At 42.1% G+C, this 144,179-nt stretch overlaps 2 protein-coding genes across 5 annotated transcripts; both read left to right on the top strand.

The window, feature by feature from the left end:
• Positions 1 to 16,587: 16,587 nt before the first annotated feature.
• On the top strand, positions 16,588 to 33,332 carry Eif2s3 (eukaryotic translation initiation factor 2 subunit gamma). The gene is made up of 12 exons (XM_057759074.1): positions 16,588 to 16,694; positions 17,435 to 17,498; positions 19,831 to 19,958; positions 20,056 to 20,177; positions 21,463 to 21,557; positions 22,466 to 22,624; positions 23,888 to 24,022; positions 25,183 to 25,277; positions 26,339 to 26,483; positions 28,642 to 28,811; positions 29,343 to 29,515; positions 31,791 to 33,332. Exons 1-12 carry the CDS (start codon positions 16,626 to 16,628, stop codon positions 31,852 to 31,854), a joined length of 1,419 nt encoding a protein of 472 aa, XP_057615057.1. The 5' UTR covers positions 16,588 to 16,625; the 3' UTR covers positions 31,855 to 33,332.
• Positions 33,333 to 96,273: 62,941 nt separating this feature from the next.
• Positions 96,274 to 140,943, top strand: Zfx (zinc finger protein X-linked). 4 transcript variants are annotated; one of them, XM_057759374.1, is made up of 8 exons: positions 96,276 to 96,573; positions 118,230 to 118,318; positions 120,086 to 120,655; positions 132,772 to 132,921; positions 133,269 to 133,412; positions 133,803 to 133,952; positions 134,624 to 134,764; positions 135,504 to 140,943. In XM_057759374.1, the coding sequence occupies exons 2-8, from the start codon at positions 118,258 to 118,260 to the stop codon at positions 136,685 to 136,687; spliced, it is 2,400 nt and encodes a 799-aa protein (XP_057615357.1). In that variant the 5' UTR covers positions 96,276 to 96,573; positions 118,230 to 118,257; the 3' UTR covers positions 136,688 to 140,943. The 4 variants fall into 4 exon arrangements, with proteins under 4 accessions (XP_057615361.1, XP_057615357.1, XP_057615359.1 ...); XM_057759376.1 differs by lacking the exon at positions 96,276 to 96,573 and adding an exon at positions 105,522 to 105,572; XM_057759375.1 differs by lacking the exon at positions 96,276 to 96,573 and adding an exon at positions 109,432 to 109,476.
• The last annotated feature ends 3,236 nt before the right edge of the window (positions 140,944 to 144,179 follow it).

Genomic DNA, 144,179 nt, shown 5'->3' with positions numbered 1-144,179 from the left:
CAGAAGGCAGGCCTTATATAGGGTTTCTTGGGGGTTGGAGCTTTCCAGGGTGGCATGGGATTGGTGGGATTAGTGTGAGTGGGATTTTTTTTTCTGTAGGGCGGCGCCTGGCCACTCTCCTACCTTGGGGAGAGGGTTTGGAAAAGGAAATTATGCTGTTAGAGAAGTCTGGGGGTGGAGCCTAGTCAATGGAGCTTCTTGGGGGCCGGACCTGGCCTTGGAACTCCTCAGAGGCGGAGCCTAGCTGTTGAAGCCTCTCAGGGGCGGGGCCTAGCTGTTGGTGGTCCAAGGGGCGGAGCCTAGCTGTTGGAGCTACTCAGGGGCGGGGCCTAGCTGTTGAAGCTACTCAGGAGCTGGGGCCTAGGTGTTGGAGGTCCTAAAGGTGGGGCCTGGCTGTTGGAGCTACTCAGAGGCGGAGCCTAGCTGTTGAAGCCACTCAGGGGCGGGGCCTAGCTGTTGGAGGTCCTAGGGGTGGGGCCTGGCTGTTGGAGCTTCTCAGGGGCGGGATCAGGCCATTTGAGCTTCTCAGGGGCTGGGTCAGGCCATTGGAGCTTCTCAGGGGCGGGGTCAGGCCATTGGAGCTTCTTAGGGGCGGGGTCAGGCCATTGGCGCTTCTTAGGGGCGGGGTCAGGCCATTGGAGCTTCTTAGGGGCTGGGTCAGGCCATTGGAGCTTCTCAGGGGCGGGGTCAGGCCATTGGCGCTCCTCAGGGGCGGGGTCAGGCCATGGAGCTTCTTAGGGGCTGGGTCAGGCCATTGGAGCTTCTCAGTGTCGGGGTCAGGCCATTAGAGCTTCTCAGGGGCGGGGTCAGGCCATTGGAGCTTCTCAGGGGCGGGGTCAGGCCATTGGCGCTTCTTAGGGGCTGGGTCAGGCCATTGGAGCTTCTCAGGGGCTGGGTCAGGCCATTGGAGCTTCTCAGGGGCGGGGTCAGGCCATTGGAGCTCCTCAGGGGCGGGGTCAGGCCATTGGAGCTTCTTAGGGGCGGGGTCAGGCCATTGGCGCTTCTTAGGGGCTGGGTCAGGCCATTAGAGCTTCTCAGGGGCGGGGTCAGGCCATTGGAGCTCCTCAGGGGCGGGGTCAGGCCATGGAGCTTCTTAGGGGCTGGGTCAGGCCATTAGAGCTTCTCAGGGGCGGGGTCAGGCCATTAGAGCTTCTCAGGGGCGGGGTCAGGCCATTGGAGCTTCTTAGGGGCGGGGTCAGGCCATTGGAGCTTCTTAGGGGCGGGGTCAGGCCATTGGCGCTTCTTAGGGGCTGGGTCAGGCCATTGGAGCTTCTTAGGGGCGGGGTCAGGCCATTGGAGCTCCTCAGGGGCGGGGTCAGGCCATGGAGCTTCTTAGGGGCTGGGTCAGGCCATTAGAGCTTCTCAAGGACGGGATCAGGCCATTGGAGATTCTTAGGGGCGGGGTCAGGCCATTTGAGCTTCTCAAGGGTGGGGTCTGGCAGCTGGAGGTCCCGGGGGTGGAGTGAGCTAGCCAGTTTTATGCCTCAATGGGTCAGACTGAGCTGTCAGAGTCTGGGAGTGAAGCCTGGCAATTGGAGGTCTCCAGGGGCAGGGCCTACAAAGGGGGTCTGTGCAGCCAGGAAAGCTGCCCCCACTGCCTGAGTCAGCATGAATAACCCATACCCCCAACTCTTATCATACACCCCCACAAATCTCCACATCAAATCATTGTTTTGTTGTTGTTTTGTCATTTTTTAATGAGATTCATTTTCACCAGGACCATGCAGCAATGGGTTTGGAATTATCCATTGGAGCCTGGTGAGCTCGTCAATGGGTACACAACTAAAGACAATGACCGTCCCACCCCCAGAGTCCATTAGGAGCCAATAGTTCAGCAGGAAGGGGTAGGGGTTTGTGAACTCCTCCCCAATCTATAATAGACTGGTGATATATTCAGTTTTATTTAAGCCTATTGTACCTAGTCACAGCTGCCGTGAGGTACAGACGGGTTTGATTGTGCCATACCCAGAAGATGTATGACTCTTTCCTTATCTTCCAATTCTCCACTCTTCCTAGGCCCGAACCTCAGAGAGGGTGGCATAAATGTCACTTACGCTCAGCACCTTGGCATGTGTATCTCCACATTCCTCACCATCTACTGTCGTCATAGGTAGGGTTTCTATTGCTGTTGTAATATTGCTATGACCCGACCAACTTTTGGAGGAAAGAGTTTATTTTGTTTACACGTCCACATCACAGCTGATCATCGCAGGAATTCAGGGCAGGAACTCACCAGACAAGAAACCTGGAGGCGGGAGCTGAAGCAGAGGCTACAGAGGAATGCTGCTTGCTGGCTTGCTCCTCATGACTTGTCCAACCTTCATTCCTATAACACTCAGGAGCACCAGGGGTGGCACCACTCACAGTGTGTGGGGCCTACCACATCAATCACCAATTAAGAAAGCACCCAGCAGGGGCTGGAGAGATGGCTCAGTGGTTAAGAGCATTGCCTGCTCTTCCAAAGGTCCTGAGTTCAATTCCCAGCAACCACATGGTGACTCACAACCATATGCAATGAGGTCTGGTGCCCTCTTCTGGCCTTCAGGCATACACGCAGATAGAATATTGTATACATAATAAATAAATAATAAATAAATATTTAAAAAAAAGAAAGAAAACACCTAGCAGGGCGGTGGTGGCAAACACCTTCAACCCCAGCACACTCTGTGAGATCAAGGCCAGTCTAGGCTACAGAGTGAGTTCCCGAACAGCCAGGGAAACCCTATCACAAAAACAAAAACAAACAAACAAGCAAAAGCAAAAACCAGAAGATGCAATGAGTATTGCTGTGTTAACTGAATATTCTTACTTTGAAACATCATCATAGACAAGGTCTTCTAGTAGTAAAAATATTTAAAAGGAATGAGCTGGACATGTTAGTGAAAGCCTGTAATTCCAGCACTAGGGAGGTTGAAGCAAGAGGATCAGGGATCCCAGGTCCTCCTCAGCTAAACAGTCAATTCAAACCCACCTGAGATACAATGTCCCCGTCTCAGAAAGCCAAAACAGGGCCAAAGAGATGGCTCAGCAGATAAAAGTTCCTACCACTAAGCTCGACAACATGAATCTGTTCCCTGGGACCCACATGGTGGAAAGAGAGAAACTCCAGCATGCCGTCCTCTGACCTACACACTCACAGAGTGACAGGGTTAAGCTGAGCAGGACCAGTGAAGAGTTGCTATATGATCTTTGCACCGTGAACTGTAAAAAGGCTCCAGAAATTTCTTTGAAACTTAAGAGTTTGGGGATTGGTGTTAAGAATACAAATAAGAGCGCCTTTAATCCCAGCACTAGGGAGGCAGAGGCAGGTGGATCTCTGTGAGTTAAAGGCTAGCCTAGTCTACAAGAGCTAGTTCCAGGACATCTAAAGCTACCCAGAGAAACCCTGCCCCCGCAAAACAAAACAAAACAAAAAACCAAAAAATAAATAAGATCGAATACAGGCACTTGGCTTATTTCTTGGTCCTAAAACTTTTTTTTTTCATTTTTTAAAGATTTATTTTTGTTTTTTTTTTGTTTGTTTGTTTTGGTTTTGGTTTTTCGAGACAGGGTTTCTCTGTGGTTTTGGAGCCTGTCCTGGAACTAGCTCTTGTAGACCAGGCTGGTCTCGAACTCACAGAGATCCGCCTGCCTCTGCCTCCCGAGTGCTGGGATTAAAGGCGTGCGCCACCACCGCCCGGCTAAGATTTATTTTTGAAACAGGGTCTCACTATGTGGCCCTAGCTAGCTTGGATTCACTATGTAGATAAGCTAGCTTTGAACTCAGAGACCGGTTTCTGCCTTTTAAGTTAAAGGTTTATTTTCACTGGGGCTGGAGAGATTGACTTAGTGGTTAAGAGCACTTATTGCTCTTGCTGAAGTCCTGAATTTAGTTCTAAACGCCCACATTGGGTAGCTTACAACCTCCTGAAATTATAGTTCCAAACAGTCTGTCGCCCTCATCTGGTCTCTGCGAGCATTGTATGCATATGGTATACAAACAGACAAGCAGGTGCGCACAGAAATACATAAATAAAAAAAAGAAGCTTCTTCTGCTTTTTTTGTTTTTACGTAGCCTTGGCTGGCCTGGAGCTCAATTTATAGAGTAAAAGGCGGGGATATGACACCTAAGTGCTGGGATTAAAGGTATGTGCCACCGTACCTGGTTCCAATAAAATTATTTTTTAAAAGATTGCATTTTAATTTATGTGATTTATGATCACTCTGTACATGTCATGTGTTGTTTTTAAACAAAATCCTGCAACAGTCATGTCTGTGTGTGTGTCCACAGAGGCCAGATGAGGGCACTGGATTCTCAGAGTTGGAATTCCAGGTGGTTCTGAGAGGACCAAAGAGGGTTCTGGAAGATCAGCAAGTGTTCTTAACCACTAACCCGTCTTTCCAGCTACCATTACCCTCTTTTTAATATTTTATTACTTGCTTTAAGACAGTATCCTGTAGGTCAGGCTGCTCTTAACTTGCTCTATAGCCAAGAATGGCCTTGAACTGGTGGTCACCCTGCTTCCATCTCCTAAGGGCTGGAATTGCAGTCGGAGCACCAGTATGCTGTGCCTTTTCTTCCTTATTTTTGAGACAGCATCCCACTCTGTCCTGTGCCAACGACCCAAGTGCTGGAATTACAGGCATGTGCCATCATGCGCAGCAGAAACTAAATTCTGGGTTGTTTGTTTTGTTTTGTTTTTCTAAGACAAGATCTCATTATGTAATTTTGACTGACCTGGTACTCACAATGTAGACCAGGCTGGCTTTAATCTCACAGAAATCCTTCTGCTGGGAATAAAGGCATGCACCACCAAGCCTGGCTGTGACTAAATTCTTTTTTTAAAGTGACTGTAGGTCTTTTCATGCTCAGAGTGTAAAGGTGCCTGCCTCCAAGTCTGAAAACCCAAGGTAAAGTCCCAGACTTCAAGTGGTAGAAGGAATGAGCCAACTCTTTTTTTGTTGTTTTTGTCTTTTGTTTTTTCCGAAACAGTATTCTTTGTGTAGCTTTTGGAGTCTGTCCTGGAACTAGGTTTGTAGACCAGGCAGGCCTCAAACTCACAGTGTGAGCCAACTCTTACCAAGTCTTCTCTGAGCTACACACACTCTGTGGTATTCACATGTGCCCCCACCCTCATCCACACATACTTACACAAGCACAAATAAGTGCTTAACAAACTAAAAGCCAGTTGGCTGGTAGTGACACATGTCCTTAATCCCAGCACTCGGAGACAGAGGCAGGCGGATCTCTGAGAGTTCAAGGCCAGCCTGGTCTACAAGAGCTAGTTCCAGGACAGGATCCAAAGCTACAGAGAAACCCTGACTCGAAAAACCAAACAAGAAGAAGAAGAAGAAGAAGAAGAAGAAGAAGAAGAAGAAGAAGAAGAAGAAGAAGAAGAAGAAGAAGAAGAAGAAGAAGAAGAAGAAGAAGAAGAAGAAGAAAGCAAATTAAAAACCAGGGATTGCATAACTATCTCAACACCAAACTATTTCTGGCCCCCTCAGCTTTGAATTGGATTGCTGACTAGAAGAAAACAGGTACCTTTCCAATATGTGAAGATATGTCACTGTCATTGGTTTAATAAAAAGCTGAATGCCCAACAGCTAGGTAGGATTTCCAGGTACAAAGGCCACCGAGAAGAAGGGCAGAGTTCCAAGGAGATATAGAGGAGGCATGACATGTAGGAGATGAGGTAACAAGCCCTGAGCCACATGGCAGCACGTAAATGAAAAGAAACGGGTTAATTTGAGCCAGAAGAGCTAGTTAGAAACAAGCCTAAACTCTCTGCCGAGCTTTCATAATTAATAATAAGTCTCTGTGTTGTGATTTGGGAGCTGGTAGGCAGGACAGAGAAAGAGTCACAACATCACTCATATGAACACTGGGCTCAGAGTTGGCCTCCAGGAGCACTGACTTCATGTTGCCTAGAGATGTGGAGAGTATTGCCTTCGTGATAGATGACAGAATGCTAAGCATGGGTGAAGCAAATCCCAGAAGCAATTGGAAGTCTCCATACTGTCAGATTCCAATTCTTCCCAAGTTGATATACAGGTTCAAGCCAGTCTCAACCAGGCTGAGGCTGTGTAGCTTAGTGGTCCAGTGAGTGCTTGGCCACTCACGAGGCTCTAGGTTAAGTCACTAGCATAGAGAAAGAGGGAGAAGAGACAAAGGAAAGGAAGAGGAAAAAGCTAGGCAAGCTGTGTGAGAGAGAGAGCACGTACCTGTAATTCCAGCCCTAGGGAGGCTGAGGTAGAAGGTCATGAGTCCAAGGCCACGCTGGACTGCACAACAAATTCCAGGCCAGTCTGGACAGCATAGCAAAAGCCTGTCTCAGAAAACAAGAAAGCCCTGTAATCGTGGGTATAAAGTTCCTGTTTTGAAAGATGGAAAAGCAAAGGTTCCATCAATCAGTTGCACAACAATATGTATATAGTTAACACTACTATATTGCACACTTACTCAAATGTTCTTTCTCATAGGTTGATTCTAGCCAATGTGGATGCTTTAAAAAAATGTGTCAAAAAAATGTGGCACCAGAGATCAAACCTACAACCTTGGGGCATACTAACCATACATTCTACCACTGAACTACATCCTCAGTCCAAGACAAGGTCTCACCATGGGGCCTTGGCTAGCCTGGAACTCATAGATCAGGCTGGCCTGGAATTCATAGAGATCTGTTGTGGGATATTTATACACTGTGTGAAGATGTGTTTGTTGTGATTTCTGTGATAAAAAGCTAATTGGCCAATAGCTAAGCAGGAGGTATAGGTGGGACTTCTGGGAGAAGAAAGGAAGAGGAGGTGAATCAAGGCACTCGCGAGAGATTCCAGGAGACACAGAAGGCAGAATCACCAGTCAGATGTGGAGGAAGCAGTATGAGCAGTACGAAGAGATGAGGTAACAAGCCACATGACAGAAAGCAGATTAAAATAAATGGGTTAATTTAATTTACAAGAGCTAGTGGAGGCCGGGCCATGGTGGCGCACGCCTTTAATCCCAGCACTCAGGAGGCAGAGGCAGGTGGATCTCTGTGAGTTCGAGGCCAACCTGGTCTACAAGAGCTAGTTCCAGGACAGGCTCCAAAGCTACAGAGAAACCCTGTTCAAAAAACCATAAAAAAAGAACTAGTGGGACAAGCCTAAGCTAAGGCCCAACTTTCGTAATTAATAGTAAGTCCTCATGTCATTATTTGGGAGCTGGCTGGCAGGACAGCAAAAGACTCATTTGGTGCCCAATGTGTGGCAGCCCTAGCTTGTCCTGGAACTCACTCTGTAGACCAGGCTGGCTTCAAACTCACAGAGATCTGCTTGCCTCTGCCTCCCGAGTGCAGGGATTAATGGTGTGCGCCAGCACCGCCTGGCTCTCAATTTTTATTTATTTTTTTCAATTTACTTTTTACATAAAAGTACTAAGGGAATTCAATAAGAAAAGGGTAGTGGTGGTTGTTTTTTACTCTTTGCTCTTTGGAGTCCGCCACCTAGCTCCCAAATAAATACAAGGAGTCTCATTCTAGCCAGCTTTTCTTAAATTATTTCATCCATCTTTTACCCCTGGGCTTTTAACCTTTCTATATACTTTCTTTACTCCTAACTCCATGGCTTTCTGAGTGGCTGGGTGGCTGGTCACTGGAATCCTTCTCTCCTTCTGTTGCTCCCCAAACTTCTCTTTCCAGATTCTCCTATTCTCTCTGCCTGCCAGCTCTGCTTATCCTTTCTCCTGCCTAACTATTTATCATTCAGCTCTTTATTTTCTTCAATTAATATTCCACAACAGGATAGCTTTTATAATGATACTATTAGAACAACTGAATGTCCACACATAAAAAGGTAGATGTTGCCAGGCGATGGTGGTGCATATTTTTAGCCTATCATTTGGGAGGCAGAAGCAGGCAGATCTCTGTGCATTCAAGGCCAGCCTGGTCTACAGAGTAAGTTCAAGGACAGACATGGCTGTTACACAGAGAATACCTGTCTTGGAAAACAAAAAATAAATAAATAAGTAGGTGTCTTAGGGTTTCTATTGCTGTGAAGAAACACCATGACCACAGCAACTCTTATAAAGGAAAATGTTTGAGGTTAGCTTAAAGTTTCAGAGTTTTTGTCCATTATCATCATGGTGGGAAGCTAGGTGGTATGCAGGCAGACATGATGTTGGAGAAAGAGCTGAGAGTTTTACATCTGGATCTGCAGGCAACAGGAAGTGAACTGTCTAGCACATATGAGACCTCAAAGTCAGCCCCCACAGTGACACATTTCCTCCAACAAGGCCACACCTCCCAATAGTGCCATGCCCTATAGGCCAGGCATGAAAACACAATTAATATAGTTTCTGTGTGATTATTCGGGTCTGAGTGGTCGGGGAAACAAATGAGCAGTCTCCACCCACAGAAACCATTCCTATTCAAAACACCAGAGTAGGTTTTAACCTTCCTCTCTAGCCAGATATAAGAATGAACTCAAATCTTATGTTCTTTTGCATATACAGATCATAGATTAAAAACAAACTATTGGAACCGGGCGGTGGTGGCGCACACCTTTAATCCCAGCACTTGGGAGGCAGAGGCAGGCAGATCTCTGTGAGTTCGAGACCAGCCTGGTCTACAGAGCTAGTTCCAGGACAGGCTCCAAAACCACAGAGAAACCCTGTCTCGAAAAAAGCAAAAAAAAAAAAAAAAGTAAATAAATAAAAACAAACTATTGTGTGATTGTGTATTTATGTGCATGACTGTGGGCACACGTGCCCTAGCATGAGTGGGAAAGTGAGAGGACTGCTTCCAACGTCAGTACTTGCCTGCAACCTTGGAGACAGGGTTTTTGTGTGCTGCTGCATAGGCCAGGCTATCTGGCCCTTAAGCTTCCTGGAACTCTCCTGTCTCCAGTTCCCATCTTGCCATAGGATTATATACACGTCACCACATCTGACTTATCTGGGATCTGGGGATCCTAACTATAGTCATTATCACACTTATTTTTTATTTTTGGGTTTTCGAGACAAGGTTTCTCTGTAGCTTTGGAGCCTGTCCTGGAACTAGCTCTTGTAGACCAGGCTGGCCTCGAACTCACAAAGATCCGCCTGCCTCTGCCTCCCCAGTGCTGGGATTAAAGGTGTGTGCCACCACCGCCCAGCTTCATTTGCATTCTTTAATGACTGTTGATCCTGTGTGTGTGTGTGTGTGTGTGTCTATGTGTGTGTGTGCTAGGTGGTTGGGGTGTGGTGTGATGGTGCTGGTGATCTGATGCATCCCCGGGCCTCATGAATATTAAGTAAATTCTCTCCCACTGAACTATATATATATGCCCAGCTTCAGAATCTTCCCATGGACTGATTAGTCATTCATATCTCAGTATGGGCGGGGTAGGAGTTGAAGCAGGCTGGCTTCGAACCCTCTGTGTAACTAAGTCTGGCCTTGAGCTGATTCTCCTGACTCCACTTTCCAAATTTTGAGATTATAGTCACACTTTTTGCATTCATATATAAGAACACTTTGCCAGTTTTAAAGATTTTATTTTTATTGTATGTGTATGAGTGTTTTCCCATACACTCATATGTGTGTGTAATGCCCACAGAGACCCTTGAAGTGGAGTTACAGACAGCTGTAAACTGCCATGTGAGTACTGGGAATTGAACTTGGGTCCTTTGGAAGAGCAGCTGGGGCTCTTAACCACTAAGCTATCTCTCTTCTTTGGTAACAAGTTTATTTAGACTTTTTCCCCATTTTAAATATCTGGTTGGTTATTGATTGATTGGGTGGTGACTATTGAACATAGAGCCTCCTGTTAAGCATATACTCTACTATGGTGATTTTTAAAAATTATTTTTATTTCATGTACATTGGTGTTTTGCTGCATGTATGTCTGTATAAGAGTGTCAGATATTGAAGTTACATACAGTCATGAGCTGCCATAGTTGTGAGCTGCCATGTGGGTGCTAGGAATTGAACCCAGGTCCTCTGAAAGAGGAGCCAGTGCTCCTAACCACTGAGCCATCTCTCCAGCCCAGAAGTCAGGTTCTAGTCTCAACAGTTCCAGTGATCCAATGCCCTCTTCTGATCTCTGTGGGAACCACACACACAAATGTTACAAAAAACAAATACATTCAGGCAAATCACTCATATATATAAAATAAAGAAATCTAAAAACATTTTTAAAATTTTTTATTAGCTCATCTTTATTGTGGATAATCTTTGACATATTTACATTAAACAGTTTAAAATTCAATTTTTTATTTTACATATAACCTAGCATGCATATAAGCCTCAGTCTTTAAAAACTTTAGACAAAAATAATTATTATTTTATTTTCTTTTTTAAATTTTTTTATTATTTATTTATTTATTAAAGATTTCTGCCTCCTCCCCACCACCGCCTCCCATTTCCCTCCCCCTCCCCCAATCAAGTCCCCCTCCCTCATCAGCCCGAAGAGCAGTCAGGGTTCCCTGCCCTGTGGGAAGTCCAAGGATCTCCCACCTCCTTCCAGGTCTAGTAAGGTGAGCATCCAAACTGCCTAGGCTCCCACAAAGCCAGTCAACTATGTTCATAGCAGCATTGTTTGTAATAGCCAGAACCTGGAAACAACCTAGATGCCCTTCAATGGAAGAATGGATGAAGAAAGTATGGAATATATACATATTAGAGTACTACTCAGCAGTAAAAAACAACGACTTCTTGAATTTTGCATACAAATGGACAGAAATAGAAAACACTATCCTGAGTGAGGTAAGCCAGACCCAAAAAGAGGAACATGGGATGTACTCACTCATGCTTGGTTTCTAGCCATAAATAAAGGACATTGAGCCTATAATTTGTGATCCTAGAGAAGCTAAATAAGAAGGTGAACCCAAAGAAAAACATATAGGCATCCTCCTGAATATTAACCTTCATCAGGCGATGAAAGGAGACAGAGACCCACATTGGAGCACCAGACTGAAATTCCAAGGTCCAAACCAGGAGCAGAAGGAGAGAGAGCACGAGCAAGGAACTCAGGACCGCAAGGGGTGCACCCACACACTGAGATAATGGGGATGATCTATCGGGAACTCACCACGGCCAGCTGGACTGGGTCTGAATAAGCATGGGATAAAAACTTTTTAAAGTAATAAGCGCTCTTAACTGATAAGCCATCTCTCAACTTATGCTTTTAGCTCTTGCATTATCTATTTTGAATTCAATTTTTTTTGAGGGAAATTTTTTTAAAATATTTATTTATTTATTTATTATGTATACAATATTCTGTCTGTGTGTGTGCCTGCAGGCCAGAAGAGGGCACCAGACCTCATTACAGATGGTTGTGAGCCACCATGTGGTTGCTGGGAATTGAACTCAGGACCTTTGGAAGAGCAGTCAGTGCTCTTAACCGCTGAGCCATCTCTCCAGCCCTCAATTTTGTTTTTGAGAAAGGGTTTTCACTGTGTAGCCCCAACTGTCCTGGAACTCACTCTGTAGACCTCACTGACCCATCTACGTCTACCTCCCAAGTGCATGCACCACCTGGTAAATTCAATATTTATTTTTTTAAAAACATTTCTAATAATTTATTTGTATTTTATGTATGTTGGTGTTTTACCTGCATATATGTCTGTGTGAGGGTGTCACATCCCCTGGAACAGGATCTACAGACAGCTTTGAGCTGTCATGACTTGAACCCGTGTCCCTTGGAAGAGCAGCCAGTGCTCTCAACTGCTGAGCCATCTCGCCAGCCCCTCAATATTTCTTAATATTTTAAAATCTTTAATTGGTGTACAAGTTGTAGGTTTCAATTTGGTATTTTCTTTTGTTTGTGGAGACAAGAACTCATTGTGTAGGACTGGCTGACCTGGGACTTGCTGTGCAGACCAGGCTGGCCTCCGCTCATCCAGATCCACCTGCCTCTGCCTCCTGAGTACTGGGATTAAAGGTGTGCGCCTCAATGCTTGGCTAATTATGCCATTTTCTTTTTAAAAATATTTTATTACACTTTATTCATTGATTTTTAGAGATTTGTTTTCAGTTATGCGTACGGGTGTGTCTGTGTGAGGAGAGTCTGTTGCTGTGCCAGTGGAGGCCAGAAGAGGGTATTCAGTCTTCTGGAGGTAGAGTTCCTGGTGGTTATGAAGCACCCAACTTGAGTGCTGGGAACTGAACTCAGGTCCTCTTGAAGAACAGCAAGTACTCTTAACTACTAATTCATCTCTCCAGCTCTAGTTTATGTATGTATGTATGTATGTATGTATGTATTTAGTGTGTGTCTGCGTGCATGTGTCTGTGTGTACCTGCACCACAGTGCCTGTGAGGGGGTCAAAGGACAACTTGGGGCGAGTCAGTTCTTTCCTTCTACTGTGTGGGAGCTGAGGATTGAACTCAGGTGGTCAGGCTTGGCAGCAAGCTCCTTTACCAGCTGAGCCATCTTACAGGTGCATTATGGTATTTTCAAACATATTTTGCTCTTATTGATCCTCCTCCCTGCTCTTCTTCCCCATCCACTGGCCTTGTCCCTTGTACCCTTCCATCTCTGTGGCTTCTTTTTTCACTTGCATGCCACATGGGTCCTATTTTCCTCTTCCCTTCCTCAATAGCTCTTTTCTCTCTCTTGTGGTTTCTTTTCTAGTTTCATGACCTATACCCACACTCACAAGTATATATACAAACATTAAAAGCTAGGATCCAAGGTGGGGAGATGGCCCAGCGGTAAAAAGCACTTGCTATATAAGTGTGATGACGGCTGGGCGGTGGTGGCGCACACCTTTAATCCCAGCACTCGGTAGGCAGGGGCAGGCAGATCTCTGTGAGTTCAAGGCCAGCCTGGTCTACAAGAGCTAGTTCCAGGTCAGGCTCCAAAGCTACAGAGAAACCCTGTCTCAAAAAACCAGGAAAAATGCAAATTAAAACCGTGGTGCCAGAGTGATAGATAATTCAGTAGTTAAGAACACTTACTACTCTTGAAGAGGACCCAGGTTTCCCACCCATGTGGCTGGTGCGGCATATAACTGAAACTCCAGTTTCAAGGAATCTGACCCCCTCTTCTGTACGACACTGGTACTGGGTTTGCACGTAGTAAGAAGGTCATGCGGGAAAAATCATCCATACACATAAAACAAAAATAGTGTTTAGTTGGGGACATTTCATTTTGAGACTGTGATGCTCCTGTTTCAGCCTTCTTTTTTTTCTTTTTTTGTTTTGTTTTCGAGACAGTGTTCCCCTGGGTAACCTCGGCTATCCTGGAGCTCACTCAGAAGACCAGGCTGGCCTCGAACTCATAGAGATCTTGCCTGCCTCTCCCTGGGAGCTCTGAGATTAAAGGTGTGAACCGCCACCACCCAGCCTGCTTCATCCTTTTAATAAGGGTTTTAATATTTTATTAATAGATGTTATGCTCTGCTGTTTGGTTGTTGTTTGTTTTGTTGTTTTGAGACAGGATCTCTCTGTTTAGCCTTGGCTGGCCTAGAACTAACTCTGTAGACCAGGCTGGACTCAAACTCACAGAGATTTGTCTGCCCCTGCTTCCTGAGTGCTAGGATTGTGGTTGGGTTTTTTGTTTGTTTGTTTTGTTTTGTTTTTGAGACAGGATCTGGAACTCAATATATTGACCAGGCTGTCCTGGAACTCAGAGATCTCCCTGTTTCTGCCTCCTGAGTGCTGGGTTTAAGGGGAGTGTCACCACAGCTGTCATGGGGAAATGAATCCACGGCTTCATGCATGCCAGGAGAGCACTCTACCCTGAGCTTTCACACTTAATCATCATTCTTGGTCTTTTTGAGACAGGTTACATGTAGTTCAGGCTGCCCTCAAAGTCTACTTAACCAAGAAAGGCTTTGAACTGCATGGTCCAAGTGCTAGAATTAAAGGCATGCAGCACCATGCCTGGTTGCCGTGTGGTGCTTCCTTCCCTCCTCCTTTTCTCTCGATTTATTTATTATGTATACAGAGTTCTGCCTGCATGTGTGCCTGCAGGCCAGAAGAGGGCGCCATATCTCATTACAGATGGCTGTGAGCCACCATATGGTTGCTGGAAATTGAACTCAGGACCTTTGGAAGAGCAGCCACTGCTCTTAATTGCTAACCCATCTCTCCAGCCATATAGGCTATAATGAGATCTGGTGCCCTCTCCTGGCATTTAGGCAAATGTACAGGCAGATCTATAAACAAAATAAATAATCTTAAAAAAATTTATTTGGGCCGAGAGGTGGTGGCGCAGGTCTTTAATCACAGAACTCGGGAGGCAGGGCAGGATCTCTGTGAGTTCGAGGTCAGCCTAGTCTACAGAGCGAGTTCCAGGACAGCTCCAAAGCGACACAGAAACGTCTCGAAAAACCAAAACCAAAAAGAAAAAAAAAGTTATTTGGGGTTACAAATAGCCACTGATTTTTTAAAAAAAAATGGAAAAAGATAAGGGAGGATGAGTTTATTTTTTTTTATTTTTTATTTTTTTTTGGTTTTTCGAGACAGGGTTTCTCTGTAACTTTGGAGTCTGTCCTGGAACTAGCTCTTGTAGACCAGGCTGGTCTCGAACTCACAGAAATCCTCCTGCCTCTGCCTCCCAAGTGCTGGGATTAAAGGCGTGCGCCACCACCGCCCGGCGAGGATGAGTTTATAAACAGAAACTTGTTCAGAATGCAAGATGGCAAAATGGGAGCTGGGCGGTGGTAGTAAAGGCTGTTCTGTCTCTTTAAGAGACAAGCCACGCCCACTCCCTCCCCCATCCGCTGAGGCAGGCTGGTCTTCCTTCCTGCTTGCAGCCTGAGTTCTCTTTCCTGTCCCTCTCTCAAAGAGGCAGCTTCTGCCTCTCTCCCACGCCTCCACTCCCCCTTCTCTGTCCCTCTCTCTCCTCTTCTCCTCTCTCTTCCCCCTTTTTCCTTTCCCTCCATAACCCACCTAATAAATGTCCAACTTTACTCTACATGATGTGCCTATCTCTGTGTCTCCCACCCGCTGCCTATCCGTTGTTGCCACCAGGGGACCAGCCACCTTCCTAGCCATGTGGTCTCTGGGCCTGGCTGCTTTCGGGTCCCCAGCAGTCCTGGAGACTGGTAGCAACTGTGCCTCCCACCCACTGCCTGCCCACACTGCTCGCCGGGACCAGCCAGCCGCCACCTTGATTTGTGGACCTGCCCTGTAGTCTCGACCCCATAGCAAGCTGCGGGGACCTGCAGCAAATCCATAACAGTGGTGATGCATGCCTTTAATCCCAGTACTTGGGAGGCAGAGACAGGGGGAGCTCTGTGAGTTCGAGACCAGACTGGTCTATGAGTTCCAGGACAGGCTCCAAAGCTACACAGAGAAACCCTGTCTCGAAAAAAACAAAAAGAAAAGAAAGAAATGCAAGATGGGGCTGGGGGGTGTAGCTCAGCTGATAGAGTGCTTACCCAGCATGGATGAGGTTCTCAGTTCAATCCCCAGAACCCAATGAACAAGGCACATCATCAAAGCCTGTAATCACAGTATTGAAGAGGAAAAGGCAGGAGAGGCAGAAATTCGAGGTCATCCTGTGATTCAAAGCAAGTTCAGGACCAGCTGAGATATATAAGAGCCTGCCTGTCTCAAAAGAAAAACAATGAGAGAGAATTTTAAAAGATCGTTTTCTTTTTAGTGGTGAACCTAGAGCATCAGACATGCTAGGGAAACCACTTTCTGCCAAAACTATGTTCTTAACCCCACCCCCACCTCCCTTTTTTAAGACAGGGTCTCTGTACATGACACAGGTTGGCCTCGAGCTCATAAATTCCTGATTCTGCCTCCCCGAGTGTAGAGATTGCGTGGGCGCCAGCACTCACAGAAAATATTTCTTTTTAAACAGACGATGAAAGTAAGATCTCGAAGATATTTAAATTTTTAAATACAGATGCAAAAAAAGAGGGTTTCCTAGGTTCAGCTTTTTAAAAAAAAAAAAAAAAAAAGGTGCGGACGCTCTTTTGACAGCTGGCTTCCAGAAGCTAAATTTAGGCGGATGAGACTAACATCACCTCACCATCCCTAGAAACTTCTCCCAAGGAACAAGGGAGGGACTTTTTCCCTCCAACGGTACGCCCCTGGCCACAGGCCTCCGCGCGAGGGCGCTCTGTGCGAGCTCCCCAGGGACCGCGAGGCTTGAGCGTGGCGAGCTCAGCACGCGGTGTCATCCTCTGGACCCAGAGCCCCAGCAAGGCGGAAGAGGGTTCCGAGCTGATATTGCTTTATTAGGTTACAGAAATAGGAAAAAAACGAGTAAACAAATTAATGAAATAAAAGAGAAATTTCCACTTCCTGACTTTACAACACAGGCGAGAAGCCCAGATGCCGCGAAATTTTTCCGGCCGGCACCAAAAGGAAACGGAAATGGCTTCTCTGTCCAGAGCGCTGTGTCGCATTAATAACCCTCCCCTCAAGGGGGGGGGGCCAGGAGGTGCGCTAACCTGGAGCTGTCCTCAGTTTTGCCTGCACAAAAAAAAATCTAACAGGGCTGCAAGGAATACATTCCAAAACATTGTATCGTGTTTGTGAGTAAGGGTGCGGGTAGTTCCTGTGCAAATTCAAACAGAGAAGTCCAAGCAGTGAGATCAGTGCTGCATTTGCCATCTTTTTTACCAGGTCTGAGCCGTAGTCCGCCTTCCCGCCTCTCCTCCTTCGCTCCGCCCAAGGGGACCTGCGTTAAATCAGGCTGCTGCCGAACAGTTTCCTTCCTCTCTGAGCAAGATGGCTGGGGGTGAGGTTGGAGTGACTCTTGGGCAGCCACATCTTTCCCGACAGGATCTCGCCACATTGGTGAGTTCTCGATTTGCGGCAGGAATGCACCCTGAGCTCGGGGGAGGGCATGGACTCTCGGAGGGCGTGGCGATGAGACACCGCCCTGGTGTCTGGAGCGCGGGAGAGAGGAGCCATCCTAAGGCTGGACCCTCTAAGTCTAAGGCGTGCCATTTCCGCCGCCAGTACCTTGCCTAGTCCCCAAACTGGTGAACGATTGTGAGACTTGGAACTCCTAGAGTGTGTGGCTAAGCTTTGATGATAAATATAATTAAGGAGTATGGGGTTGCATCTCACTGTGTAGAGTATACTTAGCAGGCACCGGAGTTCCATCCCCAGAAGTGCATAAGCGCACGCCAGTAATTCCTAGTACTTAAGAGATTCCAATAGGAAGATCAGAAGTTAAAGATTATTCTTGGCTACCTATCGAGCTGGAGGCCAGCACGAGACACACGAGATTGTCATTAAATCTGTAAAGAGTTGGAAACCGGATTACACTGCCCACTGTGCTGGATCCTTGAGGACTTGCTGAGGCTCCAGGATTAGATGGCCTCTTATCTCCAGACCTCTCTTAGTGAACGGTGTTGTCTTGCGACAGTGAAGGGCTCCTAGGGTTCCCAGTCTTAGCCATTAAGGAACAAAGCACTTCAGCGGGAGAAAAGTGCTGCTTATACAGGACAGAGTTGGGTCTGGGGACTATAAAGTCAAGGAAGATTTTTCTGGTTTATATTGATTTTGTGTTTTGAACTATTCCATTACAGGATGTCACCAAGTTGACACCACTTTCACATGAAGTTATCAGCAGACAAGCTACAATTAATATTGGTAAGATAGCTCGGACACTTGACTTAAAAGTAATTTTAATGTCTTCTTTTGTGCAGTTACTTGAAGAATGCGAGCGTTTCCTTGGAGGTTGGCCTAAGTAGGACAGTAACTCAAAGAAAGCTGTGGACCCCTTGTGAACAAAGGGTTGCTTCATTTTTTTTGGAGTTATATGTATGAAAAGTTTACGACAGTAAACTAGTACTTGGCAGTGTGTAATCATACAGTAGTACAAGTTTGAACTAAAAATGCGTTGTCATACAAGGACAGTTTATAGAAGTTTTATTTGATATATAGGCTATAATTAAGTAGAATTACCCCCAACCCACCCCCCAATTGGCACCTAGAACTGTTGAGGTATATTGCTTGAGTATAAATGTGGTGTGGTCTGGTTTTTTTTCCTTTTTTTTAGTTTTGAGTCAGACTTGTGAGGAACCTGCCTGACTCTGTTTTAAAGGCAGGAGCCAATTATGTGTTTTTAAAAATAACTTTCTGTTCACTGAGAGTTTTGTAGCTCTGTTTCCTAGAACCTAACCTTCCCCAACCCGTGCCCTTGATTTATTTTGAGAATACCCTGACCCATCCAGACCCTCCTTGACCCCTCCTAATCTCATGGCGGGTGACCACATGGTTTTTTAAATTTTTTTATTTTTTATTTATTTATTTGTATTTCCTTACTGCCCCATTATCTCCCTTTTGTAAAACTACTCCGGGCTTTTTGCTCCTTAAAAGAGGATTCGTGGCTGCTCTTTTTTTGGTTTTTTTGAGACGGGTTTTCTCTGTGTAACAGTCCTAGCTGTCCTGGAACTAGCTCTTGTAGACTAGGCTGACTTCAAACTCACAGATCTACCTGCTTCTGTCTCCCAAGTGCTGGGATTAAAGACATGTGCCACCACCGCCTGGCAGGGCTGCTCTCTAACCAACTTTGGAGCAGTTGCTGGCCAGCTCTTGGATACACCCCAATAAGAGGCAAGCTTGCTTCGAATTTGGCTCAAGTGTGGTAGTGGTCTAATTCTCGCCATTGGGATTAACACTTGCTATGCAACCCTGGTTAGCTTGGTAGTCACTGTATAGCCCAAGCTGACCTCTAACTCAAGGCAATCCCCTTGCCTCAGACTTCTGAATTACTATGATTATGAGTGTGTTCTTTTTTGTTGTGCAGGAGTTTGTCATATTAACTGGGTATGCTTCGATGTTTCTTGATAAGATTTTTTTTTTTTTTTTTTTTTTTTTTTGGTTTTTCGAGGCAGTTTCTCTGTAGCTTTGGAGCCTGTCCTGGAACTCCCTTTGTAGACCAGGCTGGCCTCGAACTCACAGAGATCCGCCTGCCTCTGCCTCCCGAGTGCTGGGATTAAAGGCGTGCGCCACCACCACCCAGCTGTTTTGTTTTTTGAGACAGGGTTTCTCTTTATAGCCCTGGCTGTCTTGGAACTCTCTGTAGACCAGGCAGGCCTTGAACTCAGAGATCCACCATGCCCCTGGCTCGTGATAAGCAAGATTTTGAGTATTTTTCTTTCTTCAAGTTTTGTAGCAGGGTCTTCCTACATTGTCCAGGCTAGCCTCAAACTGTCCACCCTGTTTCCTCCTCTCAAGTACATATACTAAAATTAGTCTGAGAAGAAATTTATAATAGGAAAGAGCAGATAGGGAAAAATTGAATTCTCTTTTTTTTTTTTAAGATTTATTTATTTATTGTATACACAGTGTTCAGCCTCCATGTATGACCTCAGGTCAGAAGAGGGCACCAGATCTCATTACAGATGGTTGTGAGCCACCATGTGGTTGCTGGGAATTGAACTCAGGACCTCTGGAAGAGCAGTCAGTGCTCTTAACCTCTGAGCCATCTCTCCAGCCCTTGAATTCTCTTTAAACAGTTTTATTTCCATTGTGATTATTATTAGTGTATGTGTGTGTCCGTCCCCATGCACATGTGTGAAAGTCAAGAGAACTTTCAGGAGCTGCTTCTCTCCGTTCTCGTGACTCAGGCCTTGGGGCTTTTGTGACAAGTGCTTTTACCTACTGAGCCATGTCACTAGCTCTATCACTGTTGGTTTTACCTTGATATCTATGGTTACCGTTTTTAGTTTTCTGGTTTCCTTCCTCCCTCCCCCCAAGACAGGGTTTCTCATTGTTAGCTAGCTGTCCTGGAACTAGTTTTGTAGACCAGGCTGGCCTCAAACCCACAGAGATCCGCCTGCCTCTATCTCCTGAGTGCTGGGATTAAAGGTATGTGCCCCCACCGCCTAGCCGGGTTTTTTTGTTTTCTACTCAGTGCTATTTGAAGAAATGTTTGTACTTGTGTGCAGAAGGTAATTTTGTTGTGCTTTGTCAATAGGTACAATTGGCCATGTAGCTCATGGGAAGTCCACTGTAGTAAAGGCTATTTCTGGAGTGCACACCGTCAGATTCAAAAATGAACTAGAAAGAAACATTACCATCAAGCTTGGATATGCCAATGCTAAGGTGATCTATGGACCATGAAACTAGAAACCATTTAACTTTGATTGTTGCATAGGTAACAAATCCAGTTTTCTTTTCTCTTTTACATTGAAACATTTAGATTTATAAACTTGATGACCCAAGTTGTCCTAGACCAGAATGTTACAGGTCATGTGGCAGTAGTACACCGGATGAATTTCCCACAGACATTCCTGGGACCAAAGGGAACTTCAAATTAGTCAGGTAACTTTTATGTTAAAAGGTACTTTATGCTTTTTAAATCTCCGTTTTGTGCTTTTATAAACTTAATTGCTGAATGGTTTCATTGTTTTTCTATTATTTCATGTTACTTTATGTAATGATGATAATTGAAATATTTTTTTTCAATTAATTTTAAATACTTAGAAAAAAGTTCTACAAACTGAAAAGTTGCATGAGGGAGCTGGAGAGGGGTCAGCTGTTGAATGCACTGGCTGCTCTTGCAGAGGACCCAGGTTTCAATTCCCAGCATCTACTTGGTGGCTCACAGCCATCTGCAACACCTGTTCCAGGAAATCCCACACCCTCTCCTGGCCTCTGAGGGTACCAGAAATAACACGGAAAATAAAAATAAAATTTTTTTAATTCTTTTTTTTAAGGCAAGTATTGCATAAGCAAAAAAGGAAGGGAGAGAAAATACAGCTTACCGGATTTCAACAGTGTCATTTGTTTGCTAGATTAGAAAGAATGAAGCCAGTTTTGAAATTACTTCTTTAAAATAAATAGACTCGTTTCCAAACAATTTTTTTTCTTTCTTTTTTGGTTTTTCGAGACAGGGTTTCTCTGTAGCTTTTTGGAGCCTGTCCTGGAACTCTCTTTGTAGACCAGGCTGGCCTCAAACTCATGGAGATGTGCCTGCCTCTGCCTCCCGAGTGCTGGGATTAAAGGCGTGCGCCACCACCACTGAGCTTCCAAACAGTTTTCTGAATATGATTACACATGTTGGTCCTTTACTAGAGGGTGCTGGTATCTGGTTGCTAATGTCTTTGGGGATTGCAAGACCATAAGACCATTTTAGATTGGGGCAGAGTCATATCTTCATCCCAGGCCCAAAATTTAAGATGGAGGAGAAGTCAAGAAATCTCAGTAATCAGGATAAATACTTTTATGTGATCATTTTGTTGTTGCTGGTGGTGGTGGTGGTTTTTGTTGTTGTTTGCGAGACAGGGTTTCCCAGTAGTTATGGAACCAGCCCTGGAACTTGCTCTGTAGACCAAATTGGGCTTGAACTCACAAAGCTCCTCCTACCTCTGTCTCCCTAGTGCGGGGATTAAAGGCGTGTGCCACCAACACCCGGCATTTTTATTTATTTATTTAATTTGTGTGTGTGCGTTGGTGTTTTGCTGCATGTGTCTCTGTGGGAAGGTGCCGGATTCACTGTGTGTTCCAGACAGTTGTGAGCTGGGAGTAAAGGTGTGCGCCACCACCGCCTGGCCTTACTTTTAGTTTTGATTGGTTTTAAGGCTGATTGTTGTTTCTCAACTGTTAGGCATGTTTCCTTTGTTGACTGTCCTGGCCATGATATTTTGATGGCTACAATGTTGAACGGCGCAGCAGTGATGGATGCAGCTCTTCTGTTGATAGGTAAAATCATCAGAACTGATCTGGACAAACCAATAAAGAACTAATTTGGGTAGACTATGTGAGGAAGAACTAAATCCTTTGGAGGCTATGTCCATTACCTAAGTGAGGCATTACTAGGAATGTGTCATCCAGAATGACATTTCCTTCTACACAGCCAAAATACTCAGCAAAAGAGTCCTGGGGTTATGGCTTCTGAGAAGTTGGACAATATCCCAAAAGGCATATATGTATGTTGTGTGTTGTCCCTTCATGTAGAGGTGTGATTGCCGTGATGTAGTACAACATGGCTCTTTCCAAAGTTAGTTGTGCCTCCTTATGTGAACTAATAAGAGATTTGATAGGTATGGATATGGTGCTTTTAGGCATGCAAGAGGATATATAGTACAGGACACATGAACAGGCTGGGCAAGGTGATGGCTAGCATGGTGAGCAAATCTTGCCTATGGTATGCACTGTTGCTTGTCTTCACAGTGCTCTTCTTGGTTAAGGATAACCTTAATCTCAGGAGGTTGAACCTCCTAGGAGCTTGACTGTGCCAGAACATACCTAGACTAGACTGAGCTAGAAGGCCTAAACAAAAGAGCTCTTGAAGCCAGATTGGTTCATTGGAAACTTCTTGCTTAGAACCGGGAATGGGAGGCTGTAGTAAGCGCAGATAAAGGGTGAAAGCAAAGTTGGTAGAATTTGTGCATAATATAAAGCTTACCATTTATTACTTAAAGGGGACAACTCAGTGAATGGAAGTACATTCAGAATTTCATCACCACAAAAGTGATGCCTGTTAAGAAGTCATTGCCCGATTGCACTCCCTCCAGCTCCTCACAACCAACAATCTTCTATTTTGAAATTGCATGGTCTAGATATTTCTAGTTAATCTTATGTATCTTTTTTTATCCTCTGTCAACTAGCTGGTAATGAATCATGCCCTCAGCCTCAGACTTCTGAACACCTGGCTGCCATAGAAATCATGAAACTCAAGCATATTTTGATCTTACAGAATAAAATTGATCTGGTAAAAGAAAGTCAGGCTAAGGAACAATATGAGCAGATTCTTGCATTTGTACAAGGTAAGAAGCTATAATAACTTAAACCAGAGGATCACTTTGAAAGGTAATATAGTACATCATCTAAAACAAAGTCAATTTAGGTATCATAAATGTTTTCTTTTTTTCTACCTGCTACTAGTTAGTGATTTGATACAGTGTCCTGATTAGACTATAAATATCTATTTCTGAATTTAATGTACAAAATTAAAACTGGCCGGGCGGTGGTGGCGCACGCCTTTAATCCCAGCACTCAGAGGCAGGAGGATCTCTGTGAGTTCGAGGCCAGCCTGGTCTAGAAGAGCTAGTTCCAGGACAGAAACCAAAAGCTACGGAGAAACCCTATCTCGAAAAAATCAAAAAAAAAAAAAAAATTAAAACTGAAGTTGGGAAGTGCTATCAGATTAAGTTTTTTAAATCCCAAGGATTTAGAGTATCGCTCAATGGTAGAGGGCCTGTCTGGTATACACAGGATACTGAGTTCACATCATTGCCTCCCAATCCTTAGAGACAAATGAATAAAAGCATTTCAAAAACAATCTTTCTTCTGGGCCTCATGACACATGCCTTTAATCCCAGGACCCTAGAGGCACAGGTGTGCACAGACTTCTGAGTTTAAGGGCAGCTTGTTGGTGTGTATAGCTGGTTCCAGGCCAGCGAGGACTGCATAGAGAGACCCTGCCTCTTTTTGCAGGGTTCCTTTCTCTAATACCATGGCATGTTTCACTTTCAGAGAAGACATGATGCATATTACTGTTGACATTTAATTATTTTAGCCTTTTCATGTTGGGAACTTAATTTCAGCATAAAAAATTCATTTTGATTAAAATCTAATTATTTTGGTCTATTTCTTTGACCAGTTTGTCTGACATATGATTAATTTTTTAAAATGTGATATATGCCAGGCAGTCTTTGATCAGCAAGGAGTCTGTAATTTACTCTTGGCATTTATGGAAAGGTTAATTGCATGTTAGAATTCTTTGAGCTTGTAAAGAGCTCCTTCCCCGAAGTGTTCATATTTTATTCCTTTAAACATAGCATTTGCCTCTGTTAAATATACCCATTGATAGGATTTTAGCAGTTGTCCCCTTAGAGGACAATGAATTCATTTTGGGGAGTTAAAGATAAATACTGTCATATTTCTATAGACTACTTTCTACTTACTGACTGGCATTTGTGTGGGAATGCTTATTCCTCTGTTAGCTCTAATTACTTTGTCTAGCAGCTGTATAGACCAAGTTTTGTAAGACCCAAGGATTTTGTTCTTTCTGAAATTTGTTAATGTAGGAACAGTGGCAGAAGGAGCGCCAATTATTCCAATCTCTGCTCAGCTGAAATACAATATTGAAGTTGTCTGTGAGTACATAGTGAAGAAAATACCAGTGCCCCCAAGAGACTTTACTTCAGAGCCCCGTCTCATTGGTAAGTGACAGGAGTCACATTTATCTGAACTCTTCCACATTAGTGCTTCTCCTTCAAGGCTGTTTATTAATACTTTCTCTTTCTGCAGAGGGTGATAAATCCATAAAATCTATTTGAAATAATGTCTTTTTTTTTTTTTTTTTTGGTTTTTTGAGACAGGGTTTCTCTGTAACTTTGGTGCCTGTCCCGGAACTAGCTCTTATAGACCAGGCTGGCCTTGAACTCACAGAGATTCGCCTGCCTCTGCCTCCCGAGTGCTGGGATTAAAGGCGTGCGCCACCACTGCCCGGCTTGAAATAATGTCTTATATTGCTGGGTGACAGAGCCTTGAGTACAAAAGAAACTCTTTGTGCTTTTATATATGGTATTTTGAGTAGCCGACATGGAATAATACAGTAGTTTCTAGGGAAGTACATCATGTTGGGGCATTACAGTTCCATACAAATGATGTCATTGTACCATTACTGAAAAATCACTAAGTTCAATTTCACTGGGCTGTGGTTAATGCTCAAAGATGTAGGAACACTTTTAAAGCAGGTATTTGGGCCCTTCCAGGCCTTCATTTGGAGCTGTTTGTGTGATTATTGGGGAACGTTCTCTTGGGTGACCTAAGAATAGTAGTCTTAGAATTGCTTTTTATAATTTTTTAAAAGTTATTTTGTATTTTATATGTAGAAGTCATATAATATAGAAATCCTATATATAAAAATCCAAGCATGGTGGTGCACTCGTAATCCCAGCTCTTGGGAGGCAGAGGCAAATGAATCTCTGAGTTCAAGGCTAGCCTGGTCTTCAGAGTGAGTTCCAGGACAGCCAGGGCTACAAAGTCAGACCCCCTCTCAGAAGCACAAGATAAGTGGCATACTGCGAGTGTCCATGTACAGTCTCCTGTGCACTTGATTGACTTTTTTGATGCTGCTACAAGGCAAGGGCTTACCACTGATCTACACTCCCAGTCCCTGTATATGCCTTAAGTCATAATAGCTAATTTGTTGTAAACGCTGTGTAAATAGTTATGAGACACTCACAAGTAAGGCTTCAGTAAGCATTAAAGCAATAATACTAGATTTTTTAAGAAAAGTTGAGTTTTAAAAGAATGTGTCTTCTGAATCTAAAATAAAGAGAAATGAATTTAATTTGTGTTCAATTTTTTTTTCTAGTTATCAGGTCATTTGATGTCAACAAACCTGGCTGTGAAGTCGATGACCTTAAGGGAGGTGTAGCTGGTGGTAGTATTCTGAAAGGGGTCTTAAAGGTACACTGGCTTGGAATGGTTGCGCTGTGTGTTTGTTTGTTGTGTGTGTGGATATACGAGTGCTACAGTGCCCAGGTGGGAGCAAGTCAACTTTTCACGGGTTCACTCCTTCCGTCTAGTGGCTCCGTGGGATGGAACTCGGGCATGGTGGTAAGCACCTTTACCCTCTGGGCCAGCATGCTGGCCTCAAACTTAGAGATTCCCTTGCCTCTGCCTCCCGAGTGCTGGGACTGAAGGTCTGCACCACTACACCCAGTAAAAAAAATGTTTCTTCATATTGTCAGGTATTGGATACGGATTTGTTTTTGTCTTTGGAAGCTGTCTGACCTCTAAACTTAGAGTTCTCTAGTGAAGGTGGAGCATGTTTTATATGACAACAGGTTTACTTAGTAAATTGCAACAGTTAAGTTGATCTGATTTTTAAAACTTTTTGGATTTATTTATTTTATACTTATGGGTATTTTGTCTCAGTTTTTTCCATTGGGGAAAAGAAAAGCTGAGTGTAGTGATGCACACCAAACATTTGGGAGGCAGAGGCAGGTGGATCTCTTGAGTTTGAGGCCAGCCTGGTCTACAGTATGAGTTCCAGGACAGCCAGGGCTACAGTGAGACCAGGCTCAAATAAACCAAAAAAGTAATTTTTTTTTTTTTGAGACGGGGTTTTGCAGTAACTATCAAGCCTGTCCTAGAACTAGCTCTTGTAGACCACCAGGCTGGCCTCAAACTCACAGAGATCCACCTGCTGAGTGCTGGGATTAAAGGCGTGCGCCACCACTGCCTGGCAGTAAAATTTTTTTAAGTAATAATTTTAACCTGGCATAGTGGTGCACAGCTGGGAGCCAGAAGCAGGCTGGTATCTTGGTATCTGAGTTCAAGGCCAGCATGTTCTACCTAGTGAGTTGCAGGTCAATAAAAATAATAAGTAAATAAAAGGGGTAATCATGAAATTAGAGGAAAGAGTACCTTTTTAGTTCTTGTGGTCTTTTTTGTGAGAACATTAGTAGGTAAATAGTAAATATGTTGTTCTGTAGCAATTCTCACTGCTAATTATGTGTTTACAGGTAGGCCAGGAGATAGAAGTGAGACCGGGTATTGTTTCCAAAGATAGTGAAGGAAAGCTCATGTGTAAGCCAATCTTTTCCAAAATTGTATCACTGTTTGCGGAACATAATGATCTTCAGTATGCCGCCCCAGGTGGTCTCATTGGTAAGCATTTCCCTGTCATCTCTCTCTTAATTGTGGAAATTCGTGGCATGTTTCATAAGAAATATTAAGGATAGATTATAAGGTTTGTTTTGTTTATGTGTATGAGTTTGTTTGCATATATATCTGAGCACTGTGTGTGTACTGGTACCCAAGAATGCCAAAGAGGTTGTCAGACCCCTTGCAACTGGAGTTTCAGTTGTCGTGAGCTGCCTTGTGAGTTCTGGGAAACAAGTCCAGGTCTTCTGCAAGAGCAGCAAGTGCTCTTAACTGCTGAGTCATCTCTCTATCTGCCTCCTTCTGGTTGTTTGGGGTTTGTTGTTTCTTTGTTTGAGGTAGGGTCTCTCGACATAGGCCTGGCTGGCCTCAGACTCACAAAGATCCACCTGCCTCTGTCTCTTGAGTGCTGAGGTTAAAGGTATGCCACCATATCCTGTTTTAATTTTTGACATAGGGTCTTGCCATATATCTTTGGCTATATTAGGACTCACAGCAGCCTTCTTGGATCAGCTTTCCAAGTGCTAGACTTCAAGGTGTACCACCACACCTGACCTTATTGGTACATCTTGGAAAATTGAAACAAAGAATACATTTTGGAGCTGGCAGTATGACTCAGGTAAAGGTGTTTGCTCACCCACTCATACAAGCAAATAATAAAATATTTTTTAAGGTATGTTTTGGTGGCTAAATACTTACTAGCAATAATTATTTCTGACTACTTTGTTTTGAAGTCCTAGGGTTTGGACCTAATGTCTAGAACATGCTAGGTAGATTCTCTACCACTGAGGTATACCTTATATACCCTCTTTTTTCTTTTTTTAAAATTATTACTATTTATTTATTTTTATGTATAGGTGTTTTGCCTGTGTGTGTGTGCGCGCGCTTGCGTGCACCACATGGGTGTGTGGTACTCACAAAAGTCCAGAAGAAGGTATTGGGTCCCCTGGGACTAAAGTTATATACAATTGTGAGCTGCTGTGTGGGTGCTGGAAATTGAAAGCTGGGTCCTCTGAAAGAGTAGCCAGTGGGTGCTCTTAATCGCTGAGCCATGTCTCTAGCCCCACTCTTTTTCATTTTGAGAAAAGCTCTTAAAAGGTTACCCAGACTGAGCTAGAACTTGAGGTCTTCCTGCCTCACTAGCTCCAATAGCTGGAATTTCAGGTCTATGTGTCACCGGGCCTGGCAGAAAAGAAGCTTGACGGCCCTAGCATTCAAAGCAGCCAACTAGTTAGATATAATTTGAGGATTTAGGTTTGTTTTACTATCTTGCTATATTTCCCAAGCTGGCCTTGAATTTCCTTATTCAAATGGTCCTCAAGTAGCTGAGACTACTACAGGTTTGCACCAAAGTGAGTGCCTGCTTTACTGTTTGGTGAGACACTTGGTTATAGTGGTTGTTTTTATGTGTGTTTCACAAGTGTAAAGTTACTGAAAAATGTTAATTATACTTATACTGTGGTGGCGATAACAGAAAATAACTTCTAGTAAGCGTGGTAGTGAGCACCTGTGGTCCCACATACTTGGGAGTCAGAAGCAGGAGGATTGCCATTAGCACTGAAAGTTAAGACCAGTGTGGACAGCATAACCAGACTCGAGATATAAGACCTTCCTCAAGTAAGACCTTGTCTCAAAAAAAAAAAAAAAAAAAAAAAAAGGAAAAGATCTTGGACTAAAGACTGGAGATGTGGCTCAGTGGTGAGGGATGCCCGCTGCTCAGGCAGAGTTCCTGGAGTCGGGAGCTGCTCGGAACCACCTGGAACTCAGCTCCAGGAGAGTCAGTACCCTCTTCTGTCACCACATTTACGGGCACGGATCCACACACAGATAGTATACATATACACATAACTTAAAAATAGCTCTGCCGTGGTGGCATACACCTTTAATCCCAGTACTCAGGAGACAAAAGCAAGCGAGTCTCTGAACTTGAGCCTAGCCTGGTCTACAAAGCCAGTTCCAGGACAGCCAGAGCTGTTACATAGAAAACCAATGAATGAATGAAATAGAAATAAAGCAGGAATTTTGTGAAGCTTAATTTATGTGTGTGAATATGGAAGTATGTGTAAAGGGGTATCAATTTATGCTTGTTTAACTAGTCTTTAAAACAAATCACTCGAGGTGTTTCAGGTAAGAAATAAGGCCAAATACTCTTGCTTTATATTAGGAGTTGGAACAAAGATCGACCCCACTTTGTGCAGAGCTGACAGGATGGTGGGACAAGTGCTTGGTGCAGTTGGAGCTTTACCTGAAATATTCACAGAACTGGAAATTTCCTATTTCCTGCTGAGACGTCTCCTGGGTGTACGAACTGAAGGAGATAAGAAAGCAGCAAAGGTAAGTGTTTGGTGTGACTCGTTTCAGAAAGACACCAACAACAATGCTGAACTCAGTTTTGAGTTTTGGTCTTTTATAGCTAATGTGTAGTTAATTTATAAGTAAATTAACTTCCTGAAAAAAAATCAAAAACAGCTCTCATGCAATCAATTTTGTGTTGTTTTTTTTCTTTTTAAATCCTTACTGAAACAAAAACTGGTTTGGGTTTTATTTGTTTGTCTTGTTTCTCTGGAGTCCTAGCTGTACTGAAATGTGTTCTGTAGACCAGGCTGGTCTCAAACTCACAGAGAGCCACCTGCCTCTGCCTTCTGAGTGCTGGGATCAAAGGTGTGTGCCACCACTGCCCAGCTCCTATTTGTTTTGGTATGTTTTTGAGGCAGGGTCTCTCAACATAGCCCCTGCTGTCCTGGAACTTGCTTTATAAAGCAGGCTGGCCTTGGACTCCCAGAGCTCTGTCTGCTGGGATTAAAAGTCTTCACACTCTTCAGAGACCCTTTCCTTATTTGTTTTTCCCTTTCTTTACTTTCCTAGGTCCAGAAGCTGTCTAAGAATGAAGTGCTTATGGTCAATATAGGATCCCTGTCAACAGGAGGAAGAGTTAGTGCTGTCAAGGCTGATTTGGGCAAGATTGTTTTGACTAATCCTGTGTGCACAGAAGTAGGAGAAAAAATTGCTCTTAGCCGAAGAGTTGAGAAACATTGGCGGTAAGTTTGTTTACCTTTGTCTAAACAGCTTAAGTTTTTGGTGAGACACACATGCTTCTTGAATACAACAGTGTGGCTTCAGCTCTCACTTTTTTGTTTGAATGGTTTTAGAAGCTGTATTTGTATTCCTTTATATTAGTACAAATACTTCAATTGGCTTCCCTTTGTTTTAGGTGTAACCTATACAAAAAAAAAAATACTGAGTTATAATGTTCCCTCCATTTAGTGTGTGAGAGAAAGAATCAGTCAGAACAACTTGTGGATTTGGTTCTGCTGCCATGTATGTGGGTTCTGGGGATTGAACTCAGGTCGTCTGACTTTGCAGCAAGCACCCTTTTTAAATGATCTTTTTAATGTGTGTATGAATCGAAGTACACACGTGCCACAGTATACATATGGAGGTCAGAGAACAACTTCTTGTTCCACTATGGGTTCTGGGGATCAAACTCAGGTAGTCAGGCTTGGTAATGAGTACATTTATCCGTTGAGCCATCTTTTTATCAGCCCTGGACTTTACTTTTTTTAAATTAGTTTTTTTTTTTTTTTTTTTTTTTTAAGAGTTTCATACATGTCAGCCAGTGGTGGCGCATGCCTTTAGTACCAGCACTTAGGAGACAGAGGCAGGCGGATTTATGTGATCAGCCTGGTCTACAAAGTAAGTCCCAGGACAGCCAGGGCAACCAACCCTGTCTTGAAACAAATAATTTGACACAAAGTCCTGCTTTCCTTCATCTGTTGTTACTTAAGGGCTCAGGCAGAAGGGATCCTCTAAACACTGTCATAGTGCTGTGCTAAAGAATTTCTAATATCTCGTCAATGCTTGTGGATATTTGGGATCTTTCTAGAAGCCAGTTTTGGTTCATTTAACCTTTTCTGTTTTGTCTAAAATATACTGTCTAAATTAGACTATCCCGCAGCCTGGTTTTCCCCATAATTATTCCGCTGTGCCTTGGCTCTGTTCTTTCCTGCTTATTTCCTTTGTCAGTCCTTCTTTGGTACTCTCATTGCATGCTCTCTAAAATTGATCTGAATTGTAACTGCAATTTAGCAAAAGTTAATCTTTGTGTTATCTCTACCACCACCACTACCCCTTGTGTAGCCCTGGCTGCTCTGGAACTCACTATACAGACCAAGCTAGCCTGGAACTCAAAGTGATCCATCTGCCTTTGCCTCCTGAGTGCTGAGATTAAAGGCATGCATCACCAGAGCTATCAAAGGCCCTGCGGTGGAGAGCAGTCTGCTTATAGATTGTGTTCCTTTGGTTCTCTTTATTTTCCCAGCTGATGTCATTTAAAGCCCATTGATCTTCTGAGGCAGTCAGTAAAAAGAAAGCATTTTCCAAAGACAAGTATAGAGAAGTGGGTTTGATTTGTTTTCAAATTTGAGCTGGATGTAGTGGCACAGGCCTTTAATCCCCAGCATGGGAAACAGAGACAGGTGGACCTCTGAGTTCAAGAACAGCCTAATTTACAAAGCAACTTTGTACATCCAGAACTACATAGTGAAACTCCTTTCCAAAACAACCAAACATATAGAGACAGACAGACACACTCATGCACGTTTACATACAAACACATAATGTATTAGAGATGTAATTTGAGTGTACCATCTGAACAGGTAGGTGGATTCTTTTCTTCTTTTTATTAGAGCAGTAAAACAAATATATTCTTTCTGGGGAGTAGTTTTTGTTGTTTTAAATTTTACTTTATGTGTTTGCCTGAATGTATGTATGTGCACCACATGTGTGCCTGGTGCCCAAGGAAGTTGAGATCTGTGTGATTGTGAGCCACCATATGGGTACTAGGAGCTGAACCCAGGCCCTCTGCAAGAGCAGTGAGTGCTCTTAACCATTCATTGAGCCATCTCTCCAGCCCTTAGGTTTTGAAACAGGGTCTCACTTTTAGATCAGGCTGTCCTTGAACACAGATCTGTCTTCCTCTGCTGGCATTGTACCACCACAGCTGGCAGTTTTTGTTTAAGATGGGAGAGCCTCTCACCTGAGTTAACCTCGAATTTACTATATAGCTGTGAACTAATTAATTTTCCTGTCTCCCAAATGCTCGAATTTATTACCACACCCAACTTACTAGTATATTTATGACAGCAGGTTTTGTTTAGAACCTGAGAAAATAGTATGGGCTTTCTTTATAAAGAAGCAGCTTTGGGAACACATCTGAGTTTGGAAGGTGGACAAGTAAAGCAACCTGTCGGATGATTGTGGTGATACCAGTGTAGTAGTACACAACTCATAATCTCTTCTATTTTTATTTTGCAGTTTAATTGGTTGGGGTCAGATAAGAAGAGGAGTGACCATTAAGCCGACTGTAGATGATGACTGAGGAGTCCAATTTAAACGATGCCTTGGGATGGAGTTCGAATTTCTTTTACTAGCCTAGGGTATATTTTCAAAGCAATACTAGCAAATTACTTTCATAGCTCATTACCTTGGTAGTAGCTGTAAGACTATTCTCATATTTTGGTGATTGAAAATAGGGCCCACAAGTAAATGTGAAAAGTGGTATACTATATTGGATTAAATCTACATTTTAGCAGAAGTTAAGCATTCCAAAAACATGTCTAAAATCAATCAGTGCAATTTGAAGTGAAGCTTCACTACAACCAGCCTTTGCTATAGCACACCTATCATGAACCTATCAAAGTGAAAATGGTCTCTTTTTTCCTGATTCCTCTGTGAGGGACTCCATAGTAAGGGACAGTTGTCCTCCTATTTGGTGTTCTGTTATCTGAAATTTGAAGGGAAAAGAAGACCAATGAGCTCAAATGAGCAAGGCTCTTAGAAATTGAGTGCTCACTCCCTTGCCACGGGCAGACCTTTCCTCTTCTCTTTTTCCTGGATGGGACCATAGGACTCCAGCATCAGAAGTTCTTGCCCTCTTCCAGTGCCCTGAGACTGTGTCTTACTTATGCCTAAAATCTCAGTCTTCCCTCACTTGCAAATAGTATTATAACAATGGATGATTAATGGTAGTTAACAAAGTTCTGTCCAGGTTGTGTTTTCTGGGGTCTTTGTTTTAGTAAGCTAGGGATGGAGCGGTCTCCTGCATGATGAACAAGCATTCTACTGCCCCTCGCCGTGGTACTTTTCCTTAGTTGGTAGGATTATGGTGTAAATTTTGCTATTAGTAATCTTTGAGCCTTGGAAGAGAGAAAAAGTGTCAAAAGCAGAGTGTATTGGTTCTAAGTCTACCCCCTATGTGCCTGCAATTTTCCTGTGCTGTACTTTTAAATTAATCATATTTTTGCTTAATTAGATACTCTAAGAGCAGTGATTTCCAGCTCTAGCTGACATGAGAATTGCTGGGGAAGGTTTTTTGTGTTTTGTTTTTTGTTTTGTTTTGTTTTAATTTTTTAAAAAAAGGCCAGGCTATTGTGGTGCAAGCCTTTAATCCCAACACGATGAAGGCAGAGGCAGGAGGATCTCTGTGAGTTCCAGGGCATCACAGAGAAACCCTGTCTTGAAAAACTGGGGGTTAAAAAAAAAAACAAAAACAAAACTTCTCAACATTGAGAAAGAAGTTTAGGGAGTTAAGAAATATGCATACTACTAAATGATGTTACTGGCTTTTGATAGTTTGATCTTCTTTTGGTTTGCATAAAAATGGGATTTCATGCCACAATTACTGTGCTGTGATCTTTTGGATACTGAAGCTGCCTTATAGAGGTTTAGAACTGTGGCTGTGAGCCTTAAAGAGTTTTGAGGAAACGATTGACATTATGTATTTGATTGACTCTGAAGGGTTGTATTGTAGCATGAAGAACACATTTAAATAAAACAAGATTCTGAATCAAGCATTAATTTTATATCTATGTGCCCCGTGTTTTGTAGATACTTTCTACTAGAAATTCTGGTATGAGACTGAAAATACTGAATGGCTTATGTAATCTCAACAGAACTGAAATAAGAATCTCTTGTCATTAATTTCAAGCATTTGTGTGAATATCAATTTTGTAAAGCACTGTGCTTCGTATAGTGGTCATATAGGTTTTAAAACAATGTACCTTGTTGTCTTAAAAGTCCCTTCAGATCAATGCAATGGTTCTCAGCAAAACATGTACCTGACTTAAAGTTAGTCTAAGAAGAATAAGGGGCGGGAATATGCCCCTAGGAGCTCTCTTTCTATACTCTGTATGTAACCTGCAAGGATGAGATGTGTGTGCTAAGTTTTTTTTACAGAAGAATAGAACTAATTAATAAGTGTGCGAATAACTGAATTCATAAATCTGATTTCTTAAAAAAAGATTTCATTTGGTGATGCTTTCAATGAAATAGATACTTTGGGTTTTGTTCTGTTTTTTTCGGAAAACAAGTATACTTCACATTGATGCTCAACCAAGCATAGTGGCACAGGCCCCTAATGCCATAACACTCGGAAGAAAATTGAGGCTGGAGGGCTGAACTCTAGGCCATGCAGGCAAAATATCTATGTTTTTAAAAAAGACAAAAAGCTTCTGCAAAAAATCTTGACAAGCTAAGAATACATTTTGCTAGAAAACATGATGAAACCCATTACTTTGTTTATTATTACGAATTTCTGCTATGAAAACATGGACAAGGGGCTGGAGAGATGGCTCAGCGGTTAAGAACATTGCCTGCTCTTCCAAAGGTCCTGAGTTCAATTCCCAGCAACCACATGGTGGCTCACAACCATCTGTAATGGGGTCTGGTACCCTCTTCTGGCGTGCAGACATACACACAGACAGAATATTGTATACATAATAAATAAAGAAATATTTTTTTTTAAAAAAAAGAAAACATGGACAAATCCTGTGGGAAATAGTTAGGAGGTATAGAGTGCCGGCCTAGTGTATATGAGGCCCTGACTTGAGCTCCAGCATGACAAACACAAAATGAATTAAGTATTTTCATGTGGGTATAAGGTCCGCGTTAAAACAGTCTATTTTAGTGCATGAGTATATATATATGTGCACCACGTGTGTAGGAGCCCACCAACGTCAAAATAGGGTGTCATCCCCTGGAGCTGAGTTGTGAGCAGTCGTCTGGGACCTTTAGTTAGAGCAGTAAATACTTTTAACTGCTGAGCCAGCCATCTCTCCAGCCACTTTTGCTTTCTTTTATTCAGTCTATGAACCCAGCCATGGGATTGTACCACTCATATTCAGAGTGGGTCTTCCCTGCTTAAAGCTTTCTGGAAACATGCTCATATACAACCCCCAAAGAGATGTGTTTCCGTGGTGATTATAAATTAATCAGTCAGGTTCGTAAGATAAGTCTTCATAGCTCCACCCTTTGTCAACTACTTCACTTTAAATCATAACATTGTACCCTAAAGTCCCATTTTCAGGGCTGGAGAGATGGCTCAGTGGTTAAGAGCACTGACTGCTCTTCCAAAGGTCCTGAGTTCAATTCCTGGCAACCACACGGTGGCTCACAACCATCTGTAATGAGGTCTGGTGCCCTCTTCTGGCCTGCAGGCATACATGTAGATAAAATATTGTATACATAATAATTATTAAAAAGTCTCATTTTCATATCTACAAAACGCATCAGTCCATCTCTAAAAGTCTCCATAGTCTTTAAGTGGTCCTTTCTGGGACCTAAAGCAATGTCAAAATACAAATTATTTTGTGACACAAGGTAAATATTCCCATTAGCACAGGGAGGGATGGGTGCATAGGAACAAAAGATCTAGGCAGAGTAAGGCCAAAACCCAGAACAAACACCAGATCTTAAGGTCCTTGGCAGGCATCTGAGGATCATGATGAAATCATCCGGGCTTCAGAAATCTTGGCTAGTCGCAGCCCTCAAGCTCTACTGCCTGCCAGTACACAGCCTCTCAGGCCAGTGCTACATCACGCTTACACGGCCTGACTTCACTATTCTGTGGTCTCCACAGCAAAACTTCACCTCCAGAGCGCCGCCACACAAGAACCTCTGCCTCCTCAGAAGGAATCCTACCCTGTCACACATTTCTTGGTCTCATCGAATCTTGGCAGATTTTATGGTACCACCCTATATGCCTTAGTGCTTTTGGATCTTGCATGCCCGTAAAACCAGGGCCACGTGGGTAAAACTGCCAGTTCTAGATTTAGTCAGATCAAGTAATACCCTGGCCTCCTTAAACCAAAACTTGTAGTGGCCTCAGCACCCAGGTGGTGGTTTTAGAGCAGGGAACCCCTGTTTTCTATTTAGGTTAGGTTCCCTCCGCAATGAATTTGTATATTCACAAGCTGGAGCCTTTGCTGGCTAGGATGTTGGCCCAGTGCAGTACAGGAGGTTCCTCTTTAACGGTGCTAATTACTTTCACAATTAGAGCTGCAGTTTCAACACCAGACTTGTTTACAAATTTAAATCCCCCACCCCGGCCAAACAATGTTTTTCTGTATTTTACTCCCTTTGTTGTCCTACTGTGCACTTGAACAAAGGCAGTGACAAATGACAGCCTGAATACTATCTTGTCTTGAGATTTCCTCTGCCAAACAGATTTTTTTTTTTCTCGAACTCACAGAGACCCGCCTGTCCCTGCCTCCTGTGTGTTGGGATTAAAGGCGTGTGCTAGACCATTAATTTTTAATCCAGCCCGACTTAAGTTCTCAGGATGGAGGTAGAATGCAGTCAGCTTCTTTACCTGAATATATATTTTAAAAAATGGCTTCTAAAGTTCGTGTTCTCTTCTGAAACCTCTCAAGGTGGGCCTTCGCTTCCGCATTCCTCGCGGCATTGTGGTCTTCTAAATCCTCACCAGAACAGCCACTTCAGCTCTGCTTCCAGCATTCTAGCTTTTCTAGTCCATAGTTCCAGACTCTTATTCCCCCTGAAAATAATTTCCACAGGCCCAAGACCGTGTATGTAGGTTTACCACAACAACAGTCCTACTTAGCAGTACCAATTTTCTGGATTTGTTACTTTTCTCACTACTGGATACTTGGCAAAAAGCAGCTTAAGGAATGAGGGGTTTGTTTTGGCTTACAGTTTGGGGGATCAAGGTGGCTGTGAAGGCGGGGGGGGGGGGGAAGGCAGCTGGTGCTGATATTCAACTTGCTCTCTCCATTTTATTAAGTCCTGGAACACAGCCCCAGGAGATGCTGCTGTTTATATTTCAGGGTCAGCCCTTCCTACTTATCTAAACCTTCCTGGAAATAACGCTCATTGACACACACAGAGGTGAGTGTCCATGGTGATCCTAAGTCCAGTGAAGTTGGCAATGAAGATTAATAAACACATTTGGCTAAGTAGCATATTCCAAGCCAGCCTGGGCTACATGACACACGGTCTCAAAAATAAAAGGGGATAAAGAGGTGGCTAACGAGTTCATGCTGTACCTGCAGAGGACCCATGTTCAGTATGCAGCACCCACATTAGGTGACTCCCAACTGTGTAGAGCTCCAGCACCAGGGTGGTGAGGGGTCTGTGGACACCTGAACTCATGTTTGCGGACACAAATGCATACGTGTATGCATTTGCGGACACAAATGCATACATGTATGCATAATTAAAAATACATTTTTTTTAGCGGGCAGTGGTGGCGCACGCCTTTAATCCCAACACTCGGGAGGCAGAGGCAGGTGGATCTCTGTGAGTTCGAGACCAGCCTGGTCTACAAGAGCTAGTTCCAGGACAGGCTCAAAAGACACAGAGAAACCCTGTCTCGAAAAAAAACCAAAAAAAAAAAAAAAAGATTTTTTTTTTTAGATTTTTATTTATTATGTATATAGGTTTCTTCCTTCATGTATCCTGCAGTACAGAAGAGGACACCAGATCTTATTATAGATGGTTGTGAGCCACCATGTGGTTGCTGGGAATTGAACTCAGGACCTCTGGAAGAGCAGCCAGTGCTCTATTCCTCTGAGCCATTTCTCCAGCCACTGAAATTTTTTTTTTTAAGAGTGAAAAGAGCTGGAGAAATGGCTCAGCATTGAAGCTACTTGCTGCTCTTGCAGAGGACCAGACTTCAGTTCCCAGAAGCCAAATCAGACAGCTCACAAGCGCCTTGTGACTGAAGCTTCAGGGTATCCTGTGCCCCTTTCTGGTTTTTGAAAGTATCCTTGCACACACAGGTATACACACACACACACATTATACACATAAACACAATATTTTTGTTGTTTCTCTGTTCAACAGCCCCTGACTGTCCTACAACTCGAATTGTAGACCAGGCTAGCCTCAAATGCAGAAATCTGCCTGCCTTTGCCTCCAGAGTGCTGGGATTAAAGGCATGCACCACCATGCCTGGCTCATAAACATAAATATTTTTAAAATTTAAAAAGTAAAATCCAGCAATTATTTCATTCTTGTGTCCATATGAATGTCTTATAAATTGAGGGGGAAATGGCTTAGAGATGCGTTTGGTAGAATTTTACTATAAGAACCATCATATTTAATGAAACAGTGGGGCTAGGGTACAGCTCAGTGGTAGATCGCTTGTCTGGTATGTCCAGGGCTCCAGTTTCCACTCCTTACTCCTGTACTGAAAAGGCAACCTTACTGAAACATCAGAGTTTAGTATGATCTCATACTACCACAGATAGGGCAAGTTTTTATATTGCATAAAAACAAGAAAGCCACTGGGTGGTGGTGGGAGTGCATGCCTTTAATCTCAATACTCAGGACACAGAGGAGACACAGGCAGATCTCTATGAGTTCGAGGCCAACCTAGTCTACAAAGCAAGTTCTAGGATAGCCAGAGCTTCACGGTGAAACTGTCTCAAAAAACCAAAAAAACAAACAAAACAACAACAACCCAAAAAACAACAACAGCAAAAGAAAAAAAAAACAAAACAAAAAGCAGAGAAAGTCAAGTATAGTCTCTCACATCAGTAATTCAAGCACTCAGGAGAATTGTAAATTTGAAGCTACTCTGAGTTACAAAACAAGACTGTCTCAAAAGGGAATGAGTGAGAATTGTGGATTAATGAAGCAGCTAGGATGAAATTCAGAGGATGACATTTCACTGGATTTGAATCCATACTCCTGGTTAGCATGACCCCAGCCTGACCGCCACTTCCCATTTCAGTTCTGCAGTTTTCTCACCCAGCACTTAGCAAATGAGGATACATATCAGCAATAGAAAAGACAGAACATTATTTACAAGATCTAGGTTATTCACCCAGAAAACCTAACTTGGGACAGGTAAGAGAATAAGGCGACAAAATTCAAGAGAAACATGCAAAATTACTCCTTATCTACCAAGCATACACAATAAAAATGCAATCAATTAAACTATTCAGGCATGCATTTAACTGGAATAAGATATGTGCGATTAAATCTAGTATTTTTGATAAAAATCCAAAGTATGCTGGGCGTTTGTGGCGCACACCTTTAAGTCTCTGCACTTGGGAGGCAGAGGCGCAGGGCTCTCTGTGAGTTCAAGGCCAGCCTGGTCTACAGAGCAAGTTCCAGAACAGGCTCCAAACCTACAGAGAAACCCTGTCTTAAAAAACTAAATAAATAAATAAATAAATAAATAAACCCAGAATATATGAACAATTAGAAAATGGACAATATTCTTGGTTGAGACAACTGTATTATAGAGATGTCAATGCCTCCAAATTTTTCCTTCCATTATATGTGATCTCAATCAAAATTTCACTATGTAGCATTGGCTGTTTGGAGCTCAGTATATAGACCAAGCAGGCTTTGAACTTACTGAGATTCTCTTGCCTCAGTCTTCCACGCCCAAACCATATATGTATTTATATTACACAATTATATACTTTTAAAATATCTTCTTTTAAGAGGCTGGAAAGATGACTGAACAGTTAAGAAGAGCAATGGTTGCTCTTGCAGAGGACCCGGGTTAGATTTTCAATACCCACGTGGCGACTCAACCGTTTGTAACTCCAGTTCCAGGAGATCCAACGTCCTTTCTGGTGCACTGTACATACAGGCATGCAAAGAAAATATACAATAAAACAATAGTACAGTTTTAAGATTTATTTTTATTACTTTTAATTATGTGTGTGTTGTCTGGGTATGCACGTGTATGCGAGTGCCTGCGGAAGTCAGAGGCGTCCGATCCCTCTGGAACTGTTCAAAGCAAGTGTGAGCCTACGGATGGGGGTCGCCTGCAAGTGCAGTAAGTACTTTGAACCGCTGAACCATCTCTCCAGCCCAGGCATGCCACATTTTAGAATATCTAAAAACATATGTTTGTTCAATTTTTAAAATTACATTTATGTTATTAATTGCGTGAGGGGTATTGTCACAGCCCATCTGGCGGTCCGAAAACTTCCTCCATGAGTCGCTGGATCGAACTCGCTGTTAGGCTTGGCAGCAAGCACCTTTACTGGCTGACTCGCCACACCAGACCTAAAAGCATAATATTTATAACTGTGCAATTGCTGCAGGGACAGATCAGTCATTCCACCAGAATACAGCTACACGTGAAATTCTAGTAACGCATTTTATAGGCAGCGTATGCTGTCAATGAGGAAAAAGGCTTTCCTGCTTTCAACAGAAAAAAAATAATACGTTGATCAACAACAACAAAAAACCACGTCTAAGACACGGCAGTGTTAAGTTCCGGAACAGACAATTTTGATAGACAATTTTGTAATAAAAATGTCTAGCTGTTGGGAATCTTTTTTTTTTTTTTTCTCTTCCTTCTATTCAGGGCGGGGCATGCGGGTGGATGGCGGCGGCCCCCGCGGCGCGCGCGCGCGCAATCGACACACGGAAAAAGTCAGAACCAAGTCCTGCGCTGAGTTCACTTCCGGTGCGCGCCCTCAACCCCTCCCCTTTCCCCCGCCCGAGGTGTCGCCGCCTCCACTGTGGGAGTATGGGTGGAGACGAACCCTTCCCGGGTCGGCGGCCGCTTCCCGGAGCGCCGCCGAGCGTGCGCGGTGCGCTGCACCCGACGATCGAGCCTGGAAAGCTATTCGACTCCTTCCGGCCCGAAACGAGCCCTTGGAGCGTGTGCTAGGCAAGCAGGAAGTGACGAGGCTGGGAAAAGGGGTGGGCCCAGACCAGTCAGTCATTCAGGGAGCGGAGCTGACGCAGCCTCTGTACTTTGCCTGCGGAGCCATTAGGCCCCAGCCTCGCGCCACCGCGTCCCACGCTCGTCTTCCACGTGGAACGTCTAAAGCGAGCTAGGAGTGGCCTCCTCTAGCTCCCCGCTTGTCCATCCGCCATGGAGGCATCCAACACCTTTAGACGCATGCGCACGAACGCACGCGCCGCCTTCTCGGACGTGCACTCCAGCCTTGTGCAAACATCCGCCCCGCTGAGCGTGTTCTCTCACGCAGCTTTGCTTGGGACGCCTCCATGTCTGCTTCCCCTCTTGCTTGTATGCGCTCAACTAAACTATGTGCCATAAGCCTTAAGTTACACGTTTTGATTTTTTTTCTATTTGAAGATGAAAATTGATTTTTTTTCAGGTTTTTAAATCTAGGTTTCCAATTAAGTATATCATCAACAGCACATGTGATAAGTTATTTTTATAATAGAAATTGCACGAATGCTTATTGTATTTCATTTTAAGATAAAATTTTTATGATGTATTAAAACATTCTGGCAAAAGCCATCGTGGATTTGAAATGCTGTGAAGAGCTGAATTAATCTCCAAAACTGCCTGTCGGTTAAATTAAAACCCCAAACACCAATGGGAGGTAGTGAGAGTCTTTGCTGCTATCAGATTCCACACTCCCTCGCCTGAAACCCTCATTTTGTTTATTCCTTTTTCTTTTTTGGTGCAGGTTCTCACTCTATATCCCATGCTGGTCGGGAATTCTCTATGGAGCTGACAGCAATCTTCCTGATTTAGCTTTCCAAATACTGGGATTATAGGATGAGCCACTGCACCCTCCTAACTCTGCCTTTTTTTTTTTTTTTTTTTTTTTTTGGTTTTTCGAGACAGGGTTTCTCTGTGGTTTTGGAGCCTGACCTGGAACTAGCTCTTGTAGACCAGGCTGGTCTCGAACTCACAGAGATCCGCCTGCCTCTGCCTCCCAAGTGCTGGGATTAAAGGCGTGCACCACCACCGCCCGTCCCTAACTCTGCCTTTTAAAGCACATCATTTTTCCTGTGATGATGGACACTAGCGCTGTGTGTCGCTGGGCTACCAGGAAGCTCTGAAGCCTTCTTGACCTGGCTTAATTTTTTTTTTTTTTTTTTTTTTTGCATTGTGTGGTTTTTCTAATAGAGGTTCAGGACATTTGCAATCTCATAGCTATTCAAGCTCCATTTCCTAAATTTTAAGAACTTAAATTGAGGGCTGGCAAGATGGTTCAATAGATAAAAATAGTTCCCAGGTAAGTCTGATGATCTCGGTTCTATCCTGGGGATCCATAGTGAAAGGAGAAAACAGATTCCCAGAGGTTATTTTCTGTTCTCCACATGTGCTCACACATCTCTCACACACACTAATAAAATTTTCAAATTAAAAAAAGAAAGAGCTGGGCGGTGGTGGTGGCGCACACCTTTAATCCCAGCCTTTGGGAGGCAGAGGCAGACGAATCTCTGGGAGTTCGAGACCAGCCTGGTCTACAAGAGCTAGTTCCAGGACAGGCTCCAAAGCTACAGAGAAATCCTGTCTCGAAAAACCAAAAGAAAGGAAAAAAAGGAACTTTTGCCAGGCAGTGGAGATGCACACCTTTAATCCCAGCACATGGGAGACAGAGGCAGGCAGATCTCTGTGAGTTCAAGACCAGCCTGGTCTACATAATGAGTTTCAGGACAGCTAGTACTGTTACACAGAGAAACCCTGTCTTGAAAAATAAAATAGTTAAAAAAAGAAAAATCAAATAGTAATTAATAATATTACTTAATAAAAATAAATTTAAGGCTGGGCGGTGGTGGCGCACACCTTTAATCCCAGCACTCAGGAGGCAGAGGTAGGCGGATCTCTGTGAGTTCGAGGCCAGCCTGGTCTACAAGAGCTAGTTCCAGGATAGGAACCAAAAGCTATGGAGAAACCCTGTCTCAAAAAATCCAAAATAAATAAATAAATAAATTTAAATTTTCGAGTTCTAGGGATTCTAATATCCTCCTCTGATCTCCAAGTGCAGCTTGCGTGTGCATAGTGCACATACAGGGAAAACAGTCACAAACATACAATTTAAAAATGAATTATTTCATGGGGGCTGGAGAGATGACTTTAGTGGTCAAGAACACTGGCTGCTCTTCCAGCACCCATGTGGTGGGTCACAGTCATCTCTAACTCCAGGTCCAGGGGACCCAACACTCTTGTCTGGTCGCTGTGGGCACACACATGTAGCACACATTCTCAGGTGCATAATACATATATTTAATAAAAATAACTTAGAATTTCTTGTACTTTGTGTGTTTGAGTGTTTTGCCTGCATGTGTGTATGTGTACCACATATCTGCAGTGCCCATGGATGCGAGAAGAGGATGTTGGGATCCCTGGAACTGGAATTCCAGACCTTTATGAGCTATGGTGTGGGTGTGGGGGAACCAAACCCAGGTCCTCTGCAAGAGCAGCAGGCAATCTTACCCACTGAGCCATCTCTCTAATCCCCTATTTATTTTTTGAGACAGAGTCTTGCTGGTCTTTAACTTACGACACCCACACTGGCTGGTCTTTAACCAGTGTTTGAACCTTCTGAGTGCTGAGTTTGCAAGTATGCATCAGCAGGCCTGGTTTGGCTTCTCGATGTTTCCACATAAGGTAATACTTACAAACACTGAGCATCGGGGAAATCACACTGTGTCCTGGGGAATAAAGAATTACTACCATTACTTTGTGGCATTGAAGGCCAAGCTAGAGCCTCACGTGGTAGGCAAGTTCTCTACCACAGAGTGGCATCCCCAGTCCAGGATAAAGCAGCCCCAGCAAACAGTACAACTGGCTCCAGGCTTATGAGAACGTGGAAAACCTCTTGTGCAATAGGCATATGTATATATGTGAGCAATTCATTAAAGAAAAGAATTGTCAGGCGGTGATGGCACATGCCTTTGTCCCAGCTCTTGGGAGGCAGAGGCAGGTGGATCTTTGAGTTTGAGGTCAGCCTGGTCTACAGGGTGAGTTCCAGGACAGCCAGGACTGTTACACAGAGAAAGCATGTCTCAAAAAAGAAAAACCACAACCATCACCACCCCGCCGCCAAACGAAAGCGAAGAATTGAAAACCACCAAACTACATTTGTGAAGTGCCCAGACTATCTAGAGCCGAGGAACAGGAACGCTAACAATGAGGCCAGTAGTTCTATGCTACTCAAGTGACTAAGGGGGAAATCTTTTGATCCCACCTGTTCCACACATTGACCATAGGTAGAGCCCACCTCTCTCTCTCTCTCTCTCTCTCTCTCTCTCTCTCTCTCTCTCTCTCTTTCTAAAAGGTATTTTTATGATTTATATTTTATGTACATTGGTGGGTAGGTGTCAGATCCCCTGGAACTGGATTTACAGACAGTTGTGAGGTGCCATGTGGATGCTAGAAATTGAACCCAGGTCCTCTGGAAGATCAAGCAGTCAGTGCTCTTAACTGCTGAGCCATCTCTTCAGCCCCGAGCCCATCTCTTAAAATAATAACAGGGTAGGAGTTGTAGCTCAGTGGTAGAGTGCTTGCTTAGCATGTGTGAGGCCAGAGGGTCAATCTTCAGCACCACAAAAAGAAAAAAAAATATTGTCGGTGGTGCCAGGACATATTTCTCCCTGAGAATTGTAAACCAATGGGACATTCTTTAAGGATGGCTCTTTGAGACAGCTACCAGCATTTTGGAGGCTGAGGCAGAAAGCGATTTTGTTGATGTTGTTTGGTTTTGGTTTTTTGAAACAGGGTTTCTCTGTGTAGCCCTCTCTGTCCTGGAACTCGCTCTACAGAGCCGCTCTAGGGGATATGATGCCTCTGGCCTCTGCAGGCACCTGCTCTCACACACGATCTTCCCTCCCCCTGCACACATATATACACGTAATTAAAAATAATCAAAATAAATTTTAAAAGAATTTTCACAGAGTGCTGGTGGTACTGGCGTTTAATCCCAGTACTCAGGAAGCAGAGGCAGGCGAATCTCTGTGAGTTCGAGACCAGCCTGGTCTACAAGAGTTAGTTCCAGGACAGGAACCAAAACTACAGAGAAATCCTATCTCGAAAAACAAAAACAAAAACAAAAAAAAAAAAAAGTAAAATAATAAAATAAATTAACAAAAACTCACTAAACAAAAGATGGTTGGTAAATTGGCTCAGTGAGCAAAGGTAACTTGTTAGCCTTACAATTTGAGTTTGATCCTGGGGACCTACACAGCTTCCTTCCCCAAGTGATTCTCTGACCCGCTCGCACATACGCACATGCTCACAGTGGCATGTCCTTCTCCCCACAAAAATAACATAATAAATAAATGTAGTAACTGGTTGAAGCCTCCTAATGATGGAGAAAACATTAAATTTCTATTTGTAAAAAAATGGGACTGGAAAGATAGCTCAGCAGTTAAGAGCACTGGCTGTTCTAGAGGACCTGGGTTGATTCCCAGCACCCATGTGGCAACTCACAACTGTCTATAACTCCAGTTCCAGGGGACCCCATGCTCTCTTAGATATACAGGAAAACAAAACACTCACACACATAAAATAAATTAATTAATTAAAAAAACAAGGAAAAAAGAAAAACTGCTTATGTTCAAAAGATACATGTACAAATATTAATTCTAGTATTATTTATTATGACAAAATCATAAATCACCTTAATGTTAGTCAAGAGGGTGATTAAACATGTTTTGTGGTTTATTTATTCTATTATAAAATGAAGGTATGAGCTGCCTTTCATTCTACCCTGGTTAAAATTAAAGGTGAAAATATTGATCTGGAAAGTGTTGAGAGGAAATAATCATTTTGACTGAGAGTGATATGAGCCTTCAACATGCAGTATCAATTATCACTCAGCTCAACACAAAGAAGAAAGAGGACGGTCAAAGGAACAAATGCCACATCAGTCTTAGACAAGCGCCTCATCAGTCTCATCATTGAATCTATTAGAAGCACAACCTTCTTTTCTCTAACAGCTGTATAGGGAGAAGCAGGATATCATGTGTAGCTCAGGCGACCTTAAAGTTGCAATCCTTCTGCCTTAGTATCCTGAGAACTGGGACTATAGGCATGCCCCACCGCACCGAGCTCTGCCATGTTCATATTAGTACTTGGCTGAGGTATCCATTACAATAAATTTTCCTATCAGCTATAATTTCCTAGCTGGGTGTGGTGGCACACACCTTTAATCACAGCACCCAGGAGACAGAGGCAGACAGATCTCTATGAGTTCAAAACCAGCCCAGTCTATATAGTGATACCCTGTCTCAAAAATCAAACAAACAGACTGGAGAGATGCCTCAGCAATTATTGTTCTTGCAGTGAACTTAGGTTCCATTTCCAGCACCCCACGGAGGCTCCTAACTGTCTGTAACTCTAGTTCCAATTGGTTCAATTTCCCTTCTGACCTCTGAGGGCTCCTGCATGCACATGGTACACATACATGCATTCAGTCACACACCTACACAAAATAGTCAATCAATAAATGTTTTAGAAAACAATATATAATTTCCTATTACAGTGAATCATATATTCTCCAACATGAATATATGGTGGAGATTTAGCAGATTTAGCAGAGACAATTTTAAATGCTAGAGTCCAAAAGTGATAAGCTGCATGTGTGTGTGTGTGTGTATGTGTGTGTTAAAATGTCACAGTAAAAACTTCAAGGAGCCAGGCAGTGGTGGCGCACGCCTTTAACCCCAGCACTAGGGAGGCAGAAGCAGGCGGATCTCTGTGAGTTCGAGGCCAGCCTGATCTACAGAGTGAGTTCTAGGACAGGCTCCAAAGCAGCACAGAGAAACCCTGTCTCAAGAGCCCCTCCTCAAAAAAAAAAAAAAACCTTCAACTAATCAGGAATGCATTTTGGAGTTAGTAAGATAGATAATGTGTACTTCAAACTTAAACAAGAACTCTGCCCTGTTGTGAATTCCCCTTAAGTCCTAAAGACCTCATCATCTGTAATCATCAACCTCCAAAGGGTTGTGAAAATCCAACAAAATGCTCTGTAGCAACCTCAAGAGCACTAATCCTATAATCTTGTTTGTCTCAAGGGTTCTTAGCCACATGACTTGTTGGTTTTTTTTTTTTTTCAATTTTACTATTCTTTTCAAAAGACCAGTTTTTGACTTTGTTAATTTTTCCTATTGTACTTTATTGCATGTGTCTGGTACATCTGTATCACAGTGCACGAAAGGAGATCAGCAGCCAGCCCTGGGGATACTCTTCACCTTTCATCTTTTTCTCTTCTTCTTGTTTGTTTCTCTGGTTTTTAGACACAGGGTTTCTCTGTGTAGCTCTGGCTGTCCTGCAACTCACTCTGTAGACCAGACTGGCCCTGAACTCAGAGAGATCCACCTTCCTCTGACTCTCAAGTGCTGGGATTAAAGGTTGTACACCACCATACTGGGCTCCTCTCCTCCTCTCCTCTCCCCTCCCCTCCCCTCCCCTCCCCTCCCCTCCCCTCCCCTCCTCTCCTCTCCTCTCCCCTCCCCTCCCCTCCCCTCCCCTCCCCCCTCCTCTCCCCTCCCCTCCCCTCCCCCCTCCTCTCCTCTCCCCTCCCCTCTTCTCCTCTCCTCTCTTTTCCTTTCCTTCTTTCCTTTTTTCTTTCTTTTGTTTTTGAGACAGGGTTTCTCTGTAGCTTTGGAGCCTGTACTGGAACTCACTCTGTAGACTAGGGTGGCCTCGAACTCACAGAGATCCTCCTGCCTCTGCCTCCCCATCTTGTTTTCTTCTAATAAAAACATTTAAAGTAAGGTGTTTTCTACTTGAGACTTAAATGAAATAAGGTTTTGTTTACTTATTTGGATATCTTATAGTCAGTAAAATGTACAAATCTCAAGAATTTACTTCGAAAAGTTTGACTTGTTTATATATTCATGTATCTGTCAGACCAAGCAAGATACAGAATGTTCTCACACTCCAAAGATTTCCCACATCATTCTACCACATACAATGTTTTGGCATCTGAGTTGCTTTTCATTTTGTACTTACTTATCTGAGAGGGGGCCATAGTGTCATGACATGTGTGTAGAGGTCATAGGACATCTTAGAGGAGCTGGTTCTCTCCTTCTACCATGTGGGTCTGGGGAATCAAACTCTGGTCATCAGGCTACACCTTTACCCACTGATCCATCTTGCTGGCCCACATCTGCATTGTTTTCACTTCAAATATTTTTGAGATTCATGTATATTGTAGTGAGTGCCAGTTTTAATCTTTTCATTGCCGAACAATATTCTACTGTAAAGATATGCCACGCCCTGCCCATTCATTCTCCAGTTAATGGACATTTGGACTGTTTGCATTTTACCTTCTGTGAGTATAATGCTGTTGTAAACATTCACATGTAGGTCTGTGTGTAATGATAAGATTCTCTGCGGCAGATCTTAGAAGTGTGATGTTAGGTTATATGCTAAGTCTATGTCTGCTTTTTAAAAGAAAACTGTTATACTGGTTTTGAAAGTCGCTACTTCATTCTATATTCCCATCAGCAATGTAGAAGGGCCTCAGTTTCCCCAAATCTTCTCTAATGTTTTGTACTGTCCTTTCCATGTTTATTTTACTGGGTGTGCAGTGTTTGTCATTTCAGTTAGTATCTTCCTAACTAGTGAACATCTTTTATGTGCTTAGTAGTGTTTCATACCGGTAAAACCTTTTTACGTGCATCCCCTCTGCCCCCGTGTATGTTGCTGGGAATTAAATCGAAGGGCATGCACATGGTAAGCAAATTCTCTACCACTGAGTCATATCTCCAGTCTTTCAACCTGTCTTTTTCTCCTTTTATTTGTTTATTGGTTTTTCCAAACACAATCCCCCCCTTTATTGATTATTATTGAGCTTTACATTTTTCTCTGCTCTCCTCCCTGACTCTCTCCTCCCCTTCAACCCTATCCCATGGTACCCATGCTCCCAATTTACTCAGGAGATCTCAGACAAAGTTTTTCTCTGTAGCCTTGGATGTCCTGGAACTCACTCTATAGACCAGACTGGCCTCGAACCCAGAGATCTGCCTGACTCTGTCTCCTAAGTACTGGGCTTAAAGGCATGCACCACCACAATCTGGTCCTCCTTTTCATTTTTTAAAGACATGTATGATGTAGCCCAGGTTAGCCTCAAGGTTACAGGCCTGTACTACCATATATGTTTTTTGTTTGTTTTTTTTGCTTTGACTTGTGACAGGTCTCTTTATAAAACCCTGGCTTGACTAGAACTCTCTACTTAGACCTGGCTGGCCTTGAACTCACAGAGACCCACCACCTTTCTGCCGCCTGAGTGCTGAGATTAAGGGTTTGTGTTATCACACTCAGCCCACTGTGCTGCTGGGGATTGAGCTACCTAGGGCCAGAGCCTCAGGCATGCTCGGCAAGCAGTGTGCCACCGAGTTACATTCCCAGGCCTTTGCTGTTGTTTGTCCTCTTTGGAAAACATATTTAGCCCATCTTTCATTGTTTTTAACTACCCCCTCTCTGCATGTGTGTCTTGTGTCTTTGTGTGAAGGGGATCAAACTATACATTGCTGAGCAAGCACTCTACCTAAACCCTCAGACTTTGCTTTTTCTTTTGGTGCTAGAATTTGAACCCAAGGCCTAGCACACACCAAGCACACTCTACCACTGAGCTACAATCCTAGCTTTACCTTTTTTTAAAGATAACTTTTGAAGTTCAGAAACTTCATTTTCATGAAGTACAGAATGTTTTTCTTGTAGAATGTGTTTTTAGTGTCATAGCTAAGAATTCATTGCCTACTTCAAGATCACAGATATTTTCTGTGTTTTCTTCTAGAAGTTTTATAGTTTTTGTTTTGTTTGGTTTGACAGTGCTGAGGATGGATCCCAGGATCTCACACGTGGTAGGCAAGAACCCTAACTCTAAGCTACATCCCCAACCTTTTTATATTTAAGACTGTTTTGACTATTCTAAGTTCTTGTTGCGGCTGGTTTTTAAGGCCTTGATTTCCATATACTTCCAGTACCAGCCTGCTAATTTCTCCAAAATAGCCTGCTAGAATGTTGTTGAGGATGGTAATACATTTCTAGACCAGTTTGGAGGAAATTACCATCTTGACACTCTTGAGAATTCCAATGACTAAGTGTGGGATCTTTCCATATTTCATTCTCTTTCATGTTTTGTTAATTTTCAGTGTACATGTCTTATACTTCCTATGTTAAATTAATTTCCAACTAGCCATTTTATGTTATTTTTAATTTCAGTTTTGAATTGTATATAAAAGTACAGTTGGATTTTGCATATTGACCTTATTCAGCCTTGTGTCCCTGAAACATGTGCTTATTGATCTGAGTAGAGATTGTTTCCTTGTTTCTTTCACACGTGTGCGTTACTTGGATTTTATTTTAATTTGTTTTGGCGACAGAATTTCTCTCTGTAGGCTTGGCGGTCCTGGAATGGGATTTTCATCACAGAGGATCATGTCTTCTGCAAGGAAAGGCAGCTCCATTCCCTTCCTATCTGGATGCTTTTCATTTTTCTCTACTGATTTAGTTCGCTAGTCAGAACCTCCAGAACACACAGATACTTTTTTTTTCTTCGTTTGTTTTGTTTTTCAAGACAGTGTTTCTCTGTGTACCAACCCTGGCTGTCCTAGAACTGTCTTTGTAGACCAGGCTGTCCTGGAACTCACAGAGATCCACCTGCCTCTGCCTCCTGAGTGCTGCTATTAAAGGCGTGCGCCACCGCTGCCCAACGCACAAATAACATTTTCATGATGCTTAAGGTCAAACCCCAGGTCTTGCACAAGTTGGTAAGAACTCTGGCCCAGTGCCAAACCTAAGTGACAATAGTAGATATTCTTCTTTTGTCCCCAGTCTTATATCCTTCTGAGAATAGAACTAAGAACCTCACATGCTGGGCAAGCACTCTACCACTAAACAGCATTCCTAACTTCTACTAATTGATTTTGGGATATTATATTAATCCTCATGTTCCTGGAATAAATCCCAGGCTTATATCTAGATGTGTCTTCCAATAGTAACATTTAGCATGTTTAGGTTTTTTTAAATTTATTTTTAATTTATTTTTAGATTTTGGTTTTTTGAGACAGGGTTTCTCTGTGTAACGGTCCTAGCTGTCCTGAACTAGCTCCAAGAGCCAGGACCTCAAACTCACAGAGATCTGCCTGCCTCTGCCTCCTGAGGCATGTAGTGGTCACCACACGGCTTATTTATTTTTATTTTATGCACATTGGTGTTTTGTCATGGGTGTACGGTCCCCCTGGACCTGGAATTACAGACAGCTGTGAGCTGCCATGTGTGTGCTAGGAATTGAACCCTGGTCCTCTGGAACTGAGCCATCTCTCCAGCCCCATGTGTTTTAAAAACATGGGTTTTAAAAACCCATCAACTTGTTTCTCAGACAGAGTGGATACACTGTGTTGCATTCTCTTAAGCAATGCATCCTGTTTTCCTGAATCCTTACCAGGAATTGACACCACCCCTTTTCATTTGAACTATTCTAATAGGCATGTGACGGTCCCTCTAGCAGCTAATGGGATTGGATGCCTTTCCATGGGCTTATTTGCCTTCTGTGTATCTCTTTTGACAAAAGTGGTTCATAACTTTCCCTCATTTTGTACTTGCATTATTTGCTTTTGTATTGTTGAGTTTTGAGATACCCATCTTTTATTTAATGTGTGGTTTGCAAATATTTCCCCCCACATTTGTAGCTTGCCTTTTCATCCTCCAAATGGGTCCTTCCATGGTATAACACTTTGGATGTCAACTCTAAGAATACTTTGTCTGGCCTCAGATCCTCCTGTTCATTCATTTGTTTGTTTCCCTGAAGTTTGTGTGTTTTACATGTAAGAATGGGATGTGTTTTGAACTAAGTTTCTCTGAGACGTGAGGTTAGGTTGAGTTGTATTTTTGCTCATGGTGCAGAATTGCTACAACATCTTTTATTGAAAAAGTTGTTCTTTTTCCATTTAATTACTTTTGCACTTATTTTTTTTTAATCAATTGGGTGCTGAAAGTTGAACTCAGGTTCCCTAGAACAGCAGGAAATGGAAGCACTCTTAATGGCTGAGATAGCCCTCCAGTCCTTTTATAGACCTCATAGAGAGAATCATACCATCTAAAACAAGGGACAGTATAGTCAATTTCTGGTCAATTCAAAAAAATCTCCTATTTTGCTGCACTTGCTAGAATTTTCAGTGTCATGTTGAATAAGGTGACAAAAGGGGACAGCCTTGCCCTTCACTAGTGTGTATGTTAGCTAAAGAATTTTTTGGCAAGCTGGGCGGTGGTGGCGCACGCCTTTAATCCCAGCACTTGGGAGGTAGAGGCAGGCGGATCTCTGGGAGTTCGAGACCAGCCTGGTCTACAAGAGCTCGTTCCAGGACAGGCTCCAAAACCACAGAGAAACCCTGTCTCGAAAAACAAAAACAAAAACAAAAAAAAAAAAAAGAATTTTTTGGCAGCTTTTATCAATATGAAGAAGAATTTTTTCTAAGTTTTATTGTTATTTTTCGCCTGAGTGTTTTGCCTGCATGTGTGCCTGGTGCCTGTGAAAGCCAGAAGAGGGTCAAATCTCTTGAAGCTGGAGCTACACAAGGTTGTAAACCATCATGTTTGCCGGGAGCCGAATCTAGGGGCTCTGCAAGAGTGGACAGTCAGGGCTCTCAACCCCTGAGCCATCTCTCTGGCTAGCTTCTGAAGAATCTGAACAGGAGTGGTGGTTGGAATAATAGCCGCTTTTCCTTGCTCTTGTGCATGGTGGCACATACCTGTAGGTCCAGCCCTGGAGAGGCAGAGGCAGGAGTGTCAGGAGTTCAAGGAAAGCCTCGAGTACATCCTGAGGGCAAGGCCAACCTGGGGCTACAAAAGACCCCCTCCTCAAAAACAAATTGAGGACTGGAGAGATGGCTCAACAGGTGCGACCACAGACTGCACTTCCAGAGGATCTGGGTTTGATTTCCAGCCCCCAGTGGCAGTTCAGGACCTTCTGTAACTCCAGTCTGTCTTCTGGCCTCTCTATGGACACTAGGATTGTAAGTGGTACACAGACAGACATGCAGGCAAAACACTCATACATATAAAAATAAAACCAAAAAAACCCTGATAATGATTTTCTGATCGTTCTTCTTCAGCTAATCAATGTAATTGGTTACACTGATTTTAAATATTGAACCAGATTTGCATCCATGAAAAGAACCTAACTAGCTTGTAGTGTTTGATTTTAAATTTTTTTTACTTTCACACGAAGTATATATCTCATTTTCACCATTTTTTAAATGAACAATTGATATCAAGGGCTTTCACGGCGTTGGGCAATCATTCCTGGTATCTAATTCCAAGACATCTTCATCCCTCCCGAAGGAAACCTTATACCCATGAAGTACGTACTGCGCATTCCCCTTCCCCTCTGCCCCCGACAACCACTAACACTTGTTTTTTGTTTATATGCATTTGCCAATTCTGGATAACTCACATAAATGGAGCCCCATATTCTGTGTTCCTCTGTGTCTGGTTTCTTTCACGTAGCATACTGTTTTCAAAGTTCATCCATGTTGCACCCTGTGGCAGTACTTCATTCCTTTCCGTACGTACATAGCATGCCATATTTTGTTTATCTGTTCATCTGTTGATGGACATCTGGGTGGTTTTCATTTGCAGATAGTGGTGCAATGAACATTTGTGTTCAAGCCTTTGTTTGAACACCTGCTTTCAATTCTTTTAGGTACATACCTAGAAGTGGAATTGCTGGGCCAAGGTAATTATATATTATAACATTTGAGAAACTGCCAAACTATTTTTCCAAAGTGGCTGGACCATTTCACATGGCATTTTTAAGCTTAAGAATTCCGTGTCTGTGCGTGGGGGATGTGTGTGGTTCAGTGGTAGAGTGCGTGCCGAAGATTCGTGAGGCCCTAGGATGCTGTACACCACTGAAAAGAAAAATTCCGTTTTCTTAAGAAACTTGGGACCAACCAGGCATTGTGGCTCTCGCCTGCAATCCCAGCTACTTGGGAGGCTGAGGCAGGAGGATTGAAAGTTCAGGAACTGCCTGGGTTACACAACACGTTCAAGATAAGCCTGAACAATTTAGGAAGATACTGTCTCCTAAAACTGAACAATGTTGTAATAGGAGTAGTGGGGCTGCGTCCCCAGCACCCGGCCGCCCACATGTCTAGCTTATGCCCCGAAATAATTACACGGAAACTGTATTCTTTTAATCACTGCCTGGCCTATTAGTTCCAGCCTCTTATTGGCTAGCTCTTACATATTGATTTAACCCATTTTTAATATTCTGTGTAGTACCACGAGCTGGCTTACCAGGAAAGATCTTAACCTGCGTCAGTCTGGAGTGGGAGAATCATGGCGACTCACTAACTCGGCTTCTTTCTCCCAGCATCCTGTTCTGTCTACTCCACCCACCTAAGGGTTGGCCTAACAAATGGGCCTAGGCAGTTTCTTTATTAATTAACCAATGAAAGCAACAGATTAATACAAGACCCACCTCCATCATAACAACAAAATTAATTTTAAATTTTCTTTTCTTTCAATTTATTTTGAAAAAGTAGAGAACTATTCAAACTCTGTATTTCATATTGGGTTCTTTGTGGTAGCTTGTGGGTTATCTGAATTTATTCCATGTGCATTGGTGTGAAGGTATTAGATCCCTTGGAACTGGAGTTACAGACAGCTGTGAGCTGTCATGTGGGTTTTGGGAACTGAACCTGGTTTCTCTGGAAGTGCTCTTAACCACTGAACCATCTCTCCAGTCCCAAGTAGTTTTGTGTTTTGAAAGCAATTAGTGCACTTTATCACAATTGTCAAGTTCTTTTTTTTTTTTAAATATTTATTTATTATGTATACAATATTCTGTGTGTATGCCTGCAGGCCAGAAGAAGGCACCAGACCCCATTACAGATGGTTGTGAGCCACCATATGGTTGCTGGGACTTGAACTCAGGACCTTTGGAAGAGCAGGCAATGCTCTTAACCTCTGAGTCATCTCTCCAGCCCAATTGTCAAGTTCTTGTGCGTTGAATTGTTATTGTCCATTGAAGTCCTCAGATCTATACATTCTTGGTTTATTTCATGGTTGTTTTTTCTGTCCTTGATTCTTCTCTATCATCCTGTGGTCACAGTGATTTCTGGTGCTGTCTGTGTGTAAGGCATGAGTGAGGGTAGAGCAGGTCCTCCACATGAGCAGAAGCCAACACATTGGTGTCTTCATTAACTACTCTTCAGGTTTTTTATGTGTTTTGTTTGTTTGTCTATTTGTTTAGTTTTTGTGGTTTTTCTTTCTTCTTTTTTTCCTTTTTTCTTTTTTTGATTTTTCGAGACAGGGTTTCTCTGTAGCTTTGGAGTCTGTCTTGGAACTAACTCTTGTAGACCAGACTGGCTTCGAACTCACAGAGACACGCCTGCCTCTGCCTCCCAAGCGCCACCACCGCCCAGTTATTTGTTTTTTGAGACAGTGTATCTCACTGAACCTGCTGCTTGCCTTTTTTGACCAGACTGGAGTCCAGGAAATCTAGGGCCTGCAATACTAGTGTTACAGACATGGGCCTTCACATGGCTTTTACATGGGACTGGAGATCTGAACTCAGGTCCTTGTGCTTGTGTGGCAAGCACTTACCTCACTCAGCCATCTCTCCATCACTTCAGGTCTAGGTGTTCTCTCTATTATTTCTTTTTCTGCTTCTTCTTCTTCTTCCTACTCTTTTTCTGCTTCTTTTGAGTTTAATGTTCCTTTTTCTCGAGTTTTCTGCCGGAGGCCTAGACAAATGCCCTGAGTCTTTGTCCTTTCAGCAGTGCTTTTGCTGGGTCTTGAAGAAGTTTTTGCACTTGTTTTCCTTCTGTATACGGTCTTTGGTAATAGGTAATTTATTTTCCTTTCCAGTTTTTCCCTAACAGATAATATTTTTGCATTTTAAATTGTGATTTGAAAAATACAGAGTGAAGCCGGGTGGTGGTGGTACACACTTTTAATCCCAACACTCAAGAGGCAGAGGCAGGTGGATCTCTGTGAGTCCAGCCTGGTCTACAAAGCAAGTTCCAGGACAGCCAGCAATGTTACAGAGAAACTGTGTCTCAAAAACCAAAACCAAAACAAATGAACAAACCAAAAACAAAAAAAATTAATGACTTTTACTATCTTAACGTCTTCAAAACCATTTTTTATCTATTTATTTTTGGTGGGTGTTGGGAGTGGGTAGTACAAATACCATGGCATGCATAGAGGCCAGAGGACAACTTGCAGGAGCCTGTTCGCTTCTTCCACCACGTGGGTTCTGTGGATAATTTCAGGCCAGCAGATATCCTTACCCATTCAGCCATTTCACCCGCCCCATCTTAACCTTTTTTTTGTTTTTTGTTTTTGTTTTTGAAATAGGGTTTCTCTGTGTAGCCCTGGCTGTCCTGGAACTCACTCTATAGACCAAGCTGACCTCGAACTCACGGATCTACCTGCCTCTGCCTCCTGAGTGCCGGGACTAAAGGTGTGCACCAGCACCGCCCAGCTTGTCTTAACCATTTTCAAGTGTATAGTTCAGTAGTAATAAATGTTCATATTTCTGTGAACCAGATTCCCAGATATGAAACGAGCTAGCTTAAAACCCTTTACTCAGACTGTGGGTATTGCTCATTTATAGAAAAATTTCCTACTATATGTGAGAAACCCCAGCACCAAAATAGATAGACAGACAGACAGACAGACAGACAGATAGATCTGAGTGTGCTAACACACACCTATAATCCCAGTGGTAGGTAGACTGCGGTGAAAGGAGGAAGGGTCTCCAGTTGGAGGCTATCCTAGTCTACATAGTTAAGACTCTGTCTAAACAACCAAGAATTGATGTAGCTCATGGGTAAAACACTATTTTGCTTGACATGTGTAAGCCCCTAAGTTGGGTCACCAGAACCGCAAGATAGATAGATAGATAGATAGATAGATAGATAGATAGATAGATAGACAGACAGACAGACAGATAGACAGACAGACAGATAGATAAAATTTTAAAACAGATGGAGTATAGTGTTGTATACCTCTAATTCCAGCACTAGAGAGTCTGAGGCAGCAGGATAATCATGAATTCAAAATCAACCTGTTCTACATAATAAGTTATAGGCCAGAGTGGGTATATATCAAAATAAATAAGGGAAAAATTAAATGCAACCTTCATTGAATAGTCTTTTTAATTTTTTAATTTTATTTCATGTAGACCTGGCTCCCTGAAACTTGCTATACAGACCAGGCTAGGCTTGAATTCTCAGGGATCTTTACTGCCTTTGTCTCTTGAGTTTTAGGTGGTTTATGCCACCATGCCCAGATAAATAGTTCCTCTTTATAATTTCCTCTGACCTCATGTTAATCATCATTAAAGTTTGTGTTTTTATGAATTTGAATGATTTACACACTTCATATAAGTAGCTATATAATATTTATGTTTTAAAATTTGCTGTATTTTGGTTTTGTTTCCTTGGCTTTCCTCTCTGATCTAGTCGTTATTTAGAAGCCTATTTGTTCCCATGTATTGAGACATTTTGACTTCTGCCTTTATTGCGTTGTTGTCCAAGAAGGCTCAATATGATTTCAGTCCCTTTAAATTTATGGAGATTTGTTTTACTGCCTATGCCATAGCTTATCCTAGAGAATGTTCCCTGTGTGCCTGAGAAGAATGTGTCTTCTGAAGTGGTTGGATGGAATGTTCTAAAAGTGTCAGTTAGGCTGAGTTCGTTGCTAGTTATGTGAGTCTTTCTTGTTGCTGTAGTAATTGCCACAAAAGCAGTTGTTTACAATAACAGGAATGTACTGTTATGCATTCACGGCGGGCAAAAGTCCGAAACCGCTTTCACTGGGTGATGGTGATACTGGCAAGGCTGCATTTTCTTCTCGTAACTCTAAGGAAGTGATATAGTTTGGATATAACCTCTCCCCTAATCTCGTCTCTCCCTGCACATCGTTTGAGGTTGTCTTGCAAAGGTCCCAGCGTTAGAAGCTTGGTCCGCAGTGATGTTCGGGGTGTGGGGTGGGAAACTCTCAGAAGTGGAGCCTGTGGAAGTTTATTGGTCTCAGAAGAGATTTAAAATAAATCTTGGGCTGGAGAGATGGTTAAGGTGGCAAAGATTCACAAGCCTGACGGCCCGAGTTCTATCCCTAGGACCCACATAGGAGAAGGAAAGGACCCTCCTTTTGTAAATTGTCCTCTGTCCTTCACATGTATGACTCAAAACCGACAGACACACGCACACAAATAAATAATGTTTAAATTATATTACTTGTGGGAACCCTGAATTAGTTCTTTTTTACCCTCGCTTCTTTTCTTGCCATGAGATGTTATCATATCCTTCCTTCCCTCCCTCCTTCCCCCTCTTTCTCTTCTCTGATACTACCATGATGTCTTACACCACGAAGGGAAGACCCTCCCCAGAACCAGCACCATGTTGTTCAGACTTTCAGCTACCAAAACTGTGTGCTATTTAAATAGGCCCCTTCATTGTAAAGTAGCCAGTCTGAACTTTGTGGCTAGGATAACAGAAGATGGACTGATCCAAGGAGTAGTCATTTCCTTGTCTTTCCAGCTTCTCCAGGCTGCCTTCATCCCTTGGCTCAGGGTCCCTTTCTGTCTTCAGTCAGCAAAGAACTGATTGTGCCTTTCTCTTCTGCCATCACGCCGATGCTCACTCTCCTTCCTCGCTCTTTTACATAGGAGAACCTTTGTGGTTACACTGAGCCCACCCAGAGAATGCACGACAATCTCCCTATCTGAAAACCTTTCATTTCATCACACCTACAAAATCCCACTTGTCGTAAAAAGTGCCATATTCATAGGCCCCGGTGATTAGGATGGGGCAGCTCCCAGAGACCATCATTATGGTAACGCTACCACACAATGTAATTTAAATTTTCTTCCTTTTCTTCTTTTTCTTTTCTCATCCCCTCCTCCTCTGCCCCTTCCTCCTCCTTCTCTTCCTCTTCTTCCCCTTTATCTTTATTATTTCTTAAACAAGGGTGGGGTTGGAGGACATCTCAATACGTAGCCCAAGCAGGCCTTGAACTAGTTCTCCCGTCTCTCAAGTGCTGGACTCACAGAAGTGCACCACCGCACTCAGCTAGTTGCTATGGATATCTTTGCCTATTGTTTCTGAATTAATTAATGCCCCTTTGATGTCTTTCATTATTTTTTCATATGGTTTGAGGTTCTTTTGAGGTGTATATACAGTCTATGACTACTATATCTTCCTCACACAATACCACTTATATCCCCATGAAATAAATGTACCTGTCAGTCTCTGATAATATTTCTTGTCTTTAAGTCTGTTTTACTTGATGCAGCTCAGCCAGGAATATGGTTGCTCCGTCACTATGTCAACACTGGGCTAGAAAAGACATTGATCCTCCCATCTCTACCTTTACCTAAACTGTCACTTCTTTTCTGATAGTGCTTGCATTGGCATCACTTCCTGCTCCAGTTTGAGTGAAATCACTTTGTAGATAGTAGCGCAAATAAGAAAAGCCCAGACACAGATCCAGGTGGTGATGGCGGCTCACATCTTTAATGCCAGTACTAGGGAGTCACACCTTTAATCCCAGCACCAAAGGGGACTATAAGACAGGAGGAAACAGAGACTCAGCTCTGTCTGCTGTCACCCAGCCCTAGTAGATGTAAGATTTTTCTAGGGATTTGGCTGTTTTGCTTTTCTGATCTTCAGCTTGAACCCCAATATCTGTCTCTGAGTTTTTATTCTTTGTGCCAGTTCCCATAGGTAACCCAACCACTGCAGACTTTCTATGGTAACAAACTAGGGAGGAGGAGTGCATCCAAGAGAGGCCTCCGGGGGACTGTCACAGTCTCCCATTGTTTTCCCATGAAGCTTTCGTGCGTGGACACTTAACAGATCATTGTATGGTTGTCCTGGTAAAATTTGCCCAACTTTATAGTCACTTTTTGGGGGAGGAGAGGAGTTGACTACTATCCTCCTTGGAAGTTGCCTCTCTACTCCATAGTGTTTTTAATACTCTGAAAGGAGTTTTTTGTTTTGTTTTAAATAAATGAGGATTTATTATCGCTTAGGTTTTCTTTTTTTCTTTCTTTTTTCTTTTTTTTCTTTTTTCTTTTTGGTTTTTCGAGACAGGGTTTCTCTGTAGCTTTGGAGCCTGTCCTGGAACTAGCTCTTGTAGACCAGGCTGGCCTCGAACTCACAAAGATCCACCTGCCTCTGCCTCCCGAGTGCTGGGATTAAAGGTATATGCCACCACCGCCCAGCTTCTTTTCTTCTATTTTTTTTTTTTGATCTCTTAGGTTTTCAACGTGAATCTATAAAATAGATTACTAGATTTTTTGATGTGAAATTCTTTGTGATGTGTTACTACTGTCTTGGTTACTGTTCTATTGCTGTGATGAAACATCACAAACAAGGCGTCTTAGAGGAAAAAGGATTCAATGGGGAGGGGGGGTGGCTTGCAGTTTCAGAGGGGCTAGTCCATGACCATCATGTCAGGGAACATGCCAGAGACAGGCATGCAGGTGTGGTGCTGGGGCAGCAGCTGCGAGCTCACATATGATCTGTAAGATGGAGGCAGAGAGAAAGCAAGACTTTGTGCCTTGTGCCATCTTTTGACACTTCAAAGCCCACCCTCAGTGATACACCTCCTTCAACAAGGCCACACCTCCTAATCCGGTCCCAAACAGTTCACCAACTGGGGACCAAGCATTCAAATATATGCGCCGTTCAGGACCATTGAGAGCACCACAGTTACTCAAAAAAGCATACTTGATCACTCCATATTACTTTCTTAATACACTGCAAAAACCGAGTTTGTTATTTTATTTAGAAGTTTTAGAGCCAGCAAGATAGAAAGGTACATAAAGATACTTGCTATCAAGCCTAATGACCCGAGTTCAATCCCTGGTGGTGGAAGAAGAGAACTTACTTCTGAAATCTGTCCTCTGACCCCCACATGGGAGCTGTGGCAAGTATTCCCACTCTCACCCACCCTAGCCCCAAACTAAATAAATGTAGCAAGAAGAAGTTTTATATGCATCTTAATAAATATTAGGGGACTGGAGAGATGGCTCAGCGGTTAAGAGCACTGACTGTTCTTCTAGGGGACCTGGGTTCAATTCCCAGCACCCACATGGCAGGTCACAACTTGTTTATAACTCCAGTTCTAGGTGTTCCAACACCCTGACACAGCCATACATGTAGGCAACACCAATATACATGAAATAAAAATAAAATAAAAATGATATTTGTCTAACTATTATTTTAAAATTATTTTATGGGTTTGATGTCAAATTAGCACTAGCTTATAGAATGGACTAATGTATTTACTTATCTACTTTTTGTAGTTTAAATCTTTTAAGTTTATTTACTTATTGAAATAGATTATTTTCTCATATAATGCATCTCAACCACAGTTACCCTCCTTCCACTCCTCCCAGCCATCTCCCATCTTTCCTCTCCCTGAGATCCACTACTCCTCTATTTCCCTTCAGAAGAGAACAGGCCTTCTAGGGATATCAACTGAATTGGGCATATCAAGATGCAATAAGACTAGGCACAAAGTCTCTTATCAAGGCTGGACTATGTAAGCTAAAAGGGGGAAAAGGGTCCCAAGGCCAGGCAAAAGAGTCAGACACCTCCATTCCCACTGTTGGGTGTCCCACAAAACCTCTAAGCTAAACAACCACAGCATATATCTTGAGGGGCAAGCGAAGACTCATCCAGGCTCTGTGATTGTCCGTTCCCCTTCAAATCTTGTTTAGTTGATTCTGTGGGCCTCTACTTTTGTTTTCTAAAAATGTACAGAACAATATAGAGAGACCATCTTCCCTTTGAAAGTCTGGGAAGATTTTTGACTAATTCTGACTGACCTTACTAATTCTTATACTGAGAGACATTTATTTTTATATTATTATTATTATTATATTTTTTGGATAGGATTTCACCATTCAGCCCTGGCTGTCTTGGAACTTGAACTCACAGAAATTCTCCTGCCTCCTGAGTGCTGGAATTAAAGGCATGCACAACTATACCTGACTTGTTTTGTTTTGTTGCTTGAAACAGAGCTTCACGTACACCATGCTGGTTGGAATTTACTGTGTAGGCCAGGGTGGTCTTGAAAGTATGGTAATCTTTCTGCTTTGGCCTCCTAAGTACTGGGATTGCAAGTATCCACCACCACACCTGACTTAAAAATTTTGTTTTCTGTCATTAGGTTTCTGCTCTTCTGTTCTCACAAGTCCCTGATGTGACTTGCTACCCCTTTGACTCTGCTGGAGATCAAACCCAGCACCTAGCCTCCCACACTAGACAGGCATCTCTGACCCCAAATACTTGGACTGTTTTTTATTTTCTCTTTTATATGAATTTTTTAGATACAATTATTTTATATACAATTCACCCAGCATGAAATTCACGTGTTTAAAGTGTGTAATTCGGTGGTTCTATGCATACTTACAAAGTTGCGCGATTACCACTCCCAGACTCCCCCAATGTTGAGACTGGGTCTCAAGTACCAGAGAATGGCCTTGGACTCTGGATCTTCCTGTGTTCACTTCCTGAGTGTTGGGATTACAGATGTGTACCACCATGTCCGGTTTTATGTGGCACTGGGGAATTGAACTCAGGGCTTCCTGCGTGCTCTACTTCCCAACTGAGCGCCATCCCTAGCCCTACTCCTGGCTAATTCCAAAATGTGAAATTTCATATCCATTAGGCAGCCATTCCCAACCTACCACCACCCAAGCCCTGGCAAGGACTAAACCACTTTCTGTTCTTCATGGATTTGCCTCTTCTAGACATTTACATACAAGGAGCCATATGATATATAGACTTCTTTCATTTAATGTCATTGTTTTCAAGGTTCAACTATTCATGTTGTTGAATGTTTTAGTATGTGCATGAGTCTTTAGAAGTAGTCACAACAAACCACCAATAGGGTGCCTTAAACAACAGAAGTTTATTCTTAGTGTTCCGTGGCTAGAAATCTGATCTCAGACGGTGCTGTCAGTTACAGCTTTAAACGTGTCATTTTGACGAAGCCCAGTTATTTTTTGTTTTGTTGGAGGTACTTCTGATAGTTCATCTAAGAATCCATTGCAAAGCCTAAGGCCGTGAAGACTTGCTCCTGTTCTCTTCTATGAGTTTTATAGTTTTACCTCCTAACATTTAGGCCTATGAGCAACTCTGAGGTTGTTTTTGTGTGTTGTACAAGAAAGGTCAAACTTCATACTTTTGCGTGTGTATCTGGTTGTCTCAGCAGCATTCATAGAAGAGACTAGACTATTTTTCCCCATTGAATGATCTTGGAATCTTTTTCAAAATCTTTTGACCACAAAATATAAGGATTTATTTCTGAACTCTTAATTCTGTTCCATGAATTTAATGCCTTTCTTAACATATATTTATGTATGTATGTATGTATACACACACACAATTTTAAATATTTTTCTTTTTACATTTGATTAATCTCTGTGTATATGTGTTTGTGAGGACCACAGCATGAGTTAATGTAAGTCAAAGGACAACTTGTGGCAATCAGAACTCTCTTTCTAGCATGTGAATACCAGGGATTAAACTGAGGTCATCAAGCTTCATGGTGAGCATTTTTACTCATTGAGCCATGCAGCCCTTGGGAGGCAGAGTCAGGAAGATTGCCACTAGTCCAAAGGACAGCTCGTTTTACATAGCAACTGCAAGGATAGTCTTAGCTACAGAATGTAAACACCAGCAACCATCGAAACTGCACCAAAACAGCAACAAAACAAAACGATAAAATATACTTCACAATATTTTTGCAATATTTAAATTTCAGTTGAGGTAGAAATATGTATTAACTTTTATTTTGTTCTATTCTTGTTTGGTTTACTATCAACTGTAGTTTGATCTTCATGTAGTCCAGGGTGGCCCAGAACTCACTATGTGGACAAGGATAGCCTAACTAACTTCTGATCCTTTCTGTACTCCCCAAGTGAGGGACTGACAGGGATGTGCCACCATTCCTGGCTCAGTTTGGCAATTATGGACGAATATGCTATGAACATTCACATACAAGTTTATATGCTGACCTGTTTTTAGTTCATTTGGGGAAAATACAGTAAGCATGTATTTAATTTTGTAAAAAATTACCAATCTCTCCTCCAAAATGGTTGTTCTATTTTTCATTCTTTTTTTTTTTTTTTTTTTTTTTTTTGGTTTTTCGAGACAGGGTTTCTCTGTGGTTTTGGTTCCTGTCCTGGAACTAGCTCTTGTAGACCAGGCTGGTCTCGAACTCACAGAGATCCGCCTGTCTCTGCCTCCCAAGTGCTGGGATTAAAGACGTGCGCCACCACCGCCCGGCTTCTATTTTTCATTCTTACAATAAATCGGAGTTATTGTTGAAGATTTTAAATTTTAGCCTTTATGGGGCTGGAAAGATGACTGTTCTTGGGGAAGATCCGATTTTGATTTCCAATAATCACATGGCAGTTCGCAATTGTCTGTAACGCCAGTTCTTGGGGATCTGATGCCTTCTTTGGGCCTCTACGGGAACTGCACATGTACTGCACACATTTGGTGCCCAGATGTGCACAGACATGCACAGACATATATGCAGGGGAAACATCCATACACAAAAAAGTAAATAAACCTTTAAAATTTTAAAAAAGAAATGTAGTCATCCTATGGGCTAAAAAGTGCCATCTCATGGCCATTTTGATTTGCCTTCTCCTAATGATGAACAATGTAGAACATCTTTTGTGAGTGTGCTAGCTGTTTGCACATTCCTGGGAGAAATAGGAGAAATACAGGCCTTGTCTCCCTAGAGCCTTTGACATTTGTTTATATTGGATTTTCAGCTGTTCCAAATTCTTTATTTATTCTAGGTACAAAGCTCTTATCAGATCTGTGATTTGTAGATATGGTCTCCTTCCCTGTGGCTTTCCTGTGCATGGCATTGCTGGTGACCAGAGCTTTAAATGCCAACTAAGAATTTATTCATTCTCTCTATCATTATAGCTTCTGGTGTTATCTAAGAATCGTTTATTAAATCATGACTTACCAATGAACCCATGACTTATTTAGTAGCATTTTAGTGTCTACACACCTTTATTATTATTACTATTTTGACGTTCATTTGATACAGGGAATTCCCATGTGTCCCAGGCTGGCCTTGGACTCCTGGTCCTGTTGCCTCAGTCTCCAGAGTGCTGGGATGACAGGCATGCACCACATGCCTGGTCTAAACATTTACTTTTTATATTATCCCTTTATTGTATTTTTTTTTATCCAAGCTTGGGGCTTGTTTAGTCTGGATTCTTTGAAATGTGTTGAAATTCTATTTGTCATTTATATGTGATCATTTTAAATAAATAAATACCTTCTATGTGATTGAGAAGAATGAACAAAATATTTTCAAGTATTGAATGATGATATGTTCCTATGGCCTTGACTACTTGAGAGGCTGAGGCAGGAGAATTCACTTGAACCCAGGAATAACAATAACCTATACCAAGAAAGTTAATTTTTTTCTTCCTTTTAGTGAGTTTGCACTGGTTTGAGTTTGCTGATCATGAAAAGATATTCGTCTTTTTCCAAGTTTGGAAATTTTCAGTTATTTCTTTCTTTCCTTTTCTTTTTTGTTTTTTCAAGACCAGTTTTCTTTGTTTAGTCCTGGCTGTCCTCGAACTTGCTTTGTAGACCAATCTGGCCTCGAACCTGAGATCAACCTACTTCTGCCTCCCGAGTGCTAGAATTAAAGGCATGGACCACCACCACCCAGCCAGTTATGATTTCTTCAAATTTTTTTTTCTGTTCTGTGTGCTCTCCTGGGACTATGTTGTCATAAATGTTAGACTTTTTCATACATTTTCATAAGCCTGAAGTTCTGTTAATTTTTTTTCAGTTTTCTTTCTTTTCGTTCTTCAGATTGCAGAATTCCCATTGCTCTATCTTAAAACTCAGTGACTTTATTCTCTGCTATTTCTGATGGTAAATCTTAGCATTACATTTTGTTTCTTTATTTGGGGGGGGGGGAGCACACATATGCCACGGCACACATGTAGAAGTCAGAAGACAGCTTTCACAAATTGGATCTTTTTTCTATCATGTGCGTTGAACTCAGGTTGCTAGTCTCGACAAATGCCTTTCCTCACTGGGCCTTCCTGTTGGCCCAGTGGTTAACTTGGATAGATTATGGTACCTCTTGTTTGTTCAAACACTAGGGTAGATGTTGTTGTGAGTCTAATTTTTGGATTGGATTAATGTTTAAGCCTGTAGACTTTGAGTAAAGCAGATTATCCTCTGTAATGTAAGAGGGCCTCACCCATCCCACCAAGGTCCTTGGGAGTAAAGACTGACCTTTCCTGACGAAGAAGGAATTCTGCCTCCAGACTGACTTTTGGACTCAAGCCTGCAGCCTAAACTTTTTCCTGGTTTCCAGACTATGGTTGTACTGTACAGATTTTGGGCTTGCCTATATATTGTATGATTATATTCTATTGGGTCTACTTCCCTGCAGAACCCCCCTCTCTTTCTTTCTTTTTTTTTTTAATTTTTCAAAACAAATAAATATTTTTCTCTGTAGCTTTGACAGTCCTGGAACTCACTTTGTAGATCAGACTGGCCTCAAACTCACAGAGATCTGCCTGCCTCTGCCTCCTCAGTGCTGGGATCAAAGACATGTGCCACCACCACCCCGTTTGTGTGTGTATTTATGAGATCACTTAGTGATTTTTTTTAAATTTCAAATACTGTATTATTGCTATTGAACATTGGGTTTTTTTTTCCCTAGCTTCCTCCTTTCCTTTTGTCTTTGACATGATCTCATATAGCCCAGAGAACTCTGTACATATAGCCTAGAACTCTGTACATAGCCCAAGCTTATTCAAACTTTTGAACTTCCTGTTTCAGCCTCCTGAATATTGAATGTTCATTTTTAAATAATTATTTTACTTATTTATTTATTATATCTGTGCATTGGTGCAAAGGTGTCAGATCCCCTGGAACTGGAGTTACAGAAAGTTGTGAGCTACCATGTGGGTGCTGGGAATTGTACCCGGGTCCTCTGGAAGAGCAGCCAGAGCAGCCAGTACTCTTAACCCTTAAGCCATCTCTCCAGCATTCTTGAATTTATTTTTATTTACTTTTGTCTATTTGTTTGTTTATGAGACAGAGCCTCACTATGTACCCCTGGTTATCATAACTTGCTGGTCTCAAAATTCCTATGCCTACCAAGTGCTGGGATTAAAGATGTGTGCCACAGCTGGACAGTGGTGGCATACACCTTTAATCACAACACTCGGGAGACAGAGGCAGGTGGAGCTCTGTTAGAGGCTAGCCTGGTTTACAGAGTGAGTTTCAGGATAGGCTCCAAAAGCTACACAGAGAAACCCTGTCTTGAAAAACAAATAAACAAACAAACAAAAACCAAAACAAAACAAAAGAAAGACGTGCACCACCATGCCTGGCTATAATTTCGTTATATTCTACCGAGACCTGTATCTTCACTTATTTAAAGCAACATGTTTGTACTCATGTAACATGTATAAGGCTCTGGGTTCAATCCCAAGCAGTGGAAAATAAAAATAAAAATAAATTTGTTTACCGTTACCTCACAGATCAGTATTATAACAATGACTTTAAAGTCATTGTTAAAGGGGGCTAGAGGGATGGCTCAGTAATTTATAGCACATGTTGCTGTTAAAGAGGAGCTAGGGTCAAATCCCAGTACCCAAGTTGCAACTCAAAACCATCAGTAGCTCCAGTTCCAGGAGATCGTCTTTTGCTCTCTGAGGGCACCAGGCAAGCACATGGTGCACACACATACATACAGGCAAAGCATTCATGTACCAAAATAAGCTAAATCTCAAAAGATAGTTATTGTTAATTTCAACAACTGAGTCATCTTGATTTTGACATTTACTGAATGTCTTTTCTCTCAGAAACTAGTGTTTTCTTGGCTCTTTCTGCACCAAGTTTTGTTTCTGTTTTTGCTTGTGGTACTAGGAATGGAAGCCAGGGCTTCTCAAACGCTAGGCAAGAGCTCTAGAGTTATATCCCCGGGCCAGCCATATAACTTTGTACTGCATTGTGGACATTTTGAATTTTTGTACTGTGAGTTTCAAGGTCCTTTTCTTCTTGAAGCCAGGCTATCAGTCTGGTTCGGCTCAGATTTAAACTGTGTTTCATCTTCTGTGCGCAGCTGTTCCACAAACAGCCCTGTTTCCAATGCCTTTGCCCAACTCCTTTGGGTTTGCTTCATCTACAGTTTACTCAGAGGTTAATCTGGGTGGCGTGTGATATCATAGTTCAGTTCTCAAGGTCTTTGTGGTGTTTCTTTGAGGCTGACGAATGTTTGTCCAGTTTAGAGGTAAGCCTGGGATTCACGCTGTGTTCACACAAGATAAAAAGTTGCCTCCTCAAGCTCTCTTTGTGCTCACATTGTGTGCTTTTCCGAGGCCCTAAAGATGGGATTTCTCAGAGTCTGTCTTCTTTCGCAGTTTACAGCTCCTCAGAAAACAGGGTTGATGGCGTAGGTAATTCAGCCCTGTGAGAATTCTTTCGCATGGTCTGGAGAGATGTTTCAGATTAAAAGCGCCTGCGGCCAAAGCTGACAATCAGATGCCTATTCCCAGGACCCATCTGGAGAAGGGAGAGAAGCAGCTCCAGAACTCTAACCTCTGGTCTCTACTGCGCAGTGTGCTACATGCTCCTTAAGAACTAAAGTGTACTCCAAAGCCACAGAGAAACCCTGTCTCGAAACCGCCCCCAAAAAAAAGAAAAAAAAAAGAACTAAAGTGTAAATTAAAGTATTTTACGTATACATATTATATTTCAGAATATCTTCCCCAACACATTCTCCTCTCCCTCTTTTCTTCCCCCTTCCCATCCCCACTCCTCCTCCTTTTCTCTAGAAAATTTCTTCTTAAAAAAAAAAAAGATTTATGCTAGGCAGTGTTGGCACATGCCTTTAATCACAGCACTCAGGAGAGAGAGACAGGAGGATCTCTGTTAGTTCAGGACCAGTTTGGTCTGCAAAGCGAGTTCCAGGACAGCTAGGGCTGTTATAGAAAGAAATCCTGTCTCCAAAACCAAAACCAAACCAAACCAAACCAAAGATTTAATTATTTCTAGTTTATGTGTATGAGTGTTTTGCATGCATGTATGTAGGTATACTGCTTGCATGTATGTAGGTATACTGCATGCATGTGCCTGGTGCCCGTGGAGGCCTGAAGAGTTTCTGATCCCCAGGAACTGACGTTGTGGGTGGTTGCCAGGTGAAGTGGCACACATCTTTAATCCCAGCACTCAGGAAGCGGAGACAAGTGGATCTTTGTGAGTTCTAGCCCAGCTTGCTACATAGTGAGTTCCAGGACGGTCAAGGATATAGAGAGAGACCTGTCTCAAAAAAGAAGGAAGGAAGGAAGGAGAGAAGGAAGAAGGAAGGAGAGTTCTAAATGGCTGTAACCTGCCGTGTGGGCCCAGCAACAAGGCTTGGGTTCCAGGCGAGAGCAGCAAGTCCTCTTAACTTCTAAGCCATGTTTCCAGCCTTTCTAGACAATCTCATTTCTACTGTTATTTAATCTATACATATAAGATTTTGTGTAGGAACTATAAATGAGAGGAAAAATAATATTTATATTTTTCAGACTGATTAAATTTATGTAATGTGATTATCTCTGTCCACCAATTTTTCCCTCAAATGTCATAACTTCATTTTCCCTTATGGGTGAAAAAATTTATATATAATATGTATATATAATATCTATTTTCCTTATCCATTTCTGTGTTTGAGACAGAGTTTCATGTAATCCAGGCTGGCTTTGAATTTGCTTTGCAACTGAGCCTAGTCACGAACTCCAGATCCTCTGCTTCGGTCTCCCAAGCTCTAGAATTACAGGCAAGCCAATTTTTCAAGTTTTCTGTTTTGCTTTGTTTTTCTGGAGATTGAATTTAGGGGTCTTGAGCATTTTTTTCTGGCCGTCCTGGAACTCCGCATGTAAAGCAGGCTGGCTTCAAACTCTTAAAGATCGGCCTGCCTCTGCCTGAGTGTTCGGACTAAAGGTATGCGCCAACACGCCTAGTTTTTCAAGTTTTTTTTTTCTTTTAATTTGTTTGTGCAGTTTTGCACGTCGCAGCGCTTATGTGGAGGTCAGAGGACAGCTTCGTGGAGTCAGTTTTCTTCATCCCCTAGTTCCGGGGACCAAGCCCTGGGTCCAGAGGGGCGTGGCTAGAGCCTTTATCTACTCAAAGCTCGCTCACTCGCTCGCTCGCTCGCTCACTAGGCACGGAGGCACGGACGGAGCCTGAAGAACGTTTGATCTCTCCTCCAGATCGGCCTCTTCTGGCTTGCTTCTCCGAGACCTCAGGTAATTCTTTTTCTTTTCTACAGAGAAGTCCGGTTGCTAGAAGCAGGTAAGAGCGATTATTGTGTATTTATTCCTGTTTTGGTTGACACCAGAAATCATTATGTTTCTTTTTTGAGTCGGGGAAACGGTAGACCGTGTCTTTGCATGCTTGTAAACTTTGCCACGACTCTGAAAAGTGTGTTTACCTAGGTATACAACCCTTGGAGGCGAATAACTTCTTTTCGCTTTAAAATGTTCAGCGCTCTTCCCAATGGTTGGCGGTTAGCTGCTAATGACCTAACTTTTATTTCTTAGCGGTAAGGACATTTATCTCCTGTGGGATTGTTTGTTCATTTTTTTTTTTTTGAGGCAGAGGCAAGTGAGTCTCCGTGAGTTCAAGGCCTGCTTGGTCTACACAGAAAGTTCCAAGTCTGTTGGGGCCTCTGCCTCCCACGTGCTGGGAATTAAAGCTGTGGGCCATCAGGCCTAGCTTCTTGTGGTTTTAAAAATTCTCTTAGCATTGCTGTTTTGCAGTTTTGTTTTATTGTATTAAACAAACAAACACATACAAACTTTGAAAATGGTCCGCGGAGGGCAATATCACCCATAGTATCCACAATATTCTTGGGAGAAAATCCCTCCTTTGACTGTGTCTTTCTCTTTCTCTGTTTCTCTCTCTCTCTCTCCAGACAGGGTCTTGCAATGCACTCCAGGCTGGCCTGGAACGCAGGATTCTCCCACCCCCCACTCCAGACAGCGTTGAGATAGCAGAAGTGTGACATGGCGAGGGGTTCAATTACTGTCCCTTTACCCTGAGGTTGCTTTTGGACAGAGACTGTGGTTTGTGAAATTTGGGCTGCAGATCTCCAGTTTCTCCTAAATTCAAAGGCCTGGCTAATCTCCTTTTTATAGACAAAATATAGATTGTGAAGTTTTAAAATACAGGATGCGCACAGGATCTTCACCCGTGGCCATCTGTCCTGCTAATGCCCGCTTCTTTTATCAGTTCGTGGAAAACTCTGCGGCCTTCACCAAGGTCCTGGATGACTGTTTCGTTCCTTTGCGTTTCGTTATTCTTTTTCAGATATTTAAAGTATTTTTAGTAATTACTTTTGTGTGCGCATATGTGTGGCAATGCACGCCTGGTGTATTTGTATGTGTGCAGGTGTGTCTTCTGGACATGACCACGTGGAGGCTAGAGCTCAACAGGTAGGGGCCCTTCCTCTCTCGATCTTCACATTGTTGCTATTAGTCTTTTTGAGTGAAGGTCTCATTATGTGGCCTTGGTTTCCTGGAACTCATTAGATAGACCAGACTGGCTTGGAATTCACAGCCACCCGACCCCTGCCCCTGCCCTCTAAGTGCTTGGCTTAAAGACTCCAGCACGCTACCTGGCTTCCATCTTAGTTTGTGAGTAGATCTCTCGGTTGACTTGGAGTGTTGATCCAGTTAGACTGGCCGGCCAACAGCAAGCTCCTGCAACTCTCCTGCCTCCACCCAGCACAGCACTGGGGTTACAGCTCCTCATGTTAATGCAGCAAGTGCTTTTGTCCACTGAAAAGGGGGTGTCCCCAGCCCCCCTTTTTCTGATATTCAGATATATTTTATCCTAAAAAAGGCACTTAGGGCCATCTCATCGACTCATTTGCCCTTCCTTCCTTTCTTTCTCTTTCCCTCCCTCCCTTCTTTTTAATTATCCACTTGTTTGTTTAACATTAATTGAATTAAAATACCAGGTTCTGTACTAGGTCGTGCAAAAGAACAATAAATAAAAGCTTTCCTCCAGGTTCCCTTAGCCTTTCCTGCACACTATTAATCCAGACAAAACAGTTTCATGTCCTAGAACAGAGAGGCTTAAGGAACACGTGAAGCTGTAGCAAATTTTTCACTTAGTTCACTTCTAGGGTTTTTTTTTTTTGTTGTTGTTGTTTGTTTGTTTCTGAAGGTTCTATAAAGCTAGCCTAGCTACTTTCTTTCTATGAGAAATCCATTACAGAAATACTTAGCAACTCTGGGCAGGGTAGTTAGGAGGTATTTCACAATGCTTATTGTCAGTTCAATAGAGAAATTGCTACAGGAATTATCACTTTGGGGAAATGCTTTTTTGTTAGGCTGTGTTATCCTATAATGCCTCCTGTTAAATGACGTACTTGAGATAGAGTATCTAAAATGAATCTGAGTAATTTTTCAATCAACCTAACAACGTTTCAAATGAACATTTTAAATTATCTAATTTTTGTCTGTCTGAGACAGGGCCTCTCCATGTAGCCCGGGCTGTTCTGGAACTCAACTCTGTAGACCAGGCTGGCTTTGAATTCGCAGAGATCTTTCTGCCTTTGCCTCTTGAGGGCTGGAATTGAAGGTGTGCAAGGCCATGCCTAGCCCTAAAATATCTGATTTTTGAGCCGAAGCATTAAACTGTAAGTTGTGTTTCTTCCTCTCTTCTTACATTTATTTGTTCCTTGGGGAGAGGTGGGCACGTGTGTGCCGCAGCATGAGGACAGCTTGCAGGATCAGTCCTCTCCTTCCAGCACGTGGGTTCCGGGGACCCAATTCAGGTGACAGGCTCGGCAGCAAGCATTTTATCTACTGGATCATCGCGCGGTTTTTTTTTTTTTTTTGAAAAGTCATTTCAAAAGCATGCAGGTGCCTTGTTTGGGGGAATAAGTACTTGCTGGCAAGCAAATGATTTGTATGATAATTTTGCCTTCACTGCATTTCCGTGAGTTGAACATTATTTCAAAATTTATTAGAGAAACTCATGTATGAAAAAAATCTTTTAATCCCACCGCTTGGGAGGCAGATCTCTGAGCTCCAGGACAGCCTGATCTACACAGAGAAACCCTGTCTTGAAAAATAAAGGAAAAAAATATTTTAAGCCACATAATGCTACATTAACAGGGGATATTCAACTTTTGTTAAGAGTTGAAGGGAATTCAGGCTACCTCATTGCAGAGTGCTTTCACAGACATAGATGACTGAAATAAACAAGCTTTAGAAATAAAGAATAATCGGTTCCTTTGGGGGAGGGGACAACACGAGGGGAAAGAGCCTTTATTTTCATTGCTGTTGTTGTTCACAACTTGAGTCGTGTTCTTCCAAGGAGGAGTCTCAGTAGGATAAAAATCCAAGAAATTAAGGGAAACACCATATGGTGAGCTGGAATTGAAAACATTTCTGTAAGCACATGGCTGAGAAAATCACGGCTGGAGAGTTGGCTCAACAGTTAAGCGTACTCGTTAGTCTTGCAGAGGACCCAGGTTTGCTTCGTTAGTCTTGCAGAGGACCCAGGTTTGCTTCCCAAAACCCGTGAGGTGACTCCAGTTCCCGAGGCTCTCAAGTCTTTTTCTGACCCCCACACACCAAGCACTCAAGTGTCTGGCCACAGGCATATATGTAGGCAAAACACTCATACACATTTCAAAAATGAAACAAACTTAAATTTATTTTTTTTTTTTAGCTAGAACTATATCAGTTATCTGTTACTGTTCAATAGTTCTACCACAGCGTAGAGGCTTGAGACACATGGCTTTTGCATGCTTCCTGTGAGCCAGGAGTCGGAACATGGCTTGTACCAGGAGGCTGCACTGTCTGTTTTAGGGTCTCACAAATCTTAATGCACAGAGGGTGAAAGGGTGAATGTGGGCTTAGCGTACCTGAAGCCCTGGCTTCAATGTCCGACTCTCAATTCTCCTCGCCCCACAAAAAAAAAAAAATCCCAACAAGCCAGAAGTTGTCCCCAATTTTTTGCCACATGGCCACTTTCATAGTTAGTCTGCTTCTGTAAAGCCAGCAAGGGAGGAAGTCTCCCTACAAGAGGGACAGCCCATCATGTAATCGTTATAAACATAATATAATCACATATATGTCCAGCTGAGGCAGGACGATTGCCAAGAATGTGAGGCCAGCCTAAGGGGGAAAAAAAGACATGGTGACCGGAGTTCAATTCTGGAACCCACGTGGCAGGAGAAAAGGAGAAAACCAATTCCTACAAGTTGTCCTGTGACCTTCACACGCACGCACTAGGGTGTGCACACCCACAAACATACACACAAAAATGTAGAAAAAAAATAACAAAAGCTGCAATGGCGCACCCATAATCCTACCACCGGAGAGATGAAAACCAAAACCAGGCCTGGGAATGTAGCAGTTGATAGAGTGTCGCCTAGCATGCACGACGGCCTGGGCTCAATCTCCAGCACCTCATAAACCTGGAATCCCAGCTTTTTGGATGTTGAGGCAGGAGGATTAAAAACGCAGGGTCATCCTCAGCTCCACCGAGCTATGTGAGCTCCTATCTCAAAAATAAAATAAAATAAAATAAAATAAAATAGCAACAGCAATATTGTACGTCCCATCACCTCTGCTATATACTACTGGTTAGATGAAAGGGACCAATGGTGTGGGAGGTCCTCCTCTTTCGTTCAAGAGGAGCAGCTCACACAGGAGCCTTGGAGGCAGGGATTATGGGGGCAGCTGTAGAGGTTGTCTGCCCCAAATGCGTGTGGGTTTTCCATCTTTGTAATGAGTGTCACCAGTGCTCGGGTTGTTGTCTTTTAACTCGTTCGTTCTCCGTTAAGAGGAACCTGGGTCATCTGCAGAAATGGCTTGTTCCTGATAAGGAGCTAGGAAAGCACGCACAGAGCCAGGGGTAATTTTATGGTGCTGGAAATCAGTAACATTCAAGCCAGACATGGTGGCGCATGCCTTTAATCCCAGAACTCGGGAGGCAGAGCTCTGGCAGATCACTGAATTTGAGACCTGCAGAGGGGGGAGGGAGGGGAGAGAGAGAGAGAGAGAGAGAGAGAGAGAGAGAGAGAGAGAGAGAACAGAATCAGTAAGGTTCTCAAGGATGAACAGGGTCGTGTTTCATTGGACAGTCATGATATTTATAGCATATAAAGGCTAATGCTGACAATGAAATGAGACAGGTTGAATTTACATGAAAATTCATGGCCTAATCATGATGTTCAGGCTTAGGGAAGGTCTGAAAATATTTGTCAGTATCTAAAGAAGATACTGGGCTGGGGCCAGGGAGATGGCTCAGTGGGTAAAGTGCCTGCCACCCTGAGTGCTATCTATCCCTGGGATCCATGTGGCCGGAGAAGCGAGTCTACAAAGCCGTCCTTTGACTGCCACATGCTCAGGGAGGCATGCCCCGACCCACACCCACAGACATGTGCTCATCATCACAGTAAATAAAGTTGTTAAAAGAAATAGATTACATTTAACTGCTGATGGGGCTAGAAAATTGGCTCAGCAGTTAGAGAGCACTGGCTGCTCTTCCGAGGACCCTGGTTCAGTTCCCAGAACTCAAATGGCAGCTCAGAACTGTCTGTGGCTCCAGTCCCAGGGGATCTGACACCCTCTTCTGACCTCCAAAGGCACCAGGCATGCACATGGTGTGCATACATACATGAGGGCAAAACACTCATAGACACATCATAAATAAATCCTAAAAAGTTAATCTTAAAAAGCCAGGTATGGTGGCTCAGGCGTTTAAGCCCAAAGCCAGCCTGGTCTACACAGTGAGTTCCAGGACAGCTAGGACTATATAGAGAGACCCTGACTAAAAAAAAGGTTAATTAAAAAAGAAAGTTAAATAAGTTAACTATTTGCATGTAGGATTTAGCTCAAAATAATATAGGACTAATAAAGCAGATAAGAGCTTGTAAAAAATTAAGTTAATTATTTACTGTGAAAAGTTGTCATTAATAATGCAAAATTAAGCTTTTTATCCAGCCTTTCCAGAATGTTATATATATTTTGTCAACTAAATATCACTAGACAATAGGGAGAAGCTATAGTCAGGTGAAATCCAACTAGTAAATGTGGAAAGGATGGTGGATTTAGCAAAACACAGCAGACGTTTTTTTTTTTTTTTTTTTTTTTTTTTTGGTTTTTCGAGACAGGGTTTCTCTGTGGTTTTGGAGCCTGTCCTGGAACTAGCTCTTGTAGACCAGGCTGGTCTCGAACTCACAGAGATTCACCTGCCTCTGCCTCCCGAGTGCTGGGATTAAAGGCGTGCGCCACCACCGCCCGGCTCAGCAGACGTTTTTAAAGTTTTTAAAAAGCTTCATGTGTATGTGTGGGACTGCGTGCACACAGACCACGTGCATGCAGGTGCCCAAACTTCAGAAGAGGCCCTCGGATCCCCTGGAACTGCAGTGAAAGGTAGTTGTAAATTGTCATGCGAGTCTTGGGAAACCAGCTCCAGTTCTCTGGAAGAGCAAACACTCTTTAGTTGCTGAGCCGTCTCTCCAGCCCCTGTCCCTCATACGCTTTAATGAAATTATTAGGATAATGATAATTTTCACGTTGGTCATTAGATTCAGACATGATGATCAACTGTTGTCTAATGAGGAACTTGGTGTGGTAGTGCACGTGTGCACTCCTAGAGCTCAGGGAACAGGCAGTTGAATTAAAAATCTGAGGCTGAGCCAGCAGTGGTGGCGGGGCAGGGGCAGGTGGATCTCTGTGAGTTCGAGGCCGGGCTGGTCTACAAAGCGAGTTCCAGGACAGGCTCCAAAGCAACAGAGAAACCCTGTCCTGAAAAACAAACAAACAAAAAGAGTTTGAGGACAATGAGAGACCAAAAAAAGCAAGGGCTGACCGGCTCATACTTGTAAGCCCAGTTTTAGGGAGGCAAAGGCAAGAGGATTGCTGTGAGTTTGAGGCCAGTCTGGGTGACTCAGTGAGTTTTGTGGTAGGAATCAGCCTGCACGCCTATCAGCAGATGAATGAATAAAGAAAAGGCGGCATAAACACACAATGGAAGTTTCTCAGTGATAACAAAGGGAATTTGCCAGGTGTGGTGGCACAGGCCCTTAAGTCCAACACTTGGGAAGCAAAGGCAGACATATCTCTGTGATTCAAAGCCAGCCTGATCTACATAGCGAGTCCCAGCTCAGCCAGGGCTATGTAGTGACCCTTATCTGAAACGGAAAAAAAATTATAGTTAAATATTATATTTTTCAAGTGATGTGAAATGTGGATAATTATTAATATTTTTTAGCTCAGTGTAAAGTTTAATTGTCCCATTTAGTCAGCGTTTTCTTTTTTTGTACTAAATCAGAAAATTCTGACTCACAGTTATACATTTAAACAAACACACAAACAAAAGACAGGAAATTTTGGGGGTCAGAAATTTCTTCCGTATGCTGGATTGAATGGGGGCTCATAAATGGAGAAGTCATTTCTTCCATTCAGTGTGGCCCCAGACACTAAATATGTAAAGTTTCATACTGAAATTCTGCCATGTTGACTATTTTACCTTAGGAGAATGGAGATTACTGTGAGCAGCATCCCCAAAAGGTATGCTTCCAAAACATGGGAAACATTTTGGTAATTATAGTGATTAACAGGAATCTACTGACGAGGGTCTCCTAATGAGCAGTGGGCAGGAGCCAAGAATGTCACGTTTCTGACTGCATGTGACATTCTTAAAGATTTTTTCTACATCTTACATGCTTTTCAAATACTCCCCCACACGCATGTATTTTAAAGGCCTACCTGTAATTATCGTTCCAAAGCCCTTGTTTTCTAGCTCTAAAATTGCGTTAAAGAAAACTAGGGAGTACGCTCACAAAGCTCCATGTCATTCTAGAATGGGACCATAGGGTGCTTCTCTGCATAACTCCAGTTGTAGCGTATTGGTGCTGAAGCAAGCATAACTCAAAGTAGTTTTTGTATGGCTTGAATGTACACGGAATTTTCCAGGAATGGAACTACTATGTAAATTGAAAGGAGTGTGGAGCGGTGTTTTGTTTGGAACTTTCCCAAGAATGGCTTAATGCTTTTGAAAAACCACACCAATGACATCAATGCCATTTATGGGCTGTGCTGAATATCTTTCCCGACCCTTCCAGACACTTTCTACCCTTCTGTGCCACAGAAAGGGGCTGTGACTGACAGGATTCCCTACCCTCCATCTTCTGCGAGGCATGGACGGATCCAAGATCTGGAAGATGGACGGAGGATGAGTTAGAGTTCTTAATATGAGCGGCAAGCGTGCCTAGCTATTTTCCGCCACCATGTGATTGCATTGTGTTGATTTGGTTCCCAGGGTGGGTAGAAAGCACAAGTCAGCTGTGGGGCATGAAGAGGTAGGTAGTTCTGATGCCCGTTGCACTTGAGGCTACTAGACTATTTCTCCTTTAATCCACATTTATGACTTTCTGGAAGTTTCCCATGAGCAGCCAACAGAGAAAGGGTACAGACCTACCAACCATCAAACGATCACAGCAGCTGCATTCGAGGCCCTGCAGGGCAGTGGAGGAGGGAGATAGTCCTGGGGCAGAGCATTAGGCAGAGGACATCTTGTCTGCTTCGGGTAGAAAGGGAGACAGCCTAGTTTCTCTGGGGGCATATTGCTGGAGATACAATCCTGTGTGAGCTGGGCTGCCCCTGTTTTTCTTTATAGGGTATGCCAAGAATGCAAAGCCAGGACAGGGCTATTATACCTGAGTTGCATTGCAAGGAGCTGCCTGGGGGGATAGGTGCTATCTCCTTTTGGGTCAAAGAGAAGGATTGCTAAAAGATGCCAGTTCCTTAGGCCAGTGTTCTTTGGGTTATGAAAATAAGCACTGTGACCACAGCACGCACGCACGCACGCACGCACGCACGCACGCACACACACACACACACACAGCAATAGGATAAGATAAATATCTTTGAATTTATTTCCAGAAAAGAGGTCTGGAACGCAGAGCTTGTGACTTCTTTTAGAAATGTAACTTTGGCCTTAAAAAGCCTGTAATTCATTTTTGTTTCTTTCACTTAATAATCTGTTTCTCTGGTAATGATATTTAATTTGTTTCCACAGTCTAAAAGCTTATGAGTTTTCTTAAATAGCCAAGTGAATTGAAAATTTATCTGACACAAAATGTATATGCAAATATTTATAGCAACTTTATTTATAAAAAATTAGAATCAATGTCAAGCGTGGTAGCATATGCCTACAAACCCAATTTTAGGGAGGCTAGGGCTGGCTAATCAAGGCCAACCTGATCTATATAATGAGTTCAAAGCTAGCCAAAGCTACTTACCAAGACCACTAAAAAACCCAACAGAATTATGGACAATCATGTCTTGTTGGCCTGGAACTCTCTGTGTAGACCAGGCTGGCCTCCAACTCAGAGATCTACCTGCCTCTACCTCCTGAGTGCTGGGATTAAATGTGTGAGCCACCATGTTCTATAACATGGATAAATTTTAAATGCAGTTTGTCAGGGTAAGAAGCCAGACATAAAAGAGTTAAAATAATTGTAAGCTTCCTTATATGTGACATTTTGAAAGAGAGAGAGAGAGAGAGAGAGAGAGAGAGAGAGAGAGAGAGAGAGAGAGAGAGAGGACACTACAGGAATGTGTGTTCATTTCCTAGTGCTCCATAACCAAGCACCACCGCAGACTGAACAAGGTTTAACAACTTCAGGATCTGCTTCATTAGGCTTAAGGCAAGGTATTGGCAGGGGCTTGTCTTTGCTAGCTCGGAGGCCATCTGCACTCCTTAGCTGAGTCCTTCCACACTTTACAAGACCCTCTGGTACCCAGCCTCACATCTTACTTCCCCCTTCCCCTTCTCAGTCTTATTTTTAAGGATTCGTGTCATTATATTTAGGGCCTACGTGGAAAGATAGCACCGGATGATTTTTTTTCTCAATGTCCTTGATAGAATCACATCCTGTAAAGTTCTTTTGCCCTATAAGGCAACTCGCCCAGGTTTCTGATAGTAGAGTATGGGTATCTCTGTGGGCCATCATTCAGTCTAAAATGGGAATGAAACAGACCAATGGTTACTAGGGCTTGGGAAATAAGGAAGAGTTGAGGCCATCATGGACTTTACTAGAACCATGGCTGATACATGACAAATGTCAAAACCCAGAGAAAGGCACACCAGACAACTAAAACAGAGCAAATGTTACTGCCTGAAATTTAAAACACAAAACAACAAAAACAAAAGACCCAAGCAGGACATCCCTGATTCCAGGACAGAATGCAGAGTTCAATGAAAGAACAGGAAAATAGTATCATAAGCAGAATAAGTTGAAGAGACCTGCTGCCCCCCGTGGGAGTACAACAGATAAATATGCTACTAAGAGAGGGGTGGAGAGCTCACTCTGCTTCTTACAAGAAGCTCAGGAAATCTGGTGTGCAGGTACACCCTTGTAATTCTAGCACTCAAGAAGTGGAGACAGGAGGATAAGTAGTTTAAGGTCGTCCTCAGTACAAGTTTGAAAACCAGCTTGGGCTACGGGAGGTCCTGTCACCCTGTCTAAAAAGAAAAATAGCACAAAGGAAGGAAGAGGGAAGTAGATTCTACAGAAGCTGAATTTCAGGCAATGGTAGAGGATGGGAGGCCATTTCCTTCCTCCTCTACCTTTGGACAGAAGTCCGACTGTGTGCTTGGCAGACAATGGTACTCAACCCTGACCATTCCCACTCTAGCCTGCTCTCGAGGTGGATTCCACACCAGGAGGGACAAGACAAGCCAGGAAGCCTAGGGCCTGACAGCCCTCTCAAGGCCTATCTTGTAAAGCAACGTGTCCCTCTGGAAGAGGCAGACCACTGTTTCTCTGCCCTCCACCCAGTTCAAGCGTGGTGATACAGAGGAGAGAGATAGCCCAAGAGGAGAGAGATAGCCCAAGAGAACAAAAGGCTTTACCACTTGGTCTTCGAGGCCTGCATTGTGAAACAAAGCATGGTCATTAGGGGGAAAAGATGGCCATCTTGGCGGTGAGCAGTTAAAAGAGGGCCAGGAGCTCACGGTGTTCGTAGCGGAATGATATACCTTCTAGAAGGTTAAAAGAGATAATGTAGGAGAGACAGCAAAGAACTCTCCTGGCATAGGAGCAAGCTTTAAAGTTGGTCAATATTGCTGTCCCTGAAAAGGAGACTGCTCGGATTGTGGCATTTATGCTTCGTGATGTATCAAAAATAGAACAATCAGCTACAAATCAGTGGAGCCCACCGGCTGGGGGTGAGCCCACCATCTGGGGGTGAGCCCACCGGCTGGGGGTGATACCATTTCCGGTAGGGCAAGCTAGATGAGTCAGAGAGAACCTAGCTGTAATGCGGGTGCTTCTGGAGGCTGTGATGTGTATCCAGGGTTGTAGCCTCTGAGGAAGACATCAAAGGGCCCTGTCCTGTGCAGGAATCTCAGACTCACTGAACTAAGCCAGTCAAATGACCAAACAGCGGGCCGTAGGAGGTAGGGGAGAGAGTCAGCATCCAGATTTGCTCCAATATCTCTAAAACATCCAGTTGTCAACAACAAAGCACAAGATACACAAACAAAACAGAACAGAACAGGACCCACATGGGGGGAAAAGCCAGTCACTAGAAATTGCCTTTGTGGGTCATCTTAATCTGTTTTCTTTTCTTATAATGAAACACCAGAAAGTAGATAATTTACAAAGAGCAAAAGGTTGTTTGGCTCCTAGTTCTAGAAGGTGGGAAGTTCAAGACCATGAAGCTAGCTAGCATCTGGTAAGGGCCTTCTTGTTGTACAATCCTATGGTAGAGAGCCTTGCAGGATGAGACATAAACAGGCATCAGCTGAAGCCATCCTAACTCTTCTTATGGGAGCCCTACCCTGATGACTTTACCTAATGCTGGTTTTCGCCCAGATACCTGCAACATGCATTTAGGCATTACATTTCCAGGACAGAAGCACACTGGCAGGCAGGTCCCCCAGAAGCAGCTTTTTCTGCTGCCTTACAGGATGGTTTCCCTTGTAATAAAAACATTGTTAGCAAATGCAGCTGCGTGTAGGCAGTCAGGTCTCCCTGGAATGTCAAGTCTTTCATTCAGGAGATACCACCTTCTGAAGCTCAGGGCGCTCTTCTTCGTAAACCACCATTCCCGCTCTGAGCTGGAACAATAAGTGCCCCTATCTATGCCGGCGCCAGCTCGGTGTTCTCCGCATCGCTCATCTCTTTCATCACCATCTCCCCTCTGCCTCAGAAGGCTGCAGCTCCTCCGGGTTTGGCCCTAGGCACAGTATTCATCACAAGAGTGGTGGACTCCTTGTGCAGGCCCAACATTCCTGGGTCTCTGTGGCACAGGCGAGGCAGCTAAGCAGCCCCAGGCCACATGAGGGAAGGGGTTCTGGTTCTTTCCAGGCCTCCATTATCTCTGTAGCAGCAGCTGCTGGCAGGTAAGTGTGTGTGACTCACCGGTGACAAGCCTCCATGCTTGGTGGGGTGGGAGAGAAGCCAAACTCTGCAGGATCCCAGAACCCCTTGCTGCTCAGAGCAGCAGCTACCTGGGGCCTCTCTGTGGGAGCTGGCTACAAGGACACACCCACCCTCAGGCCCAGACTGGACCCTCTGGGTTCCAAGAGGCCCGTTTACAGTGGCCCAGGACCCTGTGAGCATCCAAGTGTGTGGCGATCTGCTCCAGAGCACAGGCTCTGCTTGACTTTCCCTTTCTAATCCTTGTTTTTCTACCCAGCCAGTTATCTCCCGGTAAAATCTCCAAGGGCCTGGGCAGACCAAATCGTGGACTGCTTTCTCTCTCTCTCTCTCTCTCTCTCTCTCTCTCTCTCTCTCTCTCTCTCTCTCTCTCTCTCTCTCTCTCTCTGTCGATTTTCATGTGAAATTCCCCCTAACATGGTGGTACTATCGAAAACCTGCTCCGTTGCCAGGCACCTAGGAGTCTTGTATGTACAATTCAGACTTCATTGGAATTTTAATTTTGCTCTGTCAGGCTCCTGCTGTGTCCTTGGCTTGCCTCACCTTTGCCAGAATTACAAAACTTTCCACAGTTCTGCCAGCTGCTTCTTCCTGTTTTGTTCTCAATTTGGGGGTGTTTATTTCTTTTGCTTAATGTCTGGATGCTAAGAGAAATAAATAAGCAGAAAACATTTGTGGTTCATTCAAGACAGGGCACCATCCAAATTTTTTCCATATGATACTGACTAAGAATTCTTATGTCTTGTAATTAGTGACTTTTTTTGCCTTAAAGTGTAATGTTAAATTATCACTTATTTTAGCCTTGGTTTTTTTTTTTTTTTTTTTTTTTTTTTTTTTTTTTTTTTGACCTGCTATGTGTAGCCTTTAGCTGTCCTGGAACACTCTGTATATATAAGACCAGGCTAACCTCCCACTCACAGAGATCCATCATCCACTTGCCTCTGCTTCTCGGGAAAGGTATGTGCCATCACGCCTGGCTTTACATGCTGGGCTTTATTTTAGCATCTATGTATTGACTATATCAGGTGCAAGGATGGAGGAGTCTTTCTTTAAAACCTGGCTTAATTTTCAAGACCTGATTGGGCCAAAGTTGTTAAGTGAAGGGCCGTTATGTAAGTTAGTTAAATATTATGCTATGCTGTGCACACGCTGTGTAGCTTCTGTAGTGTGGATTCCTTGTTAGCAGAACTTGGCAAGATAAAAGGGAATGTGTTTTAAAACTTCTTTTTTTTTTGAGACGAGGTATCACTGTATCTCCCCACTGATTTCAAACTCCGATTCCTTTGAGTGGTATTATATTCATGTGCCGCCTGGCCTGTTTTCTAGCATTTGATGAACATTTTATGCCGCTATCTTGAACAGTAAGATCGCAGCCTATTTTTTTTAATGCCATTTGAAAATATCACGTCTCAGGGCTGGGCAGACAGATCAGCAGTTAAGAGCACTGGCTGCTCTTCCAGAGGACCTGGGTTCAATTCCCAGCACCTACATGGCGACTTAGAACTGTCTATAACTCCAGTTCCAGGGAATCTGACACTCCCACACAGACATACATGCAGGTAAAACAATAATGTACATAAAAAAATAAATGAAGAGTCGGGCGATGGTGGCGCACGCCTTTAATCCCAGCATTCGGGAGGCAGAGGCAGGCGGATCTCTGTGAGTTCGAGACCAGCCTGGTCTACAAGAGCTAGTTCCAGGACAGGCTCCAAAGCCACAGAGAAACCCTGTCTCGAAAAACCAAAAAAAAAAAAAAAAGAATCATTAAAAATACTTTATAAAGGGCTGGGGAGATGGCTCAGAGGTTAAGAGCATTGGCTGGTTTCAGTTCCCAACAAACACATGGTGGCTCACAACCTGTAATGAGATCTGGTGTCCTCTTCTTGCCTGAAGGCATACATGCAGAACTTTATAAAAATAGTACCTCTCAAGGATTTAAACTAATAAAAAGCAAATAAAAAAAAAGTAGATTTATATTCTGGTCAAAAATTTATCTTGAGACTGGAGAGATGGCTCAGCAGTTCAGAGCACTTCTTGTTCTTGTAGGCGACCCAGGTTCAGTTCCCAGCGTGCACATGGTAGCTCACAAGCACCCATATCTCCATTTCTAGGGAATCTGCCACTTATTCTGACCTCCGCAGGCACCAGACACACATGTAGTGTACGTAAATACATTCAGACAAGAGACAAAATGAGATAAATATTTTTAAAATTACCTTAAATGATATTTTTTTCCTAATGTTTTATTTTTATTCTAGTTTATACAAATAGTGTATAGTAGATTGGGGTTTTGTTTTGTTTTGGCTTTTGTTTTTTTGTGCAAACCCCAAACTCTGCATTGCTTTGTCTGATGTCAAAGAGCTCTTCAGATCTCCACCTCCTTCCAGCCTTGTTGATTGTGATACACTTCTTTCTCTTGGGCTGGTTCCACTCCCCGTTAGCAGCTCTCCTGGGCAGGTGTCCCACAGCGCTGGCATCTCCACCATCTTGGGGGTCTCCAAGGCAATCCAGGCTTCACCTTCACAGCTTCATGCAATGGCCTCTCTGGGCCTCATGCAGGGGCAGCCCTGACACACACATGACCTCAGTGACTTCCCTTACTTGCCGGGGAAGATTTCATAGCCCTTTTCTTCTGGTCTTGACTCTAAAGTCAGAACCACAGGGCTAAACCCTCCAAGTTCTGCTGCCTGCTGGGACTGGAACATGGCCCTCTGGTTCGATTACATCGTCACCAGCTTCACTTTCTGGTTCTGATGCCTTCCTTCACTTAACTTCCCTTAAGTTCCTTTTCACTAAGACTTAAAGGGAATGCAATATAATAAAAGGGATTTTCTTAGGTGAGTGGGGTCTTGCCCTGCCATCACCATTCCCTTTATTCTATCTAGCATCAGGATTTTCTTTAAATGCTTTTTATCCTCAGGCACTGGGCTTAGCTCCACTACACTTCCTGGTGCTCCTTTTCTCCTCAAACTGTACATTTTGAGTTTTTTTAATTTTTTTTTTAAAATATTTATTTATTATGTGTACAGCATTCCTTCCATGTGTGCCCGAAAGCCAGAAGGGGGCACCAGGTCTCATTATAGATGGCTGTGAGCCACCATGTGGTTGCTGGGAATTGAACTCAGGACCTCTGGAAGAGCAGTCACTGCTCTTAACCACTGAGCCATCTCTCCAGCCCCTTTTTAAAATTTTTTATTTTTATTTTACTTTTTTTTTTCCAGCTTGCTCCTTTTCATTGTAGACCTGCGTGAGAGTGACCACTAGTAACTATGTGACCCAGCCAACACTAGCCTGTCTTAAACTCTTCGGTTTATCCTCAGGCAGAGTTTTAGGATGAGGGCAAACAGCAGCCACATTTTCTGCCAGAATATCACAAGAATGGTCTCTAAGTCACTTAACTAATACTCTTCCCCTCTGAAACCTCTTGAGCTGGGTCCTCCTAATCTCCATTGCTCTCAACACCATTGTCTTCCACACGCCTGCTAGGATGGCCCATTAAGCAGCACTGAATGCATTCAACTGCGTTCCTAATACAAAGTCCCAGTGTTCACGTTCCACCAACAAGCAATGTGGACAGTCCTGTCACAGCAATACCCTTCTCCCTGGTCCCAACTTCTGTCTTAGTCAGTGTTCTTTTGCTGTGAAGAGACACCATGACCATGGCAACTCTTAGAAAAGGAAGAATTTAGTTGGGGGCTTGCTTACAGTTTCAGAGGTGTAGTCCATTATCATCATGGCGGGAAGCATGGTGGCGTGCAGACAGACGTGCTGGAAAGGTAGCTCAGAGCTACAAGCTACATATCCAGATCCTTAGGGAGAGAGAGAGAGAGAGAGAGAGAGAGAGAGAGAGAGAGAGAAAGAGAGAGAGAGAGAGGGGGGGGCCTGGCATGGGCTTTTTGTTTTTGTTTTTCAAGACAGGGTTTCTTTGTAACCTTGGCTGTCCTGGAACAGCTTACTCTGTAGACCAGGCTGGCATCTAAGTCACAGAGATCCACCTTCCTCTGCCTCTCAAGTACTTTTAGAATCTCAAAGCCCACCCCCCAGTGACCCACTTCTCCAACAAGTTCACATCTCCTGCTCCTTCTAATCCTTTCAAACAGCTCCCTCCTGATGACCCCGTGGGGGCCATTCTTATTCAGACCACCATACAGGGTATCACTATGTATTCCTGGATGGTCTGGAACTCACTCTGTAGTCCAGGCTGGCCTCAAACTCACAGTGCGCTGTCTGCCTCTGCCTCCCGAGCTCTAGGATTAAAGTCCTGTGCTATACTACTCCTGGATGGATTTTTTAAAAAACAAGTCTTTTACTACAGGTGGCTTGTGTAGGTCTTGTGCCAAGTACAACCTCTGGTTCAAAGAGATAAATCATATTTGGTATGAACGATATGCAAACAATCTTGGCCTCCCTTGCCGGGCTCTCTTCCTTTTCTCTCCCCCACCCCACACCTTCTCCTGTTCTGTTCTCTCTTTTCTTCCCCCCCACAGGATCTCTTTACAGTGCCCTGGATGGCCTCTATCCTCTGGGTTAAAGCTATACTTCTGTTCCAGATTCTTCAGTCCCTGTAACTACTGACGCAAATCCAATATCTGACTTCGTAGAGACATTTTAAAACACGTCTAAATAATGACGTTAAAAGAAAGAAACTCAAAGGTCTGTGAGATAGTTCATCAGGTAAAGGTTCTTGCCGCTAAGCCTGACAGAGTTCAATGCAAGCAAATTGTCCTCTGGACTTCCTCATGTGCGCTATGGTGTGCATGCGTGTCTCTCTCTCTCTCTCTTTCTTTTTCTGTCTCTCTCCCTCTTTCTCACATACATACAGCCAACACACACATACACCACAGTTAATTAAAACGGGAAAAACTTATGAAATGTTTAGTTCTCGACAGCAACAAAACAATCTGTCAAAGTTTGAGTGATATAGGTAGTGGTACTGAGAAGGGAGTTAGTTTTACCTGTGTATTTTAGAGAAAAGAAAGTGTAACGAGTCTTTTTCTGTCCTGCCATTCAGCTCCCAAATAATGACACAGAGACTTCTTACTAATTATGAAAGCTTGGCCTGTAGATTAGGCTTATTCCTAAAATAAGTTAACCCATTTCTATTTATCTATGTCTTGACATATGGCATTACTTCTCTTCCATCTTGCACCTCCTGTTTTCTCTCCTTGTCTCCTGACTTCTTCCCATGTGCCTAGATTTTTCCTCGTATTTCCTCTCTCTCCCTGGAAATCCCACCTCTACCTCCTGCCCTAGCTATTGGCCATTCAGCTTTTCATTACCTCAATCACAGCAACACACCTTCACACAGTGTCCAAATATCCCACAACCAGAAAGCACTTAGAACATATGCTCTAACTGTTCAGAATAAGAAGATGAAAGGTAAGGCTTAGTCCTTTTTTCAAAGAGCCCTCAAAACACAGACATTTAATACTATTTAACTGTATTTCCATCCCACAAAGTAATCCCATGGTGGCGGAAGGTGCAGGGCTGGCAGGGATCCATGCTTCTTATCTGCATACCCCAAGTAGCACTGTCAGGCTGCTGCCATGTCCAAGCCATCAGGCAATGGCGCAGAGCCCACGAGAGCACAGACATCATGTTTTAAAGAGCCCTGAAGAGGCACTTAACCTATCTTCCCCAGTTCTGGCGTAGGAACACGGTCGTCTGGTAAGCTGAGCAGCTGTGTTCTCATTGCCTCTCACCCCCGAAGGCCAACGAGTGGAGACAGGAACCAAATCTTGAAGTTGTGCTTTATTCGGAGAGCAGGGGGTTTGAGAAGGCAGCAGAGCAACACATTTAACACAAGACAAAACAAAAAACCAAAACAACCCCTGCCTTCCATCATCAGCCAGCCGTGGGCTATAGGGGGAGGGGAGGCAGAGGCAGTCAGTGAATCTCTGCAGACCTCAGTCTTGGCCCTCTGGTTAGGCGCTTAACCACACTTCGGAGACTTGTGCTGACCATGCTTCTCTTGTTATCAACCTGTGTGCTCTTCCCTCGCCCTGTGGATGTCTGAGCTCAGGTACTTGAAAGGCTGAGTCCACTTAGGTTCTCCCCATATCAACCTTATGCTCCTCCCAGGACATCTGGGTTGGGGGAGGTGGTGGGGGGTAATGCAAAACAAGGCAACAATGAACAGCGGATACTTTCTAAGTTATTAATAACATGTATATGCAGATTCCTTTTTATAATATTGAGTACAAATGTTCCTTTATAATACAGAATACAGCGGCGCTCCCTCCCTCCCTCCTGTACTATCTTAATGTGGTGACAGCTAGTGGCAAAGGGGATCAGGAAATGTATAATTTAGCTAAAACCCTATGTCTAATTAAAATTCCCTTATTATGAAGGAAAGGGAGAAATACACTGGGGAATAAATTCAGACCGAATTGAATAAAAGTAGAATGCTGGAGCTAGAGAAAGGGCTCACTGATTAAGAGGACCCAGGGTCACTACCTAACGCCCACGCGGGAGCTTTTAACTAACAATAACTGCAGTTCCATTCAATCAGACACCCTCTTCTGGCCTCCCTGAGCTCTAGACGCACACATGGTGCAGAGACATAACGGCAGGCGAAACACCCACGCACATAAAATAAAATACAAAAAAACCACAAAGAATTAAGGCATACCTTGCTTCTTTTTCTCGCCTGCAGGGTATTTACAACACAAAGATTCTAAAGACAATTCAAGCCTATTTCCTGAAGGCTTATTTTTCTCATGAAGGTGATGTATTTGAGCTTCCAATCCCTGGGAGCAAAGGCCCAATTGAAGAGTAGAAAGAGTCCAAGGTGTGTGTGAGTGTGTTGATCTTTTGGAGGCATCCGCATGAAAACCATGGAAACCGCACTCAGCACTCAACTTTCTCCACTTGCCCAGCCCCAGTTCTTATGAAGTGTATATTAAAGAAAAGAACAGTTAGGTAATGGAAAACCTAAGTCAGCAGTTCGAGTTTGTTCCTTCTTGATTTTTGAGACATGGTCTCATAGAACCCAGGCTGTCTTCAAAGTTGCTACGGAGCTTATGATGATCTAGAGCTCCTGATCCTCCTGCCTCCACATTCTCAATGCTGGGATTACAGGCATGCACCACCATGCATGGCTCGGGAAATGTAAAAGTTCCATCTAAGTGGTCTATAAATTCAACGTAGTAAAAAAAAATACCATCAAAGTCAAGGGTGGTGGTGCACACCTGTAATCCCAGTGAGCAGAGATGATACTATAATTAAAACCTGCACCATCAGTGAAAGTACATCAGGGCCTTGAGGGCACCTCAGATCACTGAGAGCATTTGGTAATCAAGCTTTAGGTGATTAAGCACCAGGCATTTTGCACTAAAAGCCTATCTTGCTGTGATACTTTTGATCATTGTTTTAGTGTTAGGGATGATACAACCCTGGGCAAAGGAATAACAAAGATCAGGTGTTTGCCCTTGGGGATGTCAGTAAAGAGGCTGAGGAGCAGAGAAAAATAGTCTTAGAAAGTCTGGTATCCTGCTGCAAGCTGGCAGTTCTAGCACTTGAGAGGATGAGGCAGGAGGATCATGAATTTGATGACAGCCTGGGACTAAAGGCGTGCGTAGCAGCTGTCACAGCCACCACTGCCTGGCAAGATCAGAATTTCCAATGAGACCCTGTCTCAACAAAAGAGCCAAAATAAAACAAATTAGGAAGCTGGGGCTCCAGCTCAGATGGACTCTTTGCTTAGAGTTCCTGGGATATGGGCCCCAAACTTCCTCCTCTTTACCAAAGTGATCCTTTACAAATTTGGGGAACATTACTGTTTCCCCTTTTTCCTTCTTGTCCTTTCTGGGCTGGAGATTGAGCCTAGGGCTTCACGCGTGATAGGCAAGCACTCTCCTTCTGAGCTGTGTGCTTGATTGATTGTCATGTTCATTTTGGAAACGGGCAATGTTCACATGGCCCATAGAAAAGTGAGGAAGGAAGCCATTATATATGCACTGTTTCGCCGACTTCAAGGATGCACTGTCACTGGCCGCTAGCCCCTGCCTCTGGATACACATGCATACAGGACTTAAACTCGCTAGGGAAAATTTCCAGCTGGGTATGGCGGCTCACACCTGTAATCTCAGCACATCCGAGGCCGAGGCAGGGGGCTTGCCATGAATTTGAGGACAGTCAGAGCCACACAGTGAATTCCAGGTCAGCCAAGACTACATGGTAGCTAACACTCTGTCTCAAAAGAAAGGAAGAAAATTTCAGCTATATACACGAGGAAAATAAGATAAGAAGCCCTTTTCTGTCTGACATCCAGCTTCAGTCTGCTGTGCCCCGATTTCATTGATGTCGCCCAGCCCCCCGATTTCATTGATGTTGCCCAGCCACTGACTTCACCCTCAGTCTTTGTCTCATTCTTAACCACCCTGTGTCTTTTGAAGGCCACCCTGATAGTGTGTTATTTCACCGGAAAACATTTTGATCTTGTACCTCTCAATGATAAGGACCAATTTTCAGGTATACTGATGTCATCGGTCATCGTCATCATCATCCCTAAATGAGTTCATAACTTGTTTCTAGCAGCTGTATATCACCTTATTTTTCCAATTCTCTCATCAGTTTTCTCATTTGTTTCTTTGAATCAATATTGAAATGAAAAGGCTGGCTATGGTGACACATGCCTATCATCTCAGCCCTTAGAAGGCCAAGGCAGGAATATGGCTAGCGGTTCCACACCAGCCTGGGTTGCGTAGCAAGACGTAGTCTCAAAACCAAGAAGAGATGCAAATTCATGTATTGTAACTAGTAGACATCTTTTAAGGCCTTTCCAACTTTTATTTTGCTTCTTTGCTTTGGAGATAGGGATTTAAGTAGGCTGGTCTATATAGCCTAGGATAACCTTGAACTCCTAATCCTCCTGCCTCTACCTAGTGCTGGTTACCTTATTGGTTTTCCCCTTCAATTGTTTCTTTAGAATTTATTTGTAGAAGAAAGCAGACAACTTCATTTCTAGACTTTCACAATAATAACATGTTGTTGGTCACATAGCTGACTTTTCCTGCCTGCCTTCCTTCCTTCCTTCCTTCCTTCCTTCCTTCCTTCCTTCCTTCCTTCCTTCCTTGTTTTGTTTTTTGAGACAGGGTTTCTCTGTGTAACAGTCCTGGCTGTCCTGGAACTTGTTCGTAGACCATGCTGGCCTCGAACTCACCAAGATCCGCCTGCCTCTTCCTCCCAAGTGCTGGGGTTAAAAGTGTGTGCTGCACTCCCTAGCTTCATTGATGTATTTCTTTGTCCCCTGTGTTTCCTGTGACAGTGTGGTATGTCCGTTGTGAGTCATACATCGGGGAATCCTTTTGCTTAGCAGCCATTGACTATTGTTGCCAAGATCTGTTATTAATCTGGTGGTTACAAAATGGTGATTTTATCAAAGCCTTCTTCGTGCATTAGCAAGAATGCTTCTAGCTAAAGGTAGTTCCCTAGCAAACCATTTGGTTAATCTGAGGAACAGTTCTTACGTGGCAAATGTTTCATTTTTACCTTTCAGTATTTCTCAAACTAATGAGTGGATTCCTTAGCATTCTCCAAAGGTGATTATAAAAAAAACCGATATAATTTACATGCCATCGAAATCACCATTTTAAGGTGGTAAACCTAACATCACGCACCTCTAATCCAGGAGGTAAAAACAGGCAGGTTGTGAGTTCCAGGCTAACCTGGGCTATCTTGGGGAACACTATCTCAAAAACCCAGGGGCTGGGGATGTAACTCAGTTGTAGAGGGCTTGTCTGAGGATCTAGGTTTGAGCCCTGTCATTGAAAAAGAAAACCTTGCCGGGCGGTGGTGGCGCACACCTTTAATCCCAGCACTTGGGAGGCAGAGGCAGGTGGATCTCTGTGAGTTCGAGACCAGCCTGGTCTACAGAGCTAGTTCCAGGACAAGCTCCAAAGCCACAGAGAAACCCTGTCTCGAAAAACCAAAAAAAACAAACAAACCTCCCCAAAGTCATCTAAAATTTACTAGTTTTTCACACTTTTACTGAGTTGTGCAAGCATCACCACTAGTTGGAAGGCCATGAACGTATCTGTAACAAGCTTTTTTCTGTCCTACCAGCCAGATCCCAAACAATGACACAAAGACTTTGTATTAATTATGACAGCCCGGCTTATAGCTTAGGCTTGTTCCTAACTAGCTCTTATAACTTAACCCATTTGTATTAATCTATGTTCTAACACGTGGCGTTACCTTTCATATCCAGTCTATTTCAATCCAGAGAAGATAGTATTGTTTTGGTGTTCAAATTTTCTGAACTTTAGCCGGCTAGAATCTTTGGACTGGCCCCTGAGACCTTTCTCCACACAGCTGCTAAGCTTGGACACTTTCTTTTGTTGCTTTTCTGGTGGAAGATGTTCCTGGCACATCGTGTGCTTTTCTATTCTTCCACCATTTCTCTGAGCCCAGATTTCTCGTGTGTGAAAGAGCAGCAGTTGAAATCTGGGCTCCAGGGCTCCGGATCACTGCCTTTTGTCTCTAGGCTGCTGTCTTGGTCTTTCCTTCTTCAGTGGGGCTAGTTGGTTCGGCCTGCCCTGTGATTTAGAATCCACCAGGTAGAGTTTAGGCATTGGTGAGGTTCAGGAATTATGCGTCTTAGTTAACTAATGATTCGTATGAGAAGCATTGCTTGAAACATCACCTGCTTGTCAGTCATGATTTTAAAATTCCTTTCCTTGAGGAAGGCACACAGCTTGGAGATCTAAAAATTCTTACTTGGCATTAATTATAGCCAATTGCTCGAACTCTTACAGAAGATGCAACTTGCTCATGTTAAGCATAAGGACAGTATAAATAAATTTAAGAATCAGGTGTCAGAAAAGCAGTTCTTTTTTATAGGGCCCAATCAGATAGAAATATAATTTTTCTAGGGGAAATTTAAAAATTGAAACGTGGGGATCTAAAATAAATGCATCATCACAACTTTATTCAAGCAAGTCTATATTTACTCATAAGCCAGCAATATATCATCTTCTGTTTGGATTTCTATTAGTGATAGACGTAGGGTACAAATCAACAGCTTCTTGTTGCTCTAATCTTTCTCTGGAGAAATGATGAACGGTCTTGTGTGGCTTCTGGCTCAATCACCTATAAATATGTCAGAAATTCTATGATTAAACCATCCGCAAAACCTTGAGTGGATTTTTAAAAAACGTCCATGAACAGCTCTGAAGGAACACATACGTGTTAGCAGACTGTCAGAATCCTTTTGACTGCTTTGAAATCGGCCATTTTCCATTTCTACTCTAGGCACCCAGGTTCTCCAGAGAAAAGATCCTCCTATTTTGTGTTTACTTAGCTGAGAAAAATGAAAGCGCTTTGAGACCGTATTTTCGTTAGTTGTTTGAGACAGGGTCTGTCTAGCTATGTATCTAAGCCAGCCCCTTCCTGCCTCAGCCTCTGCATTTCTTGAGATTACCAGTCTGCCCCACTATGCTGGGCGGTCAGGAGCGTTTTCATCATTCCACACAGCCTCCTTTTTAGAAGTTCTGCAAGAGTAACCGGGGCGTCCTTGCTGCTCCCTTTCACCAAGATCCTCCGCTCCTCTTAGCCAGAAGGCAGAGAAGTGATGCCCACGAGTCTATAGTCACCAACACCATTAAAAATTAAGTATAAGATGTCTGGTGCTTAATCATCCAAGGCTGGAGTAACAAATTCTTTCAGTAATTTTAGGTACACTCAAGGTTCAAGTGTACTTTCAGGAATGATGTAGTTTTTTGAAGATAGTTCACCTCCTCCTTCTTTTTGGATGCGGTTCTGGCTACCAAATCCAGGACCTTGCACATGATAGACAAGTACTTTCATACCCCGTTACTTTTCCTGTTTTGAAAATTCAAATATATATATATGTGTGTGTGTGTGTACACATTTGATTTTATTTGTGCAATCATTAATAGGATTCTACTTGTGCTTTAATAGAAGTATATCTAATTTAAACAATAAAACTAGGCTATCCTTTCCCTTTTTCCATCAAAGTTAAGTTTCTTTATACAAGCCAATTAATCCGAGGGCTCTTTGACACTGTCAGTACCCAATAACTTGTGTGATCTTGTAAATTAAGGTGGCATCTTCTCTTCTTTATTCTCCTTGGACACTCCTTTCTTAAGTGCTTAGCAGCTTCGAGAGTAGTTGCTGGTAATAAGGGCAAACCCGAGAAGAATGCTGACCTCTGCTTTCTGTTTTGAACCTGATGTTTATGGTTGTGTGGCTAATGTAGAGATTCCCTTCTGGGCAAACCTAGTATTAAGGGGAGGCCCTTATAAAGTCTTTAAGCACTGCTTATCATTTTTAAAAACTATATTAATGTGACCCCATAAGCTACCTTATTGCCTGCCTCCCCCCACCCCACCCCAGATGAGGTCTCTCTATTGGTGAGGCTGGGCTCCAGGACGTACACTGAAAGAATCCTTCCTTTTCAGTTTCCGGAACATCTGGAAATGTAGTGCCTGCCTGCCAACTTTTTTTTTTTCCCAACTTTTTGAGATGGTCTTCCTGTGTAGTACAGACTGGCCTGAACTTTTGATTTTCCTGCTTCAGACTCCTGAGTGCTGAGATTAAAGGTGTGTGCCGTACCTGATCGCTTCTCACTTGTATTACTTGAAGTAATCTTGCTTAGTTTTATTTTTATGTGGCTACAGCCTGTATCACACAGCCTGAAAGAAAATTTGTGTGGTGGCAGGAAGCTAAAAAAATCCTGAGAAGAAAATGACTATCTGGTTACTATATATATCTACTAGATTCTAGTAGACTTTCAGGAAAAAAAAATTGATGGAACCCTTCACAAATTTATGTCATCCTTGCTTAGGGTCCATGCTAATTTCTGTTCCAGTCTTAGTACAATTCTACCTATGAGAGTGCCTCCATCAATAGTTCAGTCTGGCCTGGAACTTGCCAAAATCCTTTTGCCTTGGCTTCTAGATTTTGAGGATTACAGGTTTGAGTTACCACGCCTGTCTTGGGGGTAGTTCTTAGATTACACGTTTTCCCTTTTTAAAGCTTTTTATGATTGTAAGATGGAATTAAAATATATGACCTCGCTGGCGGTGGTGGCACACACCCTTAATCCCAGCACTTGGGAGGCATAGGCAAGCAGATCTCTGTGAGTTCAAGTTCAACCTCTTCTACAGAGCTCGAACTGCTACACAGAGAAACCCTGTCTCGAACGCCCCCCAATAAGCCCACCCCCCCAAAACAAAGCTCTCTGTGTTTAAAGTCATTTCTCAGTATGTCAGTGAGTTATAGCATGTTAAATTCTACATTGATGTACACCGTTTTCCTGGCAACTTTTAAGTGTCCTTTTAGTCCGTATTTCAGTATAGGACTGTAACATAGGTTGATGTGGTAGCACACGCCTTTAATCCTAGTGCTCGGAAGGAAGGCAGAGGCTAGTGAATCTGAGTTCGAGGCCAGCCTGGTCTACAGAGCAAGTTCCAGGTTAGCCACAACTACACAGAGAAACCCTGTTTTGAAAGGGGGACGGGGGAGAAGAAATGTACCATTGCAAAATTCTTATTTTATAAATAATTTTATAAATATTTTGTCGAATCACATACATTTTCCCTTCTCTATCTTCTTAAACTTTAAGAGACTTGTTTACGAATTTTATTTTAAAAAATCTTGTTTTCTGGATATTTCTGAGGGAATGAATGACATGATCACTGCCACATAAAAGTAAAAATTTATACACTCCAAATAATGTAACACACGTGTCCAGAAACTATACCACTAAAAATTCCTGTTCACTGCAGTGTGAGAAAGTCTTCAAGACGCACCCCCCCCCAAAACCAATGTGGCCTCCTGATAGAAAGCTTATTAAAAAAAATTCCAGGGTTTGGTAGTTGTTTTAGAGACCCCCCCCCTCATTCAAATTGGCAAGCCCATTTTCATTTTGTTTCAAAGTTGTTTTTTAAAAGGAAGACAGGAGACGGCGGGGGTTGCTAAATTTATCTTCTTCCCCAGGCACCGGGGATTGAAAAAAAAAAAAAAACACATTTACGGCGGGAGGGGGTCTGAGGGCCTGCAAACAACTCGAGCCACCGCCTCAGGCCAGGACCCTCGCGGAGAGGCGGTAGGTCTCCCTGGAGGCCCCCAGGGGGTGGTTGCGGCCCACTAACATGGTGGGGGGCGGCCCAGGCCTCCCGCCTCTCGACGGGGTCGGCGGACCACGGCCTCGTGCGGACTTTACAGCCCAGGCGGCGGTGGCAGCGGTGTGTGTGTGGTGGCGGTGGCGGGCGGGAGCGCGGAGGTGGAAAGAAGGGGGGCGCTGTCACGGAAACTCGGGCCGCCGGAGACCCCGCCGCAGCGAGGCCACTGGGCTCCCCGGTTGTGGGGCGTGAAGGGCGCCGAGCCGGGGTGTCCGAGGGACCCACCGGGCGGAGGAGGGGGCCCCTCTATCCTTCCGCATTTTCCTGGGTCTCTCTCCCGGCGGTGACGTGACGTGCTGACGGCGGGCCCGTGCCGGGGAGCTGGGCCGCTTTTTGTCAGCTCCGAGCTCGGCCCCTCCTCCCTCCCTCCGCCCGCCCCACCAGCCGGAGCCCGGCCCAGTGCTCCAGAGAAAGGCCGGCCTGCAGCACCCGCCACCGTCGCCGACCGCCGCACGCCCGTCCGGTGAGTCCGGGGTGCCGCTGCGGCCGTGGGGCCTAGCGCGCGCGCCGGCGGCCTGGTCCCGGCCTGGTCGGGCGGCCCGCAAGGCGCCCTCCCGCGCTAGGCCGGGCGGCGTGGCGCGCAACGCCGTGCAGGCCCCGAGGAGGCCGCAGTTAGGCCTGGGGTGGCGCCCGGGTGTGGGGAGCGACGGTTGAGGCGCGCTCCGTAAACGGGCGGCGGCCGGGGCGCTGTTGCCCGGAGGTTGGGGAGGCGGCGGAGGGGTCCTAGGTGGGCGACGCGGCCGACCCGGGGCACCGTGCGGGGGCGAGGCCTGGCGAGGAGGCTAAGGCTGCAGGCGTGAGGTGAAGGCCGCAGGCCGGGCCGGCCGATTTTCGCTATGTAAATATGGGCGAGGGGGGGGAAAAGACGGACGGGGGACAAGATGGCGGCCGCTCGGCGCCTGCTGCAGGGGACGACTGAGGGGGTTGCCGGGAGGGGGAGCCGCCATCTTGAAGGCGGCGTCTGAGGAGAAAATTCCGCTACAGCCCGTGAGGGGGGGTGGGAGAGCGGGCAGCGGCCGCGGCGGCGCTGGCGACGGGCACCGGAGCCCGGGCGCGGCGTCTAGTGTGCGCGGAGGGGCGTGTTCGTTCCCCATGGCGGCCATTGCCCTCGCCGCCATGATGAGCACTCGGATTCCAGGCGCTTGGCGGCAGCGCCACCTTCCTGCCCAGCCTCCCACAGCCCCGTGACTGGCTGCTGTTTCCGCTGCATTTCGGCTCAGCAGCCGCAGGCGGCCATCGCGGTCGCCTTGGCGCCAGAGCCACCTCATCTGTTTCGCTCCGGGACTTAGAGCCGTTCCCTGGCTCTTGCCGCCTCCGCCGGTGAGCTGCACCGGTGACAGTCGCGGAACGGGAGACATTTTATTGTTTTGTTTTGTTTTTTCCCCCTCAGAGACAGTCAGCCATGGCCGTTAGGGTGACCCCAATGCGGGTGTTCTCCGCCAATCGTTGCATTCACGAGTCCGTGAATAAAGAAAGAAAAACGATGGGAAAGTTCTCACCACCCTTTTGACCAATAGGGGGAAAAAAGGCGTCCTACGAAAGCGGAAGACTGAGTGGCGGAGGGAAGTTTTGGTATTCCTTTCCGTGGAAACAAGTTGCTGGGGAGGCTGCTTTTGAAATTTTGGTATCTCCTTTATTTATTTTAGTTGAGGGAACTAGGAGGGAAGGGAGCGAGTCTCCTGGAGCAGCGAGTGCCGTACCCCCTAGCGCACCTCACGTGCCGGGCTAGCTAGGGTGTCCGTGAAGTTGGGTCGCGACACGCGACTCGGGGAAAGTTGTCTCCATCGCACCGCACCCAACTTTCCTGGGAAGCTCGGAGTGAGTCCCGTGTTAGCGGTGCCGCTTTCCGACGGGGCGCCGGGCCGCAACCCCCCGAGGTTCGCGGACGGACGTGCCGGCTGCAGGTTGGTGGAGGCGGGCGAGCGAGGGCTGGCGTGCGCCGAGCGCCGCCGAGTTGAGCCGAAGCTCCGTCCGAGCCCCGTGGGCTCCCAGCGAAGGCACGGCTTCCGTTTGAGGCGTCGGGAGGGGGTGCCTGGAACAGGGGACGCTTTGAGCTTCCAAACGGGGGCCGTTTTTTAGGTGGTGGCCCAGACAGGCAGAGGGCGTTTCAAGGGTGAAGTTTCTCCAGAGAACGACTAGTGTTTTCACTGTTGGCCTGAAGCGGACAGCCTAGGTAGGAGTGGTGGGAACTGAGGCTGGGAGAGGTGGGCCGCGCCGTGCTGGGCGGAAGGGTTTTGTGCCCCGCGGGGGACGCAGCAGGGGCACCCTTCCTCGCGGGGTCGGTGCTCGAGAGCGTTCGGATCGGCTAGGATAAGTTGGAGAGAAGTAGTTGTAGGTTGACCAGTGTTTTCCCGGCGATGATGAAGCCAGAGTGCTCAGAAGCCAGATTTTCTTACCCTCTTAAGAGATGTTTATTACATTTTGAATGATGTTTTCGTCAGACAGCTGCCCTTTTCTTTACTCGCTGTGAATATCGTTTTGCTCAGAGCTGTTAACATTTCCGTGGTAAACTGAGGAGGGTTTCCTGTAATCTCATTCACCATCGTTGAAAATTAAGATTGGTGCAGCTTGAAGATGAGAAATGAGCCTGTAAGTGTTTCTATGGTAATTTTTTTAAGAAGTCGGTTTTGAAGAGTAGCTGAAAGGATGATTATTAAAACCAGTGGCCTTCAGGTGCCCTTTGCAATCTGTTTTTTTCTCCCTGCTGAGAGGAACCACCGTTTTGTTTGAGAGGCTAAGGTTATTTGCTAAGCCAAGCCTCCCTGCGGTTTTTTTTTTTTTTTTTGATTAATATTTGACTTATCTAGACGCACACGTGGGAAGTGTGTTTCAGAATTTTATGGTACAAGCTTGTGAGTTGCGTCGTTATTGTCAGTGTTTCCACTTTTGTAGACAGCAACAGGTTGGAAATAATGCTCCTGAAAGCGTGGAAGACCTGGACAGTTTTTCTATAGAGACCATGGCAAACTTATTAAAGAAGTTATCTTGAGCCTGACATGCCATTTGCCCTGGCACTGGGGGTAGAGGCAGGCAGGTGGACTTTTGTGAGTTCGAGGCTATCTTGGTCCACATAGTGAGTTCCAGGACAGCCAGAACTACATAGTGAAGCCCTGTCTCAAAAAAAAAAATCACATTTGAAAAATTATCTTAAAAGGCAATTTAAGATGCAGTTTTTGGGTGTGTGTGTGGGGGGAAGAGCAGTCCGAATTGGTAATATATAGTGTGCAATTGTTCGGTTTAATTAGTACAGTCAGACAGTTCTTTATAGTGGGTGTTGAGGATTGAGAAGAGATTCATTTCAAATTGTATAATTAGGAAGATTGGGAATGTATAGTTTTCATCAGGAGTGGTTACACACAAAGTCCTTTTCCTTGCTGAGACACTTCCTACCTTACCCACCTTGGATAAATGAGATGCTTTTTTTATTTATATGTACTTTCCAAATAGATGGCTATTTTCTTTCCTTTTTTTTGCGATTTCCATTTTCCAAAAAAAAAAAAAGTGCTGGAGTTTCCTTTCAGAGACATTCCCCTGTATTGCTTCTGTCAGTCACCAACATTTGGACTTACGTTGTCACTAATAATGCACTGTTTGTGCTTGTGTACAGGGGCAGTTCATTTTATTATAACCTAAAAACCCTTAACTGGCTCCTGAAATCCTTCACCCTCATCAAAGGTTTCATTTTTGTTTGTTTTGAGAGCCAGTCTAATTAAGTAGCTTAGTTAGCTTCAATCTCCCAGTTCTCCTGCCTCAGCCTCCTAAGTGCAGGGATTCCGGCGTGTGTGTTGCCACAAATGGCTTAGATTCTTTTTTTTTATTTTATTAACCCAACTGAAAAGGCTAACCCAGTTATCTGGTTGTCAGTGTGTCATCCTGTTCATTATTTTTTTTTCTCCGTGTAGGCTTTTCTCTTTACCTTTTGTCTCTGTAAGGATTGCCTTACTTTTGTCTAGCCTTGCTGCCTGCACACACCTTGGTCTGCCTCCTTTGGGGTGGACCTCTGCTGATCGAGTCCCTTTCTGGTTTATTTTAGCCTGTTTGTTTGTTTGAGACACCAGGCGGCCTCGATCTCAGAGCTCTACCTGCCGCTCCTTCCCTGTGCAGGGATTAGCCTTCCAGATACAGTCTCCTGCAACTTAGCTGGTGTCTTCCTGGTCCTTCCAAGTAGTCTTGGTTTTGCTTACTGTACAGAAGCCTCATCTGTCTTCTCCTTTGTTTTATGCAGTACTTTTCATTTCACCTTTTCCTAAATCCAGTAATTCCCAAGTCAGAAAATTTCTTCGGCATGCCAATGGGTTTGTCACATGAAAGGGTTCTTTTTCACACATTACTCTGCTGTCTTTGTCTCCTCAGTGTTTATCAGCTAGCTTCTCTCTGGAATCTTGTCTGCTAGTTCAATGTCTGTTACCATGTTCACATACCTAGTTTCTCATCCAGCGTTTGAAGTGTCTAATGTCTTAACATAGCTGAAACCAAACTTACCCAGCACAAAGATGACCAATACCATTTATAGGAATTTATTTATTTATTTATTTATTTATTTATTTATTTATTTATTTATTTATTTATTTATGAGACAGGGTTTCTCTGTGTGTCCTGGCTGTCCTGGAACTCACTCTGTAGACCAGGTTGGCATTGCACCCACAGAGATCCTCCTGCCTCTGCCTCCCGAGTGTTGGAATTAAAGGTGTGTGCCTCTGCCACCACCCGGCTTCTTACTCTTTCTGTTAGCACCACCAGTTTTCCTGGATTGTTACACTTTGTTCCATAGAACAATGTGGACATCTTTAATTTAGCATTTAATTTTTTATGTTTTAGTGGTATATTTGTATTTTTGTCTTCTAAATAGAATGTAGAAGAGAAAGGTTCTCATTTGTCTTTGTCCCCAAGCAGTTCCTGGCAGATGTTCATTATCTCCCCCAAACAATTACCTAAATTATTGGGCACAGTAAATTTGGTTTAAGTTGAATAGTTTCCAGCTATTCAAATTCAGTTATCTATCTAGCATGTCCTTTGACCAAGGGATATTCATTTTAAGGCACACCTATCTTGTTAGGACAGCAGGTCAAACCCAGGTGCTGAGTAACCTCTATCCCTATCCCATATCTGATTGGAATATGGCCAGCATGCTCTTATTCCTGCCAAATTGTTTTTCCAGACAGCATTTTTTAAAATCCACATAATCTTAACCCCCCCTTTTTTTGCTCAGCAGGAAGTACACTTAAAGAAACTACATGGCCTTGATGTATGTAGTCATTTGTCTTTTAAAAATTAAAGTTTTAAATTATGAAGTATTTCAAAATTACTAAAAGTAAATATTAATGAGAGTTTACAAATTTTAGTGTGTTATGTTATTTGATACACACACATATATGTTTGATGAGTAGTCTAACAGATTCAAGGGTGCATCCTCCTTCATCCCCATTTCTTTTTTAATATCCCCATTCCATTGTTCTAATATGTGTGTAATGAAAAAACATCAAATATGTGTTTTAGCTATCTATTGTGGATTGTTCTATGTATTCATTCTTTTTCTTCTTTTATTTCGACACAGGGTTTCTCTGTAAAGCCTTGGCTGTCCTCTAACTCATTCTGTAAACCAGACTGGCCTTGAACTCAGAGATCTGCCTGCCTCTGCACCGCCATGCCCTACCTATTAATTATAATTTTTGAGATTCAATTTATTGGCTTTCCAGTGTGCTGCAGGGATTTCTGGGATCCCTAATAGTCTTATAGGGGGGGTCTATGAAGTCAAATTTTCATAGTACCATTATTTGCTCTTTTCATCCACAGTCATCTGTACATTATACACGTATTAGAGAATTCAACAGTGTCATAATGGAGTAAGCACAGAAACGGTTCACATTCATCTTTTCCTCTGTGAAGTGAGTCATTAGATTTGTAGAATTGTAAAAGTTTCATTTTTACTTAAAAATTCTAAAATTATTTATGCTTATATATAGTAAGATTTTTAATGCATTAATATTCTTAAATCTCTATCTCAGCGATGGTGGTGTGTACACTTTTAATCCCAGTGCTCAGGAGGCAGAGCCAGGTAGATCTGAGTAGAGGCCAGCCTGAACTACCAAGGGAGTTCCAGGACAGCCAGGACTACACAGAGAAACCTCTCCAAAAACCAAAACAAAACAAAAGCTCACTTCAGTTTCAGAGGAGCTTGAAACTTAGCAGTCCTGCTTTTAACCTCCCAAGTGCTTAGGTGTCACCAGGCTGGATGGACTTGTAGTTTCAAGTTCTTTAAGTATGAATGACATAAAAAAAAAAAAAAACTTCTTGTGGTCCTTTATTTTTTTTTTTTTTGGTTTTTCGAGACAGGGTTTCTCTGTGGTTTTGGAGCCTGTCCTGGAACTAGCTCTTGTAGACCAGGCTGGTCTCGAACTCACAGAGATCCGCCTGCCTCTGCCTCCCGAGTGCTAGGATTAAAGGCGTGCGCCACCACCGCCCGGCGGTCCTTTATTTTTGAAAGCTTGAACGAGTCCTGAAACCAAAAGGTTTGAATGAAAACTATTGTTGTAGTTCACTCATGGTGTTTGGGGCAAGCAGTGCTGGGCTTCAGAGCCAGTCTTCGACTGCTAGGAAAGCCCTCCCCATGCTCTACTTGAATGTATGAAAACACTGTGATGTTTCCTTGGGGGGGGGCACGTGAGGCTGTTGGCAGTTTTCAGCACTTTCTAACAGTGCCGCTGTGAACATCCTCAAACAGCTCTCTGTCCAGAGACTGTAGTAGAGATGCACTTGCTGCATTGAAGAAGTCTGCATTGTTAGTTTTACCGGGAATTGCCAAAACATGCAGTTGCATTTGACAATCTTTTGCAAACGCGCAGTTGCATTTGCCAATCTTACCAGTTGTTTCTGAGCTTGTTCTCCAGATCATTGCCAAAAGATTAGATTTTGCTATTTTTGTGAAACTGTTGGGTATAAATGCACTCTGCTTGCTGTGCTTATTTTGCATTTCTTTGGTTACTATTGGGGTTGGCTGGACCACCCACTTCAAATTTAGTGCCCATTTGAGTTTTCTGGGAATCATTTGTCCATGTATCCTTTTATTGACTTTTATGTTGGTCTCTCTCTCTCTCTCTCTCTCTCTCTCTCTCTCTCTCTCTCTCTCTCTCTCGGTTTTTCGAGACAGGGTATCTCTGTAGCTTTAGAACCTGTCCCGGAACTAGCTCTTGTAGACCAGGCTGGTCTCGAACTCACAGAGATCCGCCTGCCTCTGCCTCCCGAGTGCTGGGATTAAAGGCGTGCGCCACCACTGCCCAGCCTGTTGCCTTTTTTCTTATGGTTTATGGATATTTTTGTATTCTGGATCCTAAAGATTTATTATTATATATGATGAAAATATCTTCCTACTCTGTGACTTTTCTTGTAGTTTTGTTTATTTTGGTGTAGGTCTTAATGTGAAGGTAGCCAGATTTGGCTGTGTGTGTGTTACCACTACCTGGCTGTGTGCCACCCCCCCCCCCCCCCCCCCCCCCCGGTTTCTCTGTGTAATAGTCTAGCTGTCCTGGAACTAGCTGTTGTGGACCAGGCTGGCCTTGAACTCACAGAGATCCATCTGCCTCCCTAGTGCTGGGATTAAGGGCGTGCATGCCACCACCACCTGGTGTGCTTATGTACAATTTGGAAATTTTTTTCTAGTGTGTGATATAGGGATCTCATTTATGGTTTGCATTTAAATTTCTCAAATAACTGAGCCTTGTTTCCCCAACCCCTGAGGTATACCATATTCCACACATCTGCACGTCTGTTTTTATTTTGTTTAAATTTAATTATATTGTGTGTGTGTGTGTGTGTATGTGGTGTGAGGTTCTCTATCATGTGGGTCCTGGGTATTGAATTCAGGTTGTCAGGTTTGGTTGCACATTCTTTTACCCTCTGAGCCATCTCATTGGCTTCACATCTGTTTTTAGTTTTTCTTACTGGTTTTATTGCCCTGTTTGGCTAGTTCTATCACTGCCACATTGATTTAATGATGATAGCTTTATAATTAAGTCTTTGTATATTCCTTTTTTTCTTAAGGATTATTTTATCTGTTTTTGTGTCTCCTTTAGGGTTAGTTTTTCAATTTCTGGGAAGAATGATTGGATTTTTATTGGATTTGCATCTACCTCTATTGAAAATTGTAGTCTTAGTTTATAATCTTGGTTGTGATTTAAGTCAGGTCTTCTCTTAGTTTGTTCTCTGATGCCCCTTTTGTGGCACTATGGACTAAACTCAGTGATTCACACGTACTAGACCAGTGTTCTTCTGCCAAGTTGTGTTTCTCCTTTTCCCCCTCATGTATCGCAGACTGTTACTAGTTGTATGTAGCCAAGGATAACCTTGAATTTTGGATCTTCAGTCTCCTCCAGAATTACAGACATTTATTACCATTATGCTCAGTTCCTTGGTAGCCTTTTAGATAGCATGGTGTATGCAGTGCTGGGGATTGAACCTAGAATTTCATGCGTGTTAGACAAGCAAACTACATCCTCAGCCCCCGCAGTCCTGTTTTTTTTTTATTGTTAATTTTTTTCACATACTTATTTATGTTGGCCTTGAATTCATTCTTTAGCTCAGGCTGGACTAGAATTTGAGGTTTTCTTAGCACAGTCTATGGAATTAGGGGCTCTGCTGCCAGCTCCCTTCCCCCATTTGTGCTGAGGCTTGACTCCAGGACCTTTTGCACGATAGCTAGACAAGTGCTCTGCAACTGGGCTGTACCAGTCTAATTTTCTATTCTGTTTTCATAAGCAGCGTGGTGAATTGATCTTACATTGTTGAACTCTCAGGACGTATGTCATGGATTTCCTTCCTACATTTTAACATCTTAAAATAAAAATAGAACCCTGTTGATGGTATTGTATATAATGAATTGCGTGCCCCGGCAGGTGTCATCATATAGTTACAATTGCTTGCACAAGCACAGGCTTGGTCAGGACTCTTAATTTTCTTATCACTTTAGAGAATCTGTGCATTGTTTCATACTATTTCATGTCAAACAGTGCAACAGAACACAGAAGCAGTTGCTAAACGGGCGTCTGCCTTCAAAGAAAATCCCACAGATAATAGCAAAGCGTTTTAGGGAACGCTGCATCACCAACACTTGCTGACAGAAAATAGTTTTGTTAGGAACAAGTGAATAGGTTTGAAGAGTTAGAAGAGCGACTCACAGAACCCTGAATGTAAATTAGGAATGCCCTGCTAATTTCTCTGAATCATAGGGCCATGGGTATATGTGCGCGCACGCGTACATTCATACATGTACAACATAGTATAAAAGTCCTACCTAAATAATTCCAAAGGTTTTTTTTTTAAATTTTGGTAAGTCTAAACGAAAATCCTAGATAATAAGGAAATAGGATATTTTATTAATTGATTGTTTTTCCCTCTACAGGTATGTATCACTGTGCCCAGCTAACCTTGTAAGATGAATTGGGGAGCATTCCCTCTTTTTTGAAACAGGTCTGTTTAATAGAAGTGATCTGATTATTGAAAGTTAGACAGATCTCCATTTCCTTTTTTGGTAGGTTTTGGATTTGATTGATGATTGATTTGTTTTTGGAGACGGGTTTTCTCTGTGTAGTCCTGGCTTTCCTGGAGCTTGCTCTGTAGCCCATGCAGAGATCCGCCTGCCTCTGCCTCCTGAGTGCTGGGATGAAAGGTGTGTGCCACCACTGCCCGGCTGGACTTGATTTAGCCGTAGCCTCTTCTCTCCCATGCTATGGCCTTTTGGCTTTTCTTGAGTTTTTCTTTTCTTTTTGGTGATTTATACAAAATAAAGTTTCCTTTCTTAGAAAAGTATAAATTCTCAACTGTTTTGATAAATACAGGGGTTTTTTTTTGATGATGTTTAAGAAATTGACTTTAATTACCATTTTTTTATTAGTGTTGTTCATAAGTAAGTAACTAACCTGTACTTTCCAGACTTCTCCAGCTGTTCATTTTATGGGTGCTTTGTGTTTCTACGCTGGGAACTATTATTGCCTTCCTTCTGCTTTGTTTCTGTGTGTTCTGACATTAAAACAAATTCATTTGGAGGCTTGCTTATTTTTCTTACCCCCCCCCTTTTTTAAGGCAGGGTTTCTCTATAGTTGTGGAGCTCTTGTAGACCAGGCTGGCTTCAAACTCACAAAGATCCACCTGCCTCTGCCTCCCAAGTGCTGGGATTAAAGGCGTGCGCCACCACTGCCCGGCTATTTAACTTATTTTTGAGGTACATGTATTGAAATTTGAAAACTTTTCTCTGATAACTAGGTCTTATGATTTTGATGCCTCTTTATTTTTGTTATTAAGTGGTTCTAAATACATTGTCTTTTTCAGTTTGTTGTTGTTGTTGTTGTTAAAGATGAGGTCTCATGTAACCCTCTCTAACTGGCCTGAAACTTGGTGTTCAAACTTGCTGTTAGCCATTGTAGTTTTTGGAGCCTGTCCTGGAACTAACTCTTGTACACCAGGCTGACCTCAAACTCACAGAGATCAGCCTGCCTCTGCTTCCCAAGTGCTGTGATTAAAGGTGTGCGCCACCCCTGCCCAGCTGTTTTGTTTTTGTTTTTTGAGACCGAGTTTCTCTGTGTAGCCCTGTCTGACCTAGAACTTGCTTTGTAGACCAAGCTGGTCTACAATTCAGAGATTTGCCTGCCTCTGTGAGTGCTGGGACTAAAGGCATGCATCACTACGCCTGGCCTGCTTCCCTTTTTGAATGATTTAATTTTGACTGTTATTTGGCTCCTACCTTTAACACTACGATGATTGTACTGTATTAACTTCTCTCTGTTTGTGGAGTGGGTCTGTACTATTAATATTTTTTTATTCTTTTGAAAGAGGGTTTCTCTGTGTCCTAGAACTAGCTCTTGTAGAGAGCAGCCTGGCCTCGAACTCAAGAGATTCACCTGCCTGATAGGTGTTATTTATAATATTTAACTTTGAATTCATGATAGCACAGTTTCTAGTTTGGTTAAATTGTTTTGTGTTTTTGTTTTAAGTGACAAATCACTTTTGTAAAAATAATTGACAAAGCTTTCTTTGTGTTCTGGCATAGTTCATACAGTTTGGGGAAAACTTGATGATTTTTGAAAGTGTTATACCTAACAGCTGTATTTATTTTAAAAATCTTTATGGTGATGACACTCTTTTTTTTCTTCCTCCTCTTTCTTTTTTTAGTGTTAGGATTGAGCCCAGGGTCTTGTACATGGTAGATGAGCATGTTATCACCAAGCTGCCTCTCCAGCCTAGGGTCTGTGTCTAACAAAGTTACTACTGGTAATTTGCATGTCCCCTCAATGTGTTAGCGTTAGTCTTAGAAGTTTGCCATTTTTTTCTATATCGCCCCCCCACAACTTTTAGGTTTTTAGTTTAGTAGTATTTTATTTTCTTTGTACTTTCTTTTAAAAAAAAAAAAGCCAGCCTTAGATTATTCCTTCCTTAAATTAGGTGGTTCCTTAGTTTAGTTCCAGGGAAAGATTGAAGTTTAAACGCTCATTGATAGTCAGCTTGGAACATATTTACTGCTGGTCTTGTAGGGCAAACCCAGCCTGTTCTTTTAACAGCTCAAGGATTTATTAAGTTACTTGTGCAAAATTTAATTGCTAATTGCATTAACAGAAGATCAGTGTAGAAAGACTCTACAGTTTTGCAGCTGCCAATTTAAAAACATTGTTCTAGTTATGGAAAGGCCCAGTATTCTTGCCAGTGTTTAGGACATGTGGAGACCATTATTGGTGTTAGTACTACAACTGCAGCATCTCCGAGACCTAACATAGCATATTTAGGAAAAGTGGTAATAGAAGTCGTGTTCATGTCGGTAAGGTATAGTAGTTACTTTTAGTGTTGGTGTTGTGGTAGGACAGTGATGTTAACTGTTCATAGTTTACCATGGTGGCCCATGCCCTTAATCCCAGCATTTGGGAGGCAGAGGCAGGTAGAATCTCTAGTTCAAGGCCATCTGGTCTACATAGGAGTTCCATGACAGTCGGGGTTACATAGAAAGACTAATTCTCAAACAACCCCAAGCAAAAATAATTAATAAAACCATAAATAAATGTTCAAAGTTTATATTTGTGGTATTGCATAGAACCCAGTTTCATAATGCTGGGCAAGCACTTTAGCACTGAACTATATAAAAAGTACAAAGTGGCAATATGTGATTTTTTTTTTTAAAGTAGTCACCAGACAATTAAGAGAATTAGTTTGAATAAAGTAGTTGAAGGTGAGCGTACAGAAACTGTAAATGGAAGGCATATAGAGTAGCTCCACCTGTCATTCCAGCACTCAGGAGGCTGGGACAGGAAGATTGTTGTGATTCAAAGGCAGCCTGGGCTGTTGTGAGAATTCTTTTAAAAAAATCAAAACCTAGCCGGGCGGTGGTGGCACACACCTTTAATCCCAGCACTTGGGAGGCAGAGGCAGGCGGATCTCTGTGAGTTCGAGGCCAGCCTGGTCTACAAGAGCTAGTTCCAGGACAGGAACCAAAAACTACGGCGAAACCCTGTCTCGAAAATTAAAAAAAAAAAAAAAAAAATCAAAACCTAGCAATAGCAAATGAGTCGCCAGGTGAGGATGCCTGCTGCTAACCCTGACTACCTGGGTTCAGTTCTTCGAGACCACATGATAGAAAAGGAAGGCTGACTTGGAGACTGTCATCTGACCTTCACTGGGATGTGAGTCTTGCGAATGTGTACATCCACATGTATCTACTCATAAACACTAAATAAAGAAGTATAATGAAAATTAAAAACACAACGACACAAAACCCATTAAGTTCTAATGTAGTAGAAAGGCTTTGTTTTGTTTTGAGAGAGGGTCTCTTTGTGTAGTCCTGGCTATCTTTGAAGTTACTTACTATTTAGACCAGGCTGTCCTCAGTCAGACTCAAGGAGTACCCTCTGCTTCTTCAGTGCTGGGATTTAAGGTATTGCACTACCATGCCCAGCCTAAGTTGTTGTTTTTTAAATGCAAGGTTATATATATGACTCATTGAGAAAGGGACTGCGTAAGAAAAACACTCAGCTAAGTTAACAAATTATCAGATGACTAGGCCAGCAATTAATTAAATATCCAGTTTGGTAAAAGATGGCTGCAGGGATTTGAGGAACAAAGGAAATGGACAAGGAAGCACTTCCTTATAACACTAACGTTTCTTTACCCTGCATTGCAGTTGATGGGAAATGATTTTTTTAAGTTTTACCTGTGGATGGTTTTATTTCATATATTTTTGTCCAATGTAGATTAAATTAATCTCTCTATTTTATGTTTAAATACCGTCTTCATCCTCGTTTTACACATTGCACTCCAGTACTGCACTTACAGCTAAAGACAGAATACTCTACTTGAGGAGACGCGAGTAGGACTTTGAAAATCTCAGCAAAAGGTACAAAGCAACTTAAAAATCAGTCACAGTTGAAGTGGGAGAGGGTGAACCAGAGTTGTTATGTTTGTTCCATTGTGATAAACAGTAGAATGTTATATGGCAACAGTGGATTGGTAAATTACTGCATGAATTTAAAGGACATTGTTTTATAAAAGAGTTAATGCTTTCTATGTCTGCAAACAAGTGCAAAACCTGTACTATTTCTACCATCGAGCTAGTCTTAAAAGCATTTAACAACACAGCGTGGTATTGTTAGCTTTCAAATGCAGCTAAATTTAGAGGATATTTTTGGCAGTTCTTAATATGAACAGGAATAGGGGTTTTGGAAAAATAAGGGTTTTAAGTTTGTCATTTTAGGGCCAATTTTTAATAGATTGTGAAAGTTCGGACTCAAACTTTAAACAAACAAAACCTTGAAATTACCAATTGGCACAAAATGGTTTTATGGAAAAACTAGTCTAACAAAAACTTGGCATTGAATTCCTGAGTGAAACATACAAAAAGTTCCAAGTGGGACAGGGCAAAGAAGGACAGACAGAGTTCTTCCATTCACAGCAGCAGGCATTCTCTCTGCGTGAGGGGCTTGGAGCCTGGACCTCACAGCTGTGCCCACCGTGTGGGTGCTGGGAATTGACTCTGGGTCCTCTGGAAGAACAGTCAGTGATCTTAACTGCTGAGCCATGTCTCCAGCCCCAGATTTAATTTTTTAAATTTTTTTTTGTTTGTGGGTTTTTTTTTTTTTTTTTTTTTTTTTTTTTTTTTTTTTTTTTTTGAGAGAGGGTTTCTCTGTAGCTTTGGAGCCTGTCCTGGAACTAGCTCTTTTAGACCAGGCTGGCCTCGAGCGAACTCAGAGACCTGCCTGTCTCTGCCTCTCAAGTACTGGGATTAAAGGCATGCACTACCACCGCCCAGCTTTTGTGTTTTTTTTTTTTTACACATTTCCATACTAATTTTTTTTGTACAATAAAATCATGAATTTGGATTCAACATAGAATAAAGATCAAATACCTTTGCTTTTCCTTTCTGCCAAAATCAAATTGAGGATAAAAATAAAAACCTGGCGGTGGGGGGAACCCTGAAATGTACTTTTCATCAGAATACTGTGATTTTCTTCTTGAATAAAGCAATTTAGAACCTGTCAATGGCAAAAACCAAGAGTTTTAGAGAATGTGTGCCTAAGAAGTGGTATCCTGTAAGAGCAAGCTGTGGATATAGCCAGGTGGTGAAAGCTGAGCCATTTCCCTGTCGGTGTAGGTAGGGCTTATCTTTGGTGGTTTTGCAGAAGGAAATGCATTAAATTATCTGAGTTTCACATTTGTTTGTACACATGAATTTGCAAAATGGGTGCTGTGGCAAGAAAGGTTGGGGTATCTGGGCAGTGGTGGTACACGCCTTTAATCCCAGCACTCAGGGAAGCAGAGGCAGGCTAATTTATATGAGTTTGAGGCAAGCCTGGTCTACAAAGCAAGTTCCAGGACAGCCAGAGATATACCCTGTCTCAAAAAAACAAAAAAAATAAAACTAAACAAAATCCACAAAGGTTGGGGTTGTATTGCAATTTAGGCAAGGTACTTTATTTCTGAGCTATATTCTAAGCTCCCTTTTTCTTTTCTTTTCTTTTTTTTTAAAGACTTATTTATTGTGTATACAACATTCTGCCTCCATGTATGCCCAAACACCAGAAGAGGGCAACAGATCTCATTATAGATGGTTGTGAGCCACCATGTGGTTGCTGGAAATTGAACTCATGACCTCTGGTAGAGCAGTTTGTGCTCTTAACCACTGAGCCATCTCTCCAGCCCCCCCCCCCCTTTTTCTTTTTAAGACTGAATTCACTCTGTAGCACAGTCCAGCCTCAGTCTCCCAAGTAGGTAGGATTGTCGGCCTGTGCCACCAGGCCCATCTAAGGGGCAGTGTTTTAGTTGGCTTCTTCTGCAGGCTATGATACTGACCATGGGAAATGTTGCACTTTGCCACTATTGAATGAAAGCCTGACTGATGACATGGGTTTTTCTCTCTTGTATACTGATACTAGAAAGGATGCCTGTGACTTAGATGGTGACAGTTAGAACACAAGTTCACTACTTGTCAAAGCAGAGCTTTTCATTGGGGCTGAGGAAAGTCTCCCGGCTGTCAGTGTAACTAATTTAGTAACTCATTTATAAATGTGAACAACCAAAAGGAACAATGCTTTTGAAGAAAACCAGCCGTTTGGAAGGGGCTTCCAAAACAGCCAACTGAATAATGGAGCACTAGAGAAGAAAGTGTAATGTTGGCTATAGAATAAGCGTTGGGATCTCAGAAATATCTGGGAAGATGTTTGTCTACCAAAAAAATTTAGAAGATAACTATAGGGGGAAAACACCTTAGTTTGTTTAGGAACTCTTGCTAGGTGTGGTGGCATACTCCTTTAATTCCAGCAGAGGCTGATGGATCTCTAGATCCCAGGGCCCTCCGGGACAGCCAGGGACAACATAATAGACAGACCTTGTCTCAAATTCAAAACAAAACAAAGCATCTTATTTGTGACTTTCCAGGTAGCTAGTATAGAAAAGTAGATATAAGAAGAGAAAGTTGGGGGTCAGAGAGACAGCTCAGTGGTTAAGGGCTTATAGAAGACCAGCGTCCGTGTTGAACAGATCTACCATCTGTAACTTCAGCTCCAGAAGATCCCACACCTGCCTCTGTGGATCCCTGCACTCACATGCACATACCCACACACACAAATCCATAATTCAGAGGCAAATAAGAGGGAAGTTAGTGATAATAGAGGACAAATTTAGGAGTATTTATCCTGTAATAGGAACTCTAATAAGAGAATAGAGAAGCCAGTAGAGTGGCACTCAGGAGTTTGAGGCAGGAGAATAGTTACCGATTTGAGACCAGCCTGGGGCTGCGTGAGTACAAGTCAGCCTTTTCTGAGACCACCAAACAAAAAGAAGACTAAATAGAGAAAATGGAAGGAGCTGGCTGGGGTTCTATCTAGTTCAGTGGTAGAGCACTTAACCTAGCATGTACGAGGTCTAGAATCAATCTCTAGTTCTGAAAAAATGCATTAGCAATGCCTGGAAAAACAATAAGAAAATGTCTAGTATGCAAGAACTTAGCTTGACCTTATGACATAGATATTGTAATACCAGTGGGAAAGACTGAGGCAGGAATTGCTTCAGAAACTGAAAAAGAAGGCTGAGATTCAACTTTCTGGTAGACTACCTGATCTTTGTTCAAAGGCCCTTGAAACATGTAGTACCAAAAAACCAAGAAAATTTCCTTTGTTTAAGAAGCGGTCAAATCTTGATTGAAGGGCCCACTGAGCATACATTTGAGTTGAGAAGAGCTTGTTAGAATGATAACAGCGAAAATAAATAAAAACTGATGAGATTTAAGAATATCTGACTTTAGCCGGGCGGTGGTGGCACACACCTTTAATCCCAGCACCAGGGAGGCAGAGGCAGGCGGATCTCTGGCAGTTCGAGGCCAGCCTGGTCTACAAGAGCTAGTTCCAGGACAGGCACCAAAGCTACAGAGAAACCCTGTCTCGAAAAACAAAAACAAACAAAAAAAAGAATATCTGATTTCAGCCAGGCATATAGTGGCTAATTTAGTACCAGCACTTGGGAAGCAAAAGGCAAGAGGGTGAGTTTGAGGACAGCCTGGTCTAATAGTAAGTTCAGGCAGCCAGGGCTGAATAGTAAGACCCTGTCCTGAAAAATAAATAGAATAGCTGACTTTGAGGGTTAACCTAAGAGAAATAAAATATGGATCTGGATTTGAACAACGTGGCAAAAAATGAGGAAAGCTTACTTTGGAGGGAAGATATTAGGTTTTCATAGCTGTAAATTTTCACCATTTTTACTTTCTGAAAATAATTCTGGACAGGCTTACTTTTGTTACTCTTGGGAAGTTTGAACCATTTTATCTACTATATATATATATTTTTTTTGTTTTGTTTTGTTTGTTTGTTTGTTTTGTTTTTCGAGACAAGGTTTCTTTGTGGTTTTGGAGCCTGTCCTGGAACTAGCTCTTGTAGACCAGGCTGGTCTCAAACTCACAGAGATCCGCCTGCCTCTGCCTCCCGAGTGCTGGGATTAAAGGCGTGCGCCACCACCGCCCGGCTCTACCATATATTTTACAAATTAGTTCTCCGAGTGTGACAGAAATGACGGTAGTCAGCCATTTTATTAAATCAAAGGTCTAGGGTACCACAAGCAAAAGCGTGGTTTTTGTATATGTATATTGGCAATATACATATCTAAGACTCCTGTTAATTTACCGAAGAAAGTAGTCAAAGCAATGTGTGGGTATACGGAACTAGAACTCAGCTGGATTGCCATAAGTTTGAAGCCAGCATGGACTGCGCTGTAAGATCCTGTCTCTCTCTCCACCTCCCCAAAAGGAAATTAAAGAAATATAAAATCAACAAATTATCCTAAATTCTGAATTTAAGAGATAAAATGCCATTGCTCTTCCTACTGAGTTGGTGGGAGTGTTTATTGCTCTATTTTAAAGATTGGAAGTAAGGAAGCGTGGGAATTTTGTGGATTTCTCCCAGTTCAGTATTTCCCTTAAAACTTCATTTTTCCATTGTGACTTCTTCCAGAATTACGACTTATGTACCAGGAGGGAATAGTTTTCCAAACTAGGGTGAAGGAATCTCAGAGATGCTTTGAGGGTGATTGAGAAAGGTAGTAATAATTTGGTTCTCTGTTCTTTTTCATTTGGATTTCATCTTGGTGCTCTGAACCATTCTGCTTATTTGGCTACTTTTGGAGGTTGGTTCCTGCTCCACAGCACACAGACACTTCCACAGACAAATCTGTGTCATTGTTGGCCCACCTTTTGCAATGACCCTTACTTGATTTTACCCCAGAGAGTATTTCTAACAACACAATTTCATTTTGATTGTCAGAGGGAATTAACAAGTCTAACCCTGGAGGGGTTACAAAGCCCTCAGTATAGTCATTTCTACTTGCAAGTACAAAGTGTATTTTTCCAAACCTATTTGAGTTTTGCAATGGCCCTCTTCCATGTTTGCTAGAGTATGTTAGAATATTTGTATGATTAAAAGATGAAAATAACAGCAGATAATTGTCTCCTGGCACTGTCAGGTTCATATTGTAGAATGAATATGGGGGGTGGGGGTGGGGTGGGGTAGGGGGGTGCTGAAGTATTCTGAGCCCAGGGTAGTGCCTTGATCAAAGCAGTGGTAGGAGGATTAGTCTTCCACAGATAACATGAATGCTTCAGAATTTGGCACCTATTCAACTTGTGCTGGGTTCCTAGTCATTTGTTATGGGAGTGGCAGTAAAGAGCAAGGCCACTTGAGAGGCTATTTTCATGCCTCAGGGATCAGGAAGTATGAAGCTGAGAGACAGTAATAAGACTGGAGATAATAAGAACTGGGATGGATTGCTGAGAAGTTCTGCAAAGAAGTAGTTGACAAGATCTGGCACCCCGGACTGACAGTGGGGAAGAAGGAGAAAGGAATAGTGGCCAAGAGTCGTCAGTCTGGTAGAGGCATAAGGTTCTCCTTTGAGTATATAAATTTTTTTTTTTTTTTTTTTTTGGTTTTTCGAGACAGGGTTTCTCTGTAGCTTTGGAGCCTGTCCTGGAACTAGCTCTTGTAGACCAGGCTGATCTCGAACTCACAGAGATCCGCCTGCCTCTGCCTCCCAAGTGCTGGGATTAAAGGCGTGCGCCACCACTGCCCGGCTTGAGTATATAAATTTTGGTGGTCTGTGCAAATAGCCCAGGGGAGTAGAGAGAAAACAGTAAGGGAAAATATAGTTAAGTGTACCAGACTAGGATTAGGCTTCAGTTTTAGTGTGGTGAGGGGAGTCAGGGCAGCTAGCTGTGTAGAGAAGGGGAAGAGACTTAGGATGGCACTTGGAAAAACAGGCAGGAATGAACTTCAGAATCAGTGGAATTGATTACCTGTTAGAGTCTTAATAGAAAAGCCAAGAGAGATAAAAGTGGAGCAAAGTAGTTGTTAAACAAGTTGAGAATCTTTAGAGTTAATGGGAATTAGTCTTATGTAGGGAGATTTGAGGAATGTGGAACCTAAGAACCTTAATGTATCCCCTTAGTTGGCTTAATTTCATGTAATATTTCATTATGCTTAGAAGGTTAACTTAGCCTGGCAGTGGTGGTGCACACCTTTAATCTCAGCACACCTTTAATCGGGCGGCAGAGGCAGGCGGATCTCTGTGAGTTTGAGGCCAGCTTGGTCTACAAGAGCTAGTTCCAGGACAGGCTCCAAAGCCACAGAGAAACCCTGTCTTGAACCCCTCCCCCCAAGAAAAAAAGGGTTAACTTAGATTTGTCATTTCATAGTTGCAATTTTAAAAAGGGAAAAGAATTCTAGCCAGAGGTAATTCTGGTAGGGAGTGGGTGGTGACAGCTTAGAGCATGTACACTTTGTTTTTCATGGTTGAACGGGTTTTTTGTTTATTAATTTAGCCATCATTTGTTTTAATTTCAAATTGTTTTTAACACAAAACAGCTATTTCTTGGAAGTGAATAGAATCATCGCTGACACACTGAAAAACATTTGTTATATAAGTTTTGGGTTTCTCGTGATATTTCTTTAATAACTATATGGCCCTAGTGTGTCAGGCCAGGGTTGAGATGTTCTGCCATTTTTGTTTACTGAAGTGTGTGTGCCTGTGTGGTGCTGGGAGGTACTTGGGAGAATGGTAGGAAAGAGAATGATGGAAAGACAGTTTGGAGTTAGAACTTAAGATTAAACAGGAATGATGCTTAGAAAATTACTTTGTTAAAATTTTCATGAGTATATAGTATTTACTAACAAAATTAAAGGCCAAAGAAAGATGCATCTAATAGCTCCATTTAGATTGAATTAAAAACTGAGAAAATAGAGATAGGGAAACCATTGAGGAGATTTACGCAGTACTTAGAAACAGGCAAGTAAAATCTTTGGTGTCTGATCTTTTGAAGTAGGAACCAAATAGTATTTGGTAATATTACTTGATATGTTAAGTTTTTGTTTTTTGCTAAGTAGGCGAGATAGAATTAAGGTCATTGGGGTGCCTTGCAAAATCCCAAGGAAAGAGAAAGTGAGACTTCAGGGAGTTCTGGGCTCAGAATCCAAAATTCAGTTGGTAAGCATCCTCTTGCCCCTTTGTCTACTTTCTCAGGGCATTCACTTGATTCTTTTTGTTGGTGGACTTTATTTCACTGGTCTAAACCATAGTGGGAAAATGACTTCTCGGTTCCTGTTTTCTAGCAGTCTAGACTGAGAGATGGAGGTAGGCAGAGAGTGCAAGCAGGATCAGTGGAGATTCTCATTCTTGCTCATGGTTGCAGACTTTTGAGAGTAGGAAGTTGATTTTATTGTGCTCAAAGATGAACTTTAAAAAAAGAATTAAATACACTGAAAAATTGCATAAATCAATTAAGAAAGGCAGTGGCACACACCTTTAAGGTGTAGTCTGCGAGCGAGTTCCAGGACAGCCAGAGCTACACAGAGAAACCCTGTCTCAAGGTGGGGGGGGGGGAGAAGAGGAGTCACTCACTGTAAAATGAAATTCCAGAGTGTTCTTACTGCCATTACCTTTACTATAATTAGGTACTTTGGGTTTCTATGATTGTTCAATATAGTGGTTGAAAGAGAGGGTATATAAGTTTAGAGAAGTAATGTAAAAATTGTGCAGAAATTTCCCACAGTAAATTACAGAATGAATTTTTAGTTGAACCTTAAAATAGTTGCCAGGAGGTGGTGGCATACACTTTAATTCCATCACTTGGAAGGCAGAGGTCAGCCTGGTCTACAGAATTAGGTTCTAGTACAGCCAAGGCTACATAGAGAAACCCTGTCTTGAAAAGTCAAAACAAACAAACAAACAAACAAAAACCAACCCAAAACAAAAATAAAAGATCATTGACTGCTTTTCCAGAGGACCCAGGTTCAAATTCTAAAATACATGTGGTAGCTTATAACCATCCATAACTCTACTTCCAGGGGAAACTTGGCACCCTTTTCTAGCCAGCGGCATGAACCATGTATGTTATGCATTCACATAAGGTAAATCATTTTTTGTTTTTGAGACAGGGTTTCTCTGTGTGGTCCTGGCAGTCCTGGAATTCCCTCTGTAGACCAGGCTGGTCACAGACTCAGATATCTGCCTGACTCTGCCTCCCCTGGTGCTAGCATTAAAGGTGTGCTCTGATACCACCACCTGGCTCAAATAAATCTTTAAAAGAGATGTGTATATAGGCAGTATCCCAACCTACCAAATTTATTTATTTTTGGGTTTTTGAGACAGGGTTTCCTCCATGTACCCCTGACATTCTGGAGCTTGCTCTGTAGACCAGGCTGGCCTGGGACTTAATAGAGATTGACCTGCCTCTTCCTTTCAAGTATTGGGTTTAAAGGTGTGTATCACCACTACCCTGCAGTGAATTTATTTTTATTCTATTGATTTATTTGAGACATGACCTCACTAGACAGGCTCTTACTGTGTAGCTGAGACTGATTTGGAATCCTCTGTGTAGCCCAGATTGGTCTTGAACTTGTGAGTCTCCTGCCTCAGCCTCCCAAATGCTGGGATTATAGGTGTATACCTGGCATGTATCTCAGTTAATAATGGGCCTGGGTAAAGGTGATCCTTTTGATGTATGTTTATATATTAGATATTTGTCGATCATAAAACTTGAGTGCTTTAGAAATGAAAATGTGACATAAAAAAAGGATACCCAAACTAACACTGACTTCACTTTTCCCCTTGATTTAGGAGTTGTGACTGATGAGAATTGAAGGCCATGGATGAAGATGGACTTGAATTACAACCACAGGCGCCAAACTCATTTTTTGATGCAACAGGTATAATGATTTGTAATTGCATTGTGCTTTTTATCTACCAGATTGAGAGTTTGTTATGGGCCCAATTGTTAACTTTCATAGTTAGTCACTCTTGGATTTTAGAATCTACAAATGGGAAAGTGAACACATTATCATCCTTCTACCCAAAAATTTGACTTCTTCATAACTGACTTTAATATTCTTGTCAGTACAAGTTGAATATCCTTAATCTGAAAATCCCAAATGCTCCAAAACCCGAAACTTATGAGTTCTGATAGGACACCACAACTAGAAAGAAAATTCCACACCCCATTTCATGGCATGGGTTGAAGTAAAAGCACTTGCATATGAAGAATGACCTTTAGACTGTATATGTAAGGCACATATAAAAGAAATGAATTTTCGTGTTTAGACTTGGATCTTAACTCATAAAACTTAACTTTTTCTGGACTGGCAGCCAAGATACTGGATTTTTCAAAAATTTTGTTTTGATTTCTCATAAGGATGTATAATTGTTCTGTTTGTAGCATTTGTTGAGAACAATATTTACTGAGCACCATATGCTGTGCAAACTGTGATCTCAGTTAAGTCATTTAATCTCTTTGGGCAAAAATTGATTCATCTCCTCTCACCCCTTTAACTAAAATGGACTCTGGAAGAGTTTCCTGTATTATGAGCTGCTTTTGGGAGTGACACTGGGGAGGAGGCTTAATAGAATCCAGTACTCTGAAGTCAAGGATGTTCCTTCTACTACCTCCCCTATCCCACTGCCCTTGCCAGTGGCATTTCTGTTCACTGTCTGTCAGTAGAGATAGACAGCCTCAAGTAGATTTTCTTCTGTCCTCCTTTTCGCTTATACCCCAATTATTTTACGTTCCAGAATAAAGGTCAAAGTCTAAGATTCCATAGTCAGGTGGAGACTGTTGGTGGTGCCAGAACAAAAAGGAGAAGAGTATGGAAAAAAAATCATGGGAAAAATGGAAAATAAAAAATACAAGTTGTGGGAAGGGAGATAGACCAAGAAGGAAAATGCATGAAAAGCATATAAACGGATGCGTTTGCCACCTATTACATTACTTAAGTTTTAGAACCATGCCTTAAGTAACTGAATGTGTTTTAGTGTTCGTAGAATTCTACTGTCTTGAAGGTTTTTTTTTTTTGTCTCAATTGTATTATTATCAATAGTTTTTCCTTATCTATTGATTTGGGGTAAGTACTTAAAAGAGTATGCTAAAAAGTGTCTTTTTAAATTTTATTTAAAAATAGATTATTTTTCCAAGGCAGAGGATCCATGGGAATCTAAATGTTTAAGAAAACTGATAAATTAGTGTATTTTGGGTGAAATTGAATAATAATTTTGTTGATTGGAATATTGAGTCCTGAAGTTGATAACTTTATTTACTTATGTCTTAGCCACTGTTGTATTGCTGTGAAGAGACACCATTTAGAAGAGAAGGCATTTAATTGGGGGCTTGCTTATAGTTTCAGAGGTTTAATCTGTTACTACTGTGGGGAACATGGCTGGAGAAGTAGCTGACAACTACAGAGTTTTATCCAAATTAGGAGGGAGGGAGAGACAGAGAGAGACTGGGCCTACCACATGGGCTTTTGAAACCTCCAAGCTCACCCTCTGTGACGCTCTTCCTCCAACAAGTACCCACCTCCTAATTCTTATAATGCTTTCAAACAGTTCCACTCCCTGATGACTAAACATTCAAATATATGATCTGATAGGGGTCACTTTTATTCAAACCATCACACTTGCTTAAGACTTTGTTTATTTTTCAGGAGCTGGTGCTACACACATGGATGGGGATCAAATTGTTGTGGAAGTACAAGAAACGGTTTTTGTGTCAGATGTTGTGGATTCAGACATAACCGTGCACAACTTTGTTCCTGATGACCCAGACTCAGTTGTAATCCAAGATGTTATTGAGGACGTTGTTATAGAAGATGTCCAGTGTCCAGATATCATGGACGAAGCAGATGTATCAGAAACAGTCATCATCCCAGAGCAAGTGCTGGACTCAGATGTAACTGAAGAAGTTTCTTTAACACATTGCACAGTTCCAGATGATGTTTTAGCTTCTGATATTACTTCAGCCTCGATATCTATGCCTGAACATGTCTTGACAAGTGAATCTATACATGTGTCTGACGTTGGTCACGTTGAACATGTGGTTCACGATACTGTAGTAGAAGCAGAAATCGTCACTGATCCTTTGGCCGCCGATGTTGTTTCAGAAGAAGTGTTGGTAGCAGACTGTGCCTCTGAAGCAGTCATAGATGCCAATGGGATCCCTGTGGATCAGCAAGATGACGACAAAACCAACTGTGAGGACTACCTTATGATTTCCTGTAAGTATTGGGGTACACTGTTGGGGTGCTGCTTTTCTAAATTAAGCCATGTTAATTTTCTCAACAGTGTAAGAAAATTAAATAATAATTGCTTAATGTTCATTAAAATTAAATGTGTAAAAAATACCTTGTCCAGGTATGGTGGTGCACACCTTTAATCCCAGCCCTTGGGAAGCAGAGGCAGGTGGATCTCTATGAGTTCGAAGCCAGCCTGATCTATATAGTGAGTTCTAGGACAGCTAAGGCTACATAGTGAGACCCTGTCTCAAATAAAACAAAATAAATGTGTAAAATGAGTTTTCAGTTTGGAGTCTGTAAGGTAATTGAAAATTGTGAAAAGTAAAATGCTTGACTTGTTTCTATATAAAGGTGGGATAGAAAGACAGTCTGTGACTTTGCAAAATCATGAAGGATGTGATTTAGGACTCTTTTAGCATTAGGAATCCTCCTCAAACAACTTGGGAAAAAAAATGTATGACCAAACTGCTTATTTTCTTGTATGCTTTATAGGTACAGGAAACAAACCACTGGATAGAGAAAATCTGAAGTATGAACTTATGTTCTTGGATGTACAATAATACTTACATACTTGAATTGTGTGTAAAATACCGTTTATGGAACAGAATGGGAAAGTGCATAGTACTGAGACATAATTTCAAGCATGACAAATTTATTAGAGCACTGAACCAAACTAAGGTGTTTGGGGGATAGCCCTCCAAATGTTTTAAGTTGGCATGAGGACAGCTGTTTCTTCTTATAACATTATACTTCTTGATTCCACTTTCAGATACAAAACTCTGGGTTGGGTAGAACTGTTTCTAACCCAGTATAAGTTCTTAACTCCTTAAAGCACTAAACTTTGGTAAATAAAAACTCATACACTATTTATAAACTTGCCTAGTTTTCATATATGATACCATATAATAGAGTTCACCAGCATTTTATAGGAAATATCTTTTAAAAGTTACTGAGGTATCTAACCTAGGTGTGCTGGTATATGCATGCCTGTAATCTCAAAACTCAGAAGGCTGAGCAAAGAGGACTTCTGCAAGCTTGAAGTAAGCCTAGGCTGCAAAATAAGATATGGTCTTAACAAGTTATGATAGAACTTTTAAAAGAAATAGTCCTTGTAAAAAGGAAGAAAAACATCCATTCCAACATGTTTTTATGGAACTTGTGTGTTTGGCATTGCTGTAGGTGATCCAGTTATTGGAAACTCCTAAATACGTAAAGAAAGCCATTGTTTCTAGGGAGAACAAAAATCTTCCATATATGCCCGCTACACAATGCACATACACACACACACAATAATACAAATTTAGAAAAGAACATAAAGCCATTGTTTCTAGGGAGAACAAAAATCCTCTTCCACATATGTGCCCGCTACACACATGCGTACACACACAATAATAAAAATTTAGAAAAGAATATGTATATTTATGTGTGGTTATAATACCTCCAAATGTTTTGCATAATATAATTCCTCATATGAAGTTTATGAGATTATCTATTTTTCTAGATTCTAACCAACACACACCAGTATTTTCCTTTTAAGTTTCTGTTGGTCTGTAGGGGGATTTGAGATGTAGCTTATTTCAAGTTTAAATTTATTTTGAAAGATAATCCTTGTAGCAGTAGAGAGTAAGAATAAGTGAACAAGAGACAGTAGTTCAAATGGTTCATGTATAAGGAAAAATACCCTTAAGTTGGGGTGTGGTAGTGGTGTAGTTCTGTAACCCCAGCACTCAGGAAGATTGAGTTCTAGGGCCGGTAAGACCTGGCTCAAAAACACAACAAGCCAGGTGGAGGTGGCACAAGTCTTTAATCTCTGCGCTTCTGTGAATTTAAGGCCAGTCTGGTCTACAGAGCAAGTTCTAGGACAGCCAAAGCTGTACTGTGAAGCCCTGTCTCAAAAAACCAAAACAAAACAAGAAAAATAAATATCCCAAAGACTTTGATAATAAAGAGGATTGAAGACAGTTGAACTCAAGAGATTAGAAAGTAAAGTGGATAAGATTTATTCTTATTAAAGATTGGTGGGACTTGGATGGGGGAAAGAATGCAGAGATGACTGGCATTTGACGCTAAGATTTCTGTCTTGGAAGATTTGGTCATGATAATCATTCAATAGGAGTAGGTTTGGTGGGTAAAGATTATGTAGGCTCTGTTAAAAATTTGATTTGCAGCCAGGCGGTGGTGGCGGCACTTGCCTTTAATCCCAGCAATGGGGTAGGGTGCAAAGGCAGGCAGATCTCTGAGTTCACGGCCAGCCTGGTCTACAAGAACTAGTTCAGGACAGGCTCCAAAGCTACAGAGAAACCCTGTCTCGAAAACCAAAAATAAGATTGAGGTTCCATTTCTTGGCAGTTGAAAATGTAAATATGCTATTTTGGAAAGAGGAGAAATTGATAAAGTAACAGAATATAGGAAGTGTCTCACATGGAAATCGCTGGTATTTCCCAGAGTGTTTGCATAATAACAGTATCAAGTATGTGATGTAGCTACTACAGAACCAGTATGGAGATTTCCTTGAAATGTAATAGAACTAATATATGATTCAGCAATCCCACTCCTGGGTATCTACCCAAAGGAAGGACTCTTGAGTCAGCATATCACAGAGAAACATACACACCCAAGTTTACTGCTACATTACAATAGCTAAGAATAAAACCAGCTAGGTAGCCACCAGCAGATGAATGGGAAAAAAAGTGGTAGAATATAGTAGCACTTTTTCAGCTGAAAGAAAAACAAAATAATTGCGGGAAAATGGATAAAACTAGAGACTGTCATGTTAAGAGAAATAAAACTCAGACATACTGTATGTTTTTAGCTCGTGATGACTCTAGATTTAAATTTGTGTTGGGGGTAGCTTATAGGTCATAAAAGTAGAAATGGAACCATGAGAGGGGGAAAAAGAAAATTTAAGATTTATTTTGTATGTATGAATGTTTTGCCTGCATGTATGTATGTGTAACATGTGCCCGTAGAAGTCAAAAGAAGGTGTTGGTTCCCCTGTAGCTGGTTGTGAGCCACTGTGTGGGTACTGAGACAAAACAGTCCTCTACAAGAGCAACTAGTGCTATTAAGCACTGAACCATCTCTCCAGCCCCAAGGAGGAACTCTTAGAGGAAAGGGAAGGTGCAGGACGGGGTGGGGGGGCGTGGAGTAACGGAATACATATGACATGAAAGCAGAAGTGTGGAGAGGAAGGCAGCCAACAATACCCGGTCATGAGGGTGAGTTGAATAACAGTATATAGCACATGCATGAAAATGCCATAATGAAACCCATTAGTTTGTGTGCTAACTTTAAAAAGTGTCAAGTATAGATATTTTGGGTATAAAATGATGTAGACATTTAAAGTTAGCTTAGGCTACAAGGTGAGACAAGGTCTCATCAAAAAGAGAAGAAAAAAGAGGTAAAATGAAAATTAGAGGTTTACAGAAGACAAAGTGACAAACTTTCAGTCTTTTCAACACTATTGAGGCTACAGAGGATTCTTTAAAAGTGTTAGTCCTTGGGAAGAAAGGGTCTTGTTGGGCAATTAGAATATTGTTGGTATTTAGATTAGTTTCAAAAAACATGTGTGAGTGGCTAGGAGAAGGAAGAAGTGAACTATAATGGGTTGAGAAATCAGTAAAAGTGGTATTAGAGTGAAACACTTTGTGTAAGCCATTATAGTTGAGAGACAGGAAGCAGTAGTATGGATTTTGCTGGCTGCTGAAATGGTGAATGTATGTTGAACATGCTTATGGGTACAGGTACAAACCACTGGACAGGGCCACTCTGACAATAGAGAAAAGAAGGCTAATGAAATAGGTGGAGTAAGGTGCAGAGAAGAGGAAGGGACTGAAGTTTATGGTCATAGTGGATGATTGTTGTGTCCTAGGCAGGGACATAAAATGTTAGTAGAATGAGGACCCTCACTAGAGACAGAAGGTTAGAGGAATGTTTGGATGTCGTAACTGCTTTTCCAGTGAGGCAGCTTCATCTCCATACCAATACAGAGTAAACTCGAGGTTGGGTGGAAAGGCAAAGGATGGTGAGAAAGGGTTGAAAAACTTGAATCTGATGGTGATGGGCCAGGGTCAGAGACTTATAGATGGATATGATATATGGAATGTAATTGAGCAGCCAGTGGAAAGTAAAGATACTTAAATTTATAAGTAAGATGCTCTAGTATAAAAACGGTATTTATTTTTAAAGTTGTAGCTTTATTTTTATTTAATGAGTGTTTTGTTTACATGTACATGGTGCATCAGGTGTGTACTTGGTATGTACCAGAAGAGGGCACCAGTTTCCTGGAACTGGAGCTATGTGTGATTGTCAGTGTGCTGGGAACTGAACCTGAATTCTTTGCAAGAGCAACAAGTGCCCTTAACTGCTGAGCCATCTCTCTACTCCTTTATTTTTTTTAAAAAAATTATGTGTGTGCTTATGCCATGGTGCCTGTGTATAGAGGTCAGAGGATGTCTTGTGGATATCTGTTCTTTCCTACTGTGTAGGTTCCAAGGATGGAACACGATTGTCAGCCTTCGTGGCAAACTTTACCCATTAATCCATCTTAGCCAAAATATTGTTTTTTAAATATGAATGCCAGCTTTTCTATAATAACACTAGGCAACCCAGCACCAAGGCCAGAGGAAATAGTTGGCTCTGTCCCAGACTGTGAAGGCGACAGCACTCTGGCTTCTCTCTGCTTTCTACCCTTCTGACTTGCACCCTTCTAGCTTTCAAAGGGCTTCCTAAGGAGTAAGGCTTAACTGTGCACCAGCCTTTAGAAAGTTCACCTCTCTGATAGACTCATTTAAATATATAGAGATAGATTTAGTAGTGATTGACACCAGCATACCAAGTGTAGTATTGTAGAATCCAGACTTCAAAAATATTTACATTTATCTTTCTTTGAGGTACTGGGGGTTCTAATTTAAGTGAGTTTTAATGGTCCTAAAAATATAAATATGAACAGAAGTAAGCTTTTTAGTATATTTTGGCATATTTTAATGTATTTTATATATAATAAATATATTTTAATGTGCTATTTATTCCATTCATGTTCAGAGAAATTCAAAGAAAGCAAAGGTGCATTTAAACAGGTATATATGCTCATGTTATTGTACTATTTTGCTATAATGAAATAGGTTGTTTTAGAATTAGATTTAGAGAACATGACATTTTTGAACTTTTTCTCCCTTCCCTGCCATCATCTTTTTTTATCCTAAGTAAAGATTATATTAAACAATCCACTTTATTATCTTTGGAATCAAACCGTTGTAGTGTGTTGGAAAATCATTAGTGTTTTCTTGATTTCTGCCATTCACAAAGATAGTTCATAAAGCCAAATTTTAATGTAAAACCTATATTGATTTCAGACCTTTAAGACTGGCAAAGGTTTTGTTGTAAATGAATAGGGGAACTGTGGAATGGTTACATTGAACAATAAACATGCATTGCTTTACATATTTATTTTCTTTGTGTTAATAGAACTTAAAATCTTTACTTATTTGTAAAGACTTAACATTTTTTAGTGATTTTCAAGCATGCAGAACATTGTTATTTGTAGTTGCCTCAAAACTTTATCTTTAAAGCTTGTTTAGAGATTTTTCTGCTTCTCCATCTAAAATTGTATAGGTAAATTTCACAGATAGAGCTGGTCTTAAGTTGTATCTATAAAGAAATACATACACGTGCATACACATGCACACTCACACAGAAAGAGAAGGAGAATATTGTTGTTTAGGCATTCCAGAATAATGAATGGATTAACAACTTGAGTATAATGTAAATTTAGATGCCATAGTATTTCCTGTCACCTCAAGTAATCATTTCTTAGTTTTCAGTCTTCAGGTGGTTTACTGAAGCTTCCTTGGAGCTGTGTAAAGTGTCCTTATGTTTACTGTAACTCTGTTATTACTAATGCGATTGTTCACCAGCATCTCACTTCAGTTTTTAGGTCAAATGTTGGGCAAGACTATATGAGGCTTGCTGGTTTCACTTTTTAGAGTGGAAAGAAGTGCGAAAAATTTACTAAAATGGGAGAATTCCTGGGTGGCTTGGGATTATCCATAATTTTTTTTTTTTTTTTTAGATACTGAGTTTTAGACACTGAACATTTCTTTCTTTAAAAGCCAGTAGATGAGAAAGAGGGCCTGGGTTCTAAAGATGGGCGTGTCCTTGCAGTCTTCACTGTAACTGACTTTGACCAAGTTACACACTGTCTCAGTGCCTTTGTTTCTTTATCTGGAAAATGAAGTAAGAAACTTACATGGAAACATGAAGGAAATTGCAAAATGCAATGCAAATGGTAGTTATTATTAGAAGTAATTTTAATTTAAAAAATCATGCATTTCTATTTTGGAGAAGCCTTATTCTAAAGTACTAGTTCTTCATGACTGCAGAAGAAGGCACTTAAGCAGAAATCATACATATGATGACTCAATTTATTGAAGCTTTCTTTGTCTGTTTTTAGAAGTTCATTTTTAATAGTAGCTTTAAAATTATAGTGAAATTCTGAGTACTTAACAGGACCATCAGAGTGTTCTTTTAAAAATCTCTTCTGTAATATTTTATATTCAGAATTAATTTCGCAGGTTGAGTAGGTGGGGCAAGATCTCAAGGTGAAAATCTGAAGGTGAATTCTACTTTTGTATAATAGAATAGCTCTGTATCAGGGAAGTCTGTGTATTTTAAATGTGTTTTCCCATGTATATATGAAAGCGAACAGGTTTTTAAACTGAATTATAGGTAAGTGTATGACACTTTGCATGTTCTAACATGATTAGATTTTCTAGTCATTGAAGGTTTTATAAGGGCACTGACTGGAAACTAACATGTGAGAATAGCAAGTTTGCTCTTGCTCTGTGGAACCAAAGGGGTATTTGACTTTTTAGTACTGGTTAGAATCAGGTGTTAGCACTTTTTTGTTTTTGTTTTGTGTGCGTATATCTTCTATGTTTGTGTGTGTCATATATGTACCCTAGGAAGTTAAGAAGAGGGTGTTGGATCCTCTGGAGCTAGAGTGAAAGGCCAGTTGTGAGCTACCTGATGTGAGTGCTAGGAATCAAACTTCTGATTTGGGAAAGAGCCTCAGTTGCTCCTAACCACTAGACCATTCTTCAGCCAGGTTTTGTTCTTTTGCTTTTCACTTTGGGTTTTTTTGAGTTGGTGTTTCTCTGTAACAGCCCTGGCATTCTGTAGACCAGGCTGGCCTCTGCCTCCCAAGTGCTGGGATTAAAGGTGTGTGCCACCACTGCCCGGCTGCTTTTGATTTTTGAGACAGAGTTTTGCATTATGTCGTCTCAGCTTTCTGAGTGTTAGGATTAGTTCCTGGCTTACGATCAGTTTATTAAACTTTCTTCAACGTTTAGGCCAACTTCATCAAACTTGAACTGTTTAAAAATAAGGACTCCAGTGGTAATCCCCATGTATTCTAGACTCTTTTCTACATAGATTGACATCCTTCTGGTGCTACCCTCTGTTTGAAATTTGAAAATGACAATTGATTCAGTTATCTAGATTGTGAGAATATTTGAATTATTATCATAAGTAACCATTCACTTCTGAGTGTGTTGGCACATGCTTTTGTTGATTTTTGTAATTATATTTCTCTCTCTTCCTGGGTGTGTGCGCGAGCACAAGATGTACTGCAATATATGAGGACACTTGTGATCAAAATCAGCTCATCGCACTTGGTGGCAAGCATTTTTACCTGTCAAGTAATATTGACAGCCTAGCATAGACTTTTAGTGCCAGTATTTTTGAGGATGAAGCAGGAAGGATGCCTCAAATTCAAGGCCAGCTTGACCTATAGTGTGAATTCCATACCAAGCTGGGCTACAAGAGTGAGATTTGTTTACAAACAAAAAAGATCCTTCTTTTTCCTCCTTTCTCTTACACTCTAGAATCAAACCCCTTACTTGGTTCCTTGTTACATTCTTCTTTAAGTAGGGTACTACCCAAATTTACAAGTCCTGCTCATCCCTAAATAGATGTCCAACCCATTTCTCTTCCTCATTCCTACTATCTCTTGTCCTTATTGAAGGCCTTGTCTCCTGTCACCTGCCAGCTACATGTCAGCATGACTCATAAGGGCTCTCTCTGCTTTGTCTTGATCCATTTCAGCCCATCCACTTTCTGAAGACTAACAAGATGATAGAGCAAATAGGCATGTGATATCCTCATTGCTTGAAGATCTCCCATCACTTACAGCAGATGCTCTCACACCTCTGGTCAGGGTTACAGTTTAGGGGCCCACTAAATCTTCCCTTTTCTGACTTTCTAGCCCCCATTTCCCTACATTTGGGTTATGTAGAACTAACTGCTTGACTAGAGACTCACCCCCACCTCAAGTTCCCCAAGAAATTTTGATGTCTGACCTGATTGAGAAACTTGCAGCTTTCCAGGATCAAGTCTGAGCCTCTCTGCCAGGTGCAGGAGGCCCTTTGTGATCTGACTTCAGTTTAGCAGTTGGCTGTATTCCCTACCATGCCTTGTGACACATCACTTTCTGCTCAGTCCTTTCATTCCATTTCTTGTCTCTGTACCTGTGTACATAGTTTGTCCTTCACCAAAATGGGAAGTAACTTCTCTTTTCCTTTAAGTCTGAGTGAGATATCCTTTTTGTATACATAGAATCAGTCAGTGTACAATAAAGCACTGTCATTCTGGATATTAATCCTCTTTCGTGTTCTGTATGAACTTACTCTTAAAGATTGCATTTGACAGCTTAGCGTCTCTGTTCTTGTAATGTGACTAAGTAGATATCTGCCTTTTCTCCATAAGAGACCTTTATGTTCAGTTACTTTAAATTTTGCATGAAAAAGTAAAATCAACAAATTAGATATTTATAAACATTTTCATGGTTTTTGAGGCAGGGTCTCACTATGTTGCCTTGGCTGTGCTGGAATTCATTCTGTAGATGAGACTGTCTTGGAACTCAGATTGCCTGCCTCTGTCTCCAGAGTACTGAGACTCAAAGGTGTGTGCCACCATCGCTGGGCTGGCCTTGAATTTGCAGCAGTCCTCTTTCCTCCTGCCTTTTATTTCTGAATGCTGCGATTACAGTGGCACTGTATCTGTCTCCCAGCAAGTATATTTTTAAGTGACATGTTTGGTTTTGAAGCTGGGTGTATGTTAAAATATCATTCACTATTTAATAATAATATACTGAGTGTCATAAGTAGACTAAAATGGCTGAGAATGTGTATTTCAGTACTAGGCCACTTACATATCATTCACAAAGCCTTGGGTTTGATCCTCAGCACTACCAAAACAGTCACTAAAATGTTTGCTTCCAGTGTTCTATGCATGGTTTATGATTTGAATGATTAAATTTTATAATGATTATTTTTGTAAATGACAGATTAGAAGAGTTTGCAGAAGCGTTTACCAGCAGATCTGTGCAGTGACGTATTTAGAATTTGAATGATTAGGGCTGGAGAGAGAGTTCAGCAGTTAAGAGCACTGGCTGCTCTTCCAGAAAACTCAGCTTCAATTCCTAGCACCCACATGGCAGCTCACAGCTGTCTGTAACTCCAGTTCTAGGGGACTTGACAGACACGTGCAGGCAAACTCAATGCACACAAATTAATAAATAAATAGATCTTTTTAAAGATTAAAAAATAGTTTAGATTCTCGTAAGTCAGAAGTCAGGTAGACAAACTGTCAATATATTCTTGCCTTTTTTGAACTTTATTTGGTGTGTATGTGTTTGGGTAGGCACACACTGTGGCACACATGTGGAAGTCAGACGACAACTTTGGGGAGTTAGTTTTTCCTTCCATGATCGTTTGTTTCACAGATCACGCTCAGGTCTTCAGACTTGGTGGCAAGTACCTTTACATGCATAACCATCTTGTTGGCCCAATTCTTGCTTTTTACTGTTGGCTTTGAAATACTGGCCCATCTTTATGTTCTTTATAAGAACTTTGCCTAGGTAAATGCAGTTTTGAACCTAATGGAGGGAGAGCATGACAGAATTTTTTGACATCACAATCTGAGTTCTGTCTTGGTTTAATATTGGTTGCAAACTACAAAAGAGATGATCCGGAATTTAAAATGTTACAGAGGTCAGAACCACCAGCACCTAGTACTAACTCCCTAAAGAGTCATGAATATGTAAATCTTATTTCTGGTGGCCTCTTTAAATGTTACACTATACTCAAGTTTTTCATGTAATGTAGTTGCTTTTGCCAATATCGATCTCCTCCTCTGGAGACTAAAAGTTAACAAACTTGGACTGGGACTTGTGTGGCTTGAGATTTAAATTCCATGTAATTCCAAATAGTCAATGTTTCTAGACTTCCATTTGTTCTCTTATAAAATGTCAACAGTACTGTACTCTTCTTCACAGGGTTGCAATATGTATTAAATAGTACTTAGTCAATAAATGGTAATCACATTTATTGTTACTACATTTAAAATAATCATCTGCTCTCTCACTGGAGTAGAGTCTTTGTCATACTGGTATCTTCTAATATCTAATGTAAAGTCTTTTTTTAACTGTTAGTAAGTCAAATATGTTTCAGAAATTTCCTCAAGTATAATTTTATCACTTATTAAAGACAAAATCAAATTTGCACACTGAGTATCTTCAGGAGTTTTGTTTGCAGTATTAGGGATTGAGCCTAACATGAAGTCTTAAAATATACAATTGAAACTCACTGTTTGATGTAGTTAAAACATAAATGTCTAGCCAGAAGGAAAACAAATACATGTGGGAGGACACTTGCTTCCTGGGAGCATTGGGGCTTCTAGAACTTGTTAAGGCCTTGGACCTGTTTCCCTCTGCTTGTGGCAAGCTGGCCCAAATAGAACTAGTTGGACTTAGAACAAAAAGAACATTTTCGTGTTTCTTTGAAAGCCTTACACTAATGAATCTAACTTTTCTGATAGATTGTTCTAGGTACTGAGTTCTCATTAACTTTTACCACACTTTCTGTGTTGCCGGAGATGCCCCTAAGTAATGTGTGCATTACTTAGTACGGTTATTCACGTCGCAATTAACATTTTTGGTCTTTAGTCAAATAATTTTACTTGTGTTTTATTTTCCAAATAATATATAACACTGATTACTTTGGTGATTTCTGTAAAGCTTTTTAAAATTGTAGTGTTTGGCTGGGTGGTGGTGGTCCACACCTTGATGATCCCAACACTTGAGAGGCAGAGGTAGATAAGTTTGAGACCAGCAAGGGCTATGACACAGAAAAACCCTGTCTCAAAAAACCAAAACAAAACTGTGGTGTTTGCTCTGTAACATTTTCCTGATTTTTGCCCTTTTTCATTTCTCTCTTCCATTTTCCATATGGCCCTTCTTTTGTTCTTTAAAACAGGACAAATGCACATTTCAGTTTGTTTGAATTTATATATCGTATTTACTTTCCACCAAGGACCTTGACTTAAAGTCACAAGTTAAAGTTATATATGTGTTACTTACATAGAAGATATGTTGTAAGTTGGTTTTATTTATTTATTTATTTATTTATTTATTTTTACTTCTTTGGGCAAGGTCTCCCATGTAGACTAAGTTGCCTGTCTTTGACTCCTGAGGGCTGGTATTAAAGGCATGTGCCATCGAGCCAGTATTTGTAAGTTTTAAGCAGATTGGATTAGAATTTGCATTCCCCATCTCATGGAGATATACTTCTCTGGCAGTCATGTTATTTTTTTTTTAAGCATATCATTCTGATGAAAATAGATCACATCAAGTGTGTTCAAGAATAGTAACCATGAGAGTAGTGCTTAAAAAATATTTGTATGAGGACCATGCTTTTTCATTTTACTACTAAAACATTATTTAAAGGTTCTTGCCTTAAATACTCAAAGACTATTTTAAATACAGGATTGCTTTTATCTGTGGTTTAGCAAAGGCTAAATATATCCTTATTTAAATATATGTTATCAGGCATTTTTTCTATAGTACTGGTTTTAATATCTAATCCCAGTTTAAAAGTCTCTAGAAGTGTATTTATTAACCTTCTACTTGTCTAGGTTAAAAGCACCCAATTTTATGTGAATCAGGTTAAAGAGAATGTTTGTTAACAGGACTCTTAAAAACAGTAAGTTTCTTTTTGAGCATTTTCTATTATTATTTGAGATGTATTTTTCTCCTTGTTTAGTGGATGATGCTGGCAAAATAGAACATGATGGTTCATCTGGATTGACCATGGACACGGAAACTGAAATCGACCCTTGTAAAGTGGATGGCACTTGCCCTGAAGTCATCAAGGTGTACATTTTTAAAGCTGACCCTGGAGAAGATGACTTAGGTGAGAGGGAAGCCTTAGCATCTTTTTGTTGTTGTTTCTGAGACAAGGTTTATCTGTGTAACAGCCCTGGCTGTCCTGGAACTCAGTTTGTATTTGTAGACCAGGCTGGCCTTGAACTTGAGATCCACCTTCCAAGTGCTGGGATTAAAGACGCGTGTGTCACCACTGCTAACCTTAGCATCTTAGACATCCTGATCAGTGCTTCAGTTTAACTGTTTTTGGCTTATTTAGATGTGAAGTTTTTTATGAAGATAAAATAATTTTACAGCGTCAGAAAAAGATGTTTAAAAAAGAAGTAGAAATGAAATTTTAAAATAAATTATTGGAGCTTCTGTTTTCCTTGATAGGTGGAACTGTAGACATTGTGGAAAGTGAGCCTGAGAATGATCATGGAGTTGAACTACTTGATCCAAACAACAGTATTCGGGTTCCCAGGGAAAAGATGGTTTATATGACTGTTAATGACTCTCAGCAAGAAGAGGAAGATTTAAGTAAGTAGGTGGCCTTTCTGTGGGAGAAAATGTGTTTCTGAGTGTTTTCCCTGTCTCTTTTAAACGGTCAGTATTTGCAGGAAATAAGTAGCATTGTTTTAGAAATTATTTTGTTGCCATGTTCTGAGGGAATTGTTACTGACCCATTTTATTTATTTATATGTGTATGTATGTGTGTGTAAAGTGTTGTTAACTTAAAACTAAACTGGTGAAAACCAAGAACTGAGTCATTCAGTAAGTATTTGTTGAGTGTTTATTATACAAAAGCTGTGTTCTAGGTATGTAATGTTTGGACTTCTTTCTGCTTGCATATTAGCTGAGTTCAAATAAAAGTATCTTTCCTTTGATCTCTCTAAGCATGATCAGAAAGTTAATGTATTTTCTACTTAGATGTTGCCGAAATTGCCGACGAAGTTTATATGGAAGTGATTGTTGGGGAGGAAGATGCTGCAGCCGCAGCTGCAGCCGCAGTGCACGAACAACAAATAGATGACAATGAAATGAAAACCTTCATGCCAATTGCATGGGCAGCTGCTTATGGTAAGTCACAGAGCAGTTCTTTAGACATGAATTTGTGATTGAAAAACAGTTTTTGTAGCTAGGTGATGTCCGCGCATTCCTTTATCCTAGTACTTGGAAGGCAGAGGCAAACAGATCTCTGAGTTTAAAGCTGGGCTGGTCTACAAAGTGAGTTACAGGACAGCTAGAGCTGTTATACAGAGAAACCCTGTCTTGAAAAACAGTAACAACAACAACAAAAAACAAAACAGTTTTTCTGGTTTTAGGTTTTCAGAAATCTGAAATGCTAGTACTATATAAGGATTATTTGATTTAAATGAGAATAGAGGAAGATTATAAAGTCTACTTTTTGTCCTGACTTTTAACAGGCATTTCCTTTATGTATATATTACGTAGAAGGAAATAAACTGTGTGAAGTATACAGGTTTCAGGTTGGAACCTTTCATCTTAACTGTATCAGGCCCATAACTTTAAAATTTTGGGAAACAGCATGAGAACCCATGTGGTAAATACTGACATATATTTGAGTTTTACCGTAATGAATGTGCTCATAAAAACTCCATTACCTAGAGTGGGATATTTCTGTCATTCATGAGTATCATGGCTTTTCATTGTTGTGATTAGTAAAGAATTCCTAATTCTTTATAATTTATAATACTGTATGATTTTGTTTTTTTAATACACATTGTTAGGTAATAATTCTGATGGAATTGAAAACCGGAATGGCACTGCAAGTGCCCTCTTGCACATAGATGAGTCTGCTGGCCTCGGCAGACTGGCTAAACAAAAACCAAAGAAAAGGAGAAGACCTGATTCCAGGCAGTACCAAACAGGTGAGGGCGCGCGAGTTCCACGGTGCAGCGTGCTCCGCAAGCTCTCAGGAAATGCTAGTGTGCATCCACAGGGGTATCATGATGGCATCTTAGTGGCTAGACTATATGTAGCTTTTTTATATTGAATTTTAAAATATAATTTTCAGAATTGAGTGATATTCATGAATGATTTTTCTTGATTAAAATGGAATGGGAATTGGATCAAAGAAGGATGAAAAAAGTTAAAGCTTGAATTGCATGAAAATGAAAGGCAACCATGTTGGCAAGTGTTAATTTGGGAAAAAAATAGTTAAAGAATGATTATTTCAGCATAAAAATGGGCATAATTTATAGAGCAGCAGAATATATGCTTGAGTTTATATGTTGTAACTTATTTCTTACACCTATTTGCATATTAAGAATCTTACTGATATATTTAGACTCTATTGTAAGTTAATATAAATTAATGTTTTTTAATAAAGCAGAAATTATAATTTGAAAACCTTAGGAATATGGGTTTCTAAATTTTTAAGGGTTCATCACTTGCCAATAGAAATTACAAATTTATTCATTTTGTTAAAATGGAAGAGGTTAGTGTAGACGAAGTTCTTAGGGCCAGGTTGCTATATCTTGTAGATTGAAAATGACAAGTCAGTGTGTAGTTTGTTACCCGAATTAGGAACCCCTGACTATGCATTCAGACTTTTGAAGAAACCCAAATTGGCATGTTTTGATCACTTATGCTCCTTTCCTTTCATAGCAATAATTATTGGCCCAGATGGACATCCCCTGACTGTCTACCCTTGCATGATTTGTGGGAAGAAGTTTAAATCGAGAGGTTTCTTGAAAAGGCACATGAAAAACCATCCTGAACACCTTGCCAAGAAGAAGTACCGCTGTACTGACTGTGATTACACTACCAACAAGAAGATAAGTTTACACAATCACCTGGAGAGCCACAAGCTAACCAGCAAGGCAGAGAAGGCCATAGAATGTGATGAGTGTGGAAAGCACTTCTCTCATGCTGGGGCTTTGTTTACTCATAAAATGGTGCATAAGGAAAAAGGAGCCAACAAAATGCACAAGTGTAAATTCTGTGAATACGAAACAGCTGAACAAGGCTTATTGAATCGCCACCTTTTGGCAGTCCACAGCAAGAACTTTCCTCACATTTGTGTAGAGTGTGGCAAAGGTTTCCGTCACCCATCAGAGCTCAAAAAGCACATGCGAATCCATACTGGGGAGAAGCCCTATGAATGCCAGTACTGCGAATACAGGTCTGCAGACTCTTCCAACTTGAAAACACATGTAAAAACTAAGCATAGTAAAGAGATGCCGTTCAAGTGTGACATTTGTCTTCTGACTTTCTCAGATACCAAAGAGGTGCAACAACATGCTCTTATCCATCAGGAGAGCAAAACACACCAGTGTTTGCATTGTGACCATAAGAGTTCCAACTCAAGTGATTTGAAGCGACACATAATTTCAGTTCACACAAAGGACTATCCTCATAAGTGTGATATGTGTGATAAAGGCTTTCACAGGCCTTCCGAACTCAAGAAACATGTGGCTGCCCACAAGGGTAAAAAGATGCACCAGTGTAGACATTGTGACTTTAAGATTGCAGATCCGTTTGTGCTAAGTCGCCATATTCTCTCGGTTCATACAAAGGACCTTCCATTTAGGTGTAAGAGGTGTAGAAAGGGATTTCGGCAACAGAGTGAGCTTAAAAAGCATATGAAGACACACAGTGGCCGGAAGGTGTACCAATGTGAGTACTGTGAATATAGCACTACAGATGCCTCAGGCTTTAAGCGGCACGTTATCTCCATTCATACGAAAGACTACCCTCACCGCTGTGAGTACTGCAAGAAAGGATTCCGGAGACCCTCGGAAAAGAACCAGCACATAATGCGCCATCATAAAGAAGTTGGCCTGCCCTAACAGTAATCTTCACCGATGTTTGCAGAGAAACTGGCCTTGAAACAGAAAATTCATTTAAAAGCCAATCAGTCTTGTTCACATACAATACTGTATCAAATTGATTTATGCTGTGTACAAATAGAAATATTGCTTCTAGTTGACTTTTTTTGTTTTTACATTTCGTTCAATAGTGTGTTCTGAATTCTATTCAGTTTGTTTAATACATGGGGAAACTCAGCAACAAATTAGTTGCTTTTACTAAAGTAATCCCTGGTTCTATACTGAAGTTTTCTATCTTAGAAGTTTTATATTTATTTTAAAATATTTACCTTGCTTACCTTGATGGTACTCTTCTAAGACCATTTAACTCACGGTAACTTTGCATTGGTAACTGAAGGTCTTCATGTTGACTTAATTTTTTTCTCACAAATTTCTCACAATAAAATTGTCAGAGATATCTAATAGGAACGGGAGATATTTACAGTGAGGTCTCATGATCATAACATGGAAGTCATTTCCTTGTCTTGCTTAGTATTTGCAGGCTATATGACAGTGAAAGTTTCCATATGAACTTTCGTGTCCCTGGCATTGCTGAGTAAAAGAACAGTGGCTGGGTTTGTGTTTACTTTTCTTTTTTTTTTTCTTTTAGTGGACAAAATATACTTCTTTTTTCTTTAGACTATCTTTTGTCAGTGTAGTAAACTTTTAGAAAACCTTGTTGGAAATTTTTGCTTGATCCTGTTGTATTTTGATTATTCTGTCTGTGCTGCTTTGTCTTGGAATGGTTGTGTGCTACAAATGAAATTTAACTGAGGACTGCATTTTGGAATCTCCTAGGGGTAACTTGTGGCTCATAGGATCTTTTGCAACTTTATATATGTAAATGTACCCTGAATTATATATATCTATCTATATATACACATATATATGTAACATGTATCTGTGTGTATTGCTTATTTTACATACTTATACACACAACCCCCAGTAGTAGTTGCTTAAAATCTATAATGAAAAGTATTAAATTTACAGTAACGTGAAAGATCCAGGGATGCAAGAGAGAGCATTTTGTAAGTCTTGCTCTTCAGAGAGACTACTCAGGTGAAGAATTAGAAGGAAAATAAGGACACTAGTATTTTTAAAGAGTAAAGGTATTTTCTTTTAAATATCTTTGGTAATTGAAAAATAATTGAAAAAATAGAGGTTAAGATGTTTATAGATACAATGTTTTCATACAGTTTCAACTCCATGCCTTTATATTTTTCTGAAAAGCTAATGGGTATCCAGACAGGAATCCCTCAGTTCTCTCTGAGAAACCAGAGAGAGAACTCTTGTCTGACCAAGCGAGAGGGACAGAAAGGGAGTGATGGCTCCATGGACCAGAGAACGGGTGCTAATAAGGACTTAGACTTGGCAAGTTGAGCCTGCTCTGTTAGTTCTTAGTTAACCTGAAAAACCTTAACACTCGGTTGTCTTGGATTACACGATAGAGGTGTGGTCCAAGTGTGTGAACAGTCTGAGGCCTCATGTGGATCCTCACCAAGTCTTTGACAGTTTTGTTTTTGAGAGCTGGCAGTTTGTAACATACAGGACTGATCGCTGATAAAATTTGTAAAAAGTTGGTTACTGAGATTTTGTTAAGATGTCTTTTGGAAAACAGTTTCTAGAGTCCCTGGAATTGGCTGTTGGCACACGGGTCTGGCACATCATGGGGAGACTTAGAAGTTTTCTTCCCACTCGATAGCTGCCTTGCCGCCTCATTATGGTGCTCCATCCCTTTTGTGCCGTTAGGTTTTTACCTTTCATCTTTCTCTTAGTCATCAATATTTGTATTCAAAAGTTTATATTTTTGGGGTTAGATGTCTTGAATATTTGGTGTTTGGCAAACCTCTGAAGTGCTAGATTGATTTAGTCTAGTTCTAAATCAAATTCTTAAGGCTGGTATGAACTCCATCCTCAATGCCAGTCAAAGCCAAGGCGTAGATTCCCTAGCCTTTCCATCCAATAGGGAATTCTTTCGCCTTTGTAGCCTCTGCAACGTGCTTTAAAAATGCATCACAACTCAACTATGATTTGATTTATGCCCTGTTATTCTTGAAAGCTCTGTCTTTTTTTGTGAGAACTTTAAAAAATCTACTTTATTATTTTCCCCAGAAGTAATTTAAACACCTAACATTGAAATTTATGAAATTTAAAAATCATCTACAATCAGTACAGAAAATATAAATGATTGGATATTTAACATATTTTTTTAATAAACTGAAAGATAAGGAACACAACACTTTACACACTTTATATTTCTCTTTACATGATCTGGAACCATACACAGTTCTTTTCTTTTTTTAAAGCACAATATTGAAGCCTTTAAAAGGTATTTAAGGGTTTGGTCAAGTGAATATAAAATGTGTTTGTCTGTATAAAGAGAAAATGAAGTAGTCACTGTTATGTACTGACATTAGTTACAACCTAGTTTTAATTCTTAAAACAATTTTGATTAGCAAAGCTAAAAAGGATGTTTCAGTTAAATGTTTTAAAGAGGTACAGATTTTTACAAGGACATAATATAAGTTATTGTTCTGTAGAAATATCCTATTAAATATTGTATGTCCCTCCCTCTGTATACTTTGTAAAAAAAGTAAAATACATAAAAAGAAAATCATATAGGGGATGTGTGACATTATTGTAATTGTGTACTTGAGAATAACGTGCAAAAATAAAAATCAGAATATTTTCCTGTTAACGAATGTTCAGTCTATTTGATACCAGTACTAAGTTAATGCTTTTTCTTAAGAAAGAAAATGTACAGTTTTTGTAAACCTAATAAACATCAAAAGCAGTGGATTATTTTCATCCCCCTATTTCTTAATTCCTTTTATGCAGCAGTGGAATGCAAAATGCTTGATTGCTTTGAATTTTGTGACTTGGATGCAAATACTGATATTTCAGTCCTGTGAATTTGCAAGTAACATTACAGAGAAGTTAAGAGGTGATTGGTGAGTCCTTTGATGAGCATGTCCTTGAAATTCATTTTTTCTTTTATCTTTGTAAATGATTTGTTTTATTAGCATCCTGTTAGAAATTACCTGCGCATAAAGTGGGTTTTGAAAGCACTTAAAATTTGTTTTATTATCAATTCGCAACATATTTAGTCTGAGGGAGACTCACTATTCAGAAGCCCTACCTTTGAGTTGCCCATTTGTGCCTAGGTTGGAGGCCTCTAGTAGAACCCAACATGCTGGAGGATGGTCACTGTAGTAGTAAAAATTGCAAGTTGGGTAAAAGTTGTCAGGATTCATGAGAAAGATTAGCAGCACTTTTGAGTTTTTTCAATGAGATTCTGTGATGTAGAACCAGCGTTGGCCTAAGAAGAGGTAACAAATAACCAAAACTTAAGATAAATGTCCAAGAGAATGATGGACATCATAGTCAGAGTCTTAAGTTTGACAAAACCAGGACTTGCTGGAAAATGTGATCCTGCTCATTCTGCTAAAATATGCGGCCCTATTGTTGCCTGGGATCTCGCTATTAATTTCCTGCAAAATCTTAGATTTGTGTAAGGAAAAGCAGGATCAGTGAGCATCTTAAGGAGGAACGATGTCAGAGTAAAGCCTGGCAGCATAGTAATCTGGGGTGTGGTTAAAGCCTCAGGTTCTCTGCCCTATGCCAGTCTCCAGTGAACTGGGACAAGGCACAAGCCCCAGTAGCCTGTGTTTTAGGAAGCTGTCCCAGTGATTCTGTTGCATGCTCAAGTTTAGTGAAAGTGAGCTTAGAGCACTTGAGGAACCTAAAAATTGCTTAGTGTGACGTTTTTGTCTTGTAGGAAGCTCACAAAAAAGCAGCTAGAGATGGCACAGTGAGAGTAAATTAGGCCTCAGAGACTTTTGCTTTATCCTTTCTGTAAAAGTCTGAGCCAGTCACTAAGTATATCCTTCAGTGCACATCTGAATAGCTTGCACCTCCTACTTTTACATAGCCCCCAATGTTGCATTCCTCAAAGGTAGGAAGATTGATAAGAGGACTGAAAATTGTGCGTTCGTGTGTGTGTGTCTAATTGGCCCAGAGTTACTAAAGTAATTCATATTAAAAAGGACATTTTGCTGCATTTTACAGCTTTTTAGGAGGTCAAAATTAAGTTTGCCCTATGAATTTGTTTTATTTTTTGTTTCATGTATATATTGTTTGCCTTTTTCATAAAATAATTCTTGGATTTGTTATATATTGTTCCTGTTATTTTTGACATCTTTGCTATTGTAAATAAATTCCTATTTTGTTTTAAGTTACCCTAGTGGAGTGTTGGCTATAGACAAGGCATACATGGACACTTGTGCGCACATCACACATGCACACAGAGACGTGACTTGAATCACACGAGAATGCCCATCTTATTCCAAGCCCCTTTACTTTAGTCCTTTTCACCACCAAGGGAACCACTGTTGCTTTAAAGCACAGCTCCTGCAACGACTTGGATTTTATTTGGCTAGACAGGCTGGCCAGCAAAGCCCAGGGGTGCTCCTGACTGCTTCCCCCTTGCTGAGAGTACAGGCATCTGCCATCATGTGACTTTGCCCTGGCTTTGGAGATGGAGTTCCTGTCCTCACGAAAGCACAGCAAGCACTTTACTGGCAACCATCTCCCCAGCCCTACTTGGGTTTTAACATTGTTTTCTGACCTCTCACGGAAATATTTGATCCACTTGAGGGTACAAATCAAGAATTATTTACTTTTGCTTGGCTTTCCCTAACCAGCTCCCTCTCATTTTACCTGTCTTGCTGGTGGTATTGGAAAAGAAAGAGTTTGACACTAGTGACCTGCTGATACTGTAAGATCATTAAGATACCTTACTACCAAGGCCCTTTGTGTGAGTCTTAGGTGGCATACAGCTATGGGAACTGCCACAGAAGTATCTGAACATATCAGTGAACTAGACTTGTGTAAATTATTTTGCTTTCTAAGAGGAGTCAGTTTGATTGCTTCATGTTTCTGTTTGACTTAATGCGGAGTCCATTTAGCAGGGATACATTTTGGGGTTTGAGGGGTTCTGTTGTTTCTGCCCTCATCTCTTGAGTTCAAAACTTGTTGGGACTATGCACAAGAACCACCTGTTGGGCTGGAGAATCTTGGTCGGTGGTTAAGCACACTTCCAGATGCGATGGTGCTCTTCCAGATGAGCTGAGTTCAGTTCCTAGTGCCCAGCTGTAATTCTGGCTCCAAGGGATCTGATGCCTGTTTCAGGCCTCCGAGAGTACCTCATGTACATGCCATCCACTCACACAGATGGACATACGTATACATACATAAAAATAACCAAATGAGTGTCAGTATAGTAATGCCGAGTGGGAAGACTCGATGCTGCAATGTGGTTACTTCAAAATTCCACCCAGTAGAAGCCCTGCTTGGCAGCCATCACATGAAGGAATGGAGCCCACCCTCTGCTCTGAGTCACAAAATCTATTTTCTACAGAGCATGCTCTGGCCACCCTGACTGGGACCTGGAAAGGTGGAGGAAGGGTTGTCTTGTGCCATCCTAGGTTGTCCTCTGGCACTAGCTTAGGAGTAGCTGTAAGCTTTTTCCTTTTGACCATGTATGTTTGTTTACAGCAAGTACCTTTATCCACTGAGCCCTCCCACTGGCCCAAGGCTGCCTTCAAATTTAAGAACATACTACCTCTGCCTCTGGAGTGCAGGGATTACAGGCATACAATACAGTTACTGGCAGAAAAATAGTGAAGGACAAATTTAAAGCTGAGGATAGCTGATTTCAGTCTCTTAGCAACACACACACACACAAGATGGACATGCAAGCACACATCTTGAATTCAGTACGATTGCCTTGAATTCAAGGCTAGCCTGGTCTACATAGCCTGCATATGAGCAGTGATGCAAACGGAGCAGTAATGGTGCATGCCTTTAATCCCAACAGTCAGGAGGCAGAGGCAGGTAGATCTTTGTGTTTGAGGCCAGCCTACTCTACAGAGTAAGTTCCAGAACAGCCAAAGCTACACAGAGAAATCCTTTCTCAGAAACGCAAAAGAACCTTGTTCCTTTTGCCTCAGCCTCCCAAATGCTAGGATTATAGATATGTATCACCATGCCCGACTGCTGGGTTTTTTTTTTTTGTTGTTGTTGTTGTTGCTGTCAAACAAGTGCAAATCTTTGAATTTTTAGACAATTAAAAATGCACTTCTTTTGGGGGAAAATACAGAATGATATAACAAAAACCAACAAAACCCAAAACAACTTTGTCTCCTTAGCTCCAATACCCAGAACACAATTGTCCTTTAAACATTCCCTATTGGGCCAGGTAGACAGCTCAACATGGTAAAGCACTTGCTGTGCGTGCCTAGTAACCTGAGTTTAGTCCCCTGAACTCATAATTTAAAAATCTGGATACAGTGACATGCACCTGTAGCCCCAACTTTTACAGCAAAATGAGAGGTGGAGACAGGAGAAAACCCCTGTACACACTATGATGCCTGTGGGCCAGCTGGCCTGGAGTGTGTACACAGGACAGCAGAAACAGGCCCTGTCTCAGTAAGGTGGAAGAAGAGAACTATCGAGAAGCTTGCTCTCTTGTTGGGTGCTGTGGACCCCAAGACCTTGAATTTCCTGTAAACAACTTGCTTGCTGCTGCTCTGAGCAAAACAAGTTGTTTTTCCTGTGTTTGCAGCTGCTCTGAGCATGAGACGGGAATGGGTTCTGGTGGCTGCAGCTGAAAGATCCTGAGATCTGGGGTGTGGCCAGAGCACTATATAAGCTGCCCCTGAACATAATAAAGTGGGCATTCTTATTTCAAGGATGACCCGTGGCCCCGAGTCTCTGTGTGTGTATGTGTTTAAATCTCCAGCCTAGTGCCCGAGGCTTGTGAACGTCCGTAGCACACAGAGTGCACAGAGCAGATGGTGTGCTTTACACTCTTTGACCTCTAAATGCATGCCATGGTGGCGTGTCCACACACACACACACACACACACAAAACTTAGAAAGTGCCTATCAGATTTTTTTCCAATTGCAAAATGAGTATAAAACTGGATGTAGTGGCACGTCGCTCTGTTCCAAGCCCTGGGGAGATAGAGGCAGGAGGATCAGGAGTCCAAGGTCATTCTTGACTATGTAGGGAGTTGGAGGTGCATGGGCCTCTCAAAAACCTTTTAAATGTTATTGGAACAGCTATTACACAATACAGAACAACTATTAAAAACAGCTTAATGATCTTTCCCCCATGTTTATCAGAATAAACAGCCTGTAGACTTTGTCTCCATGAACACACAAACCTGAACAAAGTTGGGTCACCGAAAGAAAGCTTGCAGGATTTCAAGAGTTTTAATTGCTTGATAATTTCTTTTTTTTTTTTTTTTTTTTTTTTTTTTGGTTTTTCGAGACAGGGTTTCTCTGTGGCTTTGGAGCCTGTCCTGGAACTAGCTCTGTAGACCAGGCTGGTCTCGAACTCACAGAGATCCGCCTGCCTCTGCCTCCCGAGTGCTGGGATTAAAGGCGTGCGCCACCATCGCCCGGCAAT

The sequence above is a fragment of the Chionomys nivalis genome, chromosome X, assembly GCF_950005125.1.
Source record: "Chionomys nivalis chromosome X, mChiNiv1.1, whole genome shotgun sequence".
In the NCBI taxonomy this organism is placed as follows: Eukaryota; Metazoa; Chordata; class Mammalia; order Rodentia; family Cricetidae; genus Chionomys; species Chionomys nivalis.
This window is presented reverse-complemented; position numbering and strand designations above follow the sequence as displayed.

Coding starts and splice junctions, on each gene's coding strand:
- Eif2s3 (XM_057759074.1), top strand. CDS start 16,626: ATGGCTGGGGGTGAGGTTGGAGTGACTCTTGGGCAGCCACATCTTTCC. Junction 20,178..21,462: donor GGGAACTTCAAATTAGTCAG/GTAACTTTTATG, acceptor CTCAACTGTTAG/GCATGTTTCCTTTGTTGACT. Junction 21,558..22,465: donor TGCAGCTCTTCTGTTGATAG/GTAAAATCATCA, acceptor TCTGTCAACTAG/CTGGTAATGAATCATGCCCT.
- Zfx (XM_057759374.1), top strand. CDS start 118,258: ATGGATGAAGATGGACTTGAATTACAACCACAGGCGCCAAACTCATTT. Junction 120,656..132,771: donor GGACTACCTTATGATTTCCT/GTAAGTATTGGG, acceptor CTCCTTGTTTAG/TGGATGATGCTGGCAAAATA. Junction 132,922..133,268: donor CCCTGGAGAAGATGACTTAG/GTGAGAGGGAAG, acceptor TTTCCTTGATAG/GTGGAACTGTAGACATTGTG.